This window comes from Mixophyes fleayi, chromosome 3 (genome assembly GCF_038048845.1).
Source record: "Mixophyes fleayi isolate aMixFle1 chromosome 3, aMixFle1.hap1, whole genome shotgun sequence".
Lineage (NCBI taxonomy): Eukaryota > Metazoa > Chordata > Amphibia > Anura > Limnodynastidae > Mixophyes > Mixophyes fleayi.
This window is the reverse complement of record NC_134404.1, coordinates 120,055,063-120,171,017: the sequence shown is the minus strand read 5'-3', so window position 1 is coordinate 120,171,017 and position 115,955 is coordinate 120,055,063. Positions and strand designations below refer to the sequence as shown.

At 39.7% G+C, this 115,955-nt stretch overlaps 1 protein-coding gene across 4 annotated transcripts; it reads left to right on the top strand.

Annotated features, from left to right (window-relative positions):
- Positions 1-14,534: 14,534 nt before the first annotated feature.
- Positions 14,535-88,466, top strand: OPA1 (OPA1 mitochondrial dynamin like GTPase). Of its 4 annotated transcripts, XM_075202264.1 has the most exons (31): positions 14,535-14,651; positions 16,324-16,648; positions 19,251-19,347; positions 21,837-21,944; positions 22,538-22,591; positions 23,300-23,373; positions 30,013-30,123; positions 31,465-31,518; positions 40,659-40,763; positions 41,373-41,459; positions 43,917-44,030; positions 48,070-48,150; positions 49,565-49,639; positions 49,740-49,811; positions 49,893-49,992; positions 53,718-53,848; positions 54,029-54,101; positions 54,318-54,390; positions 61,955-62,070; positions 63,762-63,826; positions 64,503-64,579; positions 66,291-66,456; positions 66,635-66,787; positions 67,105-67,213; positions 68,098-68,177; positions 68,259-68,399; positions 69,036-69,152; positions 69,586-69,679; positions 71,806-71,916; positions 85,580-85,648; positions 85,782-88,466. In XM_075202264.1, exons 1-30 carry the CDS (start codon positions 14,632-14,634, stop codon positions 85,642-85,644), a joined length of 3,048 nt encoding a protein of 1,015 aa, XP_075058365.1. In that variant the 5' UTR covers positions 14,535-14,631; the 3' UTR covers positions 85,645-85,648; positions 85,782-88,466. The 4 variants fall into 4 exon arrangements, with proteins under 4 accessions (XP_075058365.1, XP_075058366.1, XP_075058368.1 ...); XM_075202265.1 differs by lacking the exon at positions 22,538-22,591; XM_075202267.1 differs by lacking the exon at positions 30,013-30,123.
- The last annotated feature ends 27,489 nt before the right edge of the window (positions 88,467-115,955 follow it).

Below are 115,955 nucleotides of genomic sequence, written 5' to 3'. Positions count from 1 at the left end.
AATACAGATGTGAGAAAGAGGATCCTACTTGTGAGTTTTCAGTCTAGAGGGATCGGCAATGCTGAGACAATATTAGCTAGAGGAACTAGGAGGAGACATGGGGCTGTATTTGGTAGAATATGCAGAGGGAGTAGTATCAGATGGTGATAGGATAGGCTATGGTGAAGGTGGGTTTTGAGAAGGCACTTGAAAGATTGATGGCTATTCAGGCTGGGTAGGAAGTTCCATGAGTGGAGAGCAGCATGTGAGAAGTCTTGGAGGTAGGAGTGAGTGGTGGTTAACAGAGGTTAGAATAGGTGTAGGTCAGAGGCAGATCATAGAGGGCGGGAGGGTATCTTGTGAGGAGGTCAGAGATTTATGACAGGGAGGAATTGGTGATGGCTTTGAAGTTGTGGGTGCATAGCTTGAATTGAATACTGGATGTAATGTGGAGCCAGTGTAGGGGCATGTAGAGTAGTGCAGCTGATGTGGAACGAGAGAGTGGAAGATCAGTCTTCTTTAAGTAGTTGGTCAAGTCATGAGCAATGAAGTAGGAAGAAGGTGAACAAAAAAGGGAGCTTGAAAGTGTCAAAGAACTAACGGGGGTTGGTCAACTGGGTGGATATTAGGGATTTATAATAGGTCTACTCCATGACTCAGGGCAGTGTGTCATGATTCGGGGTCTTAGTCCTGTTTATGCTACTCGGCGGTATCATATCACCGTGCATCTCCCTCCTGTCAGAATTGTTGAAGTCGTATAATTGGATGAACGAAAGTATATTGGTTTAATATTGGTTTGCCGTGCGTATTGCGAAGCTAACGCCACATGTTACGTGGCGTGGTGCGTTCGCACGGTAAAATACACACGCACACACTCGCATTACAACAGTTAGTTATTTATATAATTTCATATTGGTTCTGTTACACTGTAATTCAGGAGCAGATAGTATTCGGTTTATTATTAGTCTATATATATATATATATATATATATATATATATATATATATATAGTGATTATATGTACATTGTAGTGTTATTAAAGGTTTAGGTAATAGGAAAGGTGTCATGCCTGATATCATATTGAAGCCCTAATCATCAGCAGCTGTCCGGTGCAGTCGGCAAAGAGATCACACATTGCATACTTTAGTTATTGATATTAGAAACTAAACCTTTGTATGATACTGGCTATGAAAAGGAGCAGACCCCCTAGAGAGAAGACCCCCACCTTTGGATTCCTTAGATTGAATCAACCTATTACCTGTCTGGCCTGGACCCACCCAACGTCTGGACCTATAGAAACAATCTACGTCATCTCTATTGTTCACAATGAAACACTGACTGTATATATATTAGATGCATCTCACTTGGGCCTCAGTCAACTCTGACTATTCTATACAGAATATTGTCCATCGGGTCCCGTGGGTGCGCAGCGTGCGCAAGCGATTGCATTGGTATGTACTTATCTTTTGGTATTGGCTGTGCTGTACTGTACTTTATCATAATATAATAATGTATTGAATTGTTGACTATTTACATCTGCTAAAATAAATTACTTTGTGCTTTGGACACACATTCAATTGATTGGGCAATGCTTATTTTAAAACGATAAAATTACTTTAATAATTTGGGGGCTCGTGAGTTAGGAGTTACGTTACCGGCAGGTATGCAACGCTTACGATATTCGGTTCCTCAACAAAGGGTGGATTGACGGACGCGTCGCATAAAGCAGGAAAGAATGTAATGTGTTCAAGACCTGTGGTTCACTGTGTGTTGCGAAACCTAATGTCCGTTGTTGCATAGACTGAAGGAACGCTAATTAGAATCTAGGGACAAGAAAGAAAAATGTTTCTTTTTATTGTCGTTTTATGTTTTAAAGTGTATTGCATTGCTGTGCGTATGTGTAGTTCCTGCTGTGCGTACGCGAACTTCCGGTAGATTTGCCACGTGGTTGAACAATAGTTTTGATAGTTGTTATATGCATACTGTAAGCACTTGGTAAAGTCTCTGAAAAGATAGTGCCATTGTTTGGGAAAGTTATTTTCTGTACAGAAAACAAAGGTTATGTGTGTGTATGTGAATAAATACATAAAGGCAAAAATATACTGGTAACTATAGGTTTTCGCACGTGCACCCAATACTAATCACGACATTCACTGATAAAGGGTATTGTTTGCTGGAAGAGACAGAGCATTGCGTTGTTATCTGTGGTCTGCATAATGAATCATTGAGCTGTTCAAATCGACCGCATGGCAAGGCCATGATTGAGTATTGGGAGGGCAGTCTGGTACCATTTAAAATTCATAGCACTTTAGTTCAGGTGTGTCTGACGGGGCATGTTAAAAAAAGGTGACCTGACAACAAAGGTTCTGTTCTAGGGGTGAGCAGGATATAAAGAAACCTTTGTGTGATTGGTGTTCTGTTCTAATAAGAGCAGGTGATAAAGAGACACCACAGAGTATGCATGGTATACTCGAAGCGAAAATAACAGGCATTCCCAAATATTAATCGCAAAGCTTAATGATAGTATCCGTAAGCCGTGTGATCGGACCGCATGATTGATTTAGTGCAGCCGTGATTGCGACTTGGGAGATGTGGGAGGAAATACGCTGCAACCACTGATATTCTTGATTGATATCTGGTGCTGACAGTGGTAAAGTACTCAAACTAGGAAGGGCATTGATATCTTAAGGGGACGTGCCTGTTGAAAACGTCCATGAATAAAAAAATCTCTAGTAAGTTCTGGTTGAAAGGAGAACAGGTAAAAAAGTATTTTTGTGTAGCGTTGAGAAATAGGTTGTTTTCACAATGGATACGAAGCAAACGCTAGAGATAGTTCATGTTGTGCTGCCTAATGAATGGCCGGTTGGTTCGGCAAAATATGTTATGTATAATAAATACGGTGCGTATGCTACGGCATATTGCGACAAATGGGTCAAGATGACCCGGGAGTGTGTGAAACCTTTCCCAAACATAGGTACTCTTGACTCAGAGGTGTTAAATAATGTTAGAGATAAAGTGTGGTTGATTAAATCAACAAAAACGAGAATTGAACATGATGACTGTTTAAAATTGTGGCAAATGGAAGGTAACACGTGGCAGAGCAGCGAACGCACAGCGGAAGTGAGTGTAGCGAAAAACACGTGTTCAGCGGAAGTAAGCGTACCGGAAACAAGCATTCCGGAAGTGTGCGTTGCAAAGCGTGGCGAACTGAGCGCAAACACGCCCCCGATAAATTCGGTTGGGGCGGGAAGTACAGCCAATACCAAAAATGTAAAAATGGTAACTAGTAACTTGTATGGTGTTTTAAGTAATGTTAAAAGTAATGTTTCAGGACAAAGAAGAGGAACGGTCCCACCAGCAGGGGCAGCTGCTGAAAGTGGTGAGAATAATGAAAAGGTTAACACAGGGGGAGGCATTCATTATACTGCAACAGCAATTCCAGCAACTAGGTCAGAACAGAGTGATTTGGTAAACTTATATCCTATCCGCAGAACAGCAGTTCCCAATGGGAAAGCGGACAGAGATGGTGTAGTTCCCATGAAACAGGTAGCAGTGTATTCTCCATGGACTAAGACGGAACTATTTACAATTATGTCTAATTTCCCTGATCCTAGAAAAGATTTGGCCAAGTGTCAGAAATTTATTAGACATTTAGGTAATGCACATGAACCTACTAATAAAGATTGGCGAGTGCTGTTTAGAGCTTGTCTTCCTCTCGATACTGATATACAGAAGTTCATTGAGGGTTGTAGCTTGGAGAAGGATAAACCCTTAATTGAGGATAACAATCAGCATAATATTGGACGTATAATCAAAGAGTTGGCCGTATATTTTCCAGTGACTGTGGAATGGGGCAAAATATGCAACATCAAACAAAAAGGTAATGACAATACAACTGATTATTTTTCAAGGGCGCTAGCGGGCATTATTAAGTACACAGGAATATGGGATATAATGGTAAATCCACATTACAGGGAGGTAACTGTTGCAGTACTGATGGACGGCCTCCGGGAGGATCTAAGGACCTGGATACAAACCTCTTTTCCTAATTGGAGAGGTCTCACGGTAACTGATATTAGAGAGCATGCTATAGAACATGATAAAAATATATGTAAAAAGGAAAAAGCACAGAGTGATAAGTCAATGATGTTGAGTATCCAGGCATTAGAAAAACTACATCCACAACCTCAGAATTATAAAAACCACTATAAGGGACGAAAGAAACAGAAATCTTTGAAGTGTTTTAACTGTCTTAAAAAGGGACATTTGAGTTAAGATTGCAAAGAAAATATTAGAGCCAAGGCTAAGAAAATGGGACACGAAGCAAAGAGACTTGGCCCATCTAAGGGGGAATCACATAGACACCCACAGAGACGGCGCACACAAGTCTCTGAGACTTCTCAACAGTTTCCTGTGCACCTCATAGCAGCCAATGCCTTGGGGGAGAACCATAGTCAACCCTGGAGGTTAGGTCCGACCTGTAGTCCTACAACCAGGTGGGGTTTAAACTGTGGTAAGTATTAGTGTGTACTTTTAGGAAGAAACTGAGTTTAAAAGGTAATCTTTGTTGATTTTGTTTGTTCATTTATGTTGTGAAATGTTTGTTTTCCTAAATTGCTAGCCGACGGAAAAGAATAGAAATGTTTGTTGTGTTTGCTGTTTTAAGATAACTATCTTGTTTTTCTTCTCACAGGTAAAGGGAACACAAAAGGAGTATAGACTTAGTGATCAAAAGGGGAGATAGAGAAATAGAAGAATCACTCTTGAAAGACAAATTAACAATAGACAATTGGAACACTCTTTTGTTTTAGGCTGCAGTGTCTCATGATAATTTGTTTGGCTGAGAATCATTATCCAACAATGAAGTATGTACATACTTTGCTCCAAAATATCGTTTTATGTATTTCAGAGAAAATATGAGTCACTAAGAGTACATTTTTACATTTCTCTATTATAAGTTAGGAAAGTCCGTTGAAAAGGTATGTAGTCAATGTATACCGAGTTCTTAACTGAACAAATGACGGACGACACTGGATGGCACTGTTAAGACCCCCTAGTCAAGTATGGGGAGGGGTCATAGTTAGCAAATAGCTAAGGGGAGCAGTGGAATGAATACAGCCATTTCCCCATAGAGTCAGAGTCCAATCCAGCTGTCATTTTGTTGTAAAAATCTCCCTTTCTACATGTATGTTTGTATTCAAACCTTTGTATTCCCATCATTCATTGCTTTCCTATTTCCCATTCTTTACACAAATGCTAGTCTCTCTCTCTCTACCCTCCTCTCTCTACCCTCTCCCTCTCTCTACCCTCTCTCTCTCTCTGCTCTGGTAGAGATAAAATCAGACACAGTCTCAACAATGGGGCTAAAACATGTTTTTATTTTTTCACATGAGACAAATTCAGAGATACACACACTAGATTGACATGAGTTACAGAAACAGTCAGGGGTTTTGTTTTCATGTGTATAGAAACTGCTGATTTTAAGCAGAAAGGTTCTGTTGTGGAAATACGATTCATGTTTTATAGATTGCATATCTGTTTTTTTTTTGTTTTTTTTGTTTTATGATTCGTGCCTCCTGTACAAAAATGTGCCTTTATATGGAGGCACAAAGGGTGGATAGGAGATTGCTGGAGGTTAGGCATACAGATATGCATCTCTGTATAGAACATTGGAGTAGGATTTTTACCACAAGATACGACATAATGTGAAACCCTAGAAAATGTAGAATTTTCATGTTTTATATTTTTTCACTGTTAGACAGGCATGTACTGGATACTGTTATATTTGAAGAAAGTGTTATAGAAAGAGACCCCTTTGCCTTTCCCACTTAGTCAAGTAGCTGAATATGAGGTACTGAGAATGACATGTGAGTTGGCAGAGGGAAAATCGATTGATATACATTGGTCTTTAGCATTTTTCTAGTCTAGAGGGCGATGTTGAGGTGACTGAGAAATCGTTTTATAGCAATACCAGCACATGATTAGGACACTACATAGAGGACTTTAGACAGTGACACAGTTACCAACTGAAGTAGCTGCTAGTAAGGTCCACACTTACACGCACAACCATACAGGGCTGTCACACCAGGGAGAACATAGCTGTCAAATAGACAGCAGGGTTTTATGTGACAGCTAACAAATCTATGTTTTGCTTGTTTTTCGTTGTATTGTTTTAGTTTTAAAATGTGAACACACACACACATGCACGCATACACATATTGGTTAATATAGGAAGATTTGTGTTACCTGAGGGATAAACTGTCTAGAAGGTGAAGAGATGTGGTGAGGAGTCTGGTGGACTCTGGAGAGATGGACAAGGTAGATGTCACTCACCAGACTGTGAGTGCTTCTTCCCGTGTATTTAGGAACCGTGGCCGTCCACCATCCTAAGGGTCTGCGCATGCGCAGCCCTTTCCAAACCTTCAGTACCTGTTCCTTTAACTTAATTGGCTGATCAGGCAACACTCCCTATTTAAAGCACCTGCTGTCCATACCTCGTTGCCTGATCTTGGAGTCTCATTCCCCATGAGCCTCTGAAGGTGTTCCTGTGTTTCCTCGTGTATTCAGCGCTGCTGATTCCTGTGGTTTCCAGACCACTTCTACTCCTGTGGTTTCCAGACCACTTCAACTCTCCTGTGTTTCATCGTGACTGTTAGCTGATTCCTATCCGCTGCCTCCGTGCACTACAGTCTTCAGACCACTTCAACTCTCCTGTGTTTCATCGTGACTGTTGCTGATTCCTATCCGCTGCCTCCATGCACTACAGTCTTCAGACCACTTCAACTCTCCTATGTTTCATCGTGACTGTTAGCTGATTCCTATCCGCTGCCTCCGTGCACTACAGTCTTCAAACCACTTCAACTCTCCTGTGTTTCATCGTGACTGTTGCTGATTCCTATCTGCTGCCTCCGTGCGCTACAGTCTTCAGCTCATCTCAACTCTCCCGTGTTTCCTCGAGACTGCACTACTGATTCCTATCCGCTGCTCTTCGTGCTCAACAGTTCCAGCTCAGCTCTACTCTCCCGTGTTTCATCGTGGCTGCACCTGCTGGTTGCTATCCGCTACCTCCGTGTACCTGCAGAGTCCTGCTGGCTGCTACTCCTCAGTTCTACTCGTGTCTGCAGCAGCTGATCCGCTCTCCGTGCTTCTCAGTGTTCCTGCTGGTCTCTACTCGCCAGTCTGCATCGGATCTGCGCCTCACTGCTTTCATCTCGTCTAGACCATCGCTACTCTTCAGGGTCCCCCAGGAGTCCAGTTCTACATACTACTGCTTCCTGAGTATTTGTTCCCCTGCTGGTCTACCTACCTGTGTGCTGCACCTACTTGATTACCGCTTCACCCTCCAGGGACTTCGCATCCTGCCGGCCTCCAGCCGTTCAGGTATCTCTGCACTCCTGTCTGACAGCCTGCTCCTGAACCACGGTATGCATACTTCTCATTGACTGTGCTGGTGTATTGCATATCTTGCTGGACTGAGTTGTTCTCCTCTGGAGCTTACTATCCGCTGAGACTTTTGCCATCATTGACTGTGTTATCTTTTGCCCGGATAGTTTCTATGACTTTGTATTATTGCAGTGCTGTTCAGTCATTACTATATTGTGCATGTCATTGTGGATCAAGTTCTAGGTGCCCGTGTATCCTCTGTATTGCAGTCTCTCCCCGTGTTCCTCCTCACATATATATTCAGTGGTACAACTTGCTAGAGGCAGACCACTGATTCCTGTTTCCAGTGTCACCTGTTCCAGTGTCCTCTCACATAGCAGTGGTACAACTTGCTAAACGCAGACCGCTGACTCTCATCACCTCCTCGTTTCTGTTGGACATTCCTCCTCACTATAGCAGTGGTACAACTTGCTACCGCAGACCACTGACTACCCTCACGTGTCCTTTGTCCATTCAGTTCCTCGTGTATTACTACATATATATTACCAGTGCTGCTAGTCATAGACTTTCCCGAGCATCTCTATCATCTGCTGTCTCCTGTTCCGTGATCACCCCGCTACCAGAGTACCATATTACCACCTATAGTGCTCTGGTAAGCTTATCACCTGGTGATCCCTGGGTAAAGACTCCTAGTGCCCGTGACAGTAGACCAATAGAGCCATCCCATATCCCTCCTGCTGATGGGTTTTCCTCCAAGTAAAACAAATACACGTCATCCAATTACCACCATGCAGGATCCTCAAGTATACACAGGTGTACCAATGAAATATGTCTGGGTAGAGGTGTATTGAAATGTGTCTAATGTATTACTGTATCATACTCAAAGCTTTTGTTATTTAATGTGATAGTCCTAGAGTTATAATAGATGATAGGGGTATTCATGTTATTGATAATAGATGTATAATGTATGAGTAGTGGTAACAAATCACATACTTTCAGTTAGCCATAAACCAGTGTGAACATAAAGTAGTGGTACTCGGTAGAATGAATTGAATAGAATAAGAGTTGGAACTTGATTGAAGTGCCACTAGTCCTTTCCCGCTACCAAAAGATCACCCCTGGGCAGACTCCTAACCTGTCAGTTTTTGAAATGTTCTTGACCCCTCGTGAGATGAGATTGTAACTGGGAGGCTAGGTTAGACCTTGAGAGAAGGTAAATAGTGAGACAGCAACCGAGAACGTCCAAAACACTGTTTTCTGAAAGGTCACACCAACTGTCAGGATGTTGGATCAGGAGAGTAAGTTGTGGAGCAGAAATTTCTTAAGCTTAGGTTATTTGCCAGACAGGTACCATGTGTAGGTTACCAGCCTCACGGCTTCAAGGGTAGCAAAGACACACTGGTGCCCATACCACCCACTGCAGAGGGGCCAACACTCAGAGAAGGGTCCAAGGGCACTCATGAGTCTGTACTGGAAGGCCTCGAATGCAGTTAGTAGCACCTGAGCCAAAGGCTAAGACTGTTGTCCAGCATGAAGTTGTAGTTTTTCCTGTTTTGTGTTCTCTCATTTCACTCTCTTCTCAGGACGGTTAATTCTTTTGATTATTAGCAGGTGACAGAGACTGGTTCGGGTAGTGATAAGGAGGTATTGGGGAGGAAGAAGTTAGTAGCATAATCAGTCCAGTCAATTACTCTATTCAATTCAGGGGTAAAGGAAAATTTGGAAACCTTGGAGCTTGGAGAAAGTGCGAGGGGCTATTGTCTGAGTAGCATTACGTCCGTAAGTATGGTGACCCCATAGTTAAGAAGAGACACACCCAGCGATGCCAGTCCAGTAATATTCGGACTTGAGCAGGCATCCTTGAGAATGATTATCATTCTTGGGAGGGTAAGGTTTTAGACCAAACAAAGTGCTGGGCGTGCTCACACGTGCCTCAGTGATTATATCAAGTAGGATTAGTTCTCTTTCCACTAAATATTCTTGAGGTACCCGAACTATAGGCGGGAGGTCACTAAGGGAAAAAGTAGGACACCTAGGTCCCTTAGTCTGAAGTCTCCCAATGTTTTGCAAGCCGATCACTGTTAAATCTGAGTATTGAGAGACTGGGAAGAACGAACAGACAATAGCCCGCCCACAAGTGTTGATGAAAAGAACTGGTGACATTATAAGATGTGTGTATATTAACGCAAGCTGAAGGAGATTGCATATGACATTATTGATAGACATAGGATGATGCTATTAATGAACATGAAGTGTTTAAATGTATTCTGAGCTTAAAGACATGCGTTGGACAGAAGAACCTGTTAAACTTGAAGAACTGTAGTAGAGAATTCTGTATAGCTGATACACGTTCTACTGTACCTTGTACCTTTCCAAATAATGTATTAAGTGTTTTATTGCACCCTTGAAGGGCATACACAAGGTTATCTCCAAGCTCCAGAAGTGTACGGTTTATAGTAAAAGAAGAAGTCGTTTAGAGGATTAAGACTCTCTCTTATGATAACTTGTTTAGATCTACAAACAGCGTGGACATACACCAAGGGGGATTTGTATTACATAACAATGAAACGTGGTACTGAGATCCTGCGTATAACATCTTTAAGGTGATAGTTTATTGTACTATCAAAGGGTGGACTATTGAAGTCGTATAATTGGATGAACGAAAGTATATTGGTTTAATATTGGTTTGCCGTGCGTATTGCAAAGCGTACGCCACGTGTTACGTGGCATGGTGCGTTCGCACGGTAAAATACGCACACACACACTCGCATTACAACAGTTAGTTATTTATATAATTTCATATTGGTTCTGTTACACTGTAATTCAGGAGCAGATAGTATTCGGTTTATTATTAGTCTATATATATATATATATATATATATATATATATATATATAGTGATTATATGTACATTGTAGTGTTATTAAAGGTTTAGGTTATAGGAAAGGTGTCATGCCTGATATCATATTGAAGCCCTAATCATCAGCAGCTGTCCGGTGCAGTCGGCGAAGAGATCGCACATTGCATACTTTAGTTATTGATATTAGAGAGTAAACCTTTGTATGATACTGGCTATGAAAAGGAGCAGACCCCCTGGAAAGAAGACCCCCACCTTTGGATTCCTTAGATTGAATCAACCTATTACCTGTCTGGCCTGGACCCACCCAACGTCTGGACCTATAGAAACCATCTATGTCATCTCTATTGTTCACAATGAAACACTGACTGTATATATATTAGCTGCATCTCACTGGGGCCTGTCAACTCTGACACAATATTCTATACAGAATATTGTCCATCGGGTCCCGTGGGTGCGCAGCGTGCGCAAACGATTGCATTGGTATGTACTTATCTTTTGGTGTTGGCTGTGCTGTACTGTACTTTATCATAATATAATAATATATTGAATTGTTGACTATTTACATCTGCTAAAATAAATTACTTTGTGCTTTGGACACACATTCAATTGATTGGGCAATGCTTATTTTAAAACGATAAAATTACTTTAATAGAATGCAGCATTGTAAATCCTGGGACAAAGCGTGACTTCTATCTGCTGCACTGGAGACTGCCATTTTGGGTGAGACATTTGCTAAACATCCTGCTGAGTCTGAACAGTTGATCTCATCCACCAATTAGCTTCCTCTGCAGACTATAAGAGTCTGCACCTATACTCAGCAAATTGCCAGTGCAACACTTCCTGGTTCCAGTTCATCTCTGTTGCTGCTTCATACTGTTCACTGTTACAGACTACAACTATTTACCTTTTGTGTGGCCTTAGATTCACTCTGCTTGCTGTGATACGGACTTCAGTTATTTACCCTTTGACTTCATCCTGTTTGGTGTTATACAAACTGTAACTGTTAACCCTTTGTGTAAATTCAGCTTCATCCTACCTGCTGACATAAAAACCTTGGCTCTTAACTCCTTGTGTGGATTCACCTTCATTCTATATGCTCGTGTACATATTCCACTTTCCCTGTGGATCCTTCCTTCTTCAATCTCTTCCTGTCTCTCCTTCTAGCTATCTGGGGTAGTAGGTTGTTTTTCTGAGTCATCCACCTTCTGGAGCCATCTCTGTGTCTCGGCATACCGAAGTCCAGTTCCAGGCCTACCACAGATTCTGAGTTGTCCAGTGCCAGTTCCAGGCTTATTCTGTTCAGGATGTTGACATCCCTTTATATTCACTGCCTGAGTTCTGAGTTTTTCCAGTCCCATTTGTGGTACTATACTCATCTGAGATTCTGAGGTCTTGGAGGTACTGAGTCTCTGGTTGTGGGTTCAGGTCTCCCCTGTTTCCACGTCCAGGTTCCAGTCCATCAGGTCCAGTTTCCAGTCGTGTATTTCAGTAGGGAATCCAGTCCAGCATTTCTCCTCCTAATAACTGGTATACAGGATTAGAGCAATCCCTATGAGCAAGACATTCATCCAGCCTCCCAGTTTCCACTACATTTCTGCCACAGTTAGTCCCAAGGGTCCCGAGACGGATCCCAGAAACCCTATTGCCGTGACACAGTGTAGTAATAACACAGGATAAATATGTTGTGGAGGAAGTCAGTGTTGGAGCCAAATTTTCTTCACTGGCACTCAAAAGCACAGAAGCATTTTTTGCAGGTCGAAGGTCTATTTGGAGTGGTCGGGGTTTGGGTTTGGATTGCAGGAGACAATGTGTGGTAGCTGTGTGTAATGTAGCAAAATGACACTACCACATAATTGCAGAACAGTTCAGAAGTAGGAGAGAAAAATGTTAAAAATGAGGCCGAGCGTCAGACACCGTCCCCGCACTGTGGATATGTGCCGGGGACAGACTCCTGCCTCTCTGCTGAATCGTGTCCCGTTGCCTAGCAATGGGACACACTTCCGGATATTGCAGCGCACGCATGAGCAGTAGGCCCGTGTCCCGTTGCTAGGCAACGGGATGCCTCTCTCCTCTGACATGTCAGCGGTCAGATGCACCTGACCGCCGAAATCTCCCTTCACCTATCAGGGACACGTTAGGGTATATCTGGCACCTCCTCTCAACAATCTGGTGCCAAAGTATTGGTTCTCCAGACTCCAGCATTTCAGTGTCCTGTTCCTGTTTGTTTATTTCCATTGCTGACATTTGGCTTGTTTCCTGAGTATTCCTTGGCTTTGTGATTCTAGCTCAGCAAGTTTATGACCATTCTCCTTGCAATTCCCTTTTGTACCTCATCTCGGCTGTCTTGCACTTGCTAACCTGCCATCCTGTGTGCGCTCCACTGGTGACTATTTGGGAGAACCGCGACCTGCACACCTCACGCAGCCAAGCCCATACCTCCTTGCGGGGGTCTCTGGTGAATATCGGGGGGGGGGGGAGGGGGGGTGTTAGACTCCGCGCCTCCCAATCTAGTTGTGCCAATACCAGTCAGTGTCCTATTCAGTACTACTAACGTGACACTGAGCAAAAAGCGCTCCACGGATTAAAAAACAAACTGTTTAATCAGAATAAGTTTATATATCGACAGAAGTTAGAATATTTTAAAAAAATCTGTCTCAATTAGGGAACAGGCAAACTTCCAGTTTTACAAACATGGAAACAAAATCAAGAAGGCTCATCTCAAACCTGCTAATCCTGCAGCCCAATAAAACAAACAAGGAAAATTGAAGCAAACATAAGGGAACAGAAATCAAATAAATCCTGAAGGAGTTTTATGAACAACTATACAGCCAGCAATCAATAAATACAAACTCAAAAAAAAATGTATGGGATAGAATCAGGTTATCCCAGGTCACCAGGAGTCAAATGGTAATGCTGACACCACTCACTACGTTAGAGGAAGTGCTCAAAACATGAAAAATTTAAAATTCTTCAAATCACCAGGTCCAGATGGGTTAAGTTGGGAGTTTAACAAAATACTTCAAACACAGATAGCAGACAGGTTAACAAATTTCTGATACTAAAAAAACAGGAAGGGACACGGTGGACCTGGCCCTAAATCACCCAATCTCACTATTATGTGGACAATAAAATGTTTACTAAGATACTAACTGAAATATTAAAAACTATTCTGACAACAATCATACTTCGAGATCAAACAGGAAATAAAGACCCAACCTAGTGATCTCACCCATCGCTAGCATCGGCTGAAAAGAACACAACTCTATTAACAAAAAAGGGTATGAGAACCGCACTAGGTCTAATTATTTACTTATATAATAACTGCCCCTGAATAAATACATAATAGTATACTCAAGAGATTGTACAATAGCTTGAGGGGTGCACTCAACACGATTAAATTTAAGCGAGACAGAAAAGAGAAGAATGTGTATCTTGAGGCAATCCGAGGTAGCTGTTTAACATATAACTTTTATTGAAAAATATTATAATAAATTAAATATTTTTTCAATAAAAGTTATATTTTAAACAGCTACCTCGGAGTTCCTCAAGATACACATTCTTCTCTTTTCTGTCTCGATTGAGAACACAACTCTGTAAACTCTATGGAGATGTTGAGCATGAGTGCATACACACTACATGATCGGCCGGTGATTAGTCGGAAAATATCAAACAGTGCGACCAACTAAATGAAACGATGATAAGCACTTTGGGATAACTATAGACCATCGTGTCACTATACACACTCACATGATATCTGACCAAACTGTCGGATGTCGGCAGATTGGAGCTTTTTTCGTGAAATCATGGGGCCAGTGTGTACCTAGCCAAACACTTGCAAACAATCTTAAACAATGCTTACAGATCAGCATGCCACAACACTAATATTTTATGTATTTTATGTCTAATTTAGAACACTAAGAATGCACTGAGAAGTGACTATGTTTTATACTTTGAAGGTATACAGCATCTCACCTATACTATTACATCTAGATACAAGTCTTGCTCACTAAAACTCTTATGAGCATACCTCCCACCGTTTTAAAAAGCAAAACTGGGATACAATTGAGTTATGACAATTATAGTTGTGACCTGTAGAAATCAGAATCTGCGTTACCAGTATTTTTGTACATTGCTACCTCTGTTTCGACTGTGAAATATATTAAATACATACTGAGTTATTTCAGTTAAGCCCAAAAAGGCAGCGTATACGAAGTAAGTAGCAGACTATTTCCTACCTATAGGAACTATTTTCCCCGGGAACCTTGTATGCAGTAGTGCTGTTCCCGGACGAGCCTAATTACGAGGGCACGTCGTTCTCTCCCGGAAGTGGTGCCAGTGACAGCTTTGGGTGTCCTTGTTTGTCAGCTCGGCTGGATGTGAGGGAGCTGGGTGTGCTCCCCGGTCACACATGATGTTGCGGGCCGCCTGGTGAGTGCTGGGGCTCCGTGTCGGGATACTGCCCGTTCATGTCTATAGGCTCCATAATGTCATGCTCCTGTGTCAGAGATATGCACATGTACAGCGCTGAGCACTCTGTAGTCCTATGGTCACCTCAGGCATGATATTATTAATGGCTGCCTGGATTTGTTTCAGCTGGGTTAGAAATGTTGCTGATGTCTAATAAATATTACATATGTATTAATTTATATACAGACACTGTGCTCCCCGGCAGTGCAGAAGATGCAAGATACCACAGCTGTTACATATTCGGGTTATACTGTCCTGTAGGAAGTGGTGGTGGTCTCAAATTCGTAGATTCCTTCCTGAATAGACAAGTCAATATTCAGTCGCCACTTCAAGGCCAAACCAGCTAGCCTTGGAGTGGACATTTTATGAAAAATATTTCTGAACACTGATTAGTGTCATTTTTTTTTTTATAATGTATAACTGTTACAGCAGGCTTGTCCATCTAAAATGTCATTAAGTGTCCAATTGGCTACTTAAAATGAAGGTGGGCTTATTATTTTGTGTTAGCTAATTCTTTATTGATTAATAGATTAAATCCTTAGCTATGGTTATCAAGTTTGATTGGGCTGTTTGCAGTTAAGTTGTATCTGTAACATTTTCAATTTATTGTGTGGAGAGTAAACATAAAGTAAGTTGTCTAACTCAAATCATCAACTTGACTAGCAGAATGGTGGGTGTACCTTGGGAATTTAGCAGATAGATCCTATAAAAATATTTATACTCCAAACATTCTTGCTTGATGAATTAGGACAGGAGGGATCTGAAAGGCTTGCAATGTTGTCCTCTTAATTGGATACTTTGGTAGATGGCATCACTGCAATAAACATAGGAGGGAATCCCATAATTTTGCTATTCATGGGGACATGTAGTGGAAAATGAAATATCCTGAAGTGGACTCTCCCAATAACTGAAAGTAAAAGCATACAGGCCGAGACAACATCTGGAACCTAGAAAATCAGTTTGATATGCTTGCTTTACTGGATAAACAAGCAATTGGAATTAGAAATACATTGTAAATATATTTTTACATATTTTTATTTTATGTGTAGTACTTAAGGATAACGTCTGATAACTGCAGTTTCTAGATTAGATATAATATGCTTTTTTTATATGCATTATTTTCAATGCTAAACTGATGCTGTCTGCCATTCAGGGAAACTATTTTTTATTTACTGTCCAGTATTCATCTTTGAATCTATAAACCAGTTAAATTATTAAAGAATATGGTAAAGAATTAAGCTTGACAGTAATAAAAGCTTGCTCCCTGGAAAATTTTGACAGCCGTGTGGCATTAAGAAGCAGCTAGGTGTGGGCAGTTGTAATACTTTACAATAATAATGAAAAATGTTGGTGGTTATTGTCCACACCTGCCAGGACTGGTCAGCCTGGTGGTCAGTGGTATAACACACATTGCTGGCTGTAGTGATCACATAGTGTCTGTTCTAATAGAAGAAACTTTGTTTATCTTATTATAATAGGACTCTGCTGGGCTCAAAGAGCTGGGTGGTAAATAAAAACAGCCAGGTGGTGCACCACTAGGAAACTAAAGGATATATTGCTTCTTCAGAGAACTTGCACTATTTTCATGTTGTTATACAACACAATCTAATTGTTTTTTGTTCTTTTTTTGCAGCATTGTGTACAGAGGAGTGATAAATAAACATGTTGTAAAAGAAGCCAAATTACCATTACAGAACCTGCTTTCTCACAGAGTCATCGGCATCAGTCGCCATCATTGTTTTTCAATAGCGAACATTCAACGGCCTTTCCCCAGATCATCAGTTCGATGTTACACTTCTTTATCTCGTCTTACACTTCGAAGAAGCAGACTTTTGCCATTTAATCTTGCATATCAGACTCAACGGAACTTTTTGGTTGCTAGATTGGCATCCAGACTATTAAAACTCCGGTATCTTGTAGTGGGATCTGCTGTTGGTGGTGGATACACTGCCAAAAAGGTACCCACAGTATAGTTTACATTTCTTGTCATGTTTGGTGCTTTTGTGGTTTGATTTTCTTATTACTGTTAATACTGCATGATTGAGATGGAAGTTTGATCACCAAAAATACAAATTTTAGTATTTCATTGAATAAATACTACTTTGAGATTTTATGTTTAATTGTACATATTTCTTTCTTATATGTAATTTATTTAGAGGGTTTCAAACATTGTATGCTACCTCCCCCATAATTTTTGCTGCTAACTTAGTAGCAAGAACTGCGCTACTTAATGAACGGCTCCTTATTTGTTTTACAGGATGTGATGTTGCTTATTTTAATAGTGTACATACAAAATCTCAAATGTGACTTGTATGAAGATAATCAGGGAGACTTGAATATTTTATTTGCTTTATGTGACATGTAAATCATTACATGTGTCCATCCAAGACTTTCTCATCCTACAAGCACTTTTCATGGTGGTTGTGAATGCTGCTGCAGATCTTAAAGAATTAAAGTCATAACCATATGGGGGAGTCCAGTAATAACTAAAGTGTTTTCAAATAGAAAGGGTTCTGTACAAAGGTTACAATTTGCAAAGGACGAATCAAACCTATAATGAATGGGCAGTAATATTAACAGGATGGCCCACTTAGAGACTATAGGGTAGGGCTGTCTCTGTTAATCATACACTAAGTATGGAAATACATTGACGATGACAACCTTCATCTAATACACACACTAGATTGCACCTAAAGGCTTTAATTAGAAAAATGAGCGCACACTGCATAAAACGATACTATCCTTGGATGATAGCTAGCACAAAAATTCAAAAGAGCAGAAGAGGGACACACATGGTCTTTTTAAATAGAAGAAAATCTTTCATGCCAAAAACCGGCAATGTTGTAGTTGGCAAAGTGATTCAGCTCAACACACAGATTATAATATAACATCAAAACACAAGACGCACCCACCATAAGCCCCAGCTGATTGTCTGCAATGCTTAATCTCACGGACGCACAACTCTAGACAACACATATGCACAACTAAAGCACCCTTAACTAGCATTAAAAACAGATGTGGATCTGTGTTAAAGGCATGTCAGGTAATTAAGGAATAATGCTAAATCCAAGCGATTAATAGGGTAAACGCTTAATCCACAATAATAGATTTAACAGTGTGGAAAAATAAATACAAAAAGAAACCTGCAAGAAGGAAAAGAGAAGTTTGTAAACATAATGTAGAACAACATGTTTCTGGTCCTATGAATGATATAAATAGTCTTGTATTTATTCATACTCACAGCACAATAGGGGAATGTAACCATTTATAGTGGACAATAATTAAACAGTAGCCCTATAACTTAAATGCTATATATAGATGGAAAATGACAAAATGCTCATAAGCATATGTAGGTGCACACCAGTTTTGCTTCCCTCACAGTATCAATAGGTGTGCAGAAGTATATTGGTAACATTTAATAAAAACAAGTTAGTCTTATTATATAGTTCTCCAAGAGCAATTGTATCCAAGTATTATATCCACCTTTCTTCAAATTGGAGACGTTTCTTCCCTCTATAATCTCCCATTGCCACTTTTTCTTATCCCTGCTTTTGTTTAAGGGCTCATTCACAACTAGCCACTCTTGGGGCTAGATTTACTAAGCTGCGGGTTTGAAAAAGTGGGGATGTTGCCTATAGCAACCAATCAGATTATAGCTGTCATTTTGTAGAAGGTACTAAATAAATGAAAGCTAGAATCTAATTGGTTGCTATAGGCAACATCCCCACTTTTTCAAACCTGCAGCTTAGTAAATCTAGCCCTTAATGCGCTTTTTAGCCTCTAACATCCGAAAAACCACATTAAAAGTACAAATTTTTATGGGCCTGGTTTCATTATTGTGTTCTAATTTTTTTTTGCAGCATTTCAAATTTTAAAACGTGTGCTACTAGTGCAGTAGATTGCATTGGTGAAAGTGCAATTCATCAAACCCCCTAAAACATATCTCACGCAGCACATATGTGTGAGATAAACATTAGATAAATACAAAGGGAAAATACAAAATAAAAAGTTAGACTTCCTTTAGATATATAGAGCAAGTAAAGATATATAGATATTATATATATATATATATATATATATATATATATATATATATATATATATAATCTAATGTGTACATTATGAGATGAATGTAGAAAATAGTCTTCCTCTTTACCTTGTGTCTTTGATGGTGCTAGCTAGTCTGTTTGCAGAGATCTCCTTTCAGTTTAGTTGCTATTTTTGTCTTCTCCTCCCTGTGATTTCTTCATTTTGATAAACTTGATATGGTTTTGTTGTGTGTCCTGCCCTTGCAGCCTTGGGCAGTGATTGACTGAAAGCCCCATTGCATGCACAACAGAGATATATAGGTAGGTTGGAACCCAAGAACACCAGACATAAAGTGAGCCTGTGCAGAATGATTAAAGAAAATTAAAAACTGCAACAGTGACAGATATTAAAAATGTTGTTAGTAGATACAATAAACTATTGCCTATTTTTGGTAAATATGTGTTAAAATTTTTTACTATCTCTCTTGTACACCTGATTTTCCATTTCTGTAAACTTTTCTTTATCTTTCAGACATATGACCAATGGAAGGATATGTTCCCTGATCTCAGTGAATACAAGTGGATAGTGCCTGATTTTATATGGGAATTAGACGAACATATTAATTTTGGTCAGTACCTTTTTAAGACTGTGTGCATGGTCTCTTTAGCAAAGATTGTGTATTGTAACTGTTATTCACGATAATTGCATTTATGAACTGCAAATTTGGACTTAAATTAATATGTATTGCGAATGTGATATTGAAGCTTACACATGGAACAAGGGCTTCATACATATCTTATGCTCCAGGGCGTAACTAATAGCGTAGCGGCTACCCGGTTGCAGGAAATGTTCCACTGGTTTGCCTCTTGTGTCACTGCTGCTAATGGTTTGTTTTAAGCACCTCTGTACTCATGCCTGTTATCCTTACAGCCACTGTGTGTAGGTGGAAGGGAAAGGTCATATGTAAGAAATGATGGCTGCAAGTCAAAAGTTGGACTGACTGCACCTTGATCCAGCTTACAGCTGGATGAAGGTGCTCTGGGTCTTCTCAGACATGCAGAACTTTATTTAAAATATGTTCTAGAGGAGAGCAAAAAAAAAAAGTACAATGGGGTTGTTATTAATATCTCAAATCTTATCAAACAGCCCAGTGTTGAGAAATGGTTCAACAGAGAAGCATGATTTATGATTGTTTGTTTATTTTCCTTATTAAATTAAATAATTCCCTTTTTGGCTTGTACACATGGGTGCTAATAAACAATATAAATATTTGTAAAAGTGTAGCAATATTCCTCATTTTAGCAAAGCAATTTAGTGCTCGTTTACAACACGTTCAGCTTGTCTTTGTTAACACATCTCAAAGCATTCCTGCAGCTTCTCTGCAGCATAGTGTCTATAAAAGGCTTAAAAATAAGAAAAAGCAAATACTTCCTTCAAAGCACAGGATGTGGACTTGTTAGTATCAAGAAGTGGATTCTTATTGAAGTTTGGAGAAATTGTTGTGGGAGTATATCCAGTATTTCTGCTAATTCTAAGACAAATTTTACACTATCATGAGGATTATACTACAGTTGGTTGTTCCAAAGGTGGTGACGAATAGGAGGCGGCATTTGGCAGAGCCATCAAGACACTGGATACTCTCGTATCTTTATACTTCAGTATGGGCAATATCGTCTTCATGAACCATAAGGTGATTTATTCTAATTACCTTTTCTTCCCCATCATATTATGCTTTTAATGAACCCTGTACAAGGGAAAAAAGGATATTATAAGCCAATGCGGAGTCCCATGACTTTTTTTTTTTAAAAGTACCCAACCAAAAGAGGTTTTTACAGGTCATGGCTCTTTTTTTTTTTTTTTTGTTTATTCTAGCAGACATTTCAGCTTGAAAATAGAATGAGCTACTTTTATCAAGAATCTTTTATCCCTGCTGTCTTATTATATAGTTCCCGCTAAGTTTGCTGATTGGTTGCTATGGATGAGCAAATTTTGCTACTAAATTATATATATATCTCATCATATGTATTGTGTTAGTATAGAAAGGTAACCAAAGAAAAATATGTAATGGTTCTTTATATAAAAAAAGGAAGTTGATGGGAGTATATGCAAATTATTTTTTCATAGAAATGTTAATTTTTTTTTTACCCGTAATTTAGATTTCTGACAACTAGAATTTTTTTTACTTCGATCAGTTTTTACTTTCTTCTGGAGTGATAATAGCTTACAAGACTGTTTACAAGTCTCTCTAAGTCATCTGGAGCATCTGAAAAGCAGTTATGCCAGAGTCTATGAATTATATGTGCAAAGCTGTCATTGATGGATTTTTGAGAATGAGTACACTTCATTTGAATGGGATGCAGATTTGTAAACAGATGCAGCCTTGGATTTCCAGCTGAACGAAATTTAGTATCTAAAATAGTAAGCTGATTCTGCTATACCAAGCAAAGTCCCAGGCCTGCTGACCTGAAGTGTTATGACCGTTTTAGTAAATAAAAAACAAAAGGAAATATTGTAACCTGACATAGATGACATACAACTCTGGATGCTCCTCCACCTACTGGATTAACATTGGCCATTGTTTAAGTGCTGTATATTACTCACTGCTGGGCTCTATTCTCCTTACTACTGTGCTTGTCAAACATCTACATTCAAAACTCGATGGTAGTCACATAGAAAGTTATTTTCTAAACAGTTTAAATGTGTCCTGCTGAACGAATACTTGCTGAACGTCTTGGCAGATGCCAAGCAATCACTTCCATATAAATCTGTTATGTTTTTAGCACATGTTGAATGCGGTAGTGTGGTTGCCATTTAGAAAGTGTATGTGTAGAGGCGCATTTGCTTACATTATTTATTTTTTATCAAAGCGCATTTTGCGCTTAAAATGAAAGCCCATGTGTACAAACCTTACTGTGTGTTTTGGACACACAAATTTGAACTGAACTTTATCTTGTGTGTTTAGATGAAATGTTGGTGAACATGAGTTGTCTGCACTATTTAAGGGTAATACCTATTAAGTGATGCTAGAGAATTAGATATTTGCTTCTAATGCCACTTGTTAGATGACTTGTTTTGAAACATTATTTTGAATTTTGACTAATGGTTTTTCTTTTGCAGATAAACTTGGTAAAGCCCTCCCGAATTCTGAGGAGCTGGCCAAACTTCTACCAGACTTTGACAAATTGGGGGAAAGTTTTAGTTTATTAAAGGGATGGCTGTCATCAGGTGAGGGAGCTTTATAAGCGTATCCATTCTCTCAAAGAAAATAAGAAATATGTTTCATTTTAATTGATATTTACTTTGACTATTTCATAATAAAGGGAATTTGTTAATTACTACAATATTTCATCTAAAACTAAATGTATAGAGCAACATATCGGTAAACTTTTAAAAGAATATCTACATTGTTAGAATTAAATAAGAATCCCACATTGCTCCTAGATATAATTCAAATATCCATATTGGTAATCAATCAATATACATAGTTTTAAAAACAATAAAACACATGAATGGTGGTGGTGAGTATAAATTGTTACTTGCAAGGCTCTGTACTTACCACTTAGATTCCTCATTGTGTGATATGGAGAGTGAGAAGATTTGCCATTTGTCATAAATTCATTCCATACATTTCAGTGTGCTGTATCTATATGTTTTCACTTTTCTGGTTTGAATTTATATAATTCTCCGTACTAAAGACAATAAAGAGAGAAAAAAACAATAAAAATAAAGGCTTCCTTTCCAGGTTTTGCTAACATACTTTAATGCCTCAAACAAAATATTTTTCACCTTTTTTTTTTTTTCTTGCTGATTTTTCACAGGTCACAATTTGGTTAGTGAAATCATAGGAGCTTCTGATCTGCTTCTCTTGTTAGGTGTGTAATGCCCTCTCTGTTGCCATTGCAAACATGTATTCAATACTATTTTACTGCATAGTGATGTGCAGAATAAGTGTTTTCCGAGCTGGGATTGTGGCGGACATGGCTGTATTTACCATATAGGCAATCTAGGAAAGTACCTAAGGCAGCACAGTTCAGGGGGTTACACGAAAATGGGTTCATAATAAATGTGTTTATTTTTTTATCATTTATTCTTTGTTGCTACTTTTCTTTACCAGCCACATAATGGGGAAGTTGGTGTTGGCTAGTGGCAAACAAGCATCTGGTGTGTACAAGTGCTAATTTAGGGTACATTCCTTTGCAGTGCTATGGCTGCACCCACTGTAGATACCAGTGTGGGGCAATGGAAGGCATCGGAGATGTAGTAGTTTTTTATATTTGGGTTTTTTTTTTCCCTTCCTTTTTTCCCTTCCTGTAGCATGTGGAAGATAAAGTTTCTTGGCTATTCCTGGAAAGGAAGCCTGGTTCAATACCCTATTTTTCTGTGTAATTGTAATTATCCTATTTTGTTATAGCACATTATATCATTATAGGTATAACTATAACATGAGTTGACTGAAGACTTGTTTAAAAGTTGCAGCTGAGCATTAAGTTTTGCTATTTTCGTTGTGTTTTTTTTCTGATAAATTCAGAGTGATCATACTTTAATGCATGATGATCTTTGTGGTGGTCTTTCTCTACCAGGCCCTGGAGGGGAGACTGCCTTCAACGCTACTGACAGCCAGAGTTTTGACAGCTCTGAGAAACAGCACAAGAAGGTGAGAGAAAATATTACTTGTACTGGTCAAAACACTTACTTACAGGCTTAGTTTTTGTCTTGATGTTTATTAACTTTCAGAAAATCATGCAGAGTGTTTTAAGACAATTCTCACAGCAGCTTTTGCATATTTCCTGGTCATTGGCTCCATTTAAAGGTGAATATTGCCAAAAGAAATAATTTTATATCTGTGTAATACACAGATGGTCAGTGGTGTCAATTGTCCAGCCCTTATCACTATATGAGCGAGCCACACAAGTACTTTTTCTGTAATCTCAGTAAATGCCAGTACAACAGTGTCAATGCATGCTGAAGTTATTGTCAAAGATTGGAGAGGTACACAGGATTATTATACAGTGATGTTTGAACAAAATATCCATCAAACATGGCGTGCTGCTGAAATAATTTGTACTACATATTTAGTTTATAAGTCACATTATTTAATAGGGGCGTGAGCACATATTGATTTAGTTTTTTGTTTAACATATCTTTACTTGCATATCTGAAGACTGTGCCTATTTAACCTTTTAGATGATTATAATAGAAACAGTAAGAAAATAAATTTTGTATTAAATGCACCTCTACATGATATGAAGTCCGTACAACTTATTGTATTAATCGCAATGCTTTCCAGTCTATGTTTTGTTTTCTGTGTTTTGTCCAATCTGTGCATAACATGTCAGATAGGGGGACATCCTTCAGGGTTAAGACTGGGGTTTCGGTAAGGACGGTCAGGCACGGACACTTTGTGTACAACCTGCCAGTCTGGGAAACGCATGCTGTGTGCTATAGGGGGGTTCTGGTTCTGACACGTCAGAGCCTGTCTGGGCTCGGTCACTGACTAATACTGTGGCTGAGCTTCCCCATTTGGTTATGGTCTCAGTCTGTGGGCAGTTCTTGTCCTAATCCTCCTGCCTCTGTTGCGGGTTGCGTGGATTCTGTTCCTGGTTTGCTAATCCTGTGCTTGTGGATTCTGTAGAACTGGCCTGGGTATGTGGTCTTGCTACCTCTGTACGGGGTTACGTTTCAGTTTCTTCCTCTTTAGAGAGGATGCTGCAGTCCACTGTGCGTTCCTCCTCTCGTAAACGCAGGTGGGTGGCTGTGACCCATGCAGAGAAATAAGTCCGATTCAGACTGTTCTTCCTAGGAGAATAGATAGATATATATATATATATATATATATATATATATATATATATATATATATATATATATATATATATATATATTATAGTTTTACCCATTTCTCAAGCACATATTTGCAAACAACCCCTAAAGGATGAAACCATACACTCTTGAGGGCTACAAAATGTTATTTGCTATCAGAGAATAGCTGTATTATAGCTACAGTTTACATTTATTGTTCAGTTATTAGATTATTTTGCTGGTTTGGTAAGTTTAGGTTTTAGTAAATGGTTTAGGATGTGTTTTAACAATTACAATACATGTAGCAGCTTATGTAACAAGCATGAAAAACAATGATTTTACCAATCATACATATTGATCCAAGCATTTGACTTTGCACTTTGTTCAAATGTTAATCATATATGTTGCCAAAGATACTGTTTCAAACAGAGATTTTGTTTCTTAGCGGTTGTACATTGTGTAGCAATGTAGAACATCCTATATTAGAAGCATGGTAGTATGTGAAAATTTATACTTTTGTAACAGAAGGAATGCTTTATAATTGTACACTATCTAAACTGAACATCGAAATGGAACATAATGATATGTGAGTAACATGTACAATTCCAGCCCGGCTTACAGCTGTTGTGGTGATCTATCTCAATCTGAGTCCATGTCCATAATAATGGCAACACCACACTGCTATTATGTACTTAATTGGGTGAATAGGATGGACTATTCAATGAACACGGGTGTCATTCAGAGTTTTCCCTTTGAAAAGTTATTCTAAAAACTTAATTAGGTAGTAAAGAGATTTGTAAAGATTTTTAAAAAATAAATACCTAATCTCACTTTAAAAGTGAAATATACATTTATATTGTGATGTGAGACACAAACCCATTTTTATATGCAAGTGTCATGCTTTAGTTACATGGTCAATGTTGGTAGTGCCTCACAAGCACTCACGAGATAGGAAACAGGAAACAGAAGGTAGCTCAGGATTGAACATGAGTCCATTTCTGCTCTGACATTGAGCGTTTGCATATAGCGTACGGTGATATTTCATGCTCTCTCCTGAACGGGTGGAACATCTGGGGAGTCTGTGCCTTGTAAAGAACATAAAATGCACCTCCTGAAGTGACCGTTTCTTTTTAAGTTAATGAAGCTGGAAAAGAAATGTTTAAGATGGTATTGTACGTGTAAGCTTTTTACTCATGATAACATTAATTCATGCAACAAATGTAGATCAGCAAGACAGATTACTGTGAAGTACACAAATTGCATCATCGTAGAGAAAGAGTGCTTCATTATACATTCAAGTCTAGTGATAACCATTTTATATATGGTACCTTAACAAAAAAAGAGAGGCTTTTTCAAAAGATAATATACACTGAGCACGCAAAGATCTTTTGATACACAGTGCAGTAGAAAAATCAGGACTTGTAGATTGGCACCACACATTGTAGGGACTCGAATGTAACTTTTAACTGAGAATAAAAGTAATTTTAATGCTCACTGAATATGAAATTGTTACAGAGCACAAATCATGTAGCCTTTCTTGGGACGGTCGGCATCCATACACCTTTTTCTTTTTTTTAGTCTATAGGTAAATAATACTTTTTCTCCTTCTGTGGTACAGGGACACAGGCGGTGGGTAAGCTCCACCATCAACAATTTAGGGCCCTGAATGAAAACTTGACCCCTCCCTATAATCCCAGTTCTCTGCCAGTATTTTTTTCTCTTTTCCACCTTTTGTTTATTGTTTTGCTCTTTTATTTTACACAGCAGCCATTTCTTATAGGCAAGGGGTGCTCTTCACCCTGTCCGCGTGAATGCTCCTACCTCAATCCAGCCACCTTCTTTATCTACAGCAGTCAGTCAAGTGAACAGACTGCCGCCAAAGATGGTAAGAGGAGCATTCTCTCCTTCGGCGCCTGCATGTTCAGGTCCCCTTCTTGGGTCATCAAAATAAACTGGGCATGGAGTCATATGAGAGCAATCCCTCCCTCCACTACAGACACCCCATTATATGGAACCCTTTATCTGCGGACTACACCTCTTGGGTACTCTGTACTCTGTAGGGGAGTACCCTCCCCTGTAGGGAAGGTACTAGCTTGAATCATCTGGACATATCTGATCCCTCCTAGACCATTTGTTAGTATAGTCAGGTTTCTTTTGGTCCTGCAAGCCTCTTGCTCTCTCTTTGAAGTTTACTTCCACTCAGTTTGTCTTCAGCAGGAAAGTCCTCCAGGCAGCCATTTAATATTATGCATTTATTCCTTCCCTCCCATTTGAGTGACTTTGGATCATCTTGCTGTCTGTGTCGCCCTATTGCAGGAGAGAAAAGAGGATTTCTTTGTACTTGCCATTTAAACCTTTTTCTCTGATGCTTCTAGGGGACTAGACAAACTCGCCCATGAAGGCTTTGTCCCCTATCTTGTTGCTCCTCTTTTGCATTTTTTTTTTTTTTGCTTGGCTTTCAGTAAATCGGCCAAGAGGAGGATGGACAGGGGGTTTATCAGGAGGATAACGGTCAGATTGTCTTGCAGTATCCTGCCACCTAGATGGTGTAGCTTACCCATCATCTGTATCTCCCTATAAACAACGGAGACAAATATTTAGTGGTAAGTACCAAATAAAATGTTGTGTATCTTCAGTTTCCTGGCCATTAGAATGTTTGTAGACTTAAAGTTTCTAAGTTTTAAATTGTTTGTATTATGCATAAATGAGACTATTATGTGACCTTATACTTATATGGAATTAATGCTGCTTGTATGAATAGAGAAGTGTAATTGGGTATTTTGAATGCCTTTGTGAATTTGTTAATTGGATGGTATTAATATAATGCAATAAATGTGTGTGTGGTTTTATATTTTCAGAGTGACCAATTCCTTTTGAACATAAACTCCACCATGAATGTAATTTGTTTTTAGAATATTTTATTATATTGTATTTTTTTATATATTATTGAGATCATCAGTTATTCCACAGCACTGTTTGTGTATATAGTTTGGCTTTTTTTCAAGGGATAGCAATATTCCCTTTTAACAGCTGCAGTGGTTAGCTCTTCTTTTGTTTGTAATTCAATTTAGTCAATTGAACTGAGTCCTGGAGATTGTCTGTTTAAAAGATTTCAAGTTCCTGTTATAATATATAATGAGGCATTCCTACAATGCATGAGCAGATGTGATGTAAATTTGCTTTACAATATTGAAAGAAATGGAAAGATTAATGTCACTGTTGTTTTTGCTTCAGCAATAATTATCCATCTAAAGTTAACCTTGCTCTCGACAGGTTACAAATATTGATGATGACTAATACTACTGCTTTAGGTTAGGAAAATAGACTTGTTTTCAAATCTACCCATTTATTTGAACCTTGCTGCGGTCATGAAATGTACCTCTTGACACCTGATTTGCAGTTTTTACAACTGCCACTATTTCCGGCTCCCTAATCTCAATCTGTTTAGCCGCATTAGTTTGCATGCTTTCTCTGAGAGGATTATATGCTGCATTTACTACACAAAGTGTGGATAGTATTTTAGGATTTTGCTTATGTTAGTACTGATGTATCCTGCGCTCCTTCTGTGGTGAGAAATTTGCATGCCTGTGACAAAGTACAAACAAAACCAAGACTGAACTGTGGAAAAATAAAACTGGAGCTATAATCCTTTAATGCTATAGATTGATAGTTTAAATGCTTGGTTTATTAAAATATGCAACCTGCCTGCACTCCAAAACAATACAATTAGTGTAATTACATTGAACTATAAGTCCTCTTTTTTTTTTTATTGTCTTTATGTAATTAAATGCTGTTACTGTAGGGGGGTCTTTTTGCCAATAGTTCTCATACCTTATGGATTTAACTTCGATACAAATCACTTTCTTTCTGTGTGGTGTTCCAAGAACCACCTTTCTTTATACTTGTGTACAAAGATACCCATCACCCACCCTATCCCTGGCTTTTCAGTCACCCTGGCATCACTTTTTTTTTTCTTGTGTGTGTGTGTGTGTGTTTTTTTGTTTTTAATTTTATTAAGTTTTCTTTACTAGAAATTTTGAAGCTAATAACATCTTTTGAATTATGCTTTGGAAGGAGGTGGGAGGGGAAAGTCCAATGTTAAGTAAAATTTTCCTGTCGCTCAGATGTGCCATAATTAGAACAGCCAGCCATTACATGTGTTTATCATATTTCATAAAGTGACCCCTTGAGTCTAAGTATTTCAGTTATACAGTATAAAGATATTATATAGTGGACCTAAAGCAGTAATCCCATGAAAAAATTATATTAGTTCTTTTAACATAAATCACTGTGGCAGTCTATAATACAAAGCTTGATAATTGCCATTTGTGGATTGTTTCTACAGGCTGCTATTAATGATTTATAATTCTACGCAGTTTCCACAGTGTCCTATGAATACCATGGCAACCACAGTCACATGGCACATGATGTAGTGAGCAAAGAGGATTTGGAGCGCCCCCCCTGAGCTCTCTCTGCACTGTAAAATTCCCCCCCTCCCTGTGCCTGTGCTTTCACATGATATGCTGAAAGTGTGTTTGTGACTGGCATACATAATTATACTTGTCTGCCTTAGAAAGAATTTGGAAAGGAGACAATAATTTTTAGAGGACACCTAAGAAAAATAATGATACAATGAATGCTTAAAAGGTACTTAACTTTCTATTTAAAGAAAAAAAAACAATGTGGGATTTCTGCTTTAAGCATTTAGTAACACAGCCTTACTACACAATTTTTTACTAGGTAGTATTTATAACATCCCTATGTTTTTTTCAACGCTGTAAATTTTTGGACATAAAAAAGGTGCATTAAGCACTTTAAGATGCAGACTTTTTGATAAAGGTAACAGCCATTCTATTCTGTGTCATGGCATGTTTAAAACAGCTAATTATTTTTCTACTATATCTTCTAGATGGCTTTTTAAATTTCAAAGTGTAAAGGCCAAAGTTGGTTTGGACCTTGAAACCAAACTGAATGTTGTTACTGTGCCTTGTAGCTGTTTCTCCATAAATAACTCCATTCACCCATAACAGTATTATAGTATTGCAATCTTTCTCACCAACTGTGGCCTACAGAGCAGTGATGGAAGCTATAGCTTTAGTCTTGCATATGTGTTTTTGTTAAAAATGGCAGAACGCTAGAAGTAACCCCTTGCATTGGAAAACATTGACATTTCAACATCATGAAGTTTGGTAGGTTATTATATTCCATATTTAGCAGGGAACACTAAATTATCACGCTACATCAGATTGCTTTTCTACAGTAAAAGTACACTTGTCAATGTTTGAAATATGCAACATTGCAAGACGCTTTAACTTATGCTGCCTTTCCAGCGGTGGTTTTATGTTTACATAATGCTACATGCTTGTATGTCAGTTTTGCTTCTAGACGGTTGTCTGTCATTTTGGCTTTGTTATACCTTCCTATTTGCACCCCATCATTATCATGTTTTGTCCTCCACCTTCACCCCGTCTCTCTCTCTGTAAACTTATGGCAGGGTTTGCTTGGTGAACTCATTCTATTACAAGAGCAGCTCAAGCAGCATGAAGAGGAGGCACGCAGGGCTGCTGGAAACATTAACACGGGCACTTCACAGCAGAAGCGCAAGGTGACGGGTCTTAGGGCACTGGAAGCAATGATAAGTTGACATGTGTACCAGCCTTAGTTTATTGTGAATAAATCATTTTACATGTATGTATGAAATAGTCACAAACACAGGATAATATTTGTAATGTTTATTTTGGTTTTATGTGATGATTATATTCTTCTGAAATGTTTGTGGAAGTGTTGCTCATCCCTCTACATATTTCTGTTTTCTTGAAAAAACATTAGTTTAATTTGAATGTGGTTATCTGGTGATAGAAAAGTGATTGTGCCTGATCTCTAATCTGTGAGCACACTGGGTGGTGATAAGTGGTGAATGGTGTTTATGACCAGGCCATTTAATGCAGAGGAAGGTATTGCAGTATGTCAAACTGTTTAGACTTGAAATATAACCTAACACAGGCTTTGACGCAACAGTACAACAATGATACATAGCAAACAAAACGGTTAAAAGCTCGTAAATGTTTTAATTATGGTTCAGCTAAGGCATAGTGCTATTATTTTTGCAACTGTTCTGTTGTCGATCATATTTAAATACCTAGCCATGCAACAGATTTTTTTACTTTATTTTAATTTTTCTATTTTTTTTATTCCCCAGAAACATTAGTGACATCGGTAATCTTGCATACCACTTTTCCTGCTTTCTGTTCTTTTAAATCTTATATTTTAAATTGCTTTTGTTGGAAAGTTACATGAATGTTTTTAATAGCATTTTTTAAGGTTTAATGTTTGCTTATTTTGTTGATGGCCACATACAGATCTCAACTAAGAACACGCTTAAACAATTGGTAGTGACTTTTGTGGGCATAAATATTTAAGTGAAATAGTTGAGACTGGAATATAATGATCTGGTAGAAGGAGAGTGGCTATACTCAAAATTATGGTATCATTTAGTATTTTATAGTGAGCGAATTAAAAGACAATGACCATTCAAATCTATTTTGACTGAACAATTTATCTAGGATTCTAGATAGATATAACCTGTGTGGCTCATTTGGAAATAGTTAAACTTAGTGGCAGAAAAAGTAATTTTACGATTTAAGTAAAGTAATTAAGAATTCCTAATGAGACAACAGGAGCAGAGGTTTTGAGGGGGTGAAGTGCAGGTCATATTTTCATGTTTCATAAATTTGATTCTTGATATAATGAATAGTGAAATGTGTATTTGTCATATTTGTGTGAAAGATCCTAGTTAATTGAATAACCTTATGCGCATCTTAGTATATCAGTGTTAATATATAGTTCTGTCCAGATCCACAAACCTTTTGTTTCTCCCAAAATTGTTGTTTTTTTTGTTTTTAAATGAGAACAACCATAGCTAATATATCACAATCTGCTTTTTAAGGCATCTGACAAAGAGAAAGTTGATCAGCTGCAAGAAGAGCTTTTGCAAACACAGGTGGGTGTTTTTAATGTTTATGACTGGTGTTACCAGATCTTAAATTTTGTGTCATGCGCAAACATTGGTTCCTTTTCTCCAAGAAGACAGTGTTTCTTTCAGTGTGCGCTACACTCTCTCCCAATCAGGCTACTTCCGCCCTGCAGAGCAACTGTAAGGTGTACAGGACGCTTACCTGGGAGAAAGGGTAGCGCAGTCTGAAAGTTTGACTTGTAAGGCACGTCGAGTACCTCAATACCATAAACAGTGATTTGAATAAAATGGTTTTGCCCAAGTGAATAGACTTTCAGTGAACCTTATTTTTCTCTTTCATCCTGTCTGGGGGACACTGCTACCATGGGTTGTATGCGGGGAGCTTGGAGTTGACACTTAACAAGTTAATTTAATACTTGCTGACAGACTCCTTCCCTCTGCAACCCCCTCTCTAGCCTCAGTGTTGAGTGCCCAAGGAGTTGGGCTTACTATGGCTGCTCTGCAGCTACATCTTGCTGATTTTACTTTTTCATTTTATTGTATTTTATTTTGCTAAATGGAAACCATGCAAGAACTGAAGGGGACTCCTATGCTGAAAACAGCTGCAGCTGACAGAATTCAGTGTGAGCAGGACGGCTCTCACTGCCAGTGCTTCATGACAGGTGCTGCCAGCGGTCTCGGGGATCGCTGTCACACCGGAGCCCCTTCCTTGCAACAGAGACCATCAGGTCTTTACAGTTAAGGGCACTGGCGCTGCCATTGTGGGCATAGAGTGCCGGTACTCGGTAAATGGCGCCTGCCATTTGGATGGATTGTACCAAGTCACCCGCTCTTCAGAGAATAGGGGGGGACTTGTGTACACACTCTTGGTGCCATCTTTGTTACTAAAGAGAAATGGCTGTGCTGCGTTTAAACATATAGAAGCAGCACCACAGCCAGCAGGTACCACAACAGAGCCTTCATGAAGGAGGTGGAGAACTGAGCTCCCCCCTGGCAGGCTACATAGACTCTTCCTAACGCAGGAAGACACACAAGAGAAGAAGAGTCTGCAAATACAAACTTGCTGACAGGCTCTTTTCTCTGAGACATGGTGTACTAGACGACATGGAAGCTATGTACCTACTTTTTTACTCCCACTTCTTAGGAGCTGTATTTTCCTGAATTGTCTGGTTCAGGTTCCCTAGTAGATCCTGGCGCTTTCCATTTTCTGTTCCCTCAAGCTCCTCCATCAAGGCTGGACTTTCGGCCGGTGCTTCAATTGCCGACGTGTCCGGCTGGATTCGCTCCTGGAGGATCTGCTTGAACAGTGGAAAGTGTCTGCTCAGGATTAAAGGTTATGGCAGTTTTGGGGCAACGGCCCCTACCATTGTTACTGACTGTCCATTCCCACTGGAGTTTGTGCTGGGAAATGAAACCTAGCTTCTCTCAGCATTCAGGTAACGACAAAACTTTCTGGGCCACACCCAATTCACAACTGAGTGACCCACAAGGTGTGGTACTACAATTACCAGAAAATAAATTTGCTTTTGCTTGTTTTTAAATCCCTTTTTTTTTCAGCTGACATGTGCTGTGAAACCTTCATTGGTAAATAGCAAACAAACCCCCCTCCAAAAAATGTTTTTTTTCTTGGACCACGCCCAACTCACAGCTTACACCCTTAATAAGCGTGGCACTACAATGACCAGCAGTGTTTTAACTTCTGCTTTCTTTAGCAACAAAACAGCTGCTAATCAGGTCCCAATGCATAGGTTTGTCTCTTCTCAGCAATACTTTTGAAACAAAAGCATTACAACAGTTTGGTGTATTATAGTGGTCTTTAACAGACTCCACTCACCACCCTTGCGTCTGGAGGCTAGGAGGACGGCTATGTCTTGGTTGTCCTACAGATCCCCCGATGACACCACTTGTGAGAAAGTACACCATTCACAGGAATCGGACACAGGTCCTGCTGATCCATTTAGCTGTTTATTAGCAGTTGTCAGGATGGTAAAACTGCTCCAATGCTGGTACAGCAATCATACCCAGTAACAGTGCACAAAAATTCCCACCACCTACATCTGGCTAGACATTACTTCCCTGTCTACTCGCCGGCCACTTACTGGCATTGGTGGTGCCACCCATGCACACATACAGACAGTGTCTTTATCCTCCACCCCAAGCACTACAAACAAATCACAGCAAACCAATCACACCCATGTGGAACACCTGTGTGTGTGTGTGCTCTCAGAGAGGAACCTAGGGAAAACTCGACCCTGTTTGCAGCCTGCTGCTGCAGACTAACTGTGTTCCTACCTGTTCCCTTATAGGGAAACTGGCAAATATCCCTCTTTGCCTATATATATATATATATGTGTATGAATATATGATATTCCACAGTTAATATATGTTTTGCAGTGGACAGTATCCTGTCTAGAGTTAACTTAAACAAGAAGTATACTCTGAAACAGGTTCGCATATTATATCCATTCAAATTGTGATACTGTTGTGCTGAAAGCTGAGAAACAACAGGTATCCTCTATATTTGTATATTCGCCACCTGTTCTGACTGTGTTGCTTCCTAGGGTATGAAAAACACGAGGAACTGGTTTGCTGCAGCAGTTACCTGGTCACAGAAACGATGGCTGCAAAAGAAGCACCCGGGTAAAAGGATTTACTCGTCATACTATAAATAATAGTGTCTCTTGTGAACTGAAAGACCCGGGCCTCTTCCTGCATACTGTAGGGCTCACCCATTTTAAGTAGGACCAGGGTAACGCCTCCCCCCCCCCCCCCAGATATATACACATGTCAGTGTGTGCAACCGAGCGTAGTCCGTAGCAACATGTGTTTAGCTACTTGCCAGGCCGACGAAGATGTAAACTAGTGCTGAAGCCTTTTTCTGTTACTGTACTCCCTTCCAAAGTGGACAAGTACGGCCCCAAAGTAGTTACGGGCCAGGGCTGGCTTGGTCACATAGCATTAGAGGTCCTCCCAGTAGAACCCACTTGCTCGGGGGTTAGTGGAGACCTTCAACCATTGGCATGGTTCTTGGTGCCACCCACATGGCGCCATGAACGTAAGTGGACAGGGTTCCAGTCGGGCCTGCCCTCATAGACTGTCCACACTAGGACTCTTCTAAATCAGAACAGGTATGGAGGATTTTGCCTTTCCCCACAGTGGGTCGGAAAGAAACCTCCAGGCATAAAGACATTGTGGATGGTGACAGGTCACCTAGCCTTGGACACTAATATGAGAAAACCTGATGGTAAAAAGAAGGCTCATAGAACTTGACCCTTATCCTCTGCCATGTCAAAGTATTGTACCGCGGGTATCTGGTGTTTAATACAAACACCTAACCGACATCACAGCCTACCTTTATGCAGGTAGGGCTTTGAAAACTTAAGCAGACCAGCGGCCAGTGCAGTTACAAGGCACTGCTCCCTATGGCATGCCATTGTCGGAGGTTAAGGGATACAAGTATGCGGAAACGTGGTATGCTGTATCAGTTCATTACCTGTCCTTAGTCTGTGGCAGGACCTTCTATTTAAGGTCCTCCTGTGCCGACATGGAGTTTGTAAAAATTACCCAAGCCCTATTCAGGTTGGGTCTCATTAGGGCCTGAGGCTGTTATACATTGCATGTTAGCCCACAGGAGATGAGTGCCCTACTCCGTGGTATATTTATTATTATTATTATTAATATTTATTTATAAGGCGCCCGTGGCATCCGCAGCGCCGTACAGAGACAAACAAACTTACAATACAATGGGAGACAGCACAGTACAGTAAACACAGCAACTCAGTAAGCTCAATGCACAGCTAGAGAGGGCGGGGAAGGGGGAGGGAGGATCCGCAAACAACGGGGCCCAAGAAGGAGGGCGCGGAAGACAGGGAGACCCCCAGGGGGGAGGAGGGGTCGAGAGTGGACGTGGGGTGGAGGACCCTCGAGGAGGAGGGCTAAGTAGCTGGAGAGCAGAGTTAGAAGTGGTAGAAACAGGAGGAGAGATGGCCCTGCTCAGAGGAGCGTACAATCTAAGGGGAGGGGTGGACAGACAGAGAGACGCAGGGGAGAGAGGGAGAGTAGGGGGACGGAGGCAGAAGATAAGGTAGGAAGTTAAGTGGGAGACAGAAAGGCTTTAAGAAAAAGGTGGGTTTTTAGGGCCCGTTTGAAACTGGACAGATTAGGGGAAGTTCTGATGGAGGGAGGGAGCTTGTTCCAGTGGAGGGGGGCAGCGCGGGCGAAGTCTTGGATACGCGCGTGGGAGGAGGTTATAAGGGGGGAAGAGGCGACGGTCAGAGGCAGAACGGAGAGGGCGGGATGGAGCATGAATAGAGAGGAGGGTGGAGATGTAGGGCGCAGTGGAGTTGGCGAGGACCTTGTAGGTGACTGTGAGGAGCTTAAAGAGGATTCTGAAGGGGAATGGGAGCCAGTGAAGGGCTAGGTAGAGGGGGGAGACAAAAGAGGAACGGCGAGAGAGGAAAATAAGCCTAGCTGCAGCGTTAAGGACGGAACGAAGGGGATCGAGATGAGAGTGGGGGAGGCCAGTGAGGAGGAGGTTGCAGTAGTCCAGGCGGGAGATGATCAGAGAGTGGATAAGGCATTTGGTGGCATCTTGGGAGAGGAAGGGCCGGATGCGAGCGATGTTGCGCAGCTGGAAGCGGCAGGATTTAGCAATAGAGAGGATGTGGGGGCCAAAGGAGAGAGGAGTCGAGGATGACACCAAGGCAGCGAAGTTGGGGGACAGGGGAGATAGAGGTGTTGTCGACAGTGATGGAGAGGTCAGAAGGGGAAGAGGAAAAACTATGAGCTCAGTTTTGGCAAGGTTAAGTTTGAGGAATCGAGAGGACATCCAGGAGGAGATGGCAGAGAGGCAGGCGGACACCCTAGAGAGGAGGGAGGGAGAGAGATCAGGAGAGGAGAGGTATAGTTGAGTGTCGTCAGCGTAAAGGTGGTAGCTGAAGCCGAAGGAGCTGATGAGTTCACCCAAGGAGGAGGTGTATAGAGAGAAGAGTAAGGGTCCCAGAACAGAGCCCTGAGGGACCCCGACTGGAAGGGTGGATGGGGGGGAGAGAGACCCAGAGGTGGTGACAGAGAAGGAACGGTGAGTAAGGTAAGAGGTGAACCAGGACAGGACTGGGCCGGAGAGGCCGAAAGACTGGAGGGTGTGAAGGAGGAGGGGGTGGTCAACGGTGTCAAAGGCTGCAGAGAGGTCAAGGAGGATGAGAAGGGAGAAGTGGCCCCTGGCTTTAGCAGAGAGGAGGTCATTGGTGACTTTAGCCAGGGCAGTTTCAGTGGAGTGGAGGGGGCGGAAACCAGACTGGAGAGGATCAAGGAGGGAGTATTCAGAAAGGTAGGAGGTGAGACGGCTGCAGACGAGCCTCTCGAGAATTTTGGAGGCAAAAGGGAGAAGAGATATGGGGCGATAGTTCGAGAGAGAAGTGGGGTTGAGATTAGGTCTCTTAAGAATGGGGGATACGAGAGCATGTTTGAAGGAGGAGGGGAAGATGCCAGTGGAGAGGGAGAGATTAAAGAGGTGGGAGCAGGTGGTGGGGGAAAGGGAGCGAAGAAGGTGGGAGGGGATGGGATCCAGGGGACAGGTAGTGGGGGGGAGGATGAAATGAGAGAGTGGGCTTCCTCGCCGGTGGTGGGACGGAAGGAGTGGAGGGGAAGGTGGTTGGGGGGGGGGGGGGGGGACAGAAGAGTGGGAGGGGTAGAAAAGAGAGTGGAGGAGGAGATTTCAAGTCGGATGGCCTCGATTTTAGAGGAGAAGAAGGAGGCGAAATCGGAGGCAGTCAGGGAGGAGGGAGGGGAGGGAGTCTTTATTTCAAAACGAACTTGGGCTCTGAGTGATTTTTTTATTTTTTTTGGCCGGCCCCTCTGGGGTGGTGAACCTTGCAAAGGTCAGTAGTCCAGAAGCAGACCCCTTTTGGCCAGGGCCATTCATGGAGAGGCACCCAGAGTCCTAGCTTCCGAAGGCTGTCAAGAGCCTTGGCCTGAATCTTGTTTAGTCCAGTACCACACTATTACACTGGATCCCACAGACAGATCAGCAAGGCTTACTCTGCCGGGATCCCATAATATAGGGCAGAGGAGTTATTCTTCATCCTCCTTCGGCTTCCCTAGCCAGCTAGGCTGTTGAGTCCCGTACTTGCTCTACGAGCCCTCATTCTGTATCTTCTCCACCTTGGGTTAAGATCTACTGTGGTCTCCGTTCTTTTCAGTGGATATCTGGATGCCTTTTTTTGGGGGGGGATCAGTCTAGTAACGGGACTTGCACGACTGTGAGATATGTCAGCAGTGGATCACACTCCTATATCTCAATGGGTGCCTGAGACGGGACCATCTCACAACAGACAAGGCCTTGGCCCTGAGCACATGGAACACGGTGACATTGAGACCGGCCGCTGGGGCTGGAGAGCAGTGGTCTTTTTAACACAGAGAGAATCGGTATCCGACATCAGGTACCTGATCAGAGAGAGTGCTCTACAGATATAAGTTGGACCATAGGAACATGTTTCTGCCCCAGCAGGGGTCTCGGTCACTTCCTTAAGGGTTCCAGTCCTTCAGTCTGACAATCTCTTGTTTGGGATTTCTGTCAATTGAGTGGGTGGAACGAGGAATGCCAGAAGGCATTAAATTACAGCCTTGGATGATTGGGTAGACTTCTGTTGCAGCAGTCTAGCGAGAAATCAAATCTCTCCACGCACAGCTTCAGACGCTGTGCCAGCAGTGGATTACCTGATATACATCTCAGAAGTCTTGCCAAGTCACCAGAACCTGGATTCTATCAGGACCAGGGTTTCTACTGTTGATGTAGCTGTCAGGACCATGTAAGGGAAATTCCAAATGGGACACCTATTCCTCCCACTGCGCAGGGTCCTCCAGTCTCCAGGAGGTCTATGAAGGAGGCCCTTCTTAGAATTCTACTATCTTTAAATTGGGCACCGGTTCCGGCTGCCGTATTCTCTTTGCTGGGTCCAGGAAGAAGGGGGTCGTCTGCTTCGCACTGACCTCCTCCCTCACCCCCCTTTCTCTTCCTCATGTTCAGGTCCGTTATGGTCGGCTTCTGATGATTCAGGGGATTTTCATCCACAATAGTGGATAGGAAACCTGTGGCTACCACAGTATCACAGGGTGCTCAGTGTTTTGTAGGCGGGTGTGAGCATCACAACTTTTTTTTTTTTTTTCCTATTACTAGTTTTCCGCAGATTGCTGCTGGAAGATTCTCTGGCTCAGTTCCTGACTGTTCTGGAGTCGGCTTTCCCTCCGGGACTTGCTCTGTTTATTGCAGAGACCTGAAAATGTGCAACAGGTGCGGACCCTTCCCTAAGGAGATCTGCACACAACTCCAGGGTTCCTTTCCTGGCACCTAGGGGTGGGCAAAGACATTAGGTATTCATTCCTTGCCACCTTCATCGAAACTTTGTGTTCAGCTGTAGTGTGGTTGCCACTTGATAGTGGAGTTACTTGAACAAGGACCTTGGTGCAGGGTATAAGGCTACGGGCCCTTGTGGCTATACCATATTCTCCATTTTATGCAATGTAAGGGCTGTTTCGTACAGTTCCTTCACTGAAAATCAAATATAAGCTAGAACAATTGGGCTGCATCTTTAGAGCGCCTGTGGAGTCTGTCCTTTTCTTTTTCAGTCCCGTCTATCAGCCTTCAAAGCCTTTTAGGGTTCAAAGTGAATCTGGAGGTTCTGGTACCGGTCCTTCGGGAGCTAGCTGCCTCTCTGGACTTTATCTCAGGAGGTTTTTTTCTTTAACATAGGGTTCTTGTCTCCTACTCGTGGTGGGGCCATCCAATATTAGGAGGAGAGTTTCTGCTCATATGGTTCCATACGGAGGTTGGAAAAGTCTGCTAAGCAGACCATCGCTATGAGCATTCTGTCCTCTCTCCGACAGGTCTTTATCGAGTCGGCCTGTGTCATATTGCCTTTGCTCCAATTCCACTCATTTGTGGGGCTGATCTAGGCTTCACTTAATGGTGTTTTAGAGGATCGACTTGGCTAAGCAGTTATATAGTCCTTTGGCTGCCATTTCACTTGCGTTACCTAGTTACTGTTGGCAGTACGGCCGCTGATTTTTGGCCGCAGTGTTGCGTGCCGGGCTTTAAAGAGCGGTCCCTCCCTTCAAGGGGCTGCTTTAGAACAGTCCCCATGGTAGCAGTGTCCCCCAGATAGGATGAAAGAGAAAAGAGGATTTTTATACTTACGATAAATCCGTTTCTCTGATTCCATCTGGGGACACTGTGTTCCCTCCCTTCTGTTCTTCTGCTATTTGGTCTTTGGTGGTGGTTTCCCCTTACTTGGGGCTTTTGTACTACACTGAGGCTAGAGAGGGGGTTGCAAAGGGGAGGAGTCTGTCAGCAAGCATTAAATTAACTTGTTAAGTGTCAACTCCAAGCTCCCCACTTAAAACCCCTGGTAGCAGTGTCCCCCAGATGGAATCGGAGAAACGGATTTATCGCAGTAAGGAATATGTGTCTTCCCCCTCATTTCACATATTGTAAGAAGAAAAAAAAAAAGTGGTGGACCATGCAATTGTGATTAAGTTAAATAGATAATTGCAAGTATAGTTTTCAATTATAAAACATATTATCTCATTCTTTAAAACATACATTTGTTTTTTCTTTTTTTAATATTGAGGTGACCCTATGACCTTATCCCTGAGAACTCTGTTCACACTAATGTACCCTCACAAATTTTCCAATCGCCACTCTGATATACATTTGCTCCTCTTATTTTAGCTGTGCCATCTTCCACTTAGAATGTAAGCTCTCTAATGAGCAGGCTCCTTCATACACTGTGTTTTCATGTCTGCATTTATTTTGTGTACCTTGTATGTCCCTGCTTTATGTATGTACTGTTTTCCCTACTGTGCTGCGCTGTGGAGCCCTGTGGCGTCTTATAAATCTATGATAATACTTATTGAAAGTGAGTTTGGGAGTTGCTGTGGCATTGCTGATTGTACAAACTAATAACTGATAATACACCTACTAATTCACCGCAGCCTACTGTGTTCACTTTCCGAATTCTTGAGATGCTCTCCTTATAAATACATTGAGCAGCGGTCAGTATTTCAACATAGCTAAAGTACAAAAAAAAAAACTTTAATTTTGTGGTGGACGTATCATCTCAACATAGACCATAGTGCCATTTTCTAATTTTGTTGTTTATATCTTTCAGCTGAAATACCAGCGAATTCTTGAACGTCTGGAGAAAGAAAACAAAGATCTGCGAAAAGTAGTACTACAAAAAGATGACAAAGGCATTCATCACAGGAAACTCAAGGTGAAGTAAAAGTTACATGGATTATGGATTTCTGTGTGTGTATAGATATAGATAGAGATAGATATCGATTGATAAATAAATACATTATATATATATATATATATATATATATATATATATATATATATATATATATATATATATATATATACATACATACATACATACATACATGACGGTATCTTCATATAGTATGAATGGCTGATGACTATGCGCACATGCTAATTGGAGCATTGGTCTATTGTATTTTCCAGCAAAACCAAATAAAATCAAATTATTTTGAAGTTTTATTTGAAAACAACCGAATTAACAACACTGTTCTGCCTGTTATGTAAATATGGCAATTAAAGAAGCTTACAGAAGATTGAAGAAAATGAACCTGTTTCTAATACACAAAACAAGCTGATTTCTGATAAAAGTTAAGATTTATTTAAAGAAAACATTTTTTTAAACAACTTTAAGCTGGAGTTTGTATGCAGCAAACATAAATGTGTTGTTTTTTCTGTGTACCATCATTTGCTTTGTATTACTAGCACTTGTAGATTAGATACAACTGAGGAAATAGATTGGGTTATTGATAATTTTCATAACCTGTTTTTTGTATTTTAGAAGTCCTTAATAGATATGTATTCTGAGGTACTGGATATTCTGTCTGACTATGATGCCAACTATAACACACAAGACCATTTACCAAGGGTATGTTACTATACTGTGGTGTGTGTTTTTTTTTCTTTTCTTTCCTTTTCTTGTTTAAGTGGAATTCACAACCTACTTGTATACATGTATTGAAATCTCCTGTGAGAGTCCTTTGAACTTGAAAAGAGGATTGTTGTACTTAAAATTAAATCCAGTTCTATGATTTCTTTTGGGGCGCTCTACTACCATGAAGTAGAGAGGCTGGTGCAGGAGCTGGGCACCTTGAAGTTTATAACTACACAAAGTCTGAAGTTTCTGTTTTCTATATCCCCACACCAATGATTCACTAGTTTATACTTCCAAAAGTTAGGCCAAACAGATGAAACATTCACACACCATAAACAGAAACATCAGAAAAACTGAAGTAATGAGTGTGAGGGTGGGACCGCAATGTCCCCCAAAAGGAATTCGAGAAATTCATTTAACACAAGTACAAAATTCTTCTTTTTGCTTTTTTACAATTGGGAGACACAGATACCATGGAACCTTCTAAAGCTGGCCCTTGGGGAGGTTACGCTCAGGCACACCCGTTCGCATATCCTTTTGTCCAAAGCTATCATCTTTGGGTGCAAAAGTTTTAAGATGGTAAAATTTGGTAAATTTATGGACTGAGCACCAGGCAGCTACCCAACGTAGTTGCTCGACAAACGCTCCATGTAACACCGCCTGGTAATCACTTACTGATGTGGTAGAGTGAGCGTAGATATTTTCAGGAACCGGTTTCTCTAAGCTGAGCTAGTCCTGATGAATAACAGCTCAAAAAACGACTTGGCAATATTCTGTTTTGTTGTTTGCAAACCTCTCTTCTGCTCGTTGTGAAGAACCAGAAGAGTGTCTGTCCTCCTTAAATCAGAAGTTCTGTTTAAATCGATCTTTAGCGAACTGACCATAGCTAGCATATTAAGTGAGTTGTGATCCCCCCCACGTGTCCAGTTTGCTTCAGAGAAGCTATAATGATGTCCTAGTTAAGGTGGAACCCTGACGCCACCTTGGACTGGAAAGATGGCATGGTAAGTAAGACAGCACTGTCATGAAAGATTTGCAGCTCAGAAACTCCCCTGGTCCATGTACGAAACTTAAGGTAACCATTGTCAAAAGTCTCTAATGGTGGGAGTTGTAAAGTTGATAGGACTGTATTCAGAGCCCAAGGCGCCATTGGAGGGACATACTGTGGCTATTGAGTACTCTTTGCACGAATGTCTGAATCTCCAGGATCAGAGCCTTTTAGGAAGGACTGAGCTTCTATCAGGGCTTTGTTACAGCTTGCGGTGATTTCTAGGACATTGATAGCAAGTGTTGTTTCTTCATGAGACCCTGCAAGGATGCAATTTACTTGCTCCCCATCCCTGAAGGCTGGCGTCTGTGGTCACAATGGTCCAGTCCCAGATGAAAAAGGGGTGTCCCTTGTTCACATTGTCTACCTTCAATCACCACAAGAGAGATTGTCGTGTTTGAGATGACAATCTGATAAATTGGGAGGCTATCTGAAGGTTTTACCTAGATCAACTTATCACAATATCGTTTTGAAAAGTCTGGGAATGAAAGTGTGCATATTGCACTGCTTCGAAGGTGAAGGCCATCTTCTGCAATAATTTTCATACAGTGTTCCTCTCCTCTCCCAGAAGAAATCTGGGAGAGGAGAGGAGCCTCAATGCACTGTCCTCCCCAAGCAGCTGAATTTGGGAGCAGTTTTACTCTGACACGACAGTCAGCTCCCTGTTCATAGGACAGCTCCCCAGCATGCCTCTCTGTCCCTAAAATTGGGGGTGTTGCCTGACTAAAAAACACCAGTCTTTACTTTGTGTAAGTGCTGAAAATATTCTCCATAAACTCCTATAAGGACTTTTGCTGTGACTCTGCAGTGCACTCACCTATGTATCAGCCTCTGCCTGATACATAGGGTAGATACTCCCGCACCATTGTCCCCGTCCGTATAAAGCCTAAAGTGACTGCCTTAGGCAACTCTGTGCCATAGTGCCCAACTTCGTGGCACTTAAGTTTAAAATTGGTGAAAAATAGGTGAAGGATTATAGAGGAGTAGAGCTTCAGACTTTCTGTAATTTTAACCAGCTTCCATGGCAGTGTCACCCAGTAGGAAGAATGAGAAACATGGGTTTGACATGTTGACTTAAACCAGTTTTACAATCTGTTTTGTGTAATGGGAAGCTGCCATTATATACTATTTCAGAATGGTACTAAAAACACCAATCCCATTGTCATCTGAAAATGAGTTTAATTCCATTTGGTTTTTTTGGGGGGTTTGCTAAAAAGCAGTGTTGCAAAAATTCAGCAATAGCTCACAAAGTTTGGAGACTCCCAGAGTTCTGGACTAGTCAGAGATTAGAGTTTCTTAATTTAGTGTTACTTTACCATATTTGTTCCACAAAAATGTATTTCAGTCTTTGGGTGAATTTTGCATAATGATCATATATTAAATGTATGTTTTTTGTCTTGAAGGTAATTGTAGTTGGTGACCAAAGTGCAGGAAAAACCAGTGTCCTTGAAATGATTGCTCAAGCTCGAATCTTTCCTCGAGGATCTGGAGAAATGATGACTCGTTCTCCGGTTAAGGTAGTGAAAATGCTAAACTGTAGATGTATTGGTAAATAATTAATATTGATCTTAGATAATTAGCGACTAAATTAAATCAGGATGTTAAATTGCGAACAACATAGAGGGTGGATCAATAATGGTAGCTTCCATTACAACATTATCATTTTTATTTAAGATCTAAGTAATAATACAGTTTATCAGTGCTCCTAAATGAGTTCTGCTCACTTATAAAAGTATATCGTTCATCTCCTTAAAATATACTGAAATAACATACAATATATAGGTGATTGGCGCTCCCACGTAGAGGCAATAACTGCTACAAATATACGCAATGGCTTAATGGTAATATCAGCCAGCATAGACTTAGATATGTGTCCGTAATACAATATATCAACTTTTTAATCTATAGTCAATCATTAAATTCTGTGCAGTATAGACAAGAAATAACATTATTTTCATGTGATCCTGTTTTTTGAGTACTTGTGACCTCAGAAAAATGTGATAAACAATTTAATCCTATAACTGATTATAACAGAAGTATTCGTTTAATGCAAGAAATAAGTGATTCACTCAGTGGGCCCAAACCTCAACACAAATTATTTTTATTGTTCATTTATATAGCGCCACACTAATATGCACACACGCACACGCACACACATCCATTTTGTCACAAGCCAATTAGCCCATCAGGTTTTGGAGTGTAGGCTGAAACCTTCCCAAGCACAGGGAGAATATACAAACTGCCCACAGATAGGGGGGCGCAGGTTGGAATCGAACTTTTGACACCAGTGCTGTGAGAAAGCAATGCAAACCACTGTTCTGTCCATAAAAGGACACTAAAATAACCAGATCTCACACACGTACACACACATGTACACTTGTCCTTTTTAATTAGCATCCAGTTAACCTACCAGTATGTTCTTTGACTGTGGGAGAAAATGGAGCACCTGAAGGAAAACCATTCAAAAACTGGGAGAACATACAAACTCTTCATAGATAATACCCTTAATTGTGCCTTGGTTTTAGCTAAACCTCCCTAATTGTTATTTAAAAATGTCATAATATGTCCACTTATGCTATCTCTAACATTAACTTCCCCTTTCCTGCTATTGGGGGATACTGCGAAACATTGGGGTATAGTAGGCAGACTAGGAGTATAGCATATTAAAATTTACCTCTTGAACATACACTCCTCCCCTACTATGCCCCTCCCATGTGCGATCAAACTCTGTTTTAGTTAAAGTGCTAAGGAGGTAGGGCATTTTTTTTGTGACTCCTGCCTACTTTTTATTTTTAATAAATTTTATGCATAGCAGGGACCCTTATTTGTACTCGAGGAGTGAATAGCCTAAGGGTTGCCTTCACTTCGGTTCACTGCAGGGATTGTGGAGCCTCTGGACTTTCCTCACCCCTGATGCTGTGGCAGCCGTCTGGTTATAGCGGTGTGTTTTGAGAGTGAAGCTGTCAGTTGTTCCTCTCAGCCACACGGCTTGCATCCCGCTAGTAAAGAGCCGTTCCTTTACAGCTGGGGATCTCTGTGCAGGGGGAAGACTGCACGACATGACTCCTCTGTGGAGTAAACGTCTCCAGCTGTCAAAAAGAGCAGGGGAGAGCACAGGAGGGTGGGCACTGCTGGCTACAACTGTAACCAGCTTTATATGTTATGCAGCAAGCGTATGGACCATATATATATATATATATATATATATATATATATATATATATATATATATATATATATATATATATATATATATATATAGCGAAGATCAGCTTGCCAGTCTGTCGGATTGGGGAACAGTCATCGGTCAGGTCTGTTTCCAGAGCCTCTGGTCCCCCCTGGAATAATACCTGCCCATCAATGTGCTAGAACGCGGAGCAGTTTGTCGTACATTGATTCAGGGTCAGGTGGGTCTGGGTGAGAAGCCCCTGAGGGTTCAATCTGACAATGCTACGACGTAGCATTGTAGCCTTCTTGATCCATCAGGTGGGAATGCGCAGTTCCATGGCAATGCACGAAATGGTGAAGATCATATCTTGGGTGGAGCGTCATGTTCCCTTGATTTCGGTCACATTCATCCCAGGGTTGGAGAACTCTGAGGCAGTTCACCTCAGCTGCAACTAGATCTACACAGGGGAATGGTCGCTTCACAAGGATGTCTTTGCCCTTCTGGTTCAGCCTTGATGTTAGCCGAAGATAGACCTCAAGGCGTCTCTTCTGAACTTCCAATTCCCCCTCTTCTGCTCGAAGTCCAGGGATCCGATGGTGGGATACTCAGATGCCAAGACTATTCTGTGGCTGTTTCGTCTGAAATACATTTTGCCACCGTTTCCCATGATCTTGCGGATGCTCAAAAAACTCATAAGAGAATGAATTCCCTCTATTCTGGTAGCTTCCGATTGGCCGCGCAGAACCTGGTACTCGGATGTTCTCTAGATGGTGGTTGGTACACTGTTACGGTTGTCTCTTCATCCAAATCTTCTGGTTCACGATCCTTTCTGCTGCCACATTTTACATTGTCTGGCTTTGACGGCTTCTGAGACCATAATCCTTTGAGCCCAGGGATTCTGGCACACGTTTGTGATGACCATGATTAAGGCGAGGAAACCCTCTTCTGCAAATTGCTTTGGTGTGAACATCTGGGTTTTCACACTTCTCATTTTAGTTTTCCCCACCTGCTTGCTTTCTTGCAGGAGGTTTTGGGTAAGGGGCTACGTCTTTCTTCCTCAAAACTGCAGGTTTCGGTGCTTTACATTTTCTTTCAGCGGACACTGGCTGTTTTGAGGGATGTTCAAACTTTCTTATAGGGTATTCTGCACGTTCAGCCCCCCTTTGTACATCCGTTTGAATCATGGAATCTTAATCTGGTGCTCGCGGCTCTCACTAAGGCTTTCTATGAGCCTTTGGACCAGGTTGATATTCGTTATGTGACTTGGAAAGACAGTATTTCCTCAACATTTTATTTCATTGTCGGGTGTCTGAGTTGAGGGCGCTGTGCTGTTCTCCCCCTTTTTCTGGTCTTTCATCTGGATAGGGCTGTGCTACGCACAAAACAGTCCTTTGTACCGAATGTGGTCTGGTTTCATCTAAACCTCTGTCGTGCGTCCAGGTCTTCTGATGACTCTCTGCCTCTTTTGGATTTGAACTGCTGACCTTTTTCATCCTGTATGATGTTCACAAACTAGGATTGGACTTCCTCTAATCAATCAATCAATTGCTTGCTGGCTTACGTCAACTATTCGCTTGGCCTATGTCCAAACCGCTAGACCTGTGCCAGTTAGGTTTGGAAGCTTATTCCACCAGAGCTGTTGGTGCCTAGTGGGTGGTGCGTCATGGGGGCTTCTGCTGAGCAATTGTGCCATGTTACGACGTGGTCGTCTGTCCACACTTTCTCGAAATTCTTCAAGTTGCAAGGCTTTGCATCTTGGGGTGCAAGTTTTGAGCACAAGGTTTTCCACGCAGCTGTTCCAGCGCAATCGCTTAGGGACAGGTGTGGTATGTCCCCCATGTTTCGCAGTGTCCCCCAGTGGCAGGAAAGAAAGAAGAGGATTTTTGCTCACCGTAAAATCCATTTCTCTGACTATTGGGGGACATTGCACACCCTCCCATTGCTCTGATTGTTGATATTGGAGTTCGAAATTACATTTTTTTTTTTTTTTTGTTACACCTGGTTGGCCCTCTGTTCTGAGCTTGGTTATGCAAAATCTTCAATACCAGATGGGGAGGGGCATAGTAGGGGAGGAGTGTATGTTTAAAGTTCTATATTCCTAGTCTGCCTGCTATACTCCAATGTTTCGCAGTGTCCCCCAATGGAGTTAGAGAAATGGATTTTACGTGAGTAAAAAATCCTCTTTTCTTACTGACATTCTGGACCTTCAGTGTCTCAATTCAGGATTCCAACTGTGCCTTGTCTTGTACCAACAATATAAATTTATTTCTTACATGTCTGTGAACAATAATAGTCTAAAAACAGTGTGTAAGCAGTAAAATTACTTTTTTGGTTTTGTAATGTGTTCCTTGCTTGTACTTGATTTTCTTTTTGTGCTATTGTTTCAGGTTACCTTAAGTGAAGGACCCCACCATGTTGCTGTATTTAAAGACAGCTCTCGGGAATTTGATCTCTCCAAGGAAACAGATGTATGCAAACATAAGTATAAACTGCATAACTTTGCTGTACACCTCAAGTGTTATGAACGCTTGTCTGTAATTGTGTATTGTATACGAGCGGTAATAAAACCAATAAACCGGTTGCGACAAGTAATACTGGTGCAAAATGGCTTTCTGAATATATACTACACATGTGTTCTAGACAACTATAAGTAGAGCCCCTTTGGAGTTAGGGCACTTGGCAAAAGAATGTATATGTAAAGAAATATTTCACCCCCTCCATCACATACTCGTCCAACATGTTCGCTCACCGCTTTTCAAGTCTCATCCACAGTTCAAGTGTACCCTTGACTGCTTATGATGAGGAGGGGTCAGTTACTCCTGCAGCATTTCCCATTCTCCTGCCCCAGTCACATCAGTTTTTATGGACAGGGAGGATCGAATGTTTTGGAACCTCCTGGAGGTCTGAAGTCAAAATCGGAGTCTCTTCTTAATTTAGTTGTTCATAATTTGAGGTCAGCTGAACGAATTGTTTGGTAGTTCAAGACGGTGGTTGCCAGGAACATCAGATGCGTGGATGCAATATAAGATAGTCTATTGTAGCTTCAGTGTCCAGGGGCATACCCTTGAAACTCCTCCTTGGATGGTGCAGGAGCATTGGTGTCCTGCACACATGAGACAGATTGGTGAATAGCAGGATTGCTGAAACAACAACAACTCCTGTGCTGTTATCATGTGTACAGTACTCCTAAACCTGGTTCTAAATGCCTTGCCGATCATCTTCTGATGCTTTTGGAAGATTCACAGTTGTCCCGTATCTTCTCCATTTTTGTATGATGGACTTAACTGTGCTTCGGGGTATATTCAGTGCTTTGTAAATATTCATGTACCATTTTCCTTAACGGTATTTGTCACGGATCTGCTTGGAATGTTCTTTTGTCTTCATTTTGTAGTCTTTGCTTGGAAATGCACTAACTCCCTGCGGTAGGTCAAATAGACAGGTGTATTTATGCTGTAATCATTTGCCATATCATAACTGCACACAGGTGGACGCCAATAAACTATGTGACTGTTGGTTACTTCAGAGGATTTTTAGTGTGAATCTAGCAAGGGGGTAAATACTAATGCAATCACTTTTTTCAGGTTTTGTTTTAATTAACTTGTACAAATGGTTTGATAAATTTTTTTTTGGGCACATTACTTTGTGTTGATTAGTGGGAATACATTTCAAATAAATCCATCATGTTTACATTTTTTTTAACACAGAAAAATGTGAAAAAGTCCAAGGGGTTTGAATACTTTTTATAGCCACTGTATACATTTCCATTTTATCTACATTAATTGCTGATCACCGTTAATATTTACTGCATCATGTCACCCTATGTTTTTAACATTTTTGTTTTGCTTTTATTTTTGTAACTATTTGGATTGTGTTTACTGACAGCTGGCTGCTTTGAGGGATGAAATAGAGGTACGAATGAGAAAGAGCGTCAAGAATGGACAAACTGTTAGCCCAGAGGTACTGTAATTACAATAATATATGGAAGTTGTATGATGGTTATGAAAATAATTCCTTCTAAACTGTATAAGTACCTCTGCTGGTATTGTGTGTTTTGCAGACTATATCGCTAAGTGTAAAAGGCCCAGGAATCCAGAGAATGGTGCTTGTTGACCTACCAGGAGTAATCAGTGTAAGTAGCGCTATTATAGTACACAGAGCACACTGTACATATTTAGCAAATGGTTGTGAACTTCATTTAATTTTTTCATAGACTGTGACGTCTGGCATGGCACCAGATACAAAGGAAACTATCTTCAGCATCAGTAAAGCTTATATGCAGAACCCAAATGCTATCATACTCTGTATACAAGGTAATTTTTTTCAGTGCTAGATGTGTAAGAAAAATGTAAACTGCAAGTAGGGATATTGTAAGGTGTGTTATCTCCAAACAATGTTTGTGTTGTAATGTAGCTTCATATTTTCCTTTATTGGTTTTGTTTGTTTGAAGTATATATTGTATGCGATACAACAAACGTGTACTTATATGTATTATGTTTGTATGTTATTAGCTGCTGTTTTTGGCACATTTTACTGGGGTGAGAGCACCTATTATATTATTTTGATTTTTGCCAGTGGTAATCAATTTTTAAGGTGGTTCAGTTAGAACCAGCCTGTAACCAAAAAAATTAGAACATTCAAATTGTGATTGCAGGAATAGTCTGTGTGCACCCGTCAAATTGTTCCTCATACATACTGTGCTCTGTAATGTAAAAAAAATATATACTGACATATCAATTGAACTATTTTGGAAAATATGTTAACAGAGCCCATCCACTTTCTTTGTCTCTCCCTGCACTAGGCCTTTCGCTTCCCTATCACTTATTTCTTCCTATTGACTCTCTGATTTCCATCATCCATTCTCCAATGTTATCACCTACTTCTTTTGTCATTCTGCCAGACTGCAGTCACAACATGTACTTGGTGGCTCAGAAAATAAGTGCAATAAATATTTATAATTTCCAATAGATGTGAGTGGAAGGATGTGGAAATAATGAGTGTGCACCTGATTCAATACTGTTTTCTCCCTATGCCTGTCTCAGCTATGGTTGTAGTCTGGTTTGCTAATTATATAGTCAACGGACAGTCTATTAGTACTGCTAATTAGTCTCTGTAATGATCATATATCTCCATGAATCAGTGTTGAAACTTTGTCCAAAGATTTAACCACTCAAATGCCAGCAATTTCAATTTCTCAGCCAAAGACTCCCAAGTCCCATAAAGTACTGATTCAAGATTCATTTAGTATTTTAATTAAACTGCACAATTCGTTATAACCTTCCATTACTACTTGCATCACTTTATGCTCTACAGACAATCTCCATCCAGCTACTTTTAATCCCACCTCCTGATAATTCCTTTCGAATGTCAGCCATCCAATAATTTGTGTCAGATGTAATAATTGTTCCAAATCTTTTCCACAATACAAATCATTCAATAGTGGCTGCATAGTTACATTTTATTAGAGATGGGCGGGCTCGGTTCCCCGAGATCCGAATCCTACCGAATTTAGGGTATCCGAGTACTTTGCCCAGCAGGCTCGGTACTCTCCCGCCCATTCGGTTTCGAAATCGAGGCAAAACATTCATCGTGACGTATTCGTTTTTCTGAGCTCTGATATCGCGAGATTTAAAAAGCATAAATACCAGCCTCCACAGCAATCCATCGCCATTTGACAGGGAGAGAGCAGGGTTAGGTCACACTGGCTATATCAGCGCAGGGACAGTGATTGATTGTATTCAACAGCATTGAATGCTTAATACCAGATTGTTACAGCAGTAAGAGGAGGGTTTTTTGTTCAGTTTCTGGCACTCCAAGTGCTATTGGGGTGTCCCCCATTCTTTTGCAGAAATTTATCTGGCTGTGAAAAAAGTACTATATTGTAGCAGTGTCAAAAACAATTTGTAGCACTACAAGTGCTTTGGGCTAAGAATGGATTCAAAGCAGTCCACATATGAGCAAAATGAGCAACCAGGTTCTGTCACCAGTCCCGATGGTAGTGTTCCCAGTACGTCATCTGGGAAAGGCGATGTCAAACTACACCGTCTTTTGAAATCGGCCAAAAAAACACACACCGAAATCTTTTTTTACCGTGTTGAAGTGAAAACGAAGTGTAACTGAGGAAAAGTTAGCTGCCGATAAAAAATAAAAAAAAAATAAAAAAAATTCCCAACATGCCATTCTACACACGCAGTGGCAAAGAGAGAATGAGGCCTTTGCCATTCTCTATTAGTGGCAGATCCAAAAATGTTACCGAGCCTACAAGTAGTGCACAACTACTGTTACGCGTCAAAGCCGAGCTGCAAGATAACAGTAAGGCATTAGAGGATAATGTATGCTCTGAATCAGAAATGACACCAATCCCTGTGGAGAGTCCATCCAACAGTGGGATGTCTAATCGTGACCATTCTGTTAGTGTACCGATAAAGAAGGGCCCTTTCAGCAGTTCTGCTGATGTGTGCAGGGGTGGATCTAGAAAATTGCTATACCCGGGGCGATTTAGGGGGGGCAATTTAGGCCCCGCACCCTTTCCGACACCTAAGGCTATCGGCGGCTGCACACTATGTGCAGGTCCGCTCAGCAATGACAGTGTGCTGTCCGGCTGCTCTGATTGTGTTTAAAACACAATCAGAGCAGCCGGGCAGCACACTGTCACTGCTGAACGGACCTGCACATACTGTGCAGCGGCCGGCATCAAGTCCCTGCAAGGGGGGGGGGGGGGGCGATTGCCCCGATTGCCCCCCCCCCCCTGGATCCCCCACTGGATGTGTGCCTGAACAGCCCGAGTGTAGCCGGTGATGCACCAATTGAGGATGCCACTTTGGAATTAGAAGGGGATAAGGGGGAGATTTGTGTAGGCGACAAGGACACTAATGATGATGTTGGTTATGATGCAGACAGATGCCAAATTGCCTTTCTCAATTTCTATTTATATTCTAGATTATATAACGGCTGAATAGTTTTCTATTTTACTCCTAGTGGAGAGGGGGTCTGATGCAGACAGATACCAAACTACCGTGGTCCATTTATTTTTACTTTCTAATTCCACAGTCTGTGCAGGCTGCTTTTTTTCCTACAAGTGGAGGGTGTAATATACACCGAAAGACGATGGCTACATTGCCAATAATCAAAGATGGAGGAGGTAGACAACCAGGTTTGTCTGTATAATTTACAGGCAAGTGTTCGCATTAAGGACGGCCTACCAGGGATTACATTTTTGGATAGTTTATTAGCTTTAGAATTACCTCACTTATCCAAGAAACTTGTTGAGCACTAAATTAGGTTATTTTAGACCAAGAAAATGTATTGTTTTAAAAAATGGCAAAACAAAACCAAAACACGCAATGGTGGTTTTGCAAAACCAAAACACAACGGTAATCCAGATCCAAAACCAAAAATAAAACCAAAACATTGGGGGTCAGTGACCATCTCTACATTATATCCACCCTTAAAAAAAAATGTCTGTTCCCTACATGATGCACACTTTGTGGTGCACTAGCAGATGAACATTTTAGCCCTAACATCTTTTCCTTGATATTCCTGTGATATTTTGTTTATTTCTTGACTCACAATACTATCACTAGATAATGTGATTAGAACTACTGGATTATTTCAGTATCTGCAGGGAGAAACAAGCTCAGCCGGTTTCTCAGTATAAAGACCGCTTCTTGAGGAATTAATTGTTAAGGTCTGAGCAAGGGAGTTTATATAGGACTTCTAACCTTTTAAAATATCTCACAGGGGAGCCATAATGGTGCCTCCCAGTGGGTGTTTTCCACTGAGTTATCAGACATAAAAGTACATAAAATCATAATCAAAAAGTCAAAACAATACATAGACAATTCAATATATAAAAATAGCAAAAATGTATTGTATATTATTGTTGAAGAGGGCTTTATTGTGATGGGGTGAATGATCAGTCTTAGAATCAACAGTAAAAAAATAAAGGGCACTGACCCCCAATATGAATTCCATTTCTATAAATCGTGATATTTCTAACAAAGATTTGAATTATTTAAACTTTTTTTTTTTTTTTAAGATGGATCTGTTGACGCAGAGAGGAGTATTGTCACTGACCTTGTAAGTCAAATGGATCCACAAGGCAGGCGCACTATTTTTGTCTTGACAAAAGTCGACCTTGCTGAGAAAAATGTTGCTAGCCCTAGTCGAGTAAGTGGACTCTTGTATATGGATTGTGCTACAGTATCATTATTGAAAAAATTTACTATATACAACAATGTACTACTTATTGTGCTAAAATGTACTACTTTTTTTTGTTCTGTTCGCTTAATTTGTAAAGAAATCATTTCATAGCAGTACATTATATTCTGCTATTTCTGATCTCTGTAGATTCAACAAATAATTGAAGGCAAACTGTTTCCAATGAAAGCTCTTGGGTATTTTGCTGTTGTAACTGGGAAAGGTAATATGAGTACAACTGTTCTTATCTTTAGAAATAATTATGTCCTAACTAAATAATTTTTGTTTCACTAAACCACCTTCATTATTTCAATATGTACAGGTAATTCTTGTTTGGGAAACTGTAGCTTGTCTCTTGTTACTTTACTGAGTTGTGTAAAATAAAGATGAACATATTATATTGAATGCACAATTAGTTTATCTTCCTTTATTTTAAAAGGTAACAGCAATGAAAGCATAGATTCCATTAAAGACTATGAAGAGGAATTCTTTCAAGGCTCAAGTCTTTTAAAGTGAGTTTTGTTCCAAATTATGTGGAAAATCGCTTTTAGTTTAATAAAGTTATGTCAGAATACACTAACTTATCTTTCATCTATGTGGGGACATTGAAAAACTGATGCTTTGATGCTGCACTAGAGCTTCGGCACATTTAAAGTTCAAGGATAGTAAAAAATGAAGCCATCGTTAAACCCGTTTACACAGCAGCAGAGTCCCTCCTTAGATCCATCCTAGTTTGGGCTTGGGCCAGTAAGCAGTGGAGAGGTGGTCTGACAAATTGGATGACAGTGGCAGGTGGGGAGTTTGACTGGAGCAGTACACCTGTAAACGTACAAACCGTAACACAGGTGTCCTAAGATGAGCTCAGGACAGAAACCTCCCTGGAGCAGAAGTTAACTGTGGCAGAGCAATATGTGTGAGCTCTCCGGTGGATGCCGCCATTTTATGCATTGCTTATTAAGGCTAGGATTTCATCCTCTGTCCTCCATGCTCTCTGGTTTAGTGCCTTGGAGGTGGTTACATAGTCCAAAAGCACTCTGGAGTCCTCGCCTTACTCTGGGGATCTGTTAATCAGTAATAAACTAGATAAGATTATTTCCCTGGACAAAAGGGGAAAGCGTTCCTTTCTACGCTATAATGTCCTAAGACCTAGAGAACCTAGGTTTTCGCTAGATTTTGTTCCTCAGAGAATCTCGGACAAACCTCTGATCCACATGGAAATCAGCAAAGAAGAAAACAGGCTAGGGCAGCTATGCATCCAAATCCCAAGCCTTCGAACAGTTGGCATGAAAGGCATAGAAATCTCTAAACCACCTTCTCTGTGTTAGTGGCCGCGGGCACCGCCGCGACTGAGTCCTCTTCCGGGCGTCCCGGCTGTTGCTATGACGACCGGGACTTCACTTCCTGAATCTTTGTCCCGGTTGCCTGGGCAACAACCGGGACGCTGGGGAGCTCCTGGCGCCGAGCCCGGCCAGCTGTCAAACAGCCGGGCGCGTGCGCACAGGGGAAGAGAGTGTCAGCTGTTCAAGGCTGGGTTTGATCAGCCAATCAAGGCTGATTAAGGAATTAAGTTACCGCTGGCACTCTGCCTATTCCATTGGCTGCAGGCTCTGCATATATTTATACTGCAGCTGAGGACACATTCTGGACTGTGTCCCGATTGGCCAGCTGTACTATTTGAGGCAGTGAGGACTGAGCCTCACTGCCGGTTAGAGCGTCCGGTTTCAGTACTGCTGCCTGCTACTTTGTTCCTGTGTTTGGTGTTTAACTTGAGATTGATTACCTGTGTATGACCCTTGCCTGTCCCTGGACTCTAAACCTGTGCTTCTGACCCTGATCTTACACCTGTCCCTGGATTCTGAACCTGTGCCTGTGACCTTGACCTTTCTGCCTATACCTGACATAGCCTCTGGTGCCCTACCCAGTCCACTGACATCTGGCCTGTCGTTACTCCGTGTGCAACCTCCTATACCTGTGTGCCACTGTGTAAGCATAAACTCATACTACTCTGAGCATAAGACCTGGGGGCATCTGAGTACCTGTGAGCACAACCAGTCTCTACGGGAAAGGTGGCTGCTAAAGGTGAAGACCTCTTCTTCCTGTTCTATGAGTTTATGCCGCACTGGTGGCCATAATACTCTGGGTGTACAGGTGCAAGAGAAGTTTTTAGGGTCTGTCTGTGTCATCAACAGCATGGAACAGGATGAGTTCATGGTGTCCATTTACATCAAGGACACACGTTTGCATGTTCTAATCTGGGAGGAATACCAGTGTCTTCTTAGACATGCCTTTCAGTCCCATTATTTCAATTTTGGGCTCTACTTTCTGGTCTTTCAACAGCATATAGAGAGTTCACAAAGATCATGGTGGTGATGGCTTACCTTCTGAGATCCAGGGGGTGACTGTCATTCCCTTCAGGGACAATCTGCTGATCAAAATGGTTTTTGTTTTTTTATTTGCTCTGCAGTGTCATGTTATGGAGACTGAACAGACCTTAGAAAGTCATGAAAAAGTATATAATAAAATCCCACAGCGCTTCACTTTTAACTGCTGCCTAATAGATTCCAATGAGAATATACACCCTTTTCAAATACACAATAATACTGGAATCCTATGGGCATTGTTATAATTTCTTTACAGAGTCATTAAAGAGACAAAAAAAATACTTAATTTTGGTGATGATAATCTTCAGATTCTTGGTTCTCTATGATATATCTCCCAAGAAACATATAAATAAGAGAAAAAAACACAATAGTACAATATTATTTGTAATGATACACTTAAGTAGCAAAGTCCCACATAAAGTTCTTGATGGGTAAGAAAACCCACATTTTCCTCCTTGTTTAACACCCCCTAGTGTAGGGATACTCACTAGAAATATGGGCACATCAAGATGTATTTCTTGTTTCGTTTTTCTTTTATCTTTTCCTTTAATATCATCTTCCCCACATCATATAGGGATCACTATCATATCATAGAAGAAAAAATAAAGTGCATCTAGTGTGATATTGCTTTAGATGAAATTATATTTTATTCAGACAAACGATACACTTACAATGGATAAAAACAAACAGAAAAATCCAGAAAAAGATATTATTGTACTCCTACCAGATGAAAAGATTATTCAGGCAGTTGGTAATATTTCCACATAACCCGGGATATCCGAAGTAGAAAGGCCAAACAAATATCCATTCAATGGAGGAGGAACAAATTCTATACAATAAAAAGATCAGCTTGCATGCTCCAACATGTTTCGACCATCTTGGTCTTTTTCAAGGTGCACTAGTGAGTAGCCCTACACTAGGGGGCGTAAAAACAAGGAGGAAAATGTGGGTTTTCTCTGTCTTCCTTTGGGGGACATTGGGGTAAAGAGTAGGACAGGGCGAACTGGCACTTTAAAACTTCTGTTTACTAAGCCCTAGCTCCTCCCCCTTTACACCCCACTTCCTGTCCAGCCTCAGTTTAGTTTATGTGCTGTGTCTGGGCTGCTTAGCTGCCCACTTCTGTAATATAAAGTTCGGATTAGCTTTGTTTATTTATTTTTTTTCCTTGCCTGACAGCTGCAGCTCGAGAAGCTAAGATGCGGCTGTCATTTACCGCTACCCCTGCACTTGCCGGCTGTCGGCTCTATTGTGAGGAGTCCGCATCGGCGGACCAGTGCAGCGGTTTCCCCCCTTTGACCTACAAGTTTATATATTTTAATCTGTGGCTTATTGGCTTACTAGCCTGATTGCATAGGAGAAGTAAGTTGCTGTTTGCAGCGCACAGCATGGGCGGCTGTGCGCTGTCCGGAAGGGGGGATCGAAGGTGCCGTGGAGGTGCCTCCTTTGCCAGCCCCCCTCTCCCAACGTTTAAAAACCCTCCTAGGAGCCGGGCACGGTCGCCGCAGGCTGTGTCTGTCATCCTGTGCTGACAGCAATTAAACTGCACACACTGTGTGAGGAGGAATGGCAGCAGGTAAGTGAAACCCTCTCCCAGCACAGTGCTGGGAGAGGGGAGGTAGAAAATCACAGCGGTCCCTAAGCAGGCTGCTTCTTACTAGAGGCAGTCATTTTAATTAGAAAAAAAGAATCTATTTTTAGCTCAGGAGACTGGGTTAGGCCAGGGTCACTAAGATAGTGAGCCCTGCTAGGCACTGGATTTGTTGAGAAGGTTATCCTGCTGGACGCTTGCCAATTCAGTGCTGGGCCCTGGTGGAGTGGTGTTTCCTTTATTACACTTCCTCCGTGGTGGTCTCTCACTACTTTGTGTGCAGATACCAGAATAGACAGCTTCTCCTCTTTTCTGGCCAGATAAGGTAAAAGGTTTGGGGGCTGTTATTTTTAAAAGTTTGTGTTTTTACTCTGTGGGGCTTTATTGGCTGTATTGCAGGCTCACAGTTTTGTGTGCTGCTTGTTATTTATATTTTGTTTTGTTACACTGTTTATTACACTGTTTTGTGTGTTTTGTCCCATCTGTTAACATGTCGGATAGGAGAAAAACCATGCGTGGTAAAGCTGGGGTTACATCAATGTTGAGTTTCACCTGTGCTGTCTGTCAGGTTAAGTTACCATCAGGTCAGTAAGGCGCGCAGGCTCTGTGCGCAGCCTGCCGGATTTCAAAGAGCATACCGTGTAATACAGCAGCTGCTGCTTTACATACGGCAACACATGCCTGGACTTGGTCTTTACTCCAATATGGTGGCTAATTTTTGCTCAGTTGGTGCGGTCACAGGCTGTGTCTGCTCCATCTTCTGATTCTGCTTGCACTGTAGGGCATGACATGGGTTATACTTCGCTAAGTCAAGGTTTGACTGTTTCTCCCTGGCAGAGTCTGTACAACCTGCTTGGGTACAGGGACTTGCATCCTCTGTACAGGGTTTGGTTTTGGTTTCTTCCTCTTTAGAGAGGATGTTACATTTTGCGGCACTGTCTTCCTCACGTAAGCGTAGGAGGATGGTGCCACAACGTCAGGAAAATACGTTAGGTTTTGACTGTAGTTCCCAGAAAGAAGATAATTTAGCGGTGGATTCTAACATGGATGCTCCTTCGGTGGTGGAGGAGATTCATTCTGATCGCCAGAGTGTGGAGGAATTAATACAAGCTGTGTGTCAGGTACTTCACTTTCCTAAGTAAGAGATTCCTCATGTTGCACAGGCTTCTCTTTTTGCACGCCGAAAAAATAAATTCTTTATTTTTCCTGGCTTCTTCCCTATTGGATGATTTTTGTCGGAGCCTTGGACTTACCCAGATAGCAAGTTCCAAGTATCTCGGCGACTGCAGTCGTGTTATGCTTTTCCGCCTGAAGTTTTTGCTAGATGGTAGACGCTTCCATGTGTGGATGCTGCAGTTACAAGGTTAGCCAAGGTAACTACTATTCCTCCTACTATTCCTCTTCCTAACACAGCCACTCTTAAGGATGGTATAGACAGTGAAGTTAAGGCCGTCTTTAAGTTCATTTTCGTGGCAGCAGGTGCCTCTATGAGGCCTGCTTTGGCATCTACGTGGGTTAACAAAGCTACAGAACGATGGTCAAAACAGCTATTTCAAGGTTTGTTGCCAGGTTGGCCGTCCTCTGAACTGCTTACATTAGTGGAGCAAATTCAGAGAGCGACAGATTATTTGAGAGGCAGCTATAGACGCTGGACTGATTGGTACACGTGTTTCGTCTCGTCATACTCTCTGCCTTAAGTCCTGGAAGGCTGATGTGGAGTCTGAAAAGACTCATGATGCCATACCTTTTTCTGGGGGTGTTTTGATTGGACCTCAGCTTGACTCCATTATCAATCAAGCTACAGGTTGAAAGAGCACTTTTCTCCCTGTTAATATTCCCAAACAAAGATTATCCAGATTCCAGTCCTCAGGAAGGCTTCGGGATTTAAATTCCTCAGGCCAATCTTCCATAGGCCAGTCATCCGCCCCCAGGGGTGGTTTGCTGCGTGGGCACCAGGCTTGGTCGGCTCGACGTCCAGCAGCGAAACCTGCAGACAAGCAGTCCGAATGACGGTCATTTTGTTCGCCAGTGGTGGGATCTCGTCTTTTCTTGTTCAGGGATCAGTGGTTGCAGTCTACCTCTGATGTCTGGGCTCGGGGTGTGGTGGATCTAGGATACAACCTTTTTCTTGTGCTAAAACCAAATGGCTAATTTAGACCAATTCTGATTCTGAAATCTTTCAACACCCACGTCACAGTGGCCAGGTTCAAGATCGAGTCTTTGGGCTCGGTCATTCACTGCATGGAACAAGGAAAATTCATGGTGGTTCTAGACATCAAAGATTCCTATCTTCATGTACCTATCTAGAGGGGTCATCAGTCCCTTTTTTGAGGTTTGCGGTTCGGTCAGAGCACTAACAATTTCAGGCTCTTCCCTTTGGTCTGGCCACGGCCCCACATATCTTCACCAAGATCATGGCGGTTGTGGCTGCTCTGCTAAAGTCCAAGAAGATTATAATTATCCCTTATCTGGACGATCTTCTTTTAATGGCAGAGTCTCCAAAGGTGCTTCAGTCGCATATTCAAGTAGTAATCCAGGCTCTACAGTCTCATGGTTGGATTCTCTACTTCAAAAAGTCCAAGTTGCTCCCATCCCAGCAAATGATCTTTTTGAGCATTTTTATTTCACATCCGACAAGACTTGTGTTCTTACCAACCAAGACAGGATTCTAGCCTTGTAGAACAGGGTAAAATCTTGGTTGTCGGCAAGGTAGCCTTCGGTACATTTCGCCATGAGCGTTTTGGGCAATATGGTATCGACTTTCAAGCCGGTCCAGTTTGCTCAGTTTCATGCACGGCAGTTCCAGTTTTATCTTCTGTCGCAATGCAACAAAAAACGGTTTTGGCTCGTATCTGCCACCATATCTAGCGCACCTACATTACATGTTGTGAGAGAGACGATCCTGTCATATGCCTTCCGTCCCCTGTTTTCTTGCCTTCCTCCAGGATGGCCTGGATGCAGGCCTTAGTGTGGGCTCGTTAAATGTGCACTTTTCAGCCCTTCTCAGTATTTTTTTTATCTTTGCGTAGCAGACATGCCGGACATAAGGACATTTTGGAGTGGAGTCCTGCATATACATCCACCTTATGTTCCACTCACAGCACCCTGGGATCTTAACCTGGTCCTCGATATACTTGAAGGACCTCCTTCGAACCCTTGCATTCCTTAGACCTAAGATTCTCAATCTAAAAGGTTACGTTTCTGCTAGCTACGGCATCCGCTCGCATTGTGTCAGACTTGGAGGCTCTTTCGTGCAAGGGGGAGGGGGAGAGATGTCTTGGGCTGCTCAAAATGGGGTTTCGGTGGACCAGTTGTGCAGAGCGACCAACTGGTCCTCGGTCCATACTTTCACAAAATTCTACCAATTCAATGTCTTTGCGTCTGCGGACGCCACTTTTGGCCGTAGTGCTCTACGTGCTGGGCTGTCAGAGCGGTGCATCCCTTGGTGGGGCTGCTTTAGAATGTCCCCATGGTAGCAGTGTCCCCCAGATAGGATGAAAGAAAACAAAAGAGGATTTTTATACTTACGATAAATTTGTTTCTCTGATTCCATCTGGGGGACACTGCGTTCCCTCCCTTCTGCTCTTCTGCTGTTTGGTCTTTGGTTGTTTGGCCTCCCTTTTCTTGGGGCTTTATGATTAAACTGAGAGGCTACAAGGGTTGCAGAGGGGAGGGACATGTCGGCATGATACAATTATCAAGTCAACTAGTTAAGTGCCAACTCCACCTCATGCAACCCATGGTAGCATTGTCCCTCAGATGGAATTAGAGAAACTGATTTATCGTAAGTATAAAAATCCTCTTTCCTGTTCTCTTTGTTAAGATTGTTTTCCTGTTATTAGTTGTTGGAGAATCTTGTTCTCTCCTTTTTCTTGTTTTTTTTCTTTTGTTTTTTTTTCCTGGTTTTGTTCTTGGGCTTTGTTAAAAAATAAATTGCTGAATGTCCCAGCAGGCTATGGGTGGGGGGGAAGGGGAAGCTTGAACTTTTGGAGCCAAATGCACCCCAATTGCCTCTGAGAAAAGGATTTAACACAAGTGTAACATTCCTGTTTTCGTTATGTGGCTGTTCTTTTAATAATTTTTCCACTGGTTTGGTTTATTTTCTAGAAAAGGAATGCTCAAGACTCATCAAGTGACCACCAAAAATTTAAGTCTTGCCGTTTCTGATTGTTTTTGGAAAATGGTACGTGCGTCTGTTGAACAGCAAGCTGATGCTTTCAAAGGTAACATTCATATAGATATGTCAGGCATGACCCATTTCAATACTCCTTTTTAGCATCTAAAATTAATATGTGATATCAGGCCCACTTTATAAGTTTAACTGGCTAAAGTAAAAGAAAATGTCTTCATCTAATATTATGGCTGCAAGTATAATACTAAAACTTTCCTTTATTATAATGATTAAAAATTTAGATGAAACAATTTTTGCGGTTGTTTAATTGGGGCTAAGTCTTTAGTTGTAACATTGACCATGTTATGTTTGTATACTATAGTGTGTATAGATGTGTATCTGTCTTCAAAGTCCTCTTGTGGTGTGCTCGATGAATTCCTCAGGATAGAAACCTCAATATATAAATTAGAATGAATGGCACGCCCCAATAAAAGATTGGGAAATAAAAGTATTTTTATTCTGACTTTTCTGTCTTCTGGAAGACTTTTCTCAAGGACATACATATGTATGCACACACACATCTATGTACACCATAATATACAAACACAACATGTTTTTTGTTACAATTGAACAATGATCAGAACATTTTATCTTGTTTTCTATTATAATAAAGGAAAGTTTTATATACATGGTATTTGATTTTATGATTTTCACTATTGTAACCCACCCTTGAGCTGCAGAGCTGTTAATTTTGCTTTGTGCAAAAGTACAATAGACAGTTACATTTTATTATTAATAATGCATTATTGTTGCTGTAATAAATAAATCATATTGAAAATGAGTATTGCTGGTTATTAATATTGCTTTGAAATCTTTGAAATGTTTTACTAGTGTGGCACAGTACCATCCCTTTTATTTTTAATCTTTTTTTTATTTTGATCAGAGCTTATTCTTGTGTGTCATGTGATCATCTGGAAAAGAGAAGGTTTAATATTTCAAAAACTATTGCAAAAGCAGATTTCTCTCCTATTCCATGAAGGAGAAGGAGTTTTCTGTAGAAAGCTATACTTGGCTTGTGTCTGTATTTAAACAATACTCGCATAAAGTAAACTACAATTAAGCTTTTTTTTCCTACAGCAAGGTGGGTAATGCAGACGATATAGATTAAACTTTTCCTCTCTGAGTTAGGTCTTCTGCACCACCACCATTTCTGATTGTAGCGCCCATCTGGTTTATTTTGCTGCTGTTGTGAGAAAAGCCTCTTATAGCAACAGCCCTTCTCAAGCTGCTAGTGACAGGTGCACATCTCAGATATAGGTCCCCACCTGTTATCTGCATCTCCAGTCAAGAGAATATATCTGGTTCTACATTTTTACTGTGCATCTCCTGTCCACATTGGTCATTCCATTGTATCATGGTTCATTCTTTGAATACCAGTCTTGGCTGCTGATGCCTCCTGCAACTTCTTTGTAACATCTATGGGGAGGGGGCAGTACTTATATTTGTGATTTGTTATTTTTTTATTACCTTGACACAATCTGTGGATGAACTAGAGTATACTAAATCTTCATAGCAGTCTGCTGTCCCACTTTTATGTGTCTCCTCAAAAGACGGGTCATCTTCCTAATGCAGCAAAATCCTCTGTCAGTTGACCCCTGATACAAACCGTCTGAGACCTGTAGTTAATAGTGGGAGATATGAAGGGTCTTACTATTTGTTTGATTTAATTACGTGTTTCACGTGTATATGGCTTGATGTGTTATTTTAATGTGTTCCTTCTGTTGTGTTGTAAAATATATATAGCAACTCGATTTAACCTTGAAACCGAATGGAAGAACAACTATCCCAGATTGCGTGAGCTTGACAGGGTAATTATTCAGTGTATTTTGAAGTTTTCATATTAGATTCATTCATCTATCATGAAATCATAGTGGTTTAATCATCTGTGTTTAGAGAAATCCAACCTGTTTAACAATCTTAACAACAACTTTCTTGACCTTTTAGTCTTACTTATATTATGTTTTTAATCTTTTGACAATCCTCACGATCAGATGGATTTGGATTTTTGTATATAAAATCACACATAACCCAAGCTTGTGTGACTCCAACAGTTTCTGAAGTTTGCATTAACGATAGCTTGACCCAAACTTAATATTAATTATTTAGGTGGAATAATGGGTGTTAAATAAAAGAAGAAAATCTCACCTGTGCTCCCCTGGGTCCTACAATGCCTGTAACAATCTGAACAGGAGATTGTAGGCATTTTAGAATCAGCCTGTTTAGATTGGATGGTGTGCAGTATAGTGAGATTTTCTTATTTTATTAATCTCTCGTAATTCTACCTAAAACTGTTTTGTTTTTAATTTATTTATTTTTTGAGTGGAGTTTAGCTGTTTATTTTCTTTGAATCGACAGTTGCAATTTTCATTATTGTAGATAAGTTTTATACCACGGAGTAAACCTATCAAACAGAATATGTAACATTCTACACTTTTAGATTATTTTTTTTAAATAATTTATTCTTTATATTGTTTGTTTTCTAAGAATGAACTTTTTGAAAAAGCCAAAAATGAAATCCTTGATGAAGTTATAAGTCTTACCCAGGTTACACCAAAACATTGGTTAGTATTTCCTTAGGTTCCTTTCATTGTTTATAAATCTTATTTTATTGTGCACTTGATGTTTCTTAGCTGTTAACTGATGCTCTCTGCATGACATGTATTCATATTAAAATCCAGGTTAACTATCTGGATGCTCTTTATCTTCTGGTGCTGTGAGGCTGTGATTTGCCCATATACCTATTTCAGTTTATTCACATATTGTCAGACATAACAAGCATCTTTTACAACACATATAAGTAGCACTGAGTGAAAGTTTAATTTTGTAAAATTAGAACTACACAATAAGCTACCCAAATTGAAACCATCAGCATAGAACAATAGTTGAGTTTTAATAAAAATTCAAATTTACTAATCATTTAATAGGGTCTTCTAAAATAACAGACTGTCATATTGTCAGTTCTTCTTTAACATCTGTCATGTGTGGGGTTGGTGTTTGCGTTACTACTTCTGTGAAAGAAGTGTTGTGTCCAATTTTAGAATCTTAGCTTTCAGACCTCAACCACATGCTTAGTCTGTATTCTGTGTCTAGTCTTCTTGCTGCTAGCTCACTGCTAGCCAAGCGATGTCATAAAAGAATCATAATTCATCACCATGTAGCTTTCTTGGGTGTCTGTCTGTTTTGCATGTGGAAAACAAATTGCCATCAATTACAAACTCTGCAAGCACTCAGGTTAGTCTATGATGCCATATTTCAGTTGGTGGTGCGGACACACAAATCTGCATTCTTGGTTACTAAATATATTATCATCATTTATTTATATTGCACCACAAAGGCTCCCCAGAACCATACATGGAGCACAGTGGCCTAGTGGTTAGCACTTCTGCCTCACAGCACTGGGGTCATGAGTTCAATTGCCGACCATGGCCTTATATGTGTGGAGTTTGTATGTTCTTCCTGTGTTCCTCCCACACTCCAAAAACATACAGGTAGGTTAAATTGGCTGCTGGGAGTGCAGAGGAGCGATGGGGTCAAAGCGGAGCATACCAGTATGAAGCGAGCCTGTTCCGGGGGGGGGGGGTATGAGAAACAGGGCTAGAGACACTGAGGGCTAAGACTTGGAGACCAGACAGAAGGTGCTTGTCAAGGGTTTCAGGTAAATAGGATAGGAACACACAAGGAAAGAGAGGAGAGGCAGACACGACAATGGTGGCACTCAGGAGGAATTAAGTGTGAGGAGGAGGACTGGTAGAATGGAATTTAAGTTGGAGATTTAGGGAGTAGCGGAGTGGCTTAGGGCTTCCTAGATGAGGAGTTTTAACTGTGTTCTGTAGAGGACATGGAGCCAGTGTTGTGAGTGACATAGGGGCAGAAGCAAAGAGATAAAAGCATCTAGAGATAAAAATAAGTCAAGCAGCAGCATTGAGGACAGATTGAAGTGGGGAGAGCTGTTTGAGAGGTCGGCCGGGGAGAAGGCGGTTGCAATAGTCGAGGCAGGAGATAAAGGGAAGGTTGATGAGACGACTTGTTATATCCAAGGTGAGAAAGGACCTGATCCTGGAGGTATTGCGAAGGTGAAAATGGCAGGTTTGGGAGAATGAATGTGTGGGGGAATGGAGAGGGAGGGATCGATGATGACACCCATACAGTGAACGTGATGAACAGAGGAGATGGGGTTGTTGGCAATGGATAGCAAGGGGAGGAATAGATAGATGAATAGATACACACCTATATTCATGCATGTTTTCCATTCTAATATTTGATTTCTAACAGGGAAGAGATCCTCCAAAAGACACTGTGGGAAAGAGTATCTACTCATGTGATTGAGAACATCTACCTTCCAGCAGCGCAGACCATGAACTCAGGCACTTTCAACACAACCATAGACATCAAGCTGAAGCAATGGACTGATAAGCAACTGCCTCATAAAGCAGTGGAGGTTATACAATGTGACTAATCTTTCGTCTATGAGACAGATTTGCAGCTGCTATTATGTATATATTCTTTAATGCAAAGAGCACAATATTTTATTGTATAAATCACAAAGAAGTGTATGTGTACTCTTTTAAGATGCTGCATTATGTATAGTTTTAGCGGTATTGTCTATTCATGTTTAGGTGGCTTGGGAAACTCTTCAAGAAGAATTCTCCCGCTTCATGACTGAGCAGAAGGGCAAAGAACACGATGATATTTTTGATAAGTTAAAGGAGGCTGTGAAAGAGGAGAGCATCAAGAGACACAAGTGGAACGAACAAGCAGAAGATAGTCTGGTATTTACATTTGTATTTGTGATTAAAGTGTTTACTATGACCAGTGTCTTCCCATGTTTTGGCATCTAATAGCTGCAAATTGCCATTTTGCCTGCTGAGTTAACTTAGGTGTAAATTCTGGACTCTCTGTTGCGCACTAGAATGCAAATCCACAAATAGGACACTTATGAGAGTTAGTGTTTTGTTATAAAAGACTTTGATATACAATCAAATACTGGTACATTTTGTGTCTAACAGTTTTTATTTGTATGGCTTTAAAACATTTTTCTGTGTGCACGTGTTTTAAGAAACACAATTTTACTTTGCTTTCTGCTTAGAGAGTCATCCAGCACAATGCTTTGGAGGACCGTTCCATCTCAGACAAGCAGCAGTGGGATGCAGCCATCCATTTCATGGAGGATACCCTGCAATGTCGCTTGAAAGATAGTAAGATCATGTGTTTTTCCTATAAACCTGTTTCTTTATTCATTGTGATTTTTGTTTGTCCTGAGATATATTACAATTATTTACAAAATTCCAAACCAAGTTGTTCAGAGTGAGAGGTTATTGACCGCGCCCTGGTGTTTATGAAACTCCTCCATCTGCTTACCTTTTGTTTATAGGAAAGTTATGGATCTGGACTATGAACATCTTCAAATTATATTTTATTTGCACCATTATTTTTTAAATCGACCGTGCAGAGAAGTATTTGGGGCCCAGTGTACTTGAGTTGTCTCCCCTCATATATCCAACACTACTTTTAACAGTTGTAAATGGGTTGGTATGAGATGAAAGTACAATCAAATATGACCTCCAAAAAAAAAAAAAAAAGGTAACCCCTCAAATTTATTTTCTTCCACGGCTAAAAAATCCATGTTTGGTGCTCGTTACACCAGATTGTCTTGTTGAGCTTAAGCCCTAATTACAGTCTTACCATAATATTAACCTTGTGAAGGTCTTACCATGTGCATTATTTATTTTGTAAAGTTTGGGTAAAGAGGTATAAATACAGTTTGTGTTTTTTTTTTTCCTAATTCTGAGGCTTCTGTATATTGGGTTTTGGAAACTATCCTACAAAGTCTCATCTATCCGTGTCAGTCAGTTTTGATTTGTAGACATTGCTCCTATCTCCTAATGACGTTTGTCCTTGTTTGGTGTGCGCTTTCATGATTTTTGACATTCATCCCTCTGACACATTTCAACAATTTAACTTCGTCAACCATCATTATTCATTCTTTATTGTTGGATCTGTAACTATTTACCTTGACTGATGTAGTTGACTGAAAGCCTTTTTAAATGATCTCCCTGATGCTAGATTTTACATTTTACAGCTGAGTCAGTTATACGTGATATGGTAGGTCCTGATTGGAAAGAGAGATGGTTTTCTTGGATGTCTCGTGCTCCAGAGCAGGTAAGGTCAAGTGAAAAATATTTAAACCATGCATCCATGCAACTGTTGAACTTATCTAAAACATTGGTCTCCCCACTAAAGACTGTTCGAAATGAAACCAAAAATGAGCTTGAAAAGATGCTGAAGGTTAATGAAGACCACCCTGCCTATCTTGCCAGTGATGAAGTCACCACTGTCAGAAAGAATCTAGAAACCCGGGGTGTAGAAGTGGACCCAGTTTTGGTGAGCACCAGATGGAGATGGATAGATTAAAATGTACTTATAAGAATTACTTTGACTCTTCACAGAATAGATTACATTCACATCACTATTGAAACTTAAATGTTTATTTGTAATGCTAACCTGTTGAATGCCACCTGCTTCTGTATTTATAAGAGTAGAAAGCTACTTATTTATATTTTAATATTGAGGACTTCTACATCACCTATGACAGGGTATTATGCACTTTTATTGTGAATGAAAGCAGCAGTGATTTTAAAAACAAAGAATGGAATTGTGTGTGCTCACATAAGTGATTAAATGCACTTGTCTTGTGGTGTGCTTTTTTGGTTTAGTGGTTTTATACTAGAAACGATTGGAAAATAAAACCTTAAACATGCTTTACAGTTGTAGCTAATTTTCTTGTATTTGAAAGAAATAATTCCTGATGTTTGAAAGTGTTTTTAAACTATGTTCAAAACAGTATGCAGATAAATTCATGTAAAACAACAATTTACTTCCATGTAAAATGCCAATCTCTGGGACTTCTTTTACAACCAGGGCTAGATTTAGCTTTAGAGGAAAACAAAAAAAAGTCTCTGCTGACAAACTATTGCATTTACCAGCTTACATAACCATCCTACGTGTGTAATTCCTTAGATCAAAGATACGTGGCATCAAGTTTACAGAAGGCATTTCTTGAAAACTGCTCTCGGTCACTGTAATCTTTGTAGAAGAGGATTTTATTACTATCAGAGGCACTTTGTAGACTCCGAGGTAAGGCATTTGTTATATAAAATGACCGTTTAACAATTCTTAGTGTTCTTTCCATTAAAAATAATGTTAAGGTCTTAAAGTATACCTGACACCTATACACAACTGATTTTTCTCGTCATAAAACGGAAACATGCTACAGAAATTAACTATACTGAAACAAGGCAGAGCAAGTTCTTGGGGAAAATACTTGAACTACCATCCTTTGGTGGTAAGGTGGCGCCAGAACACCATTATGTGCAGATGGAACTGTACATAAGCTTATCTGATTTGTGCTCTGCATATCAAACAAATGAGCACAATAAAGAAGGAAAACAATTCATGTTATAGTCCATATATTTTGTTTATTCAGAACATGTGTTTTATATTACAACCAAGTATTGGGATTGTGGTCTGAAAATATCTGTTTTGCATATAATGTATGTTGATATTTTAGTTGGAGTGCAATGATGTGGTCCTTTTCTGGAGAATACAAAGGATGTTGGGGATCACTGCGAACACCTTAAGGCAGCAGCTAACAAACTCCGAAGGTATGGCTTGGAAAACACAAGTACCAAGTATTGCATCTATATAATACCTGAATTGCCTATAACACATATTGAGACATAATATGTTCATAATGGAAGGATCTTACCTTGAACTTGTCACATACTCAATTCTGCTGGTAGTTTTAGACCAGAATAGTAACAAATCACAGTTTTTATGAGCCAAAAATGGCCACAGATCCTTGTGAACGTCTAATTAGAAGTTACTTGTCTTGATCGGGACTACCGGAAAATACAACCACACAAACTACCCAATAGGATTTTCATGGTTAGAGCAGACGGATCTTCCTTGTATGGGGGCACCTTTACTTGTTTAGCTGTTCCTCGGAGAAAACAATCTATTGGTACCTTCTGAGCAATCCATCTCTTGTACTGAGGGCATATAATGATAATGAAATGGTTGTTTATCAGTTGCAATCTTTGTATCTCTGGTCATTGAATGCCTTGTAAGTCATTGTTTCAAGGCATTCGGCACGTGCGACCTGTTTGTGAACTGTGTATAAAATACCTATGATGGCCTTTCTTGCTTATTTACACTTAAATACATATAGCATTCAGACATGATAAATATAAACTCAGGAAATATTCAATTCATGATTTATTATGTAAGGAGAACAACACATATTATTAAGAGCTAACAGAGCACCAGTGTGATTCTGGGTATTCCCACCCCATCCTATAGATTGTTAGCTTGCGAGCTGGGCCGTATTACCTCTTTGTCTGTTTTGCCCAGTTTTGTTTATCACTGTTTGTCCCCAATTTTAAAGCGCTACAGAAGTTGCTGGTGCTATATAAATAATTGATGATCTGTGGGACCAATCATCAAGGGCTTCAAACCGCAAGCCAAAAGGCACAGGTAGCCAGAGGGAAATTATATCAGCAATAATGAGCAGAAATCCATTTTATTTCTTGTGGATCTGATTACCCCAAGTAATGTTCTTTCCCCAACAGTTGCACCACTTTTATCTGGTTTAGTAAAAATCATAGGAAATATTCAACTGTATTGTTTAAATCAGGGTTTTAGTTATCTCTGACTTGTATGTGTGTAAGTTTGGACAGGCAAGAGATGCTTAATCTGTATATTTCAAGCAGTTGAGTTACCAGGCACCAAATGTCTATAACAATTCTTTGTTTGAACCATGTCTAAAGCTGGGTACACACTACAGAAATTTCGACCAACTTTTTATGCCGAGCGATTTTACATTCGATCGATGCTCCGATCGCTCGGTCCATGGACTGCATACACACTAGCCTTGTTTAGAACGATAAAGGGAAGAGCGGACGTCCCTTTAGCGACTTTTTACGGCCATGTTGTCGTGAGCAATGACTGTAATTTCGTACTCACTGTTGTGGATCGGTCGGAAGTTTATACACACTGCACAGCGGAAACGAGATTGGACCGAAAGTATTAAACGGTACGACCAACCAAATGAGGCGACAATCGTCCATTTGGGCAGACTTTCGACCATCGTGTAACTGTACACACTGACCCGACTTGAACGAGCGGTCGTATGTCGGCCGATTATTGGACGAAAACAGTGTAGTGTATACCCAGCTTTAGGGGGCATCCAATAATTCATTAAGTTCAGTGATTGAGTATACCTGCACAAGTGTGTGGCATTGTGTCATTTGATCATCTATTTTGACAGTTTAGGCTTTGTTGCATCACTGTGTTGCTTAACATTTGTGTGCTGGTTTATTTGTTTTTTTTCTTTCTTGCTGTATACAGTTTAATGGGAATGGATAGGATCAGTTGCTGCAGACGTCAGTGATCTGTAGAGTGCTACCTGTTTGGAGGGTTTTTACAAGCTGTTTTGAAATTTGAAAACATTCCTTTAATAAACACTTGCAAAAAGTCCTGTGTGATTAAGATTTAAATTTAGATTGAAGGGAATTGTTAGACCTCATCCCTGACAAGAATATGATTGAGGTAAAACAGGCTACATTAAATAAACAGTTTGGCATGTTCACATACAGTACATCTGCAATACTGTGTTTTTATGTTTTTAAAAGTGTAATTTTCACAAACATCCACCAACTGATATTGAGGTTATGTTATATATGCTTACTACTACTACTACTAAGCCGTTCCTAACATCTCTTTCATGCAGTAAGGCGTTTAGAGAAGAATGTAAAGGAGGTGTTGGAAGATTTTGCTGAAGACGGGGATAAAAAAGTTAACTTGCTAACAGGAAAGAGGGTCCAACTAGCAGAAGATCTTAGTAAGTCAAATACAATGTGGTATTCCTTAACGTCTGTTACTGTTGGCTTACGTTAATAAAGATTTGTTGTGGCCATATATTTCTGTAAATAGAAGTCAGTTTCTTATTTTATATTGAACTACACTGCTGCATTTTGGAAGACAACATTGCACAAAATCCATAGCTTGCAGTTGAAATTGCTCCCATCCGCCCAGCATACACTTTTAAAACCCACTTCCACTCAGAGTGTATAATTATGAAATGCTTGTGAAAATTGCAATCAATAGCAGAAACCACATCTGGGCTAGTTTTTACAAATAATGTGTGGGCCAAAAATGCAACAAACCCTATTCTTAGTCCCTCTGGTGCTTGTTTAAACTTTATATTGATAAATTTCATACAGTTTCCACTGATGAACACTGCGTTGCAGCCATGGGCTAATGTTAAACCCTGACCATGGGTACAAATCTGCATTTCCAAAAACCATATTGTTCATATCATTAAGAAACTTGATCAGCTCTAAGTTAAGGCAATAAACAGATGTGGCATGTTGTAATTACAAACAGGTAGAAGTGTCCCCTCTAGAAATATACTTGTGGAACTGTTTCTAGGTTTCTTTTAGGTTCAGCCAAAAAACATACTACTTGACATTCACTCCTATTATGTAGAGATTGAAATGCTATGGCAGATGGAGAAGTCTCAAAACCACACTGTCTCACAGTTAGGATCCAGTACAGATGCTTGTACAGTGCTTCAAAAGGCTGGGGCTTTTGTTAGCTTTATATTTCTCTCTCATCCATTTTGGGTCAATAGACCATGGGCTATAAAACCTCATTTAGAACATGGGCACTTTAAATAATTCTAACAATAAATTGTTCCTCCCTCTTAAACCTCAGCCTGTTTCTTGCAGACAGACCATCACTGCACTGGGCTGGCTGCAGATTGGTGCAGGCTGAAGAAGTGCCATGATGGGTACCACCTGCAGTAGAATCTCGGTCAGATGGGGGCATCCTCGACAAAGGCAGGCCTGCTCTAAGCACAGTCCTAGCACCAGGGTGCTGCCCTCTAGGTCTGTGGCTGCTGACGAGTTGGGCCCTGGGGGAGGGTGTGAACTGTATAATGCACAGTCTCCCTGACTGAGATCAGTATAAACCAGACACTGTGCCAGAAGTCCTGCCTTGGGGGGGGGTTGTGTGTAATATGTATGCACAATTTCTGCTGAGTTTATTTTTGTCTGTTGATACCTAGTTCACTTTTCCATATTGCGTGTTTGCCTTTGTTTCTCTTCCGTTGCTGTCATGGCCTTTACTGGCATGTTTGATAAAGGGAGGTCTTGGACTGGCAAAGCTTCATTTGTGACTTTTTAAACTCGTGTAAAATATCAGGCTCAATATCAAGTTGCCAAGTGACCAATCAGACAGGGACGTCTTGCTGGGGTCACCATGGATTTGGTAGAGCCGGCCCGAGCATTCACACAGTCGAATTCTGTGTTTACACAGTTCGCTTCATGACCCTGATTGTAGATGAAAATTTTGGAGAAGTCCTCATCGCCTAAGTTGCGGAAACATCAAAGTTCTGTATTGTTCCAGTTCTGGAGAGTGATAGATTCTGAATTCTCTTCTCAAGAAGGGGTTGAGGTAACAGGGCATTCAGACATTGAGGATTCATTGTCTTTTGACAAGGACTCTGCAAGACAGTATGGGGTTTATGATTTAGTGCATGCAGTTTTCCAGATACTAGGACAGCACAATGTCAGCAGAGTCTTGCAGTACAATATTTAAAAGGAAAACGAAGGAGTTGATTTCATTCCTTATTCTCCACATTTAGTAAAAATTGCTGTGCAAGTTGATATCCAAACCTGTACATATGTTTCAGGTTAATGTGAACCTGAACTGAGCTAAACGCTCTAGTTCAGAGCCACATTCTGTAGCACTGGAATGCAAAACAGATTCAGGTAGACCAATCTACTGCAGTGACATACATCAACCAACAGGAAGGCACCGATAACTTTGCAATAAAAGACCCAGGGATATGCAAGTTTTCTTTGTTGACACTGACTGTCCCGTGGAGTTCCTGCTAATTACCAGTGTCCTCCAGTGGAAATGCTTACTGCACCCTAAAAAAAGGTAAAAATAAAAAGTTATGAGTCAGAGTGCAACTTTTGGTATGTTAGGGATGTGCACAACTGTTTTTAACGTAACCGCATTGTGGGCAGTGTGGCATGGTGAATTGACTGGGCAGTTGGGGATATCTACGTAGGCCTCTGTGCATACCTTTACACATTTTTAGGGTCAGTCTGTTTATAGTGAAGGATGCCTAGTTTTGGGTGTAGGGTGCTATGCACTATCACTCCTCCGAAGGGAGTAGCTTTGGTACATCCGCATGGTCCAGTGTCCCCCGGGGATGATAGAGAAAATTGGGTGGGCGCTCATTGTCCCCCATGGGATTCAGTGAAAAAGATTTAACGTATGTATAAAAATCTAATGTTTAAACCACCAATTTGGTATATCTTGTCTATTAGAAAGAATCCAGAAACATGTATTTCTTCATGCACTTGCCTGGGCAAATAACGCCTTCTCCACCCCATACTGCTAAACTGCACATAAGTTGTGGCTCCTCCAGTCAACCACCACCATTACCTCAATATTGCTGTCCTAAGATCTACTGCAACTGGGTCTGGAGGACCGGAGACTTCATAGTTGTTGATGCAGTGTTGGACAAAACCATACACTTCTGGATTTAATTATTTACAACTTTTATCTGTACACCTTTTAGTTTTTCAGCTTTGTGTACCTGCAAATGAACTGCATGGCATGCAGCGCATGAGGTCTAATTTGGTGTTCCTTTACTGGTAGCCATAGACATTTCAGGATATAGCGATATATATCTCTATCTCTATCTATGTCTCAGAATCAATAGGAGACTTTTTAGTTCCACTTATGGAAGTAGATTGAATTTTGTGCAATCTGAAATGGTAGCCATTTACAACACAGTGGGATCTAGAGTACACACTTGTCCAGACTTGTCTGACGTGTCTTGGACTCATTGCTGCTGCTGATAATTAGCATGGTTGCTATGGAACATTCATTATTATGTTTTAGGGTAAAAGTGTCTAATTGTGTGTAAGTTGCTCAGTGATTTTATTAGATCTAGCATTGTTCCTCAGTCCTGCGCAGAGTTTATATTTGATCTTCACAAGTAATTCCTTTCGTTAGAAACTATTTCATTGATGTTCATGCTTTTTGATGTATGGTTATGTTTTAGTGTACTTTTGTTTCATTTTCAGTTTGCTCTGTTGTACTTTATATTTACACATAAGTAAGGTATGGGAAGCACAGTAGTAGAGCTATTACAATATATTACACCTATTTAAAAAACAAAGATGGACAATGACTAAAATGTTTAACCACATTAGAAACTGGAAAAGAAAATTCTCAATGTGTGTTCTTTAATGAAGTAGCAGTTGATTTATTCAAACCTATTAGTACACTAATATTTGCAACTGAGTTTCAAGAGTTAAACATTTGTAAATAAGAGCACCTACGAATTATACACTCAACTTACAGTACTTAAGACCAAAGCATAATGGGTACAAAATTAAAGAGCAAGATTCAGGCAAAAAACAGATGTTTTGTTTTGGTAAAGTAGTGTGTGCAGTGGGTTTAGTGTCTGGGGTCTTTGGTCTCTGAACTGCAAAACATATGCAGACTCCAGAGCATTCTCCTGTCTGTTGTGCACTACAGCTGTCCTCTCTGGGACGTGTGGAGGCGGGACATCAATAAGGTTTTTCACCTGCTTTAAGTGTTCCAAATTGCTTAATGGTTGACGCCCTTTGTGCAGTGTGTGAAGCGGATGGTCAGCTGCTGTGCTTGCCTACAGGGGGTGCCACTTAAATGGCAGAGCCAGCCTGGACGAGATCCTTAGCCCGGTCTGTTGCTGAGCTCGCCGCACCTGCCACGGGACAGAGCAAGGATACCCGAAGCCAGCCTTCCCTTTCTTGGGCACTCAACCAGGGGCCTTCGGGCCTCTCGGCAGCCTTGCTAAAAGTGCCAGCTTTGATCCCATTTCTGGCAAAGTTGGTGCAGGGGTTGGTGAATGTTACATCTTCCTTGGAAAGTAGTATTGGAATCTGCCACAGCACCTAAGCCACAGAAATTTTAGACTTCTGCAGTTCTTTAGAGAGATCAGGCTCCAAATATTCCTCCCAGGAGGAAGGTGAAGGATTCTGACTTTGAAGTTTTCAAACGTTTTGAGGAGAATTACAATAGGAAGCAGGGAATAGAGCATTTACTTCATGCGCCAAGATATAAAAGATATATAATCTATTTGTCTATCTTTTCATATCCCACCTTAGCACACAATGTTAAATACAACAGAGTATAGAGAGAGGAGCAGTTTCAGAGAACAGCACCATTGGTTGTTACACTTCAAACAGGACATGGTTTGTTAGCAGTAACGTTCGAAACCTATGTTTTTTTCACATTGGGTACAGTAGTATTGCAGTAGATTGCTTCATATGCTCATGGAGCCAAATTAGAATTTAGCGCTTGGATCTGCTCATCCACCTTTAGTGTTATCAAATATTTTAACATTAATTCGTCATGATTTATTCTGTATTTTTGCTTTGGTGATTCTTTAAATTGATTCCCTTTTATGGTTCATATAAATCTCTTCCAGACATTAAAGGGTTAACATAGGGCGAGTAAATAATTTCATATCTGGGTTTAGGAGTCACTTTTAGTTGAAAACTGTAAATGCGATATCCAGCTGTGCGAGCACTCAGAGGTAGTACACAGATATAAATCACTCAATGGATGGAGAAGCTTTGAAGCTGTGAAAGTGTAAGCTTTGTGTTCTGTGCAGGCACCAGGATCTAATCAGCTTCAGGATCTGTTTCACTGCTATATTAAGAAAGTGGCAGTGCATTTGCCAGAGGCATTCCCCAGAAAAAAGAAATGTGTTTTCAGAGCTGCAGCTTTAGGAATTGAAAAGGAGGAATGTTTGTGGTTTTGTTTGGGTTTTTATAACACAATACAAACTGGAAATATATCTTTCTGTATGCTTATAGAAAAAAGACTTAAGTTCAAAAGCTGGAGGGTAGAAATTCGAAGAATTAGTTTTTCATAAACCGCGTCTTTGATTAGCTTCAGACTTAGTGATACAGTCTGGTATTATTAGAGTAGCTTAATAATACAAAGAGCAAGTTAGTTCATGTGGCTCCTTAGCTATAAAGAGTAAGACTTTTAATTATTACACTCATAGCATTTTATACAAAACATGATGAAATGTCTATAAAAGTGCAGTATTGCTAGTGTGAAGCTTTTGTAGAATTCGTACCTATTAGATTACTTTTTAGCAGCCTCTTGTGAGACCAAATTAAATGATTGTACATAAAACAACCACCTACAGGATACACAATATGTTGGATCTTGCCCTGTAAACACAATGTGGAAGAGGAGGCATTCAACTGAAATATTGCAGCATAAGTTCTTAAATCCGCAATATTCACTTCATATTTACATGAGTTATAAATGGGCATTAACTGCCAAAAAGCTTTATAGCGGGGTTTGTGCACAATTTATTGATATGTTCTCTTCAGAAACCTCTCTTTACTAGAGCACTGCAGAACAGTACACTATTCATGCAGTGTATTAAAGTTTATATAAATAGCGGTAACCGAACTGTACAGACATTGTGAATATGACACATTAAAACTCATTAATACTTCATTTAGTTGAAAAATTTACACTTCTCTATAACAACTGTTCAAACACTTCATTAATGTGGATTAGACAGATAAACGCTAGCTGCTGTGGTTCACTGCACCTATATGCAATTTTAGTGACTAAGCCTGTTTAATGTCAACAAAGTCTGCAGTAAATGTAAGAAAAAAAATCCCTCTTAACATTACTTTTGTGATATAATTGTTTACTAAAGCATGTAAACCCTGAGTCACATCACTACATTAGTAGTCTGTTATCTGCTTCATACAGTTTTTGATTCTCTTGATTAGTTCAGTTCTAGAGCACAAGATGGCACCAGTGTGCTGGTTTTGAGGCTGTATTTAGGGATTATAGAACTGTGGGAGAGTAGCGTGGCTGACCTCCTGCCTCTGTTTACCGTTCCCTACCAAAGGAAACCTTGATATCACCCAGACAGCAACCGTTGTCTTGAAAGACCAGCTCTCCATTCAGAGCACACAACACACTTGTTGAGACATGTCCTGTTGTTTTTTTTATTTTAAAGGCAACTTTTATCTCCACCAATTTAATATCTAACTTGTTGCCGAGAGATTTTCATCATAACAACTTTACATTGATGTGATTTAAGTGTTCTTGACATAGGTTACATTATTTTGGTATTTTGTTTGTGTCAAAGTTTTGTGAGAGGTTAAAATAAAATAAGAGCTCACTCAGATGAGCAATGTTTACAGCGAATACCGGTGTTGCACTTCTGAAAGAAAACGTGTGTGTGTTTGTAAAGAACTGGTCAGATGCTGCTTAAGTATCATTGACCAATTACAAATTCTGCAGTGGTAAAAGCAAAAGAAAATCATGTATAATTTATACTTGTATGTGAATATAATGTGTGTTTTTTGCTTAGTGATCAATGATTCCTAAGCTTCAGCAGGGTCGTTCCACATCAAATCAATACAGGGTTTCAAACTGACTGTTTCAGATTGTAATGAAATTTGGTATAATGCTGTCATGGGTGTAAAGAAAACCCCCCAATCTTAGGCTGAAATGTGCACTGGTTTTGAAGTTATACGCCTTTAAAATTGCACTTTTTTAACGTAAAACTTGCTTTTAATATTTTTTGGGTTTTTTTTAAATGCATTTAGCTAGAGTTGGGCAATGTCTCATTTTAAACCTCTTTTGATGGGCTTTCGTATGATATATAAGATTGCATCATGTTTCAATAGAAATAAAAAAATTAATATTTTCAAAATTCTGATTTTCTCAAAAAGTCATATTTATAATTTTTTTAAAAAACTTCTCAAAAATTGTTCTTGTTGTTAATCCCTAAGTTTTTATTTTTATTTTGCCATCATGATGGGATCATGTGCTACAGGAGCTTTCATTTTGGACTGTTCTCATTTTCATTATTTTAACAATCTAGGCCTGTTCATTACTTTTAATTTATCTCCTTAAGCAATCTATTTGATGTAAATTTTGTACAGTGACAGTGTGTTAAATACTGAAATATTTAAAACATTTGTGATAATTTCAAGTCACATATATTATAATAAAGCTTACTATAGGTCATAATCATTGGGTGCTACTGCTCTGGATGAATGGTGCTACCCAAACCTAACCTGTCACTGTAAAAAGTGGGTCTGTTCAACACAATTGAAGTGTCTTTCCACATAGAGTATCTCTCCCCTTAAGTTTACAGACCTGCACAGAAGTGGGAGCAGGCGCTGTCTGTATAATCCTGTCCACAAACACCTAAAGAGGAAAGTGCATTCCACTAATGAAGTGAACTGGAAAAAAATATTGTTTTGCTGCTTTTCTCAGATGCGTAGTGCCTCAATAAATACAATTTTCATCAATTACTCAAAACTGAAAGCTCTTGTAGCAGTTGATCCCATCATGATCCTAAAATAAAACTTTTGTGATTTATTAACAACAGTATCAACAATTTTTTTAGATGTTTTTCAAAATTTTTAAAATATGGCTTTTTGAGAAAATCAAATTTTTTATTTTTAAAATGTTACATTTCTATTTTTATTGAAACATGATGCTGTTATATATCATTTGGAAGCCCATAAAAAGAGGGTTAAAATGAGTCATTGTCCATATCTCTAGCTCAACCAGGTGAGCTACAAATGCAATTTAAAAACCGTTAAAAGCAAGTTTTTTGTTAAAGTGCAACTTTAAAGCCGTATAACTTCAAAACCAGTGTACACATCAGCCTAAGATTTCAGGGTTTTCTTTACACCCATGGCAGCATTTATTATACCAAATTTAATTGAAATCAGAAAATGTAAGGTAGAATTTTTTCTAAAATTGTGTTGATATGATGTGGGATGACCCAGCATTTCAACAGGGATTTACTTTAAGCTCCATTCTATCCAAACTTCAACACAAGTAATCACTTTAAAAAGACAGTAAACTATGTTTCTCCATGACCCTTAGATGAATGTAAGAGCCCATTTATATGTGGTTGATTAAATGAGGCATGCATAGTATATTAAAGCAATGACTTCAACACAGATGTAGTTTATGTGCTTATTGAGCAGTTAGCATCCCATGATGTATAAAACTCTGGACAAGGCTGTTTGCCTGTAATTATGACATGGAGTTCTTTGGGATGACTGGATAGTAACAAATGTCTTGTCATAAGCATGATTAATTAGTAACTATCGGATGAAATGGAGTCTGTGGGCCTGAGTCATTAAGGAAATTACAACATAAAAAAGGAGTTACTTTCGCTTGGGCAAAAGCCATGTTGCATGGGAGGGGGAGGTAAATTTAAAATGTGCGGACAGATTTATAGTGGGGTAGGGCATGTCCTAGATTAACTTTAAATTTCAGTGTAAAAATAAAGCTATCAAGTATATGTGTGCTAGATGAAAAAACAGCTAGTATTTAACTTATGTGCAAAATAATAAACTGATTTGCACCCCTTGCATTGCAACATAGTTTGTCCCTGAGAAGATTTACTCCTTTTTTTTTTTTTTGCATTACTTTCCTTAATGACACTGTGCCTGTCTGTTTTCCTATGTGTATGATCTTGTTTTCAGTATAAATACTTTTACAACCTCTCAGAAATCACATTACAGATGCCTCATTCTCTTTTGCAAAGTATTCTGGTTCAATTGTACCTCTCTGACAGTGGTTGATAGCCCAATATCCCTTACTTAACCTATCTCCCAACTGTCCAAATTTAAGACCAGTATACTCCTCCTACTTTCCTTGTATATTTTCCCAACAACTTGGGACTGGTGTATACAGTAGTTCTTTATAGATAAACTACATTTTCCACAAAGTGGAATTATTTTTTGTTTGTATAGTAAGCTTGTACACATGGGTGTTGAAAGCGATACTATTAAAAAATAGCTTGTACTTCACCCAGAACAAATATCTGCTTTTGTGCAGCATGGAGTACTATGTATTTTTAAATGACTGTTTACAGAGAACTCCATTGTATTTTACTGGGCATTAATGCTCCTGACAGCATTGAAATTGACACAAAATGCTTGTCAGGAAGTTTGTATGTACCTGCACATTAACTTATATCAGTTTTTATAATGTATGTGTATATGAGGCTGAACATGGGGAAAAGTCTCATGACATTTCAATGGTTGCAGGTATGGATCTTTTTATCAAATATAGTATAGTGCCAACTGTACACAGCCTGGTGGTGTGATACTTCAGGCCTCTGCGCTTTTATTTTTTTTCAATTACTCATTGAAAAAGATGATTTACAAAACATACATTATTTATGATCAGGGTCAGCCCATGGTCACAATTCATGCTGACTGTGCAATAACACTGCTCATTAGAAAGCATGTGACCATTGACCAACAGCTTGTGACTTCCTTTCTGGCAATATATAAAGAAATCTATTGTGAGTATCTTGGCAATGGATTGGGAGCACAGGGTGTCAGCTGCCCAGGGATCCTAAAACCAATTAAGCAATTGAACTTAGACAAACTAGTTGTTTGTAAGCCGAGCATGCATGTAATAACATGCGTTTTTTCCAACTAGTATCCATGTCTCTCTCGCTTCTTACCATCTCATTCACATTAATGGCCAAATCAGAGACGGCGCCCTGTTGAGGTCACAACACGAAAAGCACAAACACTACCATTATAATCCAGGTTTGTGCAATCAGTGGTTCATGAACCTCAAATATTTTTCAAAGGCCATCGAGCCACTTTGAGAGTGCCATTTTTTTATTGCATGCTAATAATATCCAGGTTGATCTACCACTTTATGCTTTTGTTTAGTTTGATTTTCTGTTTTGGTTCCAATGAAGTAGTAAGAATGTATAGAGGATACCGTGTAGAATGGGTTAAATGTAAAATGCATTGTTTACCCTATCCTGCAGATTAGAGGGCTCCTGCTTTGTCTCATGGCAGTGAAAGCCTTATAGTCTTCACACAGAGCCACCTTCTTCTCTCCAATAGAGACACAAAAATAACATTAATTGTGATCCTCAGGAGTTTGGCTTACTTAATAAGTAGACTTTTAGTGCATTCTTCATAGACCAGACATGCCATTTAATGTTAATGGAGGAAGATAATGATTGACATTAAATCTAATGACTGTTGAACTGATCACATGTCTTTGAACAACAACTGGACCAGAGAGGGAGACTGGGTGATGGTTTGGCAGCATCCGCTGTTTATTTACAGTGTTTAAGTGCACATTGTCATGTATTCAGTGTGTGTTACTTATGGAGTATTCTCAGTATGAATGTGGGAATTCTGCATAATTGTTATAGCCCCAACAATCAATGTTAGTTATCCTATTTGACCATGTTTGGCTTTTCCCTAGAGTAGGCATTAAAAGCAACTGACAAGCAAATATTTATAGCTGTTTAACAGCGTTGTAAGAGACAGTATTTGTATTTAGTAACGGATGGAACAGTGCACCCATTAAGATGGAAGAAAGGTTCTTTCCAGCACCCAGCCATACTGTTACAATCTTGACCCCTTTTCTTGTGCTGGGAATATGCATGCTTTAGACAAGGGACTCAGCCACTGTGTTTTCTTGACCCTGCTGACTGACCATTCACTCCCCATCTGTTTTACTGTCTTTAGGGAACAGAATATGCCATCCCATTTATAAATCTTTCTTTCCACTTGATAATTGATGCTCTGTCTCATTGTGGGCAGCCTGGGTGGTTTCCTTTCTTCACTCCTAAGTTATCAGCAGTTAGAAAAGTGTGTGAACTTGATGCAGCAGTAAAGCCACTCATGCAGGTAAATAATAGTACAGCAATCTTGTGGATAACATTGTACTGATATGTAAGGGCAAAATGCATGCTTATTAAAGTGAGCCTTTTTTCTCCCCTAAGCATGGTGTTATAAAGAGGAGGTCAGTTTATGCAAATTGTTGCAACAGATTTTTAAAACTAATCCTACAATTGCACCTGGTGACATGACTGGGCATTATATGTAGAGTAGGGATTTGTGTATGTGGGACAGTTTTCTGGTACAAGTTTTGTTACATTTAATAATAAATGTACAGTTTTCGGCATGCATGAAAAGAGACATATATAGATTACTGTTAATACTATAATCTTTATTATCCTACTTGTATACGATCATAAATGGCTATATGTGCCAAAACTATGCCACCATATTTATTGTATGAAACTGTACACAATATTATTCCGGGTGGCGCGGTGGTCAGCACAAACTGTGAGTGGACTGATGTGGATGAAAATTTTTTCTCTGTAAAGCACTTTGTAATATGGTGGCACTATATAAACACAGATTAATAATAATCATCAAGGTTTGATTTATTTTGTTTCATTTTATGAACAACATAAAATGCCTTTTTATATAAAAAGGTATTTATTTAAATGATTTAACTGAAGTTATAGTAACTGAATCATGCTACACGTCACACAATTCTCCAACTCCCCAATAATGAAAATGTTAAACTTCTTCTTTCTTTCCTTTGCTGATGGTGTAATAAGAGTGTTGTGCAGGTGGCATACACCTTTATGGTTCTAATTCTTATGCGTGGGCTTTTCAGCTATTTATCACACTGCCAGTACAGGATAAGCACAAAATTCTACCCGTACCAGCCAGCTGCTGTTTCCTGTCATGTGGGTGGTATCCGTCTTCCTCTTTTAGAAAGTAGACCTTGAGCTTATTTATGTACAGGACGTTTGCACACTGTCCTAATGTGTCAGTGTCCTTTCATTTACATCTCCCTCCTAAACTGCAGGGTTTTATTCTATTTATCTGTTCTGTGTAGTCTAACTAAACAGCAAAAGCAATAAATAGCAGGAACCTTTGTGGATTTATTTTAAGAGGTTGGTGCGTGTGCTCAGGTGCTGTCTGATTGGGAAATAGGTAAGCAAATGACTCTAATCAGACAGGGGGTAGAGGAAGTACTAAATGACCAAAAGACCACAAATCTACAGATACAAACTTTGGGTCCAACACTTTCTTGTGTGCTAATAGTCTCTTCAAACTTTTAACAATTATTTGAAAGCCATACAGAATTTAGATTGTGTGTTAATGAAAATAGACTTTTATATGTACATTTTACTGAGATGTGGCTTAATCTGAAAATGTTTTGTCAAAGTCTTGTTAAATACAGCAAAAGTCTGAGAGCTGATATTTTAAGAAGTTATTTGTTAAAGCCAAGTAGTAGTCTAACAGTTTTCAGAGGAAAGTTGGCACAGTTCACTTACCATTAAAACCAATTGTAAACCCATACAAAATATATTGTGTGTACGTATATGTGTGTGTGTGTGTGTGTCTGTGTTTCTATAGATATAGATAGATATATAAATATAATGTTGCTGACCGCTAATGACTACTTCCAGCAGAATAGTGGGCCATGTCACAAAGCACACGTCATCTCAAGATGGTTCCAAGAACATGACAATAAGTTCAGTGTGCTCCAATGGCCTCCACAGTCACCAGGTCTCAATCCAATAGACCACCTTTGAAATGTGGTGGAATGGGAGATTCTCAGTATGAATGTACAGCCCACAACTCTACAGCAACTGTGTGTGATGCCATTGTGTGAACACGGACCAGAATCTCTACGGAATGTTTCCAGCACCTTGTTGAATTCATGCCACAAAGAATTCAAACTCTTCTGAGGGGTAAAGGGGCGGTCCTACCCAGTACTAGAAAGGTGTACCTAATAAAGTGGCCACAAAGTGTATGTGTATAATAAGAAAACAAAACTTATAATATATCCCCAGGCTTAAAACGCAGGTCCTAACTTTACTTATAATGCCGATGGCAGTATACGCTGATATAGTCAGCACCCCTAACCACTGATCTGTTACCCTGGTGAGCAAATATAATTGCAGCTCATAGTAATATTAAATAAAACATATAGTACTCTGTGGAATAAGTTATACCCGTTTTTATATACTGAATATTTATGGATCGTGAGAATAAACTCCGTAGAACTTTTATATTTTCCCTTTTAGCATCTGTGTTTGCTCTGGGACTTTTATCTCTTTAAATATTAGCCAGATTGATTCTTGGCTTCTAAAAGTCTTTGATTCTCTATCTAAAATCTGGATAGTTGACTATGTTTGGATTGACTGGTATGAATTTCCACCTCTTATGTGGAGAATAAGGATATTAGGTTAAAAGAGAAAGCAAGGATTAGTGATTGTTGATAGTCATCCATTCTGTAATTTAGAGGGACAGGTGCTGTGTAGCCCAGACACGTGATTTTAGGGAAACCTAACTCTAGTTCTTTGCACTTGTTTAAGCCCCAAAGACCTAAAATGTGAAGAAAAGTCCACTTCAAAAACCCTTTTTTCTTTTCACAGAACTGTTTTAAGTGTTACATTATGTATGGTGAAATTTATTTGACAGTTCAAACCCAAATAATCTTTGTCCCCCTTTGCCTTTCCAATACAAGTGTATGTTACAGCATAAACGTTAAGTGTTTCAACGCTTAGGGTCCGCTTAACAGTGGATTTGATCACTAACCAACTGAACTAATTTACCTTTTTCCCCCTGTAGAAAAAGTAAGAGAAATCCAGGAAAAGCTTGAAGCATTTATTGAAGCCCTTCATCAAGAAAAGTAACTAGGTAATCCTCCTAATGTATTACTTATTGTGACCTGTTTATAATTCTTTACTCTCATAACAATAATGTTTTCATTAAGGGGTGTGGTGATAATTTGATTTATAACTTCTCCTTTTAAAAACGTTCTTCCCTTTAGATAGTTCATTTACGGGAGAATGAATATACTCTGGGCATTCATGAATTTTCTACACAAAGTGAACTCCTGAAGCGATCTCTCCTATATCAAACACAAGGCAGAAAAGCTAACTGGCTACTTGGAGGAATGTTAAGTGTGTGTAAAGGTCTCTAGTGAAGACATGTCTACCTGTTGCTGCTGTCCTGTGTTTGTGCTGTACCTTCATCACATTTACAAAGTTATTTTTACATAAGCAAATAATCTGGGGCAAAACATGTCATTTTAGCATTTATATTTAAATCTTTAGCACCACTTGATTTCTTTAGCGCTGTCCATGAAATTATAGCAGCCTTTGTATTTATTTATATCCCATTACTTGTCCTCATATGAAATATGCTTCAATAAAGAAAATGTAACAATGAATTTTAAGCCAATTCAGTACAGCATGGATTAATCAGTATGAACTGTTTGCTTCAAAGCCTCAAGTATACTGAAAAATTAAATTGTATTTGGAATTAATTTATTGAATACTGGATTGCACTTCCTTGCACTGATTATATCTAATACATATTAAATCCCTTGACGTCACAATTTTGTTTTGAAATAATTACAATGTGGGTTTTTTTTAAAAAAAAAATGATTTCCTTGAGAGCACTTATTTGAAAACTGCTGCCAATAATGTGCAAAAGGTTTTTCTGAATGAGCATCAAAATATCCATTTCTTTTGCATTACCATAAAGGTTAGGGAGACATTGAAATGGAACAATTGTTTAATCATGGTTCCATTACTTTTAATTCTTCAAACTGACTTCTGTGGTTCAATGATGTTGTAGCAAAACGTGGGTGAAATATACCATCCTATTTTCTTGTATTTTTGACTGTCGCATCTAGAGCATAGTTGCCAACTCTCGGAAACAAGTTTCCGGGAGAAGGGGCGTGACTGGAGGGCGGGAGGGGCCGAGACGAGGCCAAACATGTCATTTTGGTCCCGCCCCCCGCGAGAACATTTACGTTGTGGGGGGCGGGGCCAAAATGACGCTATTGGTCTCGTCCCGCCCCCTCCCGCCCTCCAAAATGGCGTCAATCACCGAAAATCGCGTCATTTGACGTGATTCTCGGTGAAATCCAGGATGCGGGAGAAATGCCAGGGAGCCCGGGAGACTGAACCGAATTTCGGGAGTCTCCCGGACATTCCGGGAGAGTTGGCAAGTATGATCTAGATGTCTGTAGAATTATTCACTATACAGCAGTAGCTGTGGTAGACATTATATACAATGCACTTAATCTGTATTTTGTTAATATATTTTTTATTGTTGCCCCTGAATGGCAAATTAAGACACTGGTTAACTCTCAGAAATAGTATATTATTTTATTTATGGAGCAGCAGCTTATTAATCAGTGTTGTACAACATGGACACAGAACCTATTGATAACATATTGAGGGACATTTACGGAAACTGGTAAACAGGAAAAGATAATGTAACGTGTAACAACCAGTTAGATTCTAACTCCCTTTTTTTTCATAGGAAACGAGAGCAAACATCTGACTAGTTGCTATGGATTACAACAAATTTTTCCTGTGTACCAGTTTTCATATATATGCCCAAGTGAATATGGAGTGTTTGAATGAGCCCTGTTCTTCTTGGTATTGTGCATATATATATTTATATATGAAATTTGGGAGTGTATTCATTTACATATTTAAATTATTTTCAAAGGTTAAACGTAAAAGTTAAAATCAAAACGTGATTAACTCTTACAATTCCTATAAGCTGCTGTCTATAAACTTTACATTTTTTACACTTAACAAATTTTACTGGTTAACTTTTTTACAGCTTCATTGGACTCACAGAAGATTCAAATTAAATTTTGTTTGCAAATTGATTATATTGAAAAGTGTTTAATTTTTGACTCTTCAAACTTTATATAACTTAATAATTACGAGAAGGAGTCGGTGACAACGAAAGACACTTCAACATTTGGTGGTTTAGCGACCATTGGAGGCATATTGACGCATTTAAATGCGACAAAAGAGAAGAAATGGAACAAGTGCGCCAGTGGATATTGTGGCACCCAGTTTTAACCCATGTAAATGTTCGAAAAACGCATTTAAAAATCCATTCCATAACTGAAAAGAAAATTATTTCAATCAATAATTTTCTTGAAATGCTTTATTTGAAGTGAGTCATCTTACTCAGACTATATTAAAGTAAGCTTTCTTTGGACATTTTCCTCTAATTTGCCTCATTGTGTAATCAAATTTAACAACCAGAACCCTTCTACCTTTTGTTGGTTGAACGTCTTTCGTTTATCAGAAATAAAACACACTTTACGCTTGCCTGTCACAGATTTTCATTAATTGTAACTTATAAAATATTTATGAATGGGCAGTTTTGAAAAATGGCCAAATATTGTGTTGCTTTCATCCTCCCAAGATCTTTAGATCTGTTTGCCATGGCGAAGTGGTATAATCTAGATACAAGGTACAACATTTAACTGTCAGTCACATGTAGAATGGAGTGTGTCCAGTGTGCCGAACTTCTGTATTTTCGGGCTGCCCTCAGACTGAAATACATAAGTTGTAATAAATTAATTTTGTGGCACTTATAACTTATGTATACAGCATGATATCTTAAAGGAACCCTGGGTATTTATTAAATGCTATTGTAATTTGTCTGAAAAGCAAATAAAAACATTTTGACAGTGGGTTGTTTTTTTTTGTCTGTAAAATGTATTATGCAAACATTTCTTGAGCTATAGTATAAAACACTCTTTCCTTCCAGTCTTTTAACCATTTTAGTTTAAATAACATAATATACTGGACATGCAGTATATTTTATTTCCTTAACGCTACTGACAGTTTGGTCCACTCTTCTTGTGCAAACTGTTCCAGTTCTCCCAGCTTTGAAGTGAGCCTTCTCCCAACTGATGTTTTCAGATCTCTTCACAGGTGTTCTATGGGATTTATCAAGCTGCGAGTTTCTGGGGGGTTTGAAAAGTGGAGATATAGCAACAAATCAGAATCTAGTTATTTATTTTGTACAGTCAACAAAATGAAAGCTACAATCTGATTGGTTCCTACAGGCAGCATCTCCACTTTTCAAACCCGCTGGAAACTCGTAGCCTGATACATTCACCACATGAACTCATTGCTGGACACTTCAGAACAGTCCAGCGTCTTGTCTTAAACCTTTCTTTGGTACTTTTTGAAGTATGTTTGTGATTATTATCCTGCTGGAAAAGCCATGACCTTCGACGGAGACCCATCTTTTTGAGATTGGGTTCAACATCAAGCTCCAAAATGTGCTGGTAATCTCTAGAATTCATAATGCCATGCACACATTCAAGACACCCAGATGCAGCACAGAAACTCCAAAACTTTATTTCTCTTTCTGTAAATATAGGAATGATGTGTTTTAACAAAGGCTGTAAGTTCTGATTTAAACAGTTTAGGATGGAAACTGGTGGCATGAAGTAGCATGAAGGTATGAGTTGGGATCAATAGTTTTGTTTTTTTTGTTTTATATAAATGGTGGTATTAAGTCTTTCATTACTTTAAAACCGGAAATTTCACTTTGACCATTACAACTGACATAATTTGGCCTGGAGACATTTCACAAAGTCACATTTTTACAGGTGCCGGGATGTAAGCGTGTAGGGAATGTGGGCTGTAACTTATATATTAAGTCTGCATTTCATCGTTGTTGGGCCTACACTTATTGCATTTTTTAAGTCTCTGTTACTGTTGTCCGCTTTATTCACATCGGATAAATGTATCCCAACATAGGAATGTAATGCCATAGATATCATTCCTAATTCACAACTTTTTTATGCCCTATCTGCATCCGAATCTGCAGTTATACAGGAATACATTAAAGAAAATCTAAAAAAGGGGTGTATCGGGTTGTCCAGGCTTCTACAGGAACCAGATTTCTTTTTGTCTTAATCAGTTAAAGGGGGACTATTATCGTCTCCAATATTTATTTCCAGGGAGCTTATAACCTGGTTAGGAAAAGGGATGGTGATGAGTGGAAAATAGCATTCAATACTCAGATCAGACATTTTGATTATCTGGTGACACCATTCAGCCTTTGTATTGCCCCCTCGGTATATCAGGACCTAATAAATTAAGTTCTCATGTATTTTTTTAGGAAGACTCGAAGTAGTCTATTTAGATGACATTCATCGTTTCCTTCTTCCTTTCGGAACAACGCATTCATGTTAAGATGGTCCTTCAAAAGCTGAGGGAGAATCAGTTGTACACCAAATTGGAGAAGTGTGAATTCAAGATCCCTAAGATCGCTGTCCTTGGTTATATTATTTTTCAGGATTGGTTTTGTTGATCCTGATAAAGTTCAAGCAATCCTGAAGTGGACAATTTCAAAGGCATTCAGAAGGTTTTTTTTTTATTAGGCTCAGCTAATTACTATGCTAGATTTATTAAATCGTTTTCCACTATAGTGGCACCCTATAACCACATTAATAAATAAAGATGCTAATCTAACCATGTGGTCCACTGAAACTTTTCCGGTCTTTAATTCTCTGAAATCAGCCTTTACCTGAGCCCCCATTTTTCTGACATCCTAATGTTAAATTACCTTTTACAGTTCAGGTTGATGCTTCAGATGTAGGGGCTGGAGCAGTGCTTTATCAAACTTTCCCTGGTGACAATAAACTGCATCCTTCTGCCTTTTTCTTTATGAAGTTTGTGCTGTTTGAATTTAATTATGATGTGGGCACTTGTGGAATTTTAGCCATTAAATTGTTGTTCTAGGGATGGAGGCTTTTTTCCATATTATGTTGGACTTGTTTTGCTCAAAATTGCATCCATTATTGTGAACAATATATTTTAGATTTATTTGTAACCATTACTAGACTGTCTAAGGGCTTCAAGACCATCTGAGTCATTGTGGATTGGTTTAACAAGTTTTCATTTGTGCCTCTTACAAGACTGCCTTCAGCTAAGACCCTGGACTCGCTATTTGTTCAGCATGTTGTTAAATGATGTGGTGTTACTGAAAATATTGTCTTTGATGGAGATTCTCAATTTATTTATAGACATTGGAATACTTTCTGTTCTAATTTTGGCATTGACCTCAGTTTCTCCTCAAACAGGTATAAGAATAGTACCTGAGGTGTTACATTTCAGAATTACAAAATATCTGGTCATAATTCATGGGAAGTTAAAGAGTCGATCTCTGCAAGTATTTGTCTATCTGGAAGTTTAGATATAATCGGCTTGGTTATATGGTATATACACATATACATATATACACCCACACACTAGCATTCAAACTAAATTTTATTCTATAAAACTGTTCTATTCATCAAACTTTACATTCATCAGAGAATCCTCCATTTGCAGCAATAACAGCTTTCCAGACGTTTGGCATTCTAGCTGTCAATTTTTGAAAATATTCTGGGGAAATCTGTACCTCTGACTTCTGTAGCTCTTCCCAGAAGTGTGACTGGCTTGTAGGACATTTTTCCCTGGCTCATCCACAAGAGCTTAATAGGGTCAAGATCTGGCATTTTTGATGGCCAGTCCATCAAATATATTACTCCAGCTCCTTGTTTCTTCACCTAATAGTTTAAGCATAGCTTTGAATTATGCTTAGGACTGTTGTCCTGCTGCAGGCTGAAATTTGCACCAATCAAGCGCTGACCACAGGGGATGTGGAAAAATAGATTGTTAAACTTTGTGGTTCATTATTCTTTGGTCTCTGTGTAAATCTCCCACCTAACCAGCACCAAAACAACCCCATACCATAATGTTTTCTCCACCATGCTTAACAGAATACATCAAGCACTCCTCCAGCATATTTCATTTGCTCTACGAATCTCATATATACTACTCTTTGAGCCAAACATACCATACTCCTTCCATAATACTCTTTTCCAGTCATCCACCATCCAATGTCTGTATTCCTTTGCCCATTGTTTTTTCTCTATGTGCCAGTTTTAAATGAGGCTGTGCAACCATGACTATAGTGTCAGCATCCCAGAGTCATCTTTTTATTGTTGCAGATGACACTGATATCATGCTCATCATCATCATCATTTATTTATATAGCGCCAGCAAATTCCGTAGTGCTTTACAATTGGGAGCAAACATTAATAAAACAATACTGGGTAATACATACAGACAGAGAGGTAAGAGAACCCTGCTTGCAAGCTTACAATCTATAGGACAATGGGAGTTTGAAACACAAGGGCATGTGCTACATCATATTGCACAATGGACCAGCTAGAAAGCAAAGGTAAAAGTATTGAGTGGACTGTGTGTGTGGCAATGTTGGTCAGAGGGTTGTTGTCTTGCATTACCTGGGTAGAGGGTGGTAATAGGGTAAGCTAGGGAGATTAAGATGGTGGTTGAGGAATATGGGTGTATGTAACATTATTTAGATATAGAGTTGATGTGGGGAATAAACGACAGTTGTGAGTCAAGGATTACACCCAGGCAATGAGCTTGCGGGGTGGGATTTATGGTCATGTTATCAACAGAAATAGAAATGTCAGGCAGGAAGCTTCTGTTTTTGGGTGGGAATATTATTAATTCAGTTTTTGAAAGATTGAGTTTGAGTTGGCGAGAAGACATCCAAGATGAAATGGCAGAAAGACAGTCAGTAACGTGAGACAACACAGATGATGAAAGATCAGGAGAGGATATATAGATTTGTGTATTATCCACATAAAGATGATACTGAAATCTAAAGGAGCTTATTAGTTTTCCAAGAGAAGTGGTGTAGATAGAGAATAGCAGAGGACCTAGGACTGAGCGTTGTGGTACTCCAACTGATAATGGAAGCGGAGCAGAGGTGGATCCAGAGAAATTAACACTGAAAGAGCGATTAGATAGGTAGGATGAGAACCAGGATAGGACAGTGCCTTCAAGACCTAGGGATTGTAGCATTTGTATGAGGAGAGAGTGGTCAACAGTGTCAAATGCAGGTCCAGGAGAATTATAAGAGAGTAATGGTTATTACTTTTTGCTGTGATCAAATCATTGACAACTTTGGTCAGCGCAGTCTCTGGAGTGTGGAGAGCGAAAGCCTGACTGAAGAGGATCCAATTGGTTGTTTGCTGTAAAAGTGTGTGAGGCGAGTGCAGGCAATTCTCTCGAGAAGCTTGGAGGGGCATAGGAGCTGAGTAATGGGGCAGATATGTATATATATTCAAAAATAGGAGTGTTAACGGTTTCTTTTTATCTATAAAAAAAATGCAAAGTGAATGAACAGAAGATAAGTCTAAATCAAATCAATATTTGGTGTGACCTCCCTTTGCCTTCAAAACGGCATCAATTCTCCTAGGTACACTTGCACGCAGTTTTTGAAGGAACTTGGCAGGAAGTTCCAAACATTTTGGAGAACTAACCACAGATCTTCTGTGGATGTATGCTTGCTCTAAATCTTCAGTCTCATATAATCTCAGACAGACTCGATGATGTTGAGATCAAGGCTCTGCGCTGAAGATAGTTCTTAATGACATTGGCTGTATGTTTGGGGTCGTTGTCCTGTTGTAGATTCAATTTGGAGCCAATCAAATGCCTCCCTGATGGTATTGCATGATGGATAAGTACCTACCTGTATTTCTAAGCATTGAGGACACCGTTAGCCGGACCAAATCCCTAACTCATGTGCTGAAATGCAGCCCCAAACTTGCAAGGAACCTCTACAATGCTTCACTGTTGCCTGCAGACACCCATTATTGTACTTCTCTCCAGCCCTACGACGAACAAACTGCCTTCTGTTACAGCCAAATATTTCATATTTTGACTCGTCAATCCAGAGTACCTGCTATCATTTTTCTGCACCCCAGTTCCTATGTTTTCTTGTATAGTTGAGTCTCTTGACCTTGTTTCAGCTTCAAAGGTATGAATTTTTGGCCGCAATTCTTCCATGAAGACCACTTCTGACCAGACTTCTCCGAACAGAAGATAGGTGTACCTGGGTCCCACTGTTTTTCTCCAGTTCTGAGCTGATGGCACTGCTGGAAATCTTCTGATTTAGAAGGGAAGTAAGCATGATTTTTCTTTCCTCTGATGCACTAAGTTTCCTTGGCCGACCACTGTATCTACGGCCCTCAACGTTGCCTGTTTCTTTCTGCTTCTTCAAAAAAGCTTGAACAGCACATCTTGAAACCTCAGTCTATTTTGAAATCTTTGCCTGGGAGAGACCTTGTTGATGCAGTATAACCTTGTGTATTGTTGCTGTGCTCATTCTTGCCATGGTGACCTATGACATGAAACTGTCTTCCACAATCTCACCTTTGCAGCAGAGTTTGGCTGTTCCTCACCCAATTTTAAGCTTCCTCCACAGCTATTCCTGTTTTAAATCTACGAAAAATCTTTACATTATTGATTTCATAAGCCTTTTCACCTCTGAAAAACATGTTCTCTTTGTTTTGAGTGACTTCTAATTCAACTTTCTCACCTTCTTATGGAGGACTGCTTCATATGACATATATTCTCCTCCTTTCATTGTACTAAATTTCTTATCAGCTTCATCCAACTCTTTTTATGCCAGAAGTTGCTTATTCTCATAATTAAAGTTAGAAGACTAGGTTATCATCAACACCAAAGGTGGAATTTTGTATGTGTGAGACATCTTGGTATTCTCCCTACGTATAAGTACTGTTATAATTATATCTGTTAATATCCCACTATTATATAGACTTTTTTCAAACTATTTCATCTAATGCCAGAAGGATGTGTACAAATTATTATTAGTATCTTCAATTTCTGGACTCTTGTAAAAATACTTTTATGAAAGTGCATGTAGTACCTTAACCTAAGTCTGAAAAATATTTTCTTACACCACTTGAATAGTAAAACAATTAATATAGTTTGACACTGGCACCTCTAATATGAGGTCTGTTTTATTGTCAGGATGGCAAGCAAAATTCCAAGTAAACATCTAATTCCGTCTTGGCGATCATTAGCACTAATCTAACACAGATCATATGTCTACTCTATTAGATTAGACATCTTCTGCATCACTGATTACCTCGCCCACAGGAACCACAAATGTAACACACGGTTTTGTCTGCTTGGGTGTGCGTATGGTTTTGTGTGTCTTGTCAGTAAATAAACTCTCTACCTAAGTTCATGTGTTGCACAGTGTCTCCACCTTAGTCTGAGTACCATAGGGTAATGTACTTGAAATGAGCAACACCAGAGTGAGACTAAGGAACCCTACGCCACCCTACTTAGGACCACAGGCACACACAAATTAAATAGTAATACACCGGGCTGGTCTTTAGAAGCCACACTGGCACATTTATTAGTGAGGCATGGACTCCTAAATTTTTTGTAGATTTTTTTATATCAAATATACAGTCATGGCCAAAAGTTCTGAGAATTACACAAATATTATTTTTCACAAAGCCTACTGCCTCAGTTATTATGATGGCAATTTGCATATACTCCAGAATGTCATGAAGAGTGATCAGATGAATTGCAATTAATCCCTCTTTGACATGACTATGAACTTTATCCCAAAAACAATATTTTTACTGCATTTCAGCCCCCCCACAAAAGGACCAGCTGACATCAGGTCAATGATTCTCTCGTTAACAGGTGAGAGTGAGGACAAGGCTGGAGATCACTCTGTCATGCTGATAGAGTTAGAATAACAGACTGGAAGCTTTAAAAGGAAGGTGGTGCTTGAAATCATTGTTCTTCCTCTGTTATCCATGGTTACCTGCAAAGAAACACGTGCAGACATTAATTATTTTTTTGCACCAAAAGGGCTTCACAGGCAAGGATATTGCTACTAGTAAGATTGCACCTAAATCAACCACTTTTCAGATCATTAAAAACTTCAAGGAGAGAGATTCAATAGTTGTGAAGAAGGCTTCAGGGTGCCTAAGAACTTCCAGCAAGTACCAGGACCATCTTCTAAAGTTGATTCAGCTGCGGGATTCACCAGGGCAGAGCTTGCTCAAGAATGGCAGCAGGCAGGTGTAAGTGCATCTGCACGCACAGTAAAGCGAAGACTTTTGTGGCCTGGTGTCAAGAAGGCCAGCAAAGAAGCCACTTCTCTCCATGAAGAACATCAGGTACAGACTGATATTCTGCAAAAGATACATGGATTGGACTGCTGAGGACTGGGGTAAAGTCATTTTCTCTGATGAATCCCCTTTCAGATTGTTTGGGGCATCTGGAAAAATGCTTGTCCAGAGAAGGAAAGGTAAGCGCTACCAGCAGTCCTGTGTCATACCAACAGTAAAGCATCCTAAGACTGTTCATGTGTGGGGTTGCTTCTCAGCCAAAGGATTGGACTCACAATTTTGCCTAAGAACACAGCCATAAATAAAGAATGGTACCAAAACATCCGTGAAGAGCAACTTTCCAACCATCCAAGAACAGTTTGGTGACAAACAATGCATTTTTCAGCATGATGGAGCTCCTTGCCATAAGGCAAAACTGATAACTAAGTGGCTCAGGGAACAAAACATAGAAAATTTGGGTCTATAGCCAGGAAACTCCCCAGACCTTAATTCCATTGAGAACTTGTGGTCAATCCTCAAGAGGTGGGTGGACAAACATAAACCCTCAAATTCTGACAAACTCCAAGCATTGATTAGGCAAGAATTGGCGGTCATCAATCAGTATGTGGCCCAGAAGTTGATTGACAACATGCCAGGGCGAGTTGCAGAGGTCTTCAAAAAGAAGGGTCAACAGTGCAAATATTGACTCTTTGCATAAACTTAATGTAATTGACAATAAAAAACCTTTGACACTTATGAAATGCTTGTAATTTAACTTCAGTATACCATAACAACATGTGACAAAAAGGCCTAAAAACACTGCAGCAGCAAACTTTGTGAAAACCAATATTTGTGTCATTCTCAAAACTTTTGGCCATTACTGTATATCTCTTTGGCTCAAACAATGGTTAAGGGTAACTTTAGAACGATACTAACTAATAGCCAATACATAATTTACACAGGCCTCACTAGTTTTATACCACTAAGAGGTACCTCTATCCCTTCTAATTACTGTCTTGCAATATATCAATAACCACGATAACTATCACTATTAATATACACTAAACTCTTCACAGTTACTTTAACTTTGCTAACACATATCACACAAATGCAATTGAATATTAGATAAATGTATAAAACCATATAGTCCTTGTTAATAGGCAGTTCAAATACAGATTATATCTTCTCTTTCTCAGATCAAACAGGAATTACGGTTGCAAATAGCACAGAGCAATGCCACTGTTTTATGTATTCCTCAATATTGTCTTAGCACCGATAATCCCATACAGTGACACTTGGCAATATTACTCTCCTCCAGTGAACAGATAGTCTCTCCAGGCGATTTGATAAAACACGCTATCTTGTGCGTCTTTCATCCAATTTAACATGAATGCAGAATACAATTTATACCCCGCTGCTTCCTCTCTTCTTCTTAGGTATAAGCATACAGTTACGTTAGTAAAAGTTTTCTCCTCAACAAACAGTAACACAGATATCAGATAATGCTAAAGATTTTGGTGCAGTTTTTCTCAATTTTAAACTCAGTCTGTCTCCTAACTATCTGTCCCTACACTTCACCCTTGTTATTATATCACAGTCCAACTAAAGCGTTTTATACAATACTCTTCAGGTCTCCCCACCTGTTCCTTACCTGACTAGTAGCACAATACTCAGTGCGAGCAAATCAATAATAAGGTAACATTGGTTACTTATCCCCACTGGTCTCCAGCATCTGCATCCAAGATGGTTCCTCTCTGTTGAAATGTCCGGTAAGCTCTCTCACTGGGAAGCCTATTCCACTTGTGTCTCTCCCTCTCTAGGGTCTCACGTTCTCTCAGACCTCCATTCAGCTCTCCAACTATCTTGCTGCAGAGGACTCCTTCAGGATGTCTGTCTACCTGAGTGCCCCTTAGAATCTCCAGCTGCCATTTGTAACTGCTCCTTCACACACTTCCCTTCCCAACTGTATGCTGGGAAATGTAGTTCTCTGCCAGCAGGGGAGGTATATAAGGAAAAAGGTGCCCATACAAATTCATTTCTAGATACAAATATACTAAATATAAACATATAGGTAAGCTTGTATTAAATATATAAATAAATATGCTTAACTTGATATCCTGGAAAGTAGACTTCTCCTCTATGGCCCCAAAATGTATCTCACTTCCTGAGAATTAGTTCTTGAGATGGATCCCAGTAGTCAAACAATATAGTGCAAAATATATGGAAAGTAACCTAATGTAAAAACTAATGAAATTTATTAAGACAATGGTATAAAAAAATCACACATAAAATAGATAACTTTTGTTCATGATTCATGAGCTCTGATGATAAAACTAGTATTAAAACGTAGTATTTTTATTTACTGGCTGACGGTTGCATGTTGGGGGTTTTTGTGTGTTTATCTCTAGATAACCCCTCCCTTTCAAGTATCAACTACAACGGTCCTTTTTGCATTGCTGTTTCTGAGGCATGCATGGGATCAGGATCAGGGAGTACTTGCCTGCCTTTTGCAGTCTTTAGGGTACCTACGGGTGAGATTCCTCTCAATTTAAAAACCCATAAATATATGAATGCATATGAGTATTCTCATTTGTTTAGGGTTGATTAGCATAAGAGTTTCACCATGGTGGATGGATTATCAGATATTTGCATACAAGTGTATAACTAAGACTTCTTCATTTTATTTCTGCATATATGCAGAGCTGGATTAAGGCTTTGGGGGGCCCCTAAGATCTAAAAGATTTGAATATTTGAAGGTATGGTGGTTGGATGTAATATATATATATATATATATATATATATATATATATTAATATAAGTACAGGTACTTGTAAAATGTACAAGCACCTCTGTATAAAACGCATGTAAAATAACGCCATTGGGTATAAGGCTATAAGCATTGACACACCTACATCACCTACAGCCCACAGTAGGACACTTACAGCTCTCCCAGAGGGGTTTGTCTAGGTTGTCTGCATAGGACAAATCATTACTTACACAAACTAAAATACTGTACATTAAAACAATCATCAAAAGGTCACATTAAAACGGATATTGAAACCGCACATTAAAACTATCATTGATACAGCACATTAAAAATACCATTGATAACGTACACTAAAACTAACAATTATACCGCAAACTAAAACTAGCAATGATACCGCACTTTAAAAATACAATTTATAATGCACATTAAAAATAGCAATGATACCGCACAATTAAATTAACATAAAAATGTTAACGTAACACCAATTTTGACTATATATGCCTATATTTATATATGTGTGTGTGTAGCTATGTATATATGTGCATATCTATGTGTCATATATATATATATATATATATATATATATATATATATATATATAGTGTAATAATCATGCAGAACCCTCTATTTTATTAATCATTATTAAAGTTATTACCGAAGCCTGCCACTTATATTAAAGCCTTAATTAGATGACATAAATATGTGTATATATATATAAGTAAATATAAATATAAATTATACATAATGTACTACAATTTTATTCAAACTTTAATATAACTATACGGCTTCAGTAATTACTTTTAATAAAATATAATCTGCCACTCAATTTGCTCTACCAGCCTAATATTAATGTGTAATGTACATTTATTGAAACATTACTGATAAAATAATTAATCATAATTAAGAAGACGCCTCACAGCTTGATTGCCTTATTAAATATGTAAAATGTAGCCAGAATATATATATATATATATATATATATATATATATATAATATATATATATTGTACTCTTACTGTTATAGGTGGCTACACTTTACATATTTACTCAAGAAATATCCATGTTATTAAGGGTTTTCTATATATATTTAGTTTTAGTATAATTTTTTGGTCACTCACCTACTGCCTCTCTCTCTCAAGTCTTCATGCAGAGGAGGCACATGCGCAGCAGCTCCATTTCGGACATTTTAGGTAGGAGCCGCGGTGCTGCAAAGAAAAGAGTGGGCGCACATCGGCCATGCGTCAGCTGTCAGATGGCCACAGTTGCTGTCAGTTCAGACAGCAACTGACAGCTGTTTGATACAGCACAGGTAATGCGGGCGGCAGGGAGGGGGGGCCCCGCCCGCGGAGACCGCGGAGAGAGGAATGTCTGGTGCAATTGCTGTCAGATTTTAAACTTGAGGGCTTATTGTTTATGTCTAAGGAGATTACCAGCAAGGAGACATGCCAAAGACCTGGGTCTTGAAGCCCACGATCAAGTTAGGAAGTTAAGTCCTGTGTGAGAGGTAATTTTCGTGAAGCTTTAGTTTTATCGCTGGAGGAGATAATAGAATAACAACTGCAGCCGGCGGTATCACAGACTGCTTGAGCCTCAGTTCCTAAATAGCTTCTAACAAACGGACTGTATTTGTGATCTGTATAGAACTCTGCTAAGGTCCTGAAAAGGGCTATTGGTTATTTCAGTCTCAACCCATTTTCATGTGGATTGACACTCAGCAGAGGTAATGCGGGCGGCGGGGCCGCCCCCCGACCGCGGAGACCGCGGAGAGAGGGATGTCTGGTGCAATTGCTGTCAGTTGCTGTCAGACAGCAACTGACAGCAGATGAAGTGATACTGGCGGCGGGGGCCCTCAGAGAGAGGGGGGCCTGGGGCACGTGCCCCCTTTCCCCCCCCCCCTTAATCCGGCTATGCATATGTGTGTAAACATGTATCTATGTATATGTTAATATATAAATGCAATATTAGTTGTCTTGACATTCAATGGCCTGCTTTATAACAAGTACACAAACACATTTTTTTCAAGAAATGAGTGTTGGAATTTCTGTTTAAAATCTTTAATAATACATCAAAGACTATTTAAAATTCTTGTTGTTTCTATGGTGAAACAAAATTTCTCATTCATTTTGAGATGCTAATGGTCATTTAATCCTCAAACCTTCTGTCCCAGGCATGGTTGAATGAATTTAACATGTGCAAAATGGTTTTGGTCTTGTACATATCTAGAAAATCAATTGACATGGTTACATTTAAGTACTAGCATGTTACAATAGATCAGACACATTAGAACTTAATTACCCAAGTTTTCAATGCATGCTTAATAATTACATGACTATAAATTCACACTTTGATTAATTATGTTCCGATTCCTCAGTAATGTTCCTTTTCTGTGATCTTATGTTGTAGAATATACATGACGCAGAGCAGGTGTTCTAAAAATCTACCCAGGGTTACCCACTCTTTTGAAAAAATATAATTTCACTTGTTTGAATATGTTTTCATGTACAGTGGCTATGAAAGGTATTCACCCCCGTTGCATTTATTTGAAATATATTCCCACTAATCAAAATAAAGTACCTGATAATAGGCAAAAAAAATCTAACTTTGTCCAAATTAATTGAAAAAGTGTACATTAGTATTTACCCCCTTGCTTTATCCATACTACATTTCCTGTGAAGTAACCAACTTTCTTCATAAGTCACATTAATAGTGTATAAAGTCCACCTGTGTGCAGTTAAGGTGTGTCAAATGAATATAAAAAAAAATTAAACAATTGATTGCATTAGTATTTAACACTCACCACAGAGTTAATTCTTAGTAGAACCACTTTTGGCAGCAACCATAGCTATGAGCCTATTTATGTACGTATCTGTCAGTTTTGCACATCTAGGCACTGGAATTTTAGCCCATTATTACTGGCAAATTTGCTCAAGCTCCATCAGGTTGGATGTGACCATCCCATGCCACAGATTCTGAATTGGATTGGGATCTGCGCTTTGACTAGACCTCTTCAGGACAATAATCTTTCTGATGGTAAGCCATTGGTTTACTTTTAACCTCCAAAATGTTGTTTGTTAGTTTGTTTTTTTTAAGAATCTTAATATATTTTCTTAAAAATCTTAATCTACTCTGACATAATATGTGGCATAAATTTTATAATGGCCACATATCACAACATTCTATACAGAACTCAGCTTTGTTTTATTTGGGCATTTTACACATGTTTTTGCTGTTTCTATTGTCACTCTGGCCCTAGTAATTTGTAAGTTGTGATTGTTAGAGTGGCAACCCTTTGGCCTTTATGTTTGAGATGCATGCAACCAGTGCTTACACCACTGGTTGGGAGCCCCCCCTCCCAACCACAGGGGTGGTCAGTGGTGAAGATTCCAAAAGAAGCTGCCAAACCGCTGCTGCTCCCTAAGAGGCATGTTAATGCTTAGAAGAGGCCCCCACTCTGAGAGCAGAGCAGGGGCCTTTGGAGGATGACCTGCACATTACTATTATCATTATTATTATTAGAAAATATAAAATTAATAGCATCATATTTAATAAGAGAACTATTTCTCCCCAAACAACCCCAACATTAAATATCATTCACATTTAATAAAGTGGCCTCTTTCACCTCCCAACCAACCCCTCATTTAATTAATAGCTCCCAAATCATCCCAGCATTGAATTAATAGTAATCACCCCACCTACAATCAAGGACACCACTATTACATTAAATGGCCTTCACCATTAAATAAAGAGCCCCATTAATACATTATTACCTCCCACCATTAAATAATTAACCCCAATTTTCACACAACCATTAAATTATTAGCCCATGCACCCACCTACATTACATTACGATCCTTTCCCCTCACTTACCTTTTTCCATCCAGCATGGGAGAGACAGACTCTTCTGTCTGCCTCTTTTGCTTTCTGCACAGGTAAAATGGAAAGTATATAATGTGCTGTGAGCCCCATGTGTGATATTTGGTCAGCAGGGGAGAGAGGGGAAAGGGAGATGAGGAACTGTTCAGTACGATCCACTGCCACAATTAGAGGGCTGCTTTTAGGGGAGGAACCAGCCTGTCAATCAGGCAACCTCCCCATTCCTTAAGTACATGCCTGGTTTTATTGGAAGTTATAGCGACATGAGCGGATATATGTTTTCTTTATTTTGAGGTTTTCACTTATTTGTATTGTCGGATTGGCCAGAAGCTGTTTGTTTCAAGGAAAGACAGGGGGATGCCTCAAGCACGATGCTAAGCATAAGTTTTGAAGGGATAAACATGTAAAAATATTCTCACTGCTTTCATTGGAGATATTTAACCTGGACTGGGTGGAAAGAGATGAGAGCAGAAGGGAGGAGGATGAGAAGAAGCATTATAAATGAATGCATAGAATGCCTGCAGTTTGGTCCCAAGCATTTGCAGTTTTAGTTAGTGTAATTGGGGAGCCTGGCGATTTGCTTGACTATGTTCCAATATATGGACACCATAGCAGAGGCCTACAGCCCTTTGTGGGTTGGGACTGGTTACGCTATGATGAGCACTTTACAGAAGTTGGAGGAAGGAGGCCTACCCAGGTTGGGATAACCTGGACATTATCTTATAGATGCAGTTGGGTTTCCCAGCAAAAGGTTGGCAGCGGCACATTCCATGCCCTGTCAGCGCTTCAGGGGCAAGCTACTATAGAACAAGAATGGACACTTGCTATCAGTTAACAATGGTCAGTGTGAAATGAATTCTTATGTTGTTAGAAACTTATCAGGTGTTTTAAGAAAGGGAGTCAAAGCACATATGGGGTCCCTGGGAGTGCATTATTTTTGAGTTCTAGGGTAGCTGGGAGAGTGGTTTGAGGGTTCCCTAAGCAGACAATAAGACAGAACACTCAAATCCATCTATGTAGTTACTGAAGATGGAGATTAACTCAAAATGGAATGCAAGCTGCTGCAGGACAAGTAGGTGGCTTTATTGGCATCAGTACACTGCGTATTTGTGACACTCCAGGGTTTGGTGAATTTTGCAACCAGGATCATCCCTTAGTCACAGGATGGAAAAAAAAAAGCAAGTGTGCGATCCTCAAATAATTGTCTAAGGGTGAACGAGGAAGTGAAATAAGATCTGTGGATATGGAATAAGATTTTGGACTGCTATAGTGGAATGTCATATGGCAAGTTTAGTTTTTGGATAATGGGTAAATACACTTGTTTATGGATGCAGCCAGGGCTGCTCAGATTGGGGATTTTATAGTGTGTGTGCCTGCATGTGTGTGTGTGTTTCTGTGTCTGTGTACTTGCATTCCTATACTTTTAGGGACTAAAAGTATAGGCCTGTTGACCTGTTTAGACACCAACACTTTAGTTGCAGTGGGGACAAAAAATAAGGTCAAGCAAAGCTTACCAAGACTAATTACTGCAGTGGACCTTGCTGATATACTCAGCATAAACATCGGGTATGTCCCTGTTCGTCACTTTTGTTAGACCAAAAGTGTGCATGTGTCTAATGTGGGAGGGAATGTGGGTGCACACCATCACTAGAGGTCAGTTGACCATTCATACGTATGTCCCACTACAAACCGGAAGAGGAGGATATTGCAGCTTTTCTTTTTACACGAAACTGGATAACACACAATCGTCTCCGTCTGCTGCTGAAAGTAAAGTGGGGATAGTGGAGCATCACACAGCCCATTAGTGGCTCCTACTATAGTTTGGAGAACAGTGGAGATAAGTATGCTTCTGATACTTTGGAGAAGAGATCAGACACCAACGGTGATGCCCCATTGCCCGACAGTGGAACACAGTCGGCACAGTGTCCATTCAGCTTTTATCCAGAAACAATGATGGCTCCAGGGCGTTTGGCCATGAATTTTCCCAAACAAATGAAAGAAAGATGCATGCAATTGGTACATCTTCGCAACAGAGGCAACTTTGCGCACAACGCAGGGGCAGTAAGGACAGGGCGCTGTGTTCTGGGCAACAAGCCCTCACCTGGCAAAAATAAAGACCAGTCTCTGTGCACCTTTGCTCAGCCTGTTCCACCTGACATCAGTGGTGGCTTTTGGAAGCTTTTGAGCAACATACCCCAAGTGAACTCTTACTCACAGTCAAAAATGACTGATGCATCATGCAAATGGGGCAGCATCTCTTCAACCAGCTCTGTTCAGATTTTGGCAGGCACAAGTACATCCGTTAGAAGCTTGGCATACTACTGTTACAGGCCATAAGAGCTCAGTTGATGGACTTCCCTGGGTACGACATCAGGGTACACTGGCAGTATTACAGCCTCCCAGAAGGAACCCTCCAACTTGCCAAGATCAACAAACTTTTATTGGCTCTCGATAATGGCAGACTGGCTGAATTCAATGGCAAGTATTTAGACAGGATGGACATTGATCCGGACTATCAGTTGGAAATTTTGTGTCTGATGTATGCTTTTGATTTTTTTTTTCATTTATATATCTGTTTCTTTTCAAAACCGGTCAAGCTACAGAGTGAAAGATCGAATGATGAGAAATCCATTGTGACAGAGGGACAAGTGGTCAATCATTCGGTCAGAAGAGAGACGATGTAGGGACCTGGCCAAGGCTTCTATAGGTAGGTGTAGCACACAGTTTTGTTATTCAAAAGCACTTTGCCTTCTCTGTATTTTGCAGTCATAATGGACCGCTCTGCTTCCTTTCAGGTTGTAAAGAAGTGCGAAGAAAAACTTGGGACAGAGAGGAGATCCAAGCTGTGGAGAAGCACATGATCAAGTTTATGCAAACATGCCGAGTGCTCGGAAAGTATGACTGCATCGCATGCCTCATGGCTGAACCATCAGCACTGAAAGATAGGAACTGGTCAGGGTAATATTCTACATAAAGAACAGCATAACAGCTTTAAAGAGAGATCAATCTTGTTTAAATGATACATAGTGGTTGTCCAGGACTGTAATCTCCATGGCTAGGTGTCGGTGTATGCCGGCATGTGGATGTCCTCAGAAAGCCAAAATACATGAAACTTCCCTCACCATGCAGTCCATGTCTGTAAAACTCAAGTGGAAACTCTGGTGACAAACAGCCTCTGCACATACCCATTTGAATGTCCTGTTAACAGGGCTTTAGGAAAGGGGTGTTCCTATGTGCCATGTTCCAGACATGGGTCCTCACAATGCATTAAAAACAAGTTTGTCTGTGTGTGTGTGACTCCGTCCTAGAGACTATCACATTCCGAAGTTCCATAAGGCATGCAGAGGATGTTGCAGGGTTGAAAGCATCTGTATCATTAGCTACCAATTTACTGTAACTGCTGCAGCTGGAGATGTCAGCAACAACTATCCCTTTAGTCCCTTTTACACTGGTTGACGTGGTGTAGGTGGCATAGACACCTACCTCAGACCCGAATAGATCGGTCTTTTCTTCTCCTTTCTTAGGCTCTGTGATTTAAGTGTAATAGGGCCATTGTACATGCAAGTTTAATAACCAGTTTGGTAATTGAGGTGACCCAGGCAGCATAATACAAACATGGATGTTGAAAGAATGGGTACCAGACCATCTCACATTAGAATCACGCGGCTTCATTCATTGCTCCAGCAATTTAATTACTTGCAGGTAGCACATACAGTATATTCGACTGTGACTTCTAGGTGTACATCAGACATCAACTTTGGCTAATCTTCAGGTACTTGTCTACTAAATAATGGACAGTCAAAAGGCACTACATAGAAAAATCATTTACAGAAGCATAAATGGAAAATGTCCATTGATGTGTATTATAATGGGAGTATCAGGAAAAGAAGACTTACTAGCACCATCACAGAAAATAGGTAATGTCCTATAACATGCTTATTTTATGCATTCTATTTACTTACAAAAATAGAAAGGGACAATAAAATATATAGGGTTACAGTCCCTTTAAATTAGGAAACCACAGTATTATTTTCATGCTTCATTTTTGAAAATGTCAGTTTTGGGGTTTTATTTGTCTTTTAACCAACAGTGGTTTAAGATCATACAACATCTTTTATGGCCTTTATAACTATACCTTGTATGTATAGTGATATTTATTCAGATATAAAAGATATTATAATATAAGCACACACACAATTTCTACTCCTTAAAGTGGTATTTCCCTCTTTTACCAAACAGCTTTGTGCATTTGTTAGTAATTCTCATTGCTGTCAGTATGAGGCATATGGACAGGAATTCCAATGAGAGGAGGACCATCGTAGATAGAACTTAGTCCTCTGTTAAACTAAAATAGAGTTGCGAACCTAGTCATTCAAGAGTCTTGTGTGTCTACATTTCTATAGAGACGGCTCTGAGTCATTTTGAAACGTCATATGATACATTAAACACCCAGGGGACAAATTTACTAAAATAAAAACAAAAAAACTCTCACCACCTGTCTTGTTTTGCAGGTTTGATACACTATCTAGCAAAATAACTTTTCACACTGGGGATTTCAAAACTACTGATGTTGCCAGGCGACACTGCAATGAGAACCAGCTATATGCAGAAGTCTGTTTAGTGCTACAAATTTGGAGACAAAAAAAATGGGGATCGCTGCCCAAGGCACCTTTAATGTGATGCCCAATCCTGGATTACTGAATAAATTATAGAGCGTTGATCTCTGATGGAAATAAGGGGAGGGGGTAGGTCAGTATGGAGGGATCATTGAGGCGATTCAATAATGTTTTTATAAGATGAGATGTGAAAATTATTGTGATAGTGTTTGTGCTGGATGAGGAAAGATTGGTCTTAAAAAGGTTACAAACAAAACAGTAAAATTAAAATTGCTTTAATTAATTCCTCTTTCCTTGCAGCTGTTACAGTTTTCCAACCAGCATCTGAAGGGTCCGATAACAGTTATAGAAAGTTGTAGAGAGCACATATAGATAAATGTCAGCTTTTAAGCCTTCTGATTTATTATATATTATCCTACATATTGGCACAAAATACTAACATTTCTATTATTAATTTACATTCTCTAACAGTATGTCCAGGTAAATCAGCCATTAATGTCATAGCATCATCACATTAACAATGACAACATACATATACCTTACACAAATGTAATCTAACAGAAGTACTTTAATCATTACTGTCTTTCAGCAGCAATCTCCAGTAACTATTTGTATGCAGAATATGTTAGCATTTCATTTCAACAAAAGCAGTTTTCAATTACTCGTCTGCCATCCTATGTAACCTTGTCATATTACTTCACGTATAACACACTTTTATCAGGAGAAAAGCTTCCATATACCATACTCCAATTACTATTTATCAGCTAATAGTGCAGCCTGTAGTGTCTCTGTAACTTATTGGTCCCTTTTACTGACCTATTATCGAAAGCTGTAGAGAGCACACAAAGATAGATCATCTTTATTTCATTATATAGTGCCACTAGTTCTGCAGCGCTGTACACAGAACTTACTCACATTGGTCCTTTCCCCAATAGAACATACAGTCTAAGTTCCCTAACAAACACACACAGACAGATTAGGGTCAATTTGGCAGCAGCCAATTAACCTACTAGCGTGTTTTTGGGGTGTGGGAGGAAACCGGAGCACCCAGGGGAAACCCACGCAAACACGGGGAGAACATACAAACTCCACACAGATAAAGCAATGGTCGGTAGATATCAGCTTTCAAGACTTCTGGTTTATTATGTGCCAGAAATGTCTAGAACATTCCATTATTGCTGCTCTGCTAGCCACTGCAGCGCCCTCTACTAAATCCTCCACAACTGACAACAGATCCTTAATAATGCATTACCATATACAAATATGGTATGAGGATACCAACAAAATAACGGGTGGGGTACAAATTAATGATGCTGATTATTCCGACAACACTTACCCCGACGTCTTCACAATGAAGGGCTCCTTCCCAACGAGGCTCCAGGACGACTGATGTGCCAACCGACTGGAAGCAATTGCGAAGAATGAATAAGCCACCGGGACTTGACGTCACTGACACCCGCGACGTTGATATCGGTGCTGTTAAGGGGGTAATGTAAGTATGCGGACATGGACAATGTGCAATGCTTTGTAATGGCTTCTTCATTCATCGCGATTGTTTCCTGTCGGTTGGCCCATTGGGAAGGAGCCCTTTATTGTGAAAACGTCGGGGTAAGTGTTGTTGGGGTAGTCAACATCGATATGATGACTACCGCCACAAAATAACATTTAAGGGGTTTCTTTTTTTATGACCACTTTAAACATGCTACTTTATAGCTGCTACACAGCAACTAAGAAACAGCACAATGCATGAAAATGGAATGGAAAACACATTTAGACACATTTAAAACATGGCTAAACCATGTTAGTTTTCATTCACTTTTACCCATTTTCACACTAAATATGTGTGAATTAGTCCATATACATTAAAATATACCAAAGTTTGTGTATTATTTAGCTAAACACTATACATTAAGTACATGGGTTGGTTTTAATTAAATAGGTTCATCATGTCATTCACTCCTTTGCAATGGTTTCCCATGTAGAGGTCATTAATGAAGTGTAGAAATAACTAATCTGCAGCGCAAATGTAGGTTTGGACTCTCTGTGCCACGATTTGCACTAGAACACATAAGTTTGTGGAGCAAGATGAGTGCATTTGCCGTGGAACACAGTTTACACTCATAGGGTTCTGAGAGAATTAGCACATCAGTGTTCTTTAATTTGCGGGAGCAGAGCAGAAACAAGATTTAATTTTGTAGAGGGAGATAATTGTTACACTCTGCAGGCGGACTTGATTTAGAGGAGATACTTTCAATGGGACTCATTTTGTGCCTACATGTTGAGCTTCGGTGGAGGGGCGCTCTTTCAGATGCACTCTTAGTAATGTAACAACACACTTCACACACAAAATTCCCATCTTCACATGCAAAATTTCCATCTATAATGTGTATTTCCCATACACATTGAACTGTTTAAAGTAAATCATTAAAAGAAATTGGCAGCATGGCCCCTTCCCAAATCCTCAACCAGTCCTAGTGCTAGCCAGTGTGGACTGTTTTCTGCTGTAACAGGGAAACCACAAGTGATTGGGGTCCGTCAATAAAAACCTGATCCAGTCTGGTCAATGTAGTGCTGGTGCCTCTATTGGGGTTGTAAAAGCCCCGTAGCCCAAATGTTACCAGCTGAAAGCACTTGCACTCTTCTTAACCACTTGCCTCTGGGGGCTGGAGTAAATAACAGCATTGGGACCCCTTAAATGGCAGATAATTAGCCTGCAATATGAAATTTTCTTAACCAGACCAGCTTGCTGATTAGACATTGGGGTACACTCAGGATACCTTGGGCTTCTCACAGGCAGCTAAATGTATTTGTACCCTTTCCCATGAGAGTCCTCAGATCATGCATTATCAAGGTTGATGCCATTGGCATTGATATTTGTATATTGACGCTACTTTTCTTTTGTAAAATGGAACTTTTTTTAGTATCTCCGTCTAGGTGCAGAGTTTCTATATCCTTAGGTGGGTATGGTTCAGGTTCATAGTTGACACAATATATATCAAAGGTAATAAAGATATGCATGTTTGTGTTCTGCCGCACTTAAATGCTCTTTAAAAACCATGGTCCTGTTATTTGTCAGATCAGAATGTTCTTATACTTGTAATTGTGCTGAACACTTAATTAAATCCTAATGATATACTTCTGCTTGGAATGTATAAAGCTATGTAAGTATGATTTCTAGCATGACCTACGAAATGTAGGTCCTGCACACTTTGTGTGAAAATCATCCTCTTCTTATACATATTATCCTGCGCTGCGTATTGACGGGATGCTACAATGCTATTAGCATTTCCATAGGATCTGCACTGTGTCATAGTGAAATGGCATATCCCAAGGCTGCTCAGTTTGTGTTGTCCTATTATGTGTGAGACACAAAGAAGCTGAAGCCTGGTAAAGTCCTGTCACATTTTGCTATGTAGTGACCGACCCTAAAGCTTCATTCTGCTTTATCACATCCCTTGTTCATTTCCCCTGAATGTGCACTGAGGTAGGTAAATGAATTCAGTGAACTGGTGGGCGTATGATTCCTTTCTGACCTCATTCCTGTACCATTTGTTTCCCAGCTTGTACCAAGCTAAAGGGGACATTTCTCTGGGTTTTGTTTCAAAAATTGTCTTTCTGCCTGGTGCATTGACAGGAATTGTTCTATAACTAAGCTGTCTGGGATTTTACTAATGTGAACTACACACAGTTGGCATGCAGCTAATACTATGAGCACAGAACTAATTGTGTATAGGTGCATTATATTATCAAGAATGTGTGCTTATGAAACATGTATCACTTTGCCTTTAAAAAAAAATCTGTTTATTAAAGGTTTTTTCTTTAATCTCACTTTATGAGCCGAAAAGCAACTGGTTGTGTTATCTGTATGTAAACTGAACTGCACTATGTGATAAAACATGAGCTACTGGCAAGCCTTTGAAGAAAGTGTCTTTGCTAGTCAAAGAGTGCAAAAAGATTAACGATTGTCTTTTCTGGACATCATTTCTCGCCCTAGCAGAAGATAATGGCAGTTGTCAGCAGAAAAGAAAAGAAAAATTCTACTTGAAAACAGAAGCCTATGTTCATGTGATGTCCAGGGATCAGATAATATGCTAAGGACCAGAGCATCCCTTGAAAGGAGCAAGATTTCAGATGAAAAGGTTTCTAGGATAGTGAAGAGAGGGATTAGGGGAATATTCATGATTCATGAGGATCAGCAGGTGACACCTAGGGCATAACACTTTATCCGTTTGGCAAACAGTAAATAAAGGCCGTTGGTTGCCAAGATAAAATGTAGCAACAAAGATCCAGTCTTTCTGTGTACAATAGAGTGCTGGTGTTTGCCACTTGTTAGGAGTAAAAGCATGGACAGTTTCTTTCATTTCTAAGCATCAGCCTGACTATTAAAGGACCAGCCTTGTGCCATCACGAGAGGGAATGCTTTTCTGGAATCTACCGAATAAGTTTAGTCACATGCTACAGCTGTAATCCATTTACTTAACTAGGGATCCTACATACATATTTTGTTTCTAACATTTTAAGATATATTATATTCTCATGGCCACTCTGTTAAATAAATAACTTAATCCTACCAGGTCTCAAAGATTTAAAATGCTACATATACACCAGTTTGAAATGGATTCCTCCTCATTTTCACTGTAATGGACATTGAATGAATGAACGAATGAAGATATACCACACCACCTAATAATCCATTTGATTCTAGGACACCACTTGAGTTGGCCACTGTTTGGCTTATATGGGACTCCATATCCATCCAGTTTGTGACTTTCATAATCTGTTACTCTTTTCTTCCCATTTTATATTAGTTGAAATATTCATGAAGGTGTAAATAACCACCACCTTCTGACCCCTGAATGGGTCTCCAGCTCCAGGGCCTGTAGGGTAACACCAGTAGCAGATGGTTGGATCATAATGGCACCTGTTCAATCAGGTGACACTGTCAGTACACACTGCCCGTTAATAAGTAAGAGATTGTGCCCACCTCTCCAGTGCCCGCTGGGCTACTGTTCAAGAGCATATAACAAGGTTTGAGACTAGGGTAAAGGAGAGGGACCCCACTATGCTTTATTTCCTATACATTACTTTCAGAGCTGTACAAACATGTTTATAATAGTAGAATACAGATTTGGTGTAAATAGCGCTCATGAAGTAATAAATAAATAAATAAATAAATATACCCCTCCTATTTCAAAAAAAGTGAGGCAATGCAATTTTCAACAACTACAACATTCATTGAACCAAGTGACAATTTGTTGAATGTCAAAGTAATGTCCAACAACCGTGTGAAAAAAATCTAGATGTTCTCTGGAACGCTCTGTTCTCTTGTTATGAACATGATTTAAGAGAACAAACCATTTCAGAGAACTTCCAGAATGTTTTCACATGATTGTTGGACATTACTTTTAAATTAAATTGTCACTTGGTTCAATGAATGTTCTAGTTGTTGAAAATTGTATTGCCTCACTATTTTGAAATAGGAGAAGAATATTTTTATTTATTTATTATTATTATTATTTTTATTTTCATGTGTGCTATTTATACCAAATTTGATTTTTGTTGTTATAGTAGGAAATTGGTTCTTGGATGATAACCTATGGTGTACATTGTTCCATGTGATAGGAGTGCAAGTCAATCTAGGAAAAAATTATTTCCTTTTAGAAATCTGTGTTTATAATAGTAACTGTCAAATGACAATCTCAGGATACAGGAATTTAGGAATTTCCATAAAGAATTTTCTTATGCACGATAGAATTATTTAGGCTGGGACCACTGTGATTAACCTTTTGGAGTTAGTCTCTAATACAAAATGTATTGTTCTTGAACATTACAATTCTTTTCATTAGAAACATATCTGTGCATTTAATTATATTTTTATTTCTGCCACTGCTATTATATTGGATAGGACCTTACTGATACAATACTGATACAATAACAAGTCTAGAAAAACAACTGCAAGCTATTACTATAGAGAAAACATAGTTCTCATTTTGCAAGCAATTCTTTGCTGACCCTCTAGGATGTAACTGCTAATTTCAACAAACAACACAGACATGGTCCATTTGTGACTCCACAAATATTGAACCAAAGTCTTCAACACTGTAACACTGTTGACAACTTGAAGATAATACAATTGTCTTTTTTGTTGTCATGAAGTACAACTTGTGGTTTCTACTATTACACTCTAGGCAAACAGTTCTGATTGTGAGCCTGGAATGTTTGCTCTCCCAATATAAACCTGAAACTTACACTCTCATCTTAAGCATCATCCCTTGAACCATGGCAACTGCAAGTTTCTGCTGAAAGAAGCTTTCCTGCTGTTCTGGAGTGGGGCTCACAGTATTCTGCTTTATCTTTTACTCTCCTCTGCTTTGCAACATTTCAGTAAAATGGGGCTGGTTCAAGAATGTTCAAATTCTCAGAAACCTCGGGATTAAGTGGAGAGGACTAAACTGTAACCTATGTAATTAAAATAATAAATTATTTTAGACAATATGGAAATAATAAAATTATATAAGCATAATAGTGTTTGCCATGATAAGGGTTATTCCCTGCAGTAATGTTTAAATTCCATATCTTGCTACAGTTTACTTTGTTTAATACAACATGAAAAAGGCTTCTAATATTCTTGTAAGGATATTCTTATATCTGTAAATCAGCTATTATTCAATTTGTATCATTATTAGTTGGTACAGTGCCATTGTTGTCAGTTCTGAGCTGTTCCTTGTGTGTGTGTGTGTCAATATATATGTGCATATTGGTCCTAGACAGCTGGTAACACATGTAGTAGTCTTGGTACCGGAGGCCTAGGAACAAAGTGTCACATGGTCCTTCCATCAATCTCACATGTGATTACCTGGTCAGAATTATTTTTAATTGAGTTATTGACTCCTATTTATGATCCTGTCCATAAGGGCACACTTATGCCACTTTCTAACCAAAATCCCAGGTCAGACACGGAATAATGAACAAGGCTTCAACCCATGTTGCAACCCTTCGCACCACACATTGATAACAGGTCACCTTTCACACTGAACCCGTGTCTGCATTGCATTTTCAAGTTAAGTCATTAAAAAGGGGACAGCAGAGGCTCATACAGATGACATGGCAGAGGCTCTTATAGATGAGGCATAAAAAGTGGGCAGTGACTGCATTGCTTTAATCATGGCCGGCGAGAGATACCAGCAGCTACTTTGCAGTATGGAGTTCCTGTATTATTATATATTCCTTCTGCTTATGGATGCGAATGACAGCTTGATGCAGCTAGTTACAGCCTGTAATCTGGCCCAGTGTTATTTCTAGAGGAGAAGGGCAGAATTTTTGGGCAGAGAGGGGTAAAACTCAACGCCAATAGTTACACAGGAGGAGAACTTTTATGTTGTCCACAATTGGCTCCATACTCAAATTCAGCACTGGGACAGACCGAAGAATGTGGGTCAGAGAACAACGTCATGGACAAGCTGTCTATTCTACTGTGGAAGGTTTTGATGAAGAGCATAGTATGGCACACGTTCGCAACATTTAACTATTTGCTAGAACTCATCACACCAACTCTAGCTGAACAAACAACAAACTACAGAAAACATATTGAACCAAGTAATAGATGTCACGAGCCGCGGCGGTACTCACAGCCGCCGCGGCTCGCTTCCTGTGCGCCCTGGCGTCCCGGCCATCACCATGACGACCGGGACGTCATTTCCTCTTCCTGCCCGGCCGTCACCAAGGCAACTGCCGGACGCCTCTACTATAGCGCTGCGTCCCGGCGGTAGGCGGGCGCATGCGCATGACAGGCAGGCTGTGAGCTGATATTACAGGCTTTAGCCTGCATCTGTGTATTTCAGGGACAAGCCCTGATTGGCCCTGTTCTGTATGAGTAATTAGCCTGCAGCTGTGTATCCAACTACTGATTGGTCTGTATTGGTATTTAAGGCAATGAGGTCTGCTGCCTCATTGCCGGTTATAGCGTTCTGTCCTCAGTTCTGCTGCCTGCTTGTGCTATCCATTTTGGTTCCTGCTACCTTGGATTTGACTACCCGTGTTTTGACCCCTGCTTGTTATTGGACCTGTGACCCTTCTCTTCTGACCTTGACCTTTTGCCTGGAATTCGGATTTTGCTTCTCTGCCTGTGAGTTTGAACCTTCGCTTGCCCTTGGATATTGCATCTGTGCCTGTGACCTTTTTGACCTAGGATTCTTCTTATACTACAGTCCACCATTCACTCCACTTCTGGGAACTCCTTTAAGTCAGTATACGTTACTCGACCCTCGGTCAGCCCGCAGCCCAGTCTGTCCCCACCACTAGGGGCTCCAGCGAACACCTGGCCTTCAGAGTAGTTTCCGAGTTTCACTGTACTGACTTGGGAGTTCCTAACAATAGACTAGCCATTGCATATTTTGGACAAACACATTCCCATATATTCCCGTTCATGCTCCAAGAACTTCTGCAGATGGGCGTCTTCTTGCATCTACATAGCTGAATCCAACTCCCTCAGCTCCCCCACCAATATGGTAGATATTGCTTTAGTGGCTTTTTTACATCTTTTGTTCTTCTTTTTTCTTTGGTGGAACAATATAGACTATAAAAAAAACAAAAAAAAACTATTAATAATAATGATAACACATAAAAATCTGCAGTAAGTCTATGGAAGCATGCACAGAGTCAGATTCCTGCCCTCCAAAATGCAGGGAACATAACTTGGAGGGGCAACTGCTACCCTTGATAAGTAACACTTACTAAATCATGTGGATATTTTCATTATGATTGCAAATAAATATCCAGTGCAAAAAGTATCGCAAATAAGCGCAGCAGGGAAACAATTATTGATACGTATGCCCCAAAGTGAGTTACTGAGTAACTTACTGTTTGAACACAAAGTTTGTGTATCAGTCTGGTCACTGCTTCTTCAATACTACTTCCTAGGTCTTCATCAATAAATGAATCATATTCACT

Coding starts and splice junctions, on each gene's coding strand:
- OPA1 (XM_075202264.1), top strand. CDS start 14,632: ATGATGTTGCGGGCCGCCTG. Junction 62,071..63,761: donor GCAAGCTGATGCTTTCAAAG/GTAACATTCATA, acceptor AAATATATATAG/CAACTCGATTTAACCTTGAA. Junction 71,917..85,579: donor CCAACTAGCAGAAGATCTTA/GTAAGTCAAATA, acceptor TTCCCCCTGTAG/AAAAAGTAAGAGAAATCCAG.